We start from the raw sequence: 144,179 nt of genomic DNA, 5'->3' as shown, positions 1-144,179 counted from the left end.
AGGCTCTATCCATGTTGCTTCAAATGGGATGAGTTTATCGTTTTTGATCGCTGAATAGTATTCTATTGTGTATGTGTATCACATCTTGATCCCCTCATCTATTTTGATGCAGTTAGGTTGTTTCCATAGTCTAGCTATAGTAAATGCTGCAATAAACATGGGAGTGCAAAGTTTCCTTTTGAATTAGTGATTTTGAATTTTTCAGATAGATACATGCCTAGGAGTAGAATTATTGGGTGGAATGGCAGATCCATGTTTAATGTTTTGAGATACCTCCATACTGCTTTCCAAAAAGGCTGGACCATTATTTCCATTTTAAAGATGAAACCAAGACCCAGAATGATTAAGTGACTAGTTCAAGGTCAATCAGATGGTCAGACTGTCTTCTTGATGTTGAGTGGAGTCCTCTAGATATAACACTTCCTAGATACTATTGTTAGTCTCCCCCATAACAAATACCCTCCTCATCAGATTCCAGAATAATCTCTTAATCCCTAAAGCACTCAGCAGCATAGAATCAATATAATGTGGCTCCCACATCAAGAGGTGAATTAGAGATTTAGATCCCCATTCCTTAGCTTCCCCTTCCTTTAAAGCATTCAAATCCTGGAGGAAATAATGGAGAAAAATAAAACATCTAATATCACCTCCAACCTGTGAAGGGATATCTAACATGAGTTAGTGTGGCGGGCTCACTCTATCAGATAGACTAGAGAGACTCAGCACGAGTTTGGGGCTTACAGACATATCAAAGTGAAAAGCTAAAGGCAGGCAAAGGCCTTAAAACAGGACTGGCTATATTGTCTCTTCAGAAAGCCCTGGAGAAGTTTATATTAGCAATGGCTTCTGAGTTGAGGCTCAGTTTAAGAAAACCACATCTTTTTAAAACACGACACTGCAAAATATGCACATGTGGTTGGATATATATTAATTCACACAAAAATAAGTATTTGTTTTATGATAAATTCATTGTCTGCCTCCTTTACTTTGCCTGCTTTCTTCCTCTTTTGCTTTCTTTCTGTTTCTGATGGCTTTTTACAAACCCTTCATTCCACCCAAAAGTGGACAACAACTAATCTACTTTCTCTCCCTATAAACTTGGCTATTCTGGACACTTTTTATAAATGGAATCAAACAAGTTATCGTTTTTTTCTGACAGACTTTCTTCATTTAGATTAATGTTTCTAAGATTTATCTATGTTCCAGTATATTGTAGCAATTCATTCCTCTTTATAACTGAAAAATACTCCATTGTTTGGCTATGCCACCTTTTATTACCCATTCAGCAACTTGAAATGTTGGAATAGATATTTGACTTGTTTCTACTTTTTGGCTATTGTGAATGACAAACAGTATGTACCATTTTATGATACTTTCAACAATATGGGAGGGTCCCAATTTCTCCACATCCTCACCAATGCTTGTGTGTTATTTTCTACCTTTTCAATTATAGCCATCATGGTAGATGAGAAATAATAGATCTTGTGGCTTTAATTTACATGTCCCTACTGGTTAATGATATTGAACATATTCTCATGTGCTATTGGCCATATATCTTCTTTGGAGAGATGTCTAATTAAATCCTTTGGCCGTTTCTTTCAAGTGGGTTTTTGTCCTTATATTTCTTCTTGTGCTTTTGAAATCAAAATCACCTCCTATGCTTTTCAGGAATGGGTCCCCCATGACAATACCATCCTCAGAATATGTGTGGATCAGGAACAGGATGATCATTGGGTAAACTCTATCTTTGCCTGGAGATGAAAGAATAGACTTTAGGGGACTTCTTAATGGCCTTTTCAACACGAGGAGATTATGAGATAATATTTATTTACCTTAAGAAACAAATAAGTATCTGTCATGAGGAGGCAGAGTAATTCCAAGAAGAAAGGAAGACCAGGAAAACTTGGGTGTTGTAGTTAGGACCCCCACAAAGGCTCTGACATAGCCTCAGTATATATGTTAACACATTATGATCCAAAGTCCTCCAGCAGGGTGTAGACTTGGGAGACAGTCAGTCCTCCCTTCTAGATTGATTTCTGGCAATATCTTTCTGAGCAAGCCACATCTCTTTCTCTTTATGGCCCTCATCTTTCCTTATAAAATCACCTCCAGTGCACAGGTTCTGTAGACAAATGCAAGACAATTTTTTCTCTCTGCTGGCTCCTAAAACAAGATACCAGAGTCGCCTGAAAATTTCTTCTCTAGAATTTTCTCCAAAGAAAGCTATCTTCCTGACATGCCTAATGATCAGCGAGCACAAAAGGTAACCTCTACAGGTCAAGTTCTAGACTCAGGACGCTTCAAATGTGCATATCCTACACCAGGTCACCAGGAAAGCCTTGTCTGTGTCCCCAGGCAAGTTTCCGCCCTAAATGAGTTGCATACTTCAAAGTTTCCAATGTGTAAGCACATTCTGCTTCCTATTATATACTGACCAACATGGAGCAATGGATGCCAGAGTGAGAAAAAGAGAAACATTGGAGAAAACAGAAACAATGGAGAAAACAGAAAAATCACAACAGTGATTTTACTCGCAACAGTAAAACTGGCTTGATAAAGACAGCCATCTCCCTAGCCAATGTCTCAGGTACAGGTGGGGAAAGAGGTGAGTTTTGCCCAGGTCGCACATTCTTTCCAAATGCAAACCTTATCCTAGTAGGCATTGGCTGGCTATGCGTGTTTGAAGTGGGCTTACTGTGGGGACATCTTTCCTTGTGGTTTTGCCTGCAATTAAAGCATTAGAGAAGGGGCTAGAATCCAAGGTTCAGTCATGTGCTCCCCAGGCAGCCAGGCTGAAGGACAGCTTTGGAGATGAAGCGCAAGAAGAGAGACGGCCTGAAGCCATGAGTCAAGATGTGCATTGAAGTCAAAATACTAAGTGCACAACTGTTCAGGCCAGGCATCGAGTGGAATCTGTTCAGTTCCTAGATGATGTCAAAAGTCAGGAGAGTCTAAAGTCAGATCCTCAGGGGAGTGAGCAGTCATGCCCAGAGAAAAATGGATTTGGAAATAAACGCAGAATGTTGCAAATCATCAGTGGCATGTCAGTGAGAGTGAGTCAAAGCAATACCTACTTTCAAAGAATACGAGGTTTGTCATCAATTCCAGAGAGCACCTGCACCCCTATGTTTATAGCAGCACTGTTTACAATAGCTAAGCTTTGGAAACAACCCAAATGCCCAAAAATAGATGACTGGATCAAGAAGATGTGGTACATATACACCATGGAATATTACTCAGCATTCAAAAAAGATAAACTCATGCCATTTGCAGCAACATGGATGGTGCTGGAAGGGACCATGCTCAGCGAAATAAGCCAGAAAGAAAAAGAAAAATACCGGATGGTCTCACTCATAGCAGGAATCTAGAAAACCTAAATAAGGGACCAGGAAAAAGAATAACTATAAGAAAGAAAATATCAAAATCAACAAACAACTATGAACCAGAGACACTCTATGGGGGCTAGGGAGCGGGGAAAGGAGGGCTTGGGGTCAAAATAAGGGGGTTGTAACTGTATGGGGAATATAAAAAAGAAAATTTAAATTAAAAAAAGAAAGAATACAATGTTTGGTCCTAAAATAAACCATTTAGGGAATTTTGAATGCTCCCAGAGTGGACTGGTAAATTTTTTTTTTTTGAGCCCCTGGGAATGAGGAGAGGTTGGAGGGAGGTTCTCAGTGACCGGGAATAGAAATGACTATGTGGGCAGTGGTAGAAACTGTACTGTACACACAGACTAGCTATGTGCCCTTCTCTAGCTATTTCTTGATCTTTATAAAAAGGAGGTAGGGGGCCTCCCTGGTGGTCTAGGGGTTAAGTCCAAGCACTGTAAACACTACTGCCTTAGTTCAATCCCCAGCCAGGGAGATAAGTCAGTCTGGCTATTCTGCTCCCCGCCACCCCTGCCACAGCCTCTTTCTTTAGTGAATCCTCTCACCTCCCCAGCCCTCCCTCCTATACCTCTGGCCTACACCCCAGTTCTTCTACTCTGAAATAAATAAATAAAAGAAGGAGGTAAGATCAAATGGTTTCCAAGAATCCCTTCCAGCAGTGCAGCTGATTCCAGCAATAAACGAATGACCCCATGGATACAAGATACTAATCATCCTGTGGATACAGTGATGAGTGTGATAGGGCCCTTTTCCCAGGTGAGAAGACGGGCCTGCACAGAGATAGTGTCAGTAAAATTAGAACTTGGTAGATGCTAAGTGGTTGTGGCTGCAAGACATACTGAAGAAATTGAAAAGAAGGAAATCACTGTGGTCTGAGGTGATTAGAAAAATATTAAGAAAACCTGTGGCTTAATAAGAGCAGAATTTTTCCAAATGGAGTCAAGAAGATGAAAGGGTAGAATAAGACATGTGGATGAGAAAGCCCCCGGCAAATTCAAGGGGCTGGAGAGTGGGTCAGGGTATGGGGAGTCACACAGCAAGAGATGATTGGGGAAGTGTACTGGGGCCAGAATTCCAATTCAAAACACTTGGGTGTTTCAGTTAGGCCTGGGAAAGTTCTAGGCACCATAGCTAGAGGTTTCTCCTAGGCAAAGGTAGGCGACCACCTTTCTTCTCGCTCATTGTCAATCTCTTAAGATCCCATTCAAAGCCCATCCTGTCAGCATCTCCTTTGTCTCCATCAACAATAATAACCATTCAGCCCTCTGCAAATTACAAAGTGCCCTATTCGAGATTTCACAAAGACAAGGGTCCTATCTGTCTTTATTGAATTCTTCAAACCTGATTCCATGCTTGCGACATAGGAGCTACTCAGTAAATTCTTAATCAATTAGTTAAAAAATAGGAGAATCAGTTATACCATCTAGTTTGAGCATCATAATAACTCTTTGGAGCAGGGAGACCAATTGTTCTTATTCTGATCTACGGATAAGAGAAGCGGAGCTCAGAGCAGGCACATGGTTTGCCCAAGTTCTCTTAAGGCCCCCAAGTACTGTGTGACATCTTTGTATTGAAAATCACCCTGAACCAGGAACAAGAAGATGGGAACTAGTGGATTAGAGCTTAGTTTTGTCATTGAACTTCTCTTAATCTTCATTTTTCTTGCCTGTTAAACATCAAAGCCAATTTCACTGATTCATAAACATACACGTGCACACACACACAGATGCGAATGTACCCAGAAACAAACATGTTTATTTAGCCACATTGTAAGCTCTCTGAATCTGGGATCTGTCTGCTGATCAACTGTGCCACATGTTTCCAGCACATCCCTGTCTTAGAGTCCGTGAAACACAGTAACTGCTGTCCTGTCTGCTTGCTGGAACTTGAAGGAAAAGGTGCTTTGTAAACTGGGAAGTGTTGAACAAATAAGATCTGACTAGGAAAACAGAGCTTGCCACTGGCATCCCTCAGTCCCTGGTCTTATACTTTCTAATAGCTCGACTCAGGAGAAGCCAACCCCCAAGTAGGTTCTGCTCAGAGTCCCTGAGCAGGCTCTACAAGAGAAGGGATTAGGTGGCATTAACCTGCCAAGCAAATGCTGGCATCTCTGAGACACCTGGTACAAATCTTCACTATTGATTAATGGAATTAGTGGTCTGAGCATTTATGAATAGACAAAAAGAAGGAAATGCAATCCTTTTCCACAAGCCTAAACACAGACCAGGCATTCATTGATTTCTTTTTTCCCTGTTTGTGCATACCTGTGGTTCCATAAGGCTGAATTCCCAGAAGGAGCCCTTTTGACACAGGAACTCTGCTCCAGCAGACAACTCCCTCCTCAAGATAACCCCCTCCCTCTCCCAAGTTCCCCCAGACCACCACCTCCCTTCACTCCACACTCTCCTCTGTCCACACAGCCATTGACCAGGGACTGATAAATGCACTGACTATATATATGCTATGGATCTGCTGCAGGCACATTGCAACCCACATTGCATGCCTTATCTGCATTTGGCCTCCATCACCCTCACTTGTGAGAAACAAAGAAAACAAAAATGTCAGCATTTGCGGAGGGGGTGAGTGAGAATTAAATGAGTAGCAAAGCAAGAACCAGTGAGTTAAGTGAGGTGCTTGGGAACAAAATTTAAGGAGAGACTCACTCTCCCTTAGAGCCAATGAGTAGTAGCCTTCTAATATTCCAAGTTTGTCACTCAACTCAGCTAAATCTTGGACCATCATTGATATTCCTGTACTCCAATAGCTACAAACATACAGGATGAAGTTTACAATCAGTTTCATGTTAAATTTAAAAAACTCTTTGTAGCACTTAATTTATAAACCTCATATATACTTTATCATTTGCTCTTCATTACAATTTGAGAGATGATGATGATGATGACAATGATGATGATGATGATTTGCTGTAAACAAGGAATCTAAAACTCTGAGTGTAACTTAATCAAGAGATCAAGAACTGGTAAGAAACAGGGTGCCATCAGCTAAAAATAAGTTACTATAGAAATTTAGCTTTTGGGTTTTTTTTTTTTTTTTTGCTACTACCCATGCTAGTATACATTTCAAAATGGATGCAAGGTTCTCATCATGTGTCTTAGAATGACAATAATGACTGTGCAAAATGCGTATTTCCATTCCACGCACTGTGGGCTTAAGAAGACAGGCTGAGTCAAGTTGGACCTTCAGATTTCAAGAAAATCTAATTAGGAAATAGAGTGCACATGATGCAGGAGGAAAACAAAGAATGGTTTGCTATTGCATCAGAAAGTGTCATATGGGAGAAATGAAGACACTGATTTGAAAAGGGTTTAATTTGATGGACCAAGGCAGTTGCCATGATCTGTGAATGTCTAAACGGTACAATAACAAGACTTGTTTTATACTTCATAATTAAGAGGAGATGGATTCAGGCAACATTTCTGGAATAGTGGAATAAGAACTGTTTAAAATCTACTCCTCCATAAAAATAATGAGAATATTTAAAATACTTTAATAAGAAACATTTTTTAATAAATTTTTTAGAACTCTAAAAATTAAGAACTCTAGAAATTAATCAAATCAACCTAAGAATCATTTATTCAAGAAAAGAATAACTGAATATCCATATGAACAGTGAGATTTATGGTGTATGAATTTGTCCTATTTCATCTCCTTTTTTCCACCTCCTTGATGACAATGAAAACCAACAGCTTACTAACCATGGCACGCCTATGAAACCACAGTCAAGCAGCCATGCTAGGAAATATGTCAATTTGGAGGTGACCTCACAAATTGACCTCAGAAATAATGAGGTCATCAAATTACTTAAAAGCAAAATCTAAACAAAGAATAGTCCATAGAGGGCATTGAAAAGCTCTGACATAGTCCAAAAAATTAGAAGGTTACCCACAAATGCAGATCAAAGCACATACTAGGAAAGACCTGAGAGAGCCCTTATTTCTTGTGGTTCTGCACATGCAGGACATGTAGGATTAGGCAGAGCAGCAATTACCAGAACCTAAAATTCATGCCCCAACAAACAACAAAAGCTGAGAGACTTATTAGCTAAAGTCTTTTTTCTTTTTTTTAATTTATTTTATTTATTCATATCTTTTACATAATTGTGTGTTCCCTATAAAATTCCCACCACCAGTTCACCCACCCATGAGCCATTACCATAGTTCCTTGTGCTCTTAAAGATATTTCTGCCCAATTATTATTTGGACATGAAACTAAACCAATAGAGACATCTGTGGCTACAAGTAGCAAGGATATAGACTTTGCAGAAATAATTTGAGAGAGATACCAAACGAGCTATTAAAACAACCAAACATCAATAAAAACAGAAGGGGAATCTCTTTTCTAGAGTTACCATGCTGTATTAATTAAAATACCAGTTTTCGGGCCTCCTTGGTGGTGTAGGGGTTAAAGATAGCACTATCAAGCTATCATCTGCCACTGCAGCATGAGTTCGACTCCCAGGCCGGCCAGGGAGGTGACCCACATGGTGCAGCAGACCTCTCCTATCTCACCCACTGCTCCCATCAGCAGTGTATTTTAGGAGATTCGCCTGTTCTGCTCCCCACTCTGTCTCTGGTGAATCCTCTCACCACCACCCCACATTTCTGGCCTGTACCCCAGCTCTTATATGCATAAATAAATCTTTTAAAAAATATCCAGATTTCAACAAAAAAATATGAGATACAATGAAACAGGAAAGTATGAACAATATGCAAGAGAAGAAAATCAGTTCAGAGAAATTGTCCCTAAGGAAGCCCAGATTGGACTACTAGACATACAGTTTAAATCAGCAATTCCAAATATGTTCAAAGAACTAAAGGATATCATGTCTACAAAACCGAAAGAAAATATGAGAATGGTGTCTCATCAGAGAATATTGATAAAGAAATAGAAAATGTGTTTTTTTAACTTCAAAAACACACAACTAAATAGAGACTCGAGTTGAAATTCATAAAATTAAAAATATTCTAATAGTACTGAACAACAAATTTGAGTTAACAGGAAAAAGAATCAGTGAACTTGAAATTAGGTCAATTGAGATTATTCAGTGTGCAGAACAAAAATGAAAAGAATAAATAACTGACAGAACCATTAACTTACACATGATAGGAGTACTAGGACATGAAAGAACAAAAGGAAGAAGAATACTTAAAGAAATGATGACCAACATGTTCCCAAATTTGCTGAAAGTATTAATCTAAATATCTAAGAAACTCAACAAACTTCAAGTAAGATAAATTTAAAAAGATCCATATGTAGGTTTATCATAGTCAAACTGTTGAAGGACAAAGATAGAGTATCTTGAAAGAAGTAAGAAAAAAGTGGCACATGTACAAGTGCTTCCCAAGAAGATTAACAGCTGACTTCTCATCCGAAGCCATGGAAGACAGAAGGCAGTGGGATGACATATCCTAAGTGTTGAAACAAATGAAAGCAAACCAAGAGTTCTACATCTAGCAGAATGAGCACTCAAAAATGAAGGAGCAAACTAGACAATCACAGATAAACCTGGAACTGAATGAATTCTTTGCTAGCACATATCTTCCATGAAAAACTGAAGGATTTCTTCACTCTGAAATAAAAGGTCATGAGACAATAGCCAAATTCCAAATAAATAGAGCACTGGTAATGGCAAGGCACATATAAAATGGTACATATAAAATGGTATATAGCTGTTTTTTAAAAATATATAACTCCTTTTTTCTCTTTTCTGATTTAAAAGTCACTGTGTGAAATAATTATTTAATCTGTGTTAATAGATGAACAATATATAAATATGTCTGGCTACACCAACAGAGTAAGAGGGAGATGGAACTATAAAGAAGAAAACATTTTGTATACTATTAAAATCAAGTTTGTATTAATATATTCTAGATTTTTGTAAATTAAGACTTGAGTTTTAATTCACAGAAGCAACTACTAAGAAAATAACAAAAGAATTCTAAGAGAAACATCAAAGAAATTAAAATAGCACACTAAAAAAAATCTATTTAATACAAGACTAGGCAGCTATAGAGAAATAAAGAAACAAGATGTATTACAACATATAAAATACAAATAGCAAAATGACAGATATAAAGTCTACATTAGCAGTAATTACATTGAATGTAAACGCACTAAACACAGTAATCAAAAGAAAGAAGCTGTCAAATGATATTTTTAAAATGATCTATCTACATGCTGCCTATAAGGGACACACTTCGTATTCAAAACACAACTAGATTGAAAAACATGCAGAAAAACAGGTGCCATATAATTAGTAACCAAAAGAAAACTGCAGTGGTTGCACTTACAGCACAAAGTAGACTTTATGATAGAAATTATTACCTGGGAAAAAGTAATAAATGTATAGTGGTAAAAAGATCAATTAATCAGGAAGAAATAATAATTGAAAACATCTATACACCTAACAACAGAGCCTAAGATACATGAAGCAACATTTTGTCAGAATTAAAGAGAGAAATGGACAAGTTAACAATAATAGTTGAGAGTGTTCAACAGCCTCTTTTCAATCGTGGGTAAAACCATTAGATTGAAGACTAACAAGGAAATACAAAACTTGAGTAACATGTAAATAATTTAGATCTAAGGGACACCTCTAAAATACCAACAACAGCATCACATGCATTCCTCTTAAGCTCATGTGGAATATTTTCCACAATAAACTATATGTTCAAGATTCAAAGGACACCAACAAAAAAGTGAAAAGACAATCTGAAGGTTGGTAGAAAATATTCGGTGATCATCTATCTGGTAAGGGACTTACACAAAGAATATACAAAGGGGTCTTACAAATCAACCATAAAAGGACAGCTAACAATTTTTTAATAAGCATAAGCTTTGAATAGACAGTGAGAGAGAGAGAGAGAGAGAGAGAGAGAGAGAGAGAGAGAGAGAGAGAGAGAGAGTGTCACTGGCCAAAAGAAAAAAAAATAACATGTATAAATTTAATCATTAGGGAGATGCACATTATAACCACAATAACATACAATAACAATCATTGATGAAAATGTAGAAAAAATAGAAGCCTGATTTGTTTCTAGCAGGATTAGAAATTCATAAGGCTGTTTTGAAAATATTTAGCAGTTCCTCAAAAAGATAAACATCAAGCCATCAATATGACCCAGATATTCCACTCCTAAATAGACACCCAAGAGCAATGAAAGCATATGTCCACACAAGGCTTGCAAAAAAATGTTCACAGAGACATTATCCATCATAGATAAAAAGTAGAAATGGAAACAACCAAATAAATGTCCATCAGTTGAAGAATAAACCAAGTGTGATCTGTCCATCTGTGGATCACTGTTTAGCAATGAACAGGAATGCATTACTGATATGCAAGGCACCAAGGAACATTGAAAGCATGTGTTAAATGAGAAAACAAGACCCAAAGGAACACATGTTGTGTGATTCCACTTACAGAAAGTATCTAGAATAGGCAAATCCAGAGGCAGAAAGTGGATTATTGGTCTCAAGGGTCTGGGTCTGGAGAGTAACTTCGAATATATACAGGTCTTTGTTGGGGGAGGTAAAAATGTACCAAAGTCAGATAGTAGTGATTGTTGTACAACAAGGTGAACATACTAAAATCCACTTAATTCTACAAATTTATTCTTTAAATATCTGGAGTGTTTATTATATCTTCATTCTATTTTCAAAGAATGGAGTGTCAATTAACTAGGACTCTTGGGGTTGAAAGTAGAAGAAACTCCAATGTCAGCTTGCTTTGGTGATAAAAAGAAATTGATGGGCTTGCATGACAAAGGACTACTGCTTGAAATGTGATTACCACAAGGGCCCAAATCATTTTGGCTGGTCTTGATCTGCTCCTGTTGGCAGCAAAAATCTCAAATCATCTCAGGTTCAAATTTAAAGGGCAAATTTCCCTGTCTTTCAAAAATCCTAGCTAAAATCTTGTTGACTCTGATGGGTCTTATGTCCATCTCAGAACCAATCACTTTGGCCAAGGAAATATATGCTTGGCCAGGTCCATGTCATGTTTCTTCCTTGTGGGCAGGGCCCTCACCAGAAGTTTAGAGACTGAGAGGAAATTCCCAGTGGTGTTACCAGATGGGGGTCAACAGATGAGGTAGATCCCAAGAAGACAAATATCGACTGCAGGTTTTCAAATAATGTTACTTCACTCTAATGTTGATGAGAAAACCTATTCCTGGCTGGGCCACTGTCTGTGTGGGGTTTACAAACTCTTCTGTGTCTGCATGGTTTTTCTCTGGGCCCTCAGCTTCTGCCCACACCCAGATATATACATGTTAGGTTAATCGAAGTGTCTACATGGTCCTGTTCTCAGTGACCATAGGGTGGGTAGTACGCTGGGTTCCTGTCTTGTGCCCTGAGCTGCCGGGACAGGTTGTAGCTACCTGCAGCCCTGATCTAGATTAAACAAGTTGGAAAAACTATGAATGGATGAATGACTTCCAATGAAATTTTAATATTAGAGGTATTTGGGGGATCTTTATTTAAAAGTTTTGTGATTTTTTTTTAACCTTTGAAATTTAACTCTTGTTTATATCAGTTTATAGGAAAATTGGTTTCATTATACATCATTTTCCCTAAAATTGCAGTTTTCAAGACCCTAACAAGGACTTTAAGTGAAGACTTCTTGTACTATGAATGGTTAGGGGGAAAATATCAAAATAGGAAATCAGTCTAGGGGCAGCTTATAATCTTGGTATTACAAGTACTCCAAATTGCATAGCTTCTCTCAATTTTGGCACTTTATCCTTTTGGTTATAAATCCTATTTCATTTAATTCAATGTGTATATTCATTTTTTTAAAATACAGAGGATAATTTTCCACCAGTACATTTTATTAGCCCACCCTCTGTGTAGTGGTAGCCCTCAACCCCTAACACCTGGATCCTATCAATTTGCCTTATGTTAAAGAAGTGTCTTTGTAGATACAACGAAGAATTCTGAAATGAAATCAGTCAGGACTGCCTGGGTCGGGGTGGGGGGGGGCACAAAAGCCAATGGTCAGTGTCCTAAAAGAGAGGTGAAGAGAAGACATGAAGCAGAATGTCATGTGAAGACAGAAGCAGAGCTTAGAGTGATCCAGTCGCCGTGAAGGTCCATGGTCACTAGAAGTAGGAAGACGTAAGGACAGACCCTCTCCTGGAGCCACCAGTGGGAGTAGATTCACACCAGCAAGTTGATTTCAGGCTTCTGTACTCCAGAGTTGTGAAAGCATACAGTTGTCTTTTTGTAAGTCAAAGTGTTTATGGGGAGTTTGTTATGAATGAATACACTCTGATAGAGACAGTGGATTTTGAAAAGTTTGAGTCTATTTTACAAACTTTGATTTTGGAACTCAATAGGCCACCAGAGTGTTCTTAATCAGATGTCGCTATGGTTTTTCCACAGGAGTAGATAGATTAAATATCCCATCTCTTCACTCTTTTATATCCTTTTCCTCTCTGAGACAAAACAAAGCAAAAACCAAAAGAGTAAATGAAAGACTAGGGGTAGTTGGGGGGGGAATTATCCAACTTGGATTAATGGGACAATATACACACATCTGTCAAGAAGTTTGTATGATAAGGAGAAAGATCTGTAGATACAGAACATGAAACATGAAAAGAAGATTTTATTTTACTTTTATGTTTAGAATGGGAGAGAATCAAGCATATGTTTAAGACTTAATGACAGAGAAGGAACAACTGGGGAGAGGTTGTATTAAGTGAGAGGGTGGCTGATTCAGGGGGTCTGTGAGGAGACCGGAGCTCAGGGAGGGGATTGATATGAAAGAATCACATGCATGTTGAATGAAGATGGAGAACTTGCCTTTAACAAAACCCAGAGAAAGTGTGATGGTGACTGGGATGGCTGAGGCTATTGAGATTTTAGGTAATGGATGAAACTGAAAAAAAAAAAAAAAGGCTTGTAAATTCTTCTTTTTCGATTTTTGCGATAGGGCAGTAAAGTTAGATTGAACTCCATTTGGGTGACTTACTTTTCTGACACCCCTCTCCGCAAGCTTGCTTATCCTAAATCGCAGAAGTATCAAATTTTAGAGCTGGAAGAATCCCATATTTAGTTAAGCTTTCAAAAAACTTATTCTCTATAAAAACAAAATTCCCCATTAAAAAAAATTCTCAGCCAGAGTTGGTTCCAAGTGAAGACTCAGGACAAAGTCCTGGATGTGCAAAGCTCAAGTCTAGAGGAGATTAGTCATGACAGATGAGGGGATCTGGGCATTTTCGAGCTCAAGAGGCCACATGGCATAGTTTTCGTGTTTAGTTTTTCATAGACTCAAAAGGCACAAACCAAAAGCCAGACTTCTCATGTTCGAGTCCCAGCTCTGCCACTCAACATAGTTCTACTTTTTTCTTCTTTTTCAAGTGGGGATAATAATAGCTCTGATCTCATTAGGTTATTTCAAAGATTAACTAAGTTAATGTTTGCAATGTCTTACTATAGTGCTTGGCTTTGACAGGAAGTATGTAAAAAATAAGGTGGTTGATTTTGTATCTTCTGAATTCATTTTAATCTGAAGATTAATGCATATTCTAAATTAATTTGTGTATTGTTATGTGTGGTCTTTTTAATACCAAACTGTCAGAAAAACAAATCTGCCTCAGAACAGAGAAAAGAATGCAGAGACTTAACTCCCAGCCCAGCAGTGGAGCCTGACCCACCTCCACTATCCCTGGCCTTCCCACCTCTGATGCCCAGCCACACGAGTCCCCAGCAGCTAACCATTTCTCAGCATGCTTAGCATCTTTATTTTTTTTAAAGATTTATTTTATTTATGCATAAAAAAGCTGGGTTGTAGGCCAGTAGTGCAGGGTGGGAGGGGTGGCTGGTGAGAGGATTCACCAGAGACAGAGTAGGGAGCATAACGGGCAGATTGACTGAAGTACACTGCTGTGGGGAGCAGTAGGTGAAACAGGAGAGGTCTGCTGTGCCATGTGGTTCAGCTCCTGGCCGGGGATCAAACTCGAGCTGCAGTGGCTGCCCATGGCTTCATAGTGCTGAGACTTAACCCCTTCTGCTACCAGGAGGGCCCCATGCTTTAGCATCTTTAGAAGCCACTGTGGAACAAAAAAAGTATGGCATCTCTGAAAAGCAAGATTCTGGAAGTCCCAGGTCAGAACATGGAGAAGGGCAGACCAAAGCTGTGGATGGTTCTGGGAGAGACTAGGGAGACTGTGGCCCAGGCCTTCTCTCACTGTGGGACTCTCACTAGCAGCTAATTTCTGCTCTGGACTCAATCCTTTGGATTCCATTAGAGAAAAATCCTCCCATGTCGTGACAAGTCAGCAAAGCCATATTATCTCAATCCATCACTGCTGGAAAGAAACTATGTTTAGTTCTTCTCACAGAAGAAACTTCCAGAAGCATCTCAAAGGCATCTGTGGCCACAAGCCAGCAAGTGGTCAAGCTGGGATTTCGACTCAGATCCTTCTGACTTAATGAGACATCTTTAAAGCAGCTGAGAAAACACAGTATGAGGAAGCATGTAAGATAGGTAGCTAAGGATCCTTCCTGGGATAAAGAACTGGGAGGAGGTCTGTAAGAAAGGACTAGCTCTTCCTGGGGGAGAAGCTGAGTTTGCGCCTTGCACCCCCTGAGTGACCACAGGCAGGTCCCCCCCCACATTCAGAGCATTTTTCTCAGATAACCTCAATAGGAGGTAGGCTACAATTTCCAGGATTATGGAAATAATTTCTGTGATAGAATTGGAAAAGTAACTGACCAAACAAGAGTTTTAATGATGGAAAATAATAAGACCCAGAACAGGGATGGCTATTTGAACTTAAGGGCTTCCACCTGCTCCTCCCCCTCCCTGCCCATCTGTACACAAAGGCACCTGCAAGAGATTACCTAGAGGGCCAGGCTTATAGCCCTGGAGGTTCAGGCAGAATTGTTGCAATTACTTGCAAACCTGTTCTCTGAAGCAGGATAATGTTCATGAGCCAGAATAAATCCTTCCTGTGACAATGAGTAATTTTTATGGTCTTTCTGTAGCCATCTAACTAATTGCACATCTCACATTTTACAATTTTTCCCTCCCCCATCAGTACCAGAGTAGTAGTTAGCAATGACCTTGGCCTTTTCTCCTTTTAGAACCCATTCAAACTTGTTCAAAGGGGAAAATATATATGCTGGAGGCTCCCCCCTCTTTCTCCTGTTGCTTGTCTGGCCTGTGTGGTTGTTAGATCAGCCAGTGGCGGGGAGAGACTATGTTTACTCTGAAGTGATTAGACCCTACTGGAAGCACGACTCTTCCCCACATGCCCCACGATCACCTCAGTTTTCCCTTTTAAAATTTAATTTTACTTAAAATTTAATTTAGCAAGTTTATCTTTTATAAATGTGCAAGGTTTGAAGGATATAAAAATTCCCAGACATGGGAGTGAAAGGTGAAGACAGACATACCAACAAGTAAATGCCCATCTTGAGATAAGGGGGTAACTAGACTAGACTGTGGGGCTCAGTGGAGATGCAAAAAGGGACTGGCCTTCAGTGGTCAGGGGAGCTGATGTTTGAGTTGAGTTTCAAAACGTGGAATTTTCCAGGAAGAAAATGCAGGGAAGAGATCCAGGGGACTAGAACAGCATATGCAATGGTTTGCAACAGCTTTGCAGGTGCAGGGACCTAAAAATGCCACAAATACTATAGCTAGCTAGCGGGGCATTTGGGATGGGGGAGGGTGATGACAAAACAGCTGAGGTAAAGAGTACTTTGTAGAGCAAGTTTCCTTAAGAACTTAAAGACCATGGCAGGGGAGGAGGGGCGGGTATTTTTTAGCCTGAAAGTTAAAGCTCTGGGAAAGCTGCAGAGATTTTTTTTAATGATGAAGCAACCTGGAATTTTGGAAGTTAACAGCCTGGAGTGTGGCGCCCAGCAGATCAGAGGGAGGGCGATCACTGAAAGGGGTTGTTTCATGGATAGAGACAGAAAGAACAGAAAAGAGAAACATCTCAGAAATAGGCAAGTGTAATAACTCTGTGACCAATTCATTTTGGTGGAGGAGGAAGGCGGAGGGTGGAGGAAGAGAAAGGAAGACATGGAGATGATTGTGTTGATGCTCAGATGAATGTTGGTCCCGTACCTCAGAGTAAGGTGTATGTGAGATTTGAAGAGGGAAATAAAATGCTTGCAAGGATGTGGAGTGACAGGAACTCTCTTTCATGGCTGATGAGAATGTAAAACAGTACAGCCACTTGAAGAACGTTTGGCAGCTTCTTACAAAACTAAACAATTTTTTCATGTACAATTCAGTCATCTTGGTGCTTGGTCAACAGCTTGGTATTTGCCTGAGCTGAGAACTTACATTCTCATAAAAACATACACATGAATGTTTATAGTGGCTTTATTCATAAACGTCAATGCCTGTAAGCTACCCTGATATTCTTTTTTTTTTTTTTAATATTTATTTATTTATTTATACAAGCACTGGGTACAGTCAGAAGCGCGGGAGGGTGAGAGAATTCACCAGAGCCAGAGAGGGGAGCAGAACAGGCAGAAGGACCGAAGTACACTGCTGAGGGGAGCAGCAGCGGCAGGAGAGGTCTGCGCGCCATGTGGGACCCTCGCCTGGCGGCCGGGGATCGAACCGGTGCTGCAGAGGCTGCAGGCAGCTTCGCAACCCAGCGCTCAACGGCTGCGCCACCAGGGAGGCCCTACCCTGATATTCTTTATTAGGTACATAGATAAACAACAGTCTGAGGTATGTCCAGGCAATGCGATATTAGTCAATGATAAAAGGAAATGAGCCATCAAGCTATGAAACGATGTAGTGGAATTTTCAGTGACTTACTGCTTAGTGAAGGAAGTCAATAGGAAAGTTATTTAATACATGTTTCCAACTGTATGACATCCTGGAAAAGGCAAAACTGTGGGCACAGTAAAAAGATCAGTGGTTATCAAGGGAAGGAGCGGTGTGGGGACAGATAGGTGGGGCATGGGGGATTTTTAGGGCAATGAAACTATTCTGTATAATACTGTAATCGTGGACATAAGTCATTATGCATTTATCAAATCCACAGAATGCAGAACAAAAAGTGTGAATTCAAATGTAAAGGATTGACCTCAGTTACTAATAATATATCAGTAATGGATCCTCAATGTAGCTAATGAGCCACACTGGTACATTTCAAAAATGGGGGAACCCACAGGGGAAAGTGGGGGAATATGAGAACACACTATACTTTCTGTTCAATTCTTCTGTAACCCTAATACTCCTAAAAATAAAGTTAATAATTTTTGCAAAACTCATAAAAAAGTTTTGACTGCTCCCACTTCCACACGTTTCATTTACTTTTATCTGAATAAATGGAGGAGGCAGAGGGCCTAGAGGGTCAGAGTATAGTTTTTTAATCAACGGTAACTGTCAGCATATGAAAAAACTCTCTTTGGAAAATGAATACATATTTCTGGCCCTATAAAGTTGTGTTACTGTCAAACAGGGAACAGTCATAGAAAAAAGCATAGAATGCAAAGAAGGGACTTTATACCAAAGCTCCTTTTAAAAAAGAGAAATTGAAATCCCAGGAGAAAAATAATTTGCCTAGGGTCACCATGTTATTAAAAATCCATCCATCCATTATTTATTAAATCCTTTCATGTGTAAACTTGTGTGTGTGGGGGGGGTGGGGTGGGGTTAGAAATAGCTGGATGGGAAGCAATGACTAATAGCGAAGTCCATATAGACCAGGGGAGCGAGGCATCAAGAATCAAAAAGCACGAAAATCACACCATCATTACCAGGATGGAGGCCAGGAGAGGGGCCCAGGGTAGGTCTGATCTGACTTTCTTTTTTTTAGAGGCATGTTTTATTTATTTGTTTGTTTGTTTGTTTGTTTGTTTTGTTTATACAAGCACTGGGTACAGTCAGAAGCACGGGAGGGTGAGAGAATTCACCTGAGCCAGAGCGGGGAGCAGAGCAGGCAGAAGGACCGAAGTACACTGCTGAGGGGAGCAGCGGGCAGCAGGAGAGGTCTGCGCGCCATGTGGGACCCTCCTCCGGTGGCTGGGGAGCAGCCGGGGATCGAACTGGCGCCGCAGAGGCCGCGGGCAGCTTCGCAACCCAGCGCTCAACGGCTTTGCCACCGCAGAGGCCCTGATCTGATTTTCAGGGTCCAAACTGTGAGCGAAGGTGACAAGAATGTCTCTTCCCAAAGTGGGGGCAGAACTGGAATCCAGACCACTCAGTTTTCCCTTTAATCCTTCTCTTGAACATAGAATGTAAGGCATGATTCTGGGTGCTTGGTTGAGAGACAGATCATGGGATCTGTGCTGATAAATGGGAAGTGGATGGGTTTCCTGCTCCTCCCACTGCTGCTGAAGGGAGATTTCCAGTAGACAAATAAAAACACTTCCAGCTATTTGTTCTTTGCAGGTTATCATGATACCTATAATCACATAGCTTTAGGTGGTTTTTGTTCATTGTTTCTACAACTTTCTTCCTTCCAGCATTCGCCACCAAGGCAAGACTCCTCCCTCATAGGATTCCTCAGTCTTTGTTGCTGGGACGGTGACCACACTCGCCTGCTTTCTGGGCCCTGATTGACTTGCCAAAGTGTCACCATGGAGTCTGTCTTCTGTGACTGCCCCCACAAACACACCTCCATCCCATTTAGAAGAGAAAGCAATTTTATCTACTTTTCCGGCTGGCTTTAGAAAAATCTTGAAAATCAGATATTTCATATCGAATGACAGGCAACAACTAGGAATTTGAAACCCAGTGAAAATCCTTTTTTTGATGAAAAATCTCTTCCATATGTTTGAAAGCAAGCTTTCATATTAATTGAATATACTAAACACACACAAAGCAAAACTGTTTTTTAAGATCTTCCTTTTACAGTTCTGGGTTCAAAAGTTGTGGTTTGCAAATGTTTCTGAACAGGTTTTGACTGGTTTTCAGACATTCTATGTGCTTCCCGCTCAAGCTGGCTCAACTTTAAGTCCAAACAACCTAATTATCTGATTCGTGTCATGGCCTTTTATGTTTCACATGTTTTCATATCCCCATGTCGTGGAAACCCACAGAATCACCCAGGAAGGTGAATGACCGTCGCTGTGATTTAAAGATAAAGGTGGAGTCACAGGTTAAGTGAGCAGATGACTGGACAGAAAGTCAGAAAAACTGGATCTTTCCTCCAACCTGACCTGCTACTGGGCTGATTTTGTGCCCTGAAAGATGCTGGAGGGGATTATACTAAGTGAAATAAGTCAGAAGGAAGAAGACTAATACTGGATCATTTCACTTATATGAGGAATAGAGAAACACAGCAAAGGGTCACAGCTCCAAACCAAGAACAAATCCTAGAAGTCTGACTGCAGAATTGAGGCTACCAGTGGGGAGGGGGGAAGGGTGGAGAACAAAGGTGCAGGGGGCCCAAGGGACTAGGATGGAGGAGAGGTGACTTTGTGGTGGTTGTGGGGTGGCATCATACATCTGAAGAGGTGGGGTCCTGTACTCTGATTCACATGCAATGTCATAAACCAATATTGCCTCAATTTACAAAAAAAAATTAAATAAAAATTTTGAAAAGAAGGAAAGACAAAAAAGATCTTATTGCCAACATTTTTTAAAGATTGTACCGTACTCTGGGTTTTCTCTGTCAACCTGCCTGAAAAATGGGGAGCAAAACCCTGTGTTCCATAGTCTGGAATAAAAGGAGGTAGCTAATGTTCCCCCTCCAACTCTCTCTAGAGCCAGAGGGACCTCAAGAAATGAGCCAGAAAGTTCCTCAGTCTACTATAACCTGGCAATTCCACTTCTAGGGATCTACCCAAAGGACACAAAAACATTGATCCAAAAGACCACCTGTACCCCTATGTTTATTGCAGCATTATTTACAATATCGAAACCTAGAAACAACATAAATGCCCAACAATAGATGACTGGTTCTGGAAGATGTGGCATATATACACAATGGAATATTACTCAGCAATCAAAAAAGATAAACTCATGCCATTCGCAGCAACATGGATGGAGCTAGAAGGAATTATGCTCAGTGAAATAAGCCAGAAGGAAAAAGAAAAATATCGGATGGTTTCACTTATAGCAGGAATATAGGGGAACCCTATAAGACATCAGTGTAAAAAAATAATGACAGTACAAAACACAACAAAGCAAAACCAGACAATTATAAATCAGAGACATCCTGCAGGGGAGGAGGCAGGAGAGGGATCAGAGGGAGGGAAGCAGAAGCACAGGGGACTGAGGTGATGGTGCACGGGTGCATTGGGGAAGGAAACTCTATGGGGACTACACCTGAGGGGGTGGGGGGAAGCAAATATTGTTTAAAAATGAACAATGATGTAAAATAAAAAAAATATTATTAAAAAAATTTTAAAAAAGAAATGAGCCAGAATTGCATGGGTGAAAACGAAAGTTGATTTTCATCAGCAGCAGACATTTTAAAAATATACTGCCAAGAAAAAAGCAGGCAGCTCTTAAACCCTGAAGTGTGTGGCACTGATTAATACTTCACATCATCACCCAGCCTCCAGGACCACCTTCTCCCTGTTGCCCAGCACAGAAGCCGTCCCAGTCGCTGCCCCAGCCACAACTGATCACGTAATGTTGCAAGAGTCCGAGTCACATCACTGTGGGCTTCCTCCTTGTTTAGAATGTTGTTGACAATAAACTCATGGATGGAGGTGAGTTTATATCCTCTCACTTCCTCCGCTCACTCCCACCCCACCGAAGAACCTGTTGTTTAGTATCTGTCACTGGATTCTGAGAATCTGGCCCAAAGGGTCAGACAGGGACACTCAGCACAATATTCCGTGAGGAAGAGCAGCAAGCGCAGAGGGCAGCGGTGGGACAGGCCCAGCCTGTACAGGAAGCTGCGAGGACACGGCCCTGCTCCACAGAGGGGGTGCCTGGGAGGTGTGGGAGATCAAGCAGGACAGGCCAGGAAGGGCTGATTCCGGAAGACAATGCAAGTGAGGCAGAGAAGCTGGACTTGATTTAACAGACAGTAGGGAGAAGGGGAGTGATGGGGCTTGAGCAGTGATTTAGGAGGATTATTAGGGCCACAGTGTTTAGGGGAGATTGGAAGGAGGAGATACAGTTCCAGTCCCTCAAGAAAGCAATAACAGGGGATCTCGGGGCTGACAGGATGAGGTAATGCAACCTTCTTCTCTTGCCTCCATCCACTTTCTCTCTTCCTTTCCCTCTGCCAAGCTCAGCCACATCCTTCCCTTGAGTTCCCCCTCCTCCAACAGCCCTCTTCTCTGGGGTCTATGATTAATTCCCTCTTAAAAGTATCTGGTGATAGACCCAAAGGGCACTTCATAAATTCTGCGTTATTATGGGAAGCCTAGCTTAAAAACTTCTTTTTGTCTAGATCAATTATGAAAGAAGAAAATCTGACCTGAACCTAATCCTGTGTCTTTTCTTTCTCTGATCAAAAAATTCTAAGAATGAGAGAATTTCTTTCTGTGGTTATGGAAGCCCACCGAAGGAAGTACTAAGTAGCTAACTCAGCATTATTAAATCTTCTTCAAAATCAATGATATAGATTTCTTCTCTTTTCACTCTCCACACATGTCTGTCCTGCTCTCATATACATATTCACTCACTCTCTCTCTCTCTCTCTCTCTCTCTCTCTCTCTCTCACACACACACACACATACACACAGACCCTCAGGATTTAGCAAAATGTCAGTTGGCTGTTTCTAGTGTTGCCATTCCTAGTAGCTTGGACTACTAAGAAAGAGGAATGCTTAAGAAGAATGATTAAACAAAAGTATAAAATTTCTGCCATCTAGAATCATTTCAAGCATGCACTTGCTTTTAGCATCACAGTGTGGCTCTAAATCATGGTCTTATTCAGGAATCCTATTTGCTGGGCTTATTAAATGGTCCATTTCCATCCATCATGCCATGAGGTGAAAACAAGGCCTGGCTAATAATAGCATGGCACCATATTGGACCAGGTAACAGTTTGATGGTCTATGGGTCATGAGGTTATACTGGAAGTGGTGGGTACTGGTAGACATCCATGGTTACTTTGACTTGATGGTCTGCTATCTGAGTACCTTTTCCCAGAGACTTGGTTGGGCAGGTGAAGAAGTGAAAGTCTAACTCCTGAAAAAGAGAAAATATTCAAGATGAGTAATATTATTATATCTTCTTCCTTTAAAAATATGACCTGCAAAAAATTATATGTTCAAGGTTTTTTTCTTCTTTCTACTTTTTCTAGTCTTTCTAGAAGCTGCCAGAATAGGCCTTTGAATACATTCTTGCATGTGTGTTTGTAAACACACACACACACACACACACTCACATACTATCCTGCCTTCAAAATGCCAACCCTGAAAACATGTATACCCAAATTCCTCAGACACTTATAACTGGTATTTTTCAGTCCTGTTCCTCCTCATTCCCTGTTGACAATCCAATGGGCTTGGCTCCCTAATTTTTCTCCTCACCAGGGACAAAAATAAAAAGTCATAAATGCCAGAAATTTCTAGGGGCTAAGTCAGCTTGTTCTCATGGATGATTTTTATGCTGGACTCTGTCTGGCTTCTAAAACACAGTTGCATGGTTGGCCTGGAGACAAAATGAAGAGAAGCTTTCATTCCTGGCTTCTTCCATGTAAGCATCATGATCACCACTTGAAGAGGATGGTTTCCAGTTTCTTAGTTGTGTGTTGTGTGTGTGTGCGTGTATTATAGCATCTCTGACTATTAATTTGCGAACAGACATAACTATTAGAGAATAGCATTAACATATTTCATTTCCTGAGTCCTAACTCTTTGCCAGAAAATATACCAGGTACTTTGGTATATCATCAATTCCAACAACCAAACTCTGTAGTAGGTGTTATCATTCTCTCTACCTTGTAGATGAAGAAATCAGTCTCAGAGAGGTCACAGAACGATGCATGTCCAAGCAGACTTGCTATGCTATTCTGTTCTGCTGGTTCTGTGCTTTTTATTCTTTTTTTTTTATAGTGACTGTTACTGACCTGACACCTGATTGCACCAGGATTTTGAAAAATGTGACTTTTCACAGCTGATATTTAACACACACACACACACACACACACACACACACCTTGTACATACTCCTCATATAGGCTTTTGCTATTCTGGCCAAGTAGAGACCACTGAGTGTGCCAGGGCTGGGGTAGGGGCTTCTGTGCTGCCATGGAGGCATCAGAATAGCTGCAGGTGCCAGCTTTGGTTGAAAAGCTCATTGCTTGGAAAGTCTGTCTACCACAAAGTTGGTATAGAGAAAAATGGGTAGAAAACTTAGTGGGTTTCTTACCTCTAGGAGCTTTCATCCTACTTACAAGACCCTAGAGCACAGTTCTGCCTGTGGCCACAGATGACCTTCCTACAAGAAACTGTAGAAATAAAAAAAAAATAAAGAAAATCTGGTGTACCAGAGAACTCCCTCTTAAAGCCAGCGAATCCCCAGGCAGGCATTTGGAGAGAGCAAGTAAGTCACAGGACCAGGCTATGTGAAGACAAAATGGCATCCTTTCCCCAAATAGCCGCCAGCTCCACATTTTGCCAATGAGTTTTATGAACAGCATGGGATTGCACATAGCAATCCATGACCCTAAAATTATCATCCTCATGCTCCTCACTGCTGTATAAGGGTGGCTGAACCTGCACGACCAGAACCTCCCCTCCCCAGAGCAGGCACCATTTTGAGCATGTACCACATGCCAAACATTCTATGTGCCGTGCCCCTCATCTGCACCACTATTCTGCACAGTACATGGGGCTGTTCTCGTGACTGGAGACAGGATAGAATCTCATAGACTTGGGGTCCACCTGCTGCTCTGACAGGAAGCAGGGCCTGTGTTCTTTTTTTTTTTTAAGATTTATTTTTATTTATGCATGCATGCAAGAACTGGGGTGTAAGTCAGAGGTACAGGGGGTGAGCGGATTCACCAGGGACAGAGTGGGGAGCAGGTCAGGCAGATCAACTGAAATACACTGCTGAGAGGAGCAGCAGGCAAGATAGGAGAGGTCTGCTGCACCACATGGGTCAACTCCCTGGCTGGGGATAGAACTCATGCTAGTGTGGCTAGCGATATCTTGATAGTGCTGAAACTTTAATCTCTGAGCACAGGGCAGCCCATCCCTGTTTTTTTGATGATGCTGCCTCTGGTGATGTCTCCTTCATTAGATCTCAGGAAGACATAGATTAAAATTCAGCAAAAATATTTACTAAAAGAAAAATATTAAAATTTAAAATCAAAAGATTACAATTCAGCAAAAATTTCTTAACAGCAGGCTAAACAAGGAAAAAGCCCCATCCTCAAACTAAGAATTTCTGAAGGTGGAAACAAGAAGAGGAACAGGAATTTCTTTGCATCCCCTGAGGGCTGAAAGAGAACTGACAAACTGACAAAATAGTGAAAAATATTTATTAGAACTCAAATTTAGGAGAGTTGGATGAAGTGGGTCTAGCTTTCTCCACCTCTGGCTGCAGGGGATGAGATGGAGCTGTGAAAGAGGAGGGTGAGACAAGAACTCAGCATCCTAGGCTGACCTTCTCTGTGGAGGCTAAGCTCCTGGAGTCAGCTCTGAATATGGGTGATTTCCCAAGGCCAGAAAGGTTAACAGAAGGGGGCTGGTACCTTCTGATAGAAGACATCCACGGAGGGACATAGGCCCAGCTGGCTTGACTCTTCCCAACCTGTCAGACTCTCATGCTGAAAAGAGGATGGCAGGGCAGACACACCACTCTCACATAACAAAGGGAAAGATGCCAAATCAGAATCAGCTACAGCATCAGAACAATTACAAGATCTGGAAAAATCACTGACATCAACCACCAGCCAGATGAAAGGAAGCAGCCATCATATCAAGTCACAAGCACTGGAACACACAGAATTCAGAAGAAAATTTCAACCTGAAAGAAACATAAGTCAAGAGGGTGAATCAAGGAACTTATGCTCACACTTGTGAATGATTTAGTTGAGCGTCAAGTGAAATTTTAAGCATAAAGACAAGCTGATGAAACAATGAAATGAGATGTTTCCAGAACAAAGGGACTATGAGGTAAAAATGATACTATCGCACAACAAAAATAAATAAATAAATAAACAGTGAGGAAAAGACATTTAACTTGAAAATCAAGGTACTAACAAAAAGGAAAGCCCCAAGATAATTCTAATAAATGCAGGGGAGAACTCTAATAGAAGAAAATCAATTGGGATATAATAGACATGGAAGAGAGAAAAGACAACCTAAAAATCATTATGTAATTTATTTCCCTGAAAGAGACAATTCAACAAAAAGGCCAAGAAAAGATCATATATATATGTATGTATATATATATGCATGATTTTATAGGAATATATATATATCATTAATATATATTTTCCTATAATATGCCTATATTATAGGAATATATATCTATTATATAATATATAATATTATATATATATATATACATTCCTAAAATGAAAGAATTGGATATCTGATTTATTTGACTCTCCCATGGAAAGTGACATAGAGGTTTCCGTTTAGAAAACAACCATAGGGCCTCCCTGGTGGCGCAGCGGCTGAGCGCTAGGCTGCAAAGCTGCCCACAGCCTCTGCAGTGCCAGTTCGATCCCTGCCCACCAGGCGAGGGTCCCACATGGCACGCAGACCTCTCCTGCCCTGCCCGCTGCTCCCCTCAGCAGTGTACTTCATTGGTCTGCCAGTTCTGTTCCCCACTCTGGCGCTGGTGAATTCTTTCACCCTCCCGCGCTTCTGACTGTACCCAGTGCTTGTGTAAATAAATAAATCTTTAAAAAAGAAAAAAAAAAGAAAAGAAAACAACCATAAAGCTAGGTGAAGATTGCAAGAAGCGGTTGTGGTGTCAGATAAGTGCAGCCCAGGATCCACACTGCACCCTGGAACCCCCGAGCCATCCTCCTCTGAGGCTTTGTGCAAAGCTGTGCTTGAACCCCCAGACCAGTGGAGAAGACAAAAGCAGGGCTCTAGTCACAAAACTTGGGCTTGAGAATGAGTGGGGATGTCGAGCAAAGAGGGAAAACTCCACAGCTTCAATTTAATGAAATTTTATCACTCTTTCAGTTGCAAGTGACAGCAAACCCAACCCAAACTGTCTCAACTAAAAGTATGAATTTATTGGTTCATGCAACTAAAACCCTGGGGGAGGTTTATATTCAGACCCAGTCGGCTCCAAGTACTCAGACAATGTCTTTCTGTCTCTCAGCTCTACTTTCTTCTGTGTAAGCTCCATTCTCAGCTGTTTCCACCTCCTGATGGAGGGGAGAGGTCGTCTGCTGGCAGTACAGACTCACAACTACAGTTCTAAGTCCAGCAGAAAGAGAAAGACTTTTTCTCCAGCGGGTCCATCAAAAACCTTAGAACCGAGCCCTCTCAGATCTGATCAGATAAAGTGTCCTTCAGTGGACCATAGGTAAAATATGAAGGATTCTAACACCTGAAATTTCCATATACCGCCCACCATCCCTGTCATCATTGTATAGAGCAAATCAAGCCTCTTTGTACAGGTGTGTTGCAATGGGCACCATGCTAATAGAATGACCTAGAAACTGTTCCTTTTAAAGGCTCACCCCAAAGAGTATGGAAGATCACAGATGAGAAAAATGGAGAGCAGATTCACAGATTCAGAGCTGATATGAGAATGGACCTTCATAGCATCAAAGAACATTGACTCATTCATTCTATGGTGTTCATATTGCACCCGTAAGTGGCAGGAAATCCATACCCGAGGGTATAGTCTCTGCCCTCAGTGAGCTACAGGTCAGCTTTTCCAAAGCCAGACCTCATGGAGAATGAACAAAAGCCCAGCGAGGATAAATCACATACCCCAGATCACAAAAATAATCAGTGGCAGAGGGGGAACCAGATGACTATCACCTGGGCATCTTTTCTCCAAGACTGAGACTCACATGAACTCAGAGTGCCGTGTGCTGGGCGCCAGCCCCAGCTCTGTCATCAGCTGGCTGCGACAAACCCACCCGTTTCCAGCTTCTGGATCACTTTACAGCCACTTCAAGGAGTGAATCAGGTGAGCCGTGCTGCCTCTGTAGACATCTGCTTTGTGAGCTAGGGAATATTTCATGGAGATGTTTCACCTGACAGGTTTATGGCTGGTCTTGGCTCCGTGCCTTGAAAACACTCATCATGTGATGAAACAAGAATGTCATCCTGCCGACCATCAATAACCACATCGGCATTCCTGCCCTCACCCCAGGATCCCCCCACTTTTCTCCTCCAGCACACTCTCTCCCCACACCCCAAAGATATCCAAATCATCTCATTAGGAAGTGACATCCAACAGCATTCACCACTCATCAGAAGAGAGGCCTAAGCTGGTCTCACAGACCGTTTCATGTGAAAATTTTGAGCTTGGACATGAGCAAGTCAAGTCTACAGACCATCCAGGGAACATGTTCAAGTTTAGACTAGGAAACCCATGCCATGGCCATCATAACAGATCCTAGAACAGTCATAGTTCTTGCCTGAAAAAGCATAAAATGGACTTAAAAGAGGCTTGTCCTTTGGACTTCAGACCAGATGCTTTATCCTGGGCTTTCCCCACCTGGAGCAGAGTAGATTTCCCTGGAGAAATCACATGGTTGGCTTGAGTTTCTAGGACACAGATGAAATGGAGGGCACAGTACTGAATTCTAACTGTGGACATGAGAGACACCAGGAGGGACGAAATGTTGGATGAAAGCTTCCGGGAATGGATCCTAGTCTGCTGCCACCTCCATCAAATCACAGCCACCCTTCTGACCAGCTTGTCCCTTCCTGGTATTTTATACCTTGATCAATTGCCCCTGGAGACATCGGCCAACTTACTTGACAGCTGACTGTGTTGCTCTGTAGCATGGGGCTAATAACACAACTTCGCAAAATTGTTGTTGGGAGCAAATAAAATGATAGTCTTGAAAGAGTATCTTTTATTGATTGTAAAACGGTGTCCAAGAGTCCGTCATTGGGACTCCTGTCCCTTTCCAAATTGATGTGCATCCTGTTGACATAGCTATGTGACTGAGGTCTGTCTTCCATTTAGATTGTAAGTTCTTTAAGGAAAGGCCTTGTATTTACTTTTATATGACTGCAACAAAAGTTTCTGAATGAATAATTCCAAAAGGAGTGATGGGCAGTCCTAGGACCTGGGAGCTTGTCCCTATGTGTGTGTCTATCAGCTCAGCCCTAGGCCTGATCCACTGGACAGGGCCTGGCGAGGCAAGAGTCCAGCAGAATATCTTTGCTCTAGCCATCCATCTGTTCTGCCATTGAAGCCAGCACTAAACTTAGCCACGGTGACTCATGAACATAGGGCTAGTCCAGGCCTTACCAGTCATCCCAATAGGCCAGCTGGCTGTCAATACCCCTCCTGATCCCATTATCCCTGCACCAGGCTTATGGGGCAAGTCCCTGAGAAGCCAGCCAGGAGGCAGAGCTCATAAGGGTAGTAGCTCCAACCACACGCTCCTCTCCCAACTCTAATACCCAGAGCCACTCAGCAAATGCTCCATGGCCCCCTGGGGTTTCACTTCCTATAGGGCTGCAATGTTGGTTCAGTCCTGGTGAGACAGCAGGGCTGGGACAGCATCTGGGATAAGATAGAAATATTCACAAGCACTGCCTGTTCTGTGTTTCAGTGCTGCACGCATCTACTCAGTGGTCCTCAGATCTGCAGGGATCCAGGCAAAATCTCAAACAAAGAGAGGCCATGACTGCCTGAGTGGGCGACCAGAGATGTCTGATCACATTTACTCTGATTGCAATCATTGTAGACTCTGGGGCTTCATCGCTTTATGCATTTGCCTGAGCACGTGAAGGGGGAGGAGGTGTGGGAGAAACAGTCTATCCTGGATGCAGGGAATAAGAGGGCACATTGTGGTCAGAGAATTTAAAACTACAATAATGGGTTAAAAGTTCATCTGGCCTTTATGATCACCATGAGCTCAAAATTCTAAAAATGTCAGTGTTAGCAGAGTCCATCCCCCTGGGGTGGATGGCCACCAGCCACAGTCCCCATCAGCGCCTTCCTCCTTCAGAAATCAGGCTCAGTGATGAGCACAACCAGCATTTCTGGAGCATCTACCATCAGAAAGACATTGTGCTCCATGTGGGGGAAACAGAAGCAGTTGGGTTCACATGCTGAGGGGCAAACAACAATTGCAGGAAACATGCATGACCCCAGGCTGTCACCCTTGGGAGACATGTCACCGTCCAATAAATATTTCATGATGCTCTCTCATCGGTTCTGACTGCCACAGCTATTCACATTTTGCCACATCTTCCCATGGATGGTGTCTCAGCGCTGTCCTTGTGGTGTTCTGCCTCTTCGGTACATAAAGAAAGCCACGGTGCATCTTACAATCAGTGGCATTTTATTTTTTTTAAAGATTTATTTTTATTTATTTATACATACAAGAACTGGGGTGTAGGTCAGAGATGCAGGGAGTGAGAGGATTCACCAGAGACGGAGTGGGGAGCAGAACAGGCAGAGCTACTAAAATACACTGCTGAGGGGAGCAGTGGGCAAGGCAGGAGAGGTCTGCTGCACCATGTGGGTAGTTCCCTGGCTGGGGATTGAACTCATGCGACAGTGGCTGGCGATAGCTTGATAGCCCTGAGACTTTAACCCCTGCGGCATCGGGGAGACCCCAGCAGCATTTTAGAGGCAATGCAGGCAGGTGATGCAGCCAGCCTCCAGCCTGTGTGTCTATAGGAATCTGGTCTTTGTCAAGGGTGTTTCCTGAAGGCTTCAGGAATCCTCAGAAATCTCAAGGCCAGTGTCTGTCTCACTGTTACTTCTACCTGGGTGGCCCCTGGCCATCCATCTACAAGCTCAGCCTCCTTCTCTAGGTATTACCCTTCCCTGCTCTTCCTTCCCCAAAAGAGAACTAGCTCAGGGCTCTCACAAATGTGTCTATGGGCAGAGGAGAGCATCAGGGCGTTAAAGTGCAGAAATAGAAGCCTGATATTAGCAGCCATGCATCACATCGTTCAAACACACCAGTCATGCCACGAAGGCCCTTTCAGGGATTCTGTTCCTGCCGTGACTCCCACATGGCACATCCCTCCCTGCCCTCCATCCCACGCCCTGGACCCCAAGCCCGGCTCCCAGTATGGCCAGTTCTACTTCTGGACACAACCATCATTGTCACCACCTTTCTGCTCCAGAATCAGATCTGAACTTTATTTTTGTTTTAACTAATGATGTATTGAGAGTTTTTCCTCAACAGAATCACAGTCCTCCCAAGACTTCCCATCTCCAGTTTTGCCCTTGACCAGTAGGTAGGGCTTCCTCCAACCTATTTGTGCCAAAGACCCTTTGGTAGTCTGATAAAGTCTGTGGACTCATAAAAATATAATGTAATCGCATAAAACAAAATACATAGGATTATAAAGGATACCCATTTTATGTGGGTACTGTTGTCAAAATAGTAAAATAAATTTGTGATACAATGATAGATCTGCTTTTTATAACACATTAAATTCATGATAAGCTCTACAGGCAGGCAGGTCTAAGGATAACTACAATGCTGAAGCAGTGAAAAACATAAAGCATATTTCTAGGCCTCCCTGGTGGTGCAAGGGGTTAAGCACCACACTATGAAGCAATCCACAGCCTCTGCAGCACGAGTTGGATCCCCGGCCCGCCAGGCAACAGCACAGGGACCAGCAGCAGACCTCTCCTATCTCGCCCGCTGCTCCCCTCAGCAGTGTGTTTCAGTCAGTCCGCCTGTTCTGCTCCCCACTCTGTCTCTGGTGAGTCCTCTCACCCCCTGCATCTCTGGCCTGTACCCCAGCTCTTGTATGCATAAATAAATAAATCTTTAAAAAAAGGATATGTCTACATAGCTGTAAAATCTGTAACATACATAAAAATATCTTCTTATATTGAAGAGAATGTCACAGTTACTGCTAATTCTACCTTGACTCTTCATCTATTTCATAAGAAGGAAGTACTGTATTTCAGTTAGAGTTTAGTAAAAACAAAAATGTCCTATAAACCAAACCAAGTTCACTGTTTCCCTGAATTATGTCAGAGACTCCGAACTTCTACCCTAGAGCAGCAAGCTCTGAACCCTAGCAGCTTTGATGATGCCATCATGGTGGGAACAACCACAAGGTAATTGCAAAGATGGACGCAACCTCTACCTGCTTCCCCAGACACACATTCTGCCCTTTTCTAGGCTGCATCATCCAGCTCTCTTACCACCCAACTTCCTACTAGATTTCAACAATGTGTGCCCTGGTCTGGAGTCTGGAGCACCAGAGGACCAACTGGGGTGTTTGTTCTCCCATAGCTGAATCTCCCCCAGGTTGGGTGCACTCACCATTTTCTGGTAAGTCTAGAGCAGAATCAATGATGACCTTGGGCATTTCCGGTAGAGTTCCAGCTCTGAAACTCAGTATCTCTGTCAACAAGGTAGGTCACTCCAACACTGTGTCTCAGTTCCCCATAAATAAAATGGGTATAAAAATTTCTGTCCAATCTACTTGCGGGGCAGTGGTGGGGATCAGCTGAGACAGTATAAATTTTGTGTGAAGACAAATGTTACTATCAAGTTAGGTAAATGCATGTGGCAAAGGCAGGGAGAGCATCAGCCCTTATTTGTGGAGCAAGCAAAGGCCCAGAGGCAGGGGAGAGCTCCAACATAAACAGACCCGCATTGCAATTCCCCTCCTTGTCTCTCCTAGTGATGCCCATGCAATTCAGAAATTAAATTCGAGGACAAAATGTTGTTCATCCTCCATCTGATATTAGTGGTCTGCATCTGCAAAGCATTCTTAGTTGGCTAATGGGGAACCATCGGGGTAGATAGTGGACCCCACCATTCTGAGACCCCATCCTGCAGCTATCTGGCAGAACAAGTAACACTGAACATGTAGGGGGCCAGGAAAGCTATGCCAGCAGACAAGTCTTACTATTGTCTTGGAATTCTGGGCACTGGTAGGAGGGCACAACAGTGATGGGGACAGAGATACAATGTCTGTTATTTCAAGTCCATGGGTCAGGAACCCAAGCGAAAGGAAAAAGCATCTGACCTACTGAAAAAACTTCTTAGCTGAGTTTCCTGGATCCAATACTTCCAAAACACCATCTATTCTACAGTCCAGATTCATCTGCCCTGAAAACCCTTGCAACACACCCCTGAATTGCTTGACGTGCTCCTTCCTTGTCATCTGTCTGTCACAGAGGTTTCTTATCCAACCTCACTCATCTTACAGGAAAAAAAAAAAAAAGCTGAATTCCAAAGATGGGACATGATTTGTCTAGAGCATGTGACTGGTTTGCATCTATAGCCTAAGATGCAAAATTCTCCAACTACTAACGTCTCACCCAGTCAACTTCCAGTGTATATGCCAAGTAGGTTGCATTCTCTACTGTCCTGCATGTAATACATCTCATCCTGGAGGCCTTACATTTTCCAACCCCTTATAGGCTGATATGGATGAAAGTACAGCTATCTGGACATACATTCTTTTTTAAATAATAAATTTTATTTTTATATTCCCCATACAATTGCAACCCCCCCATTCTGATCCCAATCCCTCCCCTCCAGCCCCCCACCCCCCAAAAGTGTCTCTGTTTCATAGTTTTTTGTTGATTTTGATTTTCACTTTCTTATAGTTATTCATTTTCCTGGTCCCTTATTTAAGTTTTCTAGATTCCTGCTATGAGTGAGACCATCCGGTATTTTTCTTTTTCTTTTTGGCTTATTTCGCGGAGCATGATCCCTTCCAGCGCCATCCATGTTGCTGCAAATTGCATGTGTTTATCTTTTTTGAATGCTGAGTAATATTCCATGGTGTATATGTACCACATCTTCTTGATCCAGTCATCTAATTTTGGGCATTTGGGCTGTTTCCAAAGCATAGCTATTGTAAACAGTGCTGCTATAAACATAGGGGTGCAGGTGCTCTTTGGAATTGATGTTTCTGTGTCCTTTGGGTAAATACCTAGGAGTGGAATTGCTGGATCCTATGGAAGCTCTATGTTTAGTAGGTCCAGAAATCTCCACACAGCTCTCCATAGTGGTTGGACCAGTTTGCACTCCCACCAACAGTGCAGAAGAGTTCCTTTTTCTCCACACCCTCGCCAACATTTGTTGTTGCTAGTTTTTTTAATATGTGCCATACATTTTTACAAGGGGAGTAGAAGAAGCAGTGGAAATTGCCTCTCTGGGAATGACCTGGGCAGCCCTTAGTGTTCCTGGGAATGTCTCACACATTTGGTAGCTAAACAGCATCTGGGTGGGAATTCAGAGTGACCTTAGAGAAGACAATTTCAACAGAGGGGCATAAAAGGTAGCTGACCAAAGGCCATGGAAGTGACCTGGGAACAGCCAACAGAGTGTATCCGAACAAACACTTCTGAGTCAAAGAAACTTTTTCTGGGGTTTGTAATAATGGTGTGTTTCTACATGATAAGGTAAAGGTTACTGACATACTTAATACTCTTCAGATGTGTGTGTGTGTGTGTGTGTGTGTGTGTGTGTGTGTGTAAGAGAGAGACAGAGACAGAGAAAACCAAAGCAATTGCTGTGGCTCAAGCTTGGCCCTTGGCTGCTAAAGTAAGTCTGCAAATCTAGAGCCATCATGTAACAGTAGAAGTCTCCTAATATTCGAGACATTGCTACCTGTGGATTCATTGGCTACAGCAGCACCAGAACTATTATCCCTTGAGATTTACAAGACCAATTGATTGGCAATAAGAGAGTGGAGAATTTCTGCAGTACAGAAGCATATTTATCCCAGCTCCTGAAAAACTTCAAATTCGGAACAGAAACCATTTGATACTGAAATCCTGGAGCCTATCTCTCCCAGAATTGATCCTGGTGTCCCACAAAGGCTCACATCCATGCCTACTGCCGTGGCTTTCAATCCATGGATTTCTCCTCCCACTCTGCCCTCTGCAGTGCACACCCCTTCAGAGCCAACGGTTTGGGCTTGTTTTGTATCCCAGCCACAGCATCCTGCCTGATGTAGTAAGAACTTTTAATATGCTTCTTGAATGGATAAGTGTATGAGAATAAACCTCAGCAACTCCCTGACTGATTATCTGGCAAGAAGATTGTCTGCAATTATGGTCTTCCCTACTTCAATTTTCTTACCACAAGTAGGGTCATTTGCTTACTTATATGTCTCTTTGTAGGAGAAATATGAATTAAGAAAAAACTGCAATTAGTCAGTGCTATCTGTTCACAGCCCTTCCTAAAATTTTTATAAGGGGAAGTAAGTGTCCATGTTCTATCATCTTGCAGTGATGAGATTATTGACAAATTTTAGGTTTACAATATACCTCTTTTTCTTCTCTGTTAATAACAGATAACCATGGGCCTCCCTGGTGGCACAAGGGGTTAAGTCTCAGCACTATGAAGCTGCAACACAAGTTCGATCCCCGGCCAGAAAGTTACCCACATGACACAGCAGACCTCTCCTGACTCACCTGCTGCTCCCCTCAGCAGTGTACTTCAGTCAATCTGCCTGTTCTGTTCCCCACTCTGTCTCTAGTGAATCCTCTCACCGCCCCCCACACCTCTGGCCTATAGCCCAGTTCTCGTGTGCATAAATAAATGAATCTTAAAAAAAATGAAGAAAAATAATTGTGTTTTCTCCTAAGATACCACTTTAAGAGTCCCTTGGCCAGAGGACCCGCTTAAACCTGACATGACCCAGTCACATAGTGTAGGGGACACATACTTGGTAAATTTGGTGAACTTAGTGAATTTCAAGCTATCAGACAAACATAAGGCCTCTCACTGATGCTGGCATCTGCACTACCTGGTAAGTTGAGACTTAAGCCTGGGCTCCAAGCATCAGCCAAGTAAGGCCATCAAAAACAAGTTTGGGGGAAGAAGATAATCCTTTCTGTTTTTAAATATCATTAAATCCTATTATATTTTTAAAGTCATCGGGAGGAAAATCAGAACTTAGGAGAATTTTTTCTTCCTTTCTCTTCCTTTCTTTCTTCTTTATACTCCGACCCCCCTGCCCCCCATCTCCTACCAGTGCCATGGCTAGGGGGTTCCTATGGGGCTTAAGGCTCCACAGAGCACCCCGCCTGTGGGATGCACTGAACAAAGACCACCCATGCTTACCAACCATCCAGTCAAGTTTCCCTTCCTTAGGAACAAACAACTTTTTCTCTCCTTTTCAATCCTCTCCCTTCCTTTCATTTACCACTCTTTGCTTTCTCCAGTCCTTACTTCTCTACCAATTTCTCCTTCACCCTCCTCCTCCTCCTCTCTGTCCCCGTGTTCCCTTCCCTGTTCTGCTTTCACTCCTCCCCCTACTTCCCAGCAAACACATGTCAGACCTCTGGGCCCCGGCGCAGACACACAGCTTCTCTGCCTCATCAGGAGCGGGCACCTCACTTGACATGGCAGGACCCCTGGAATACTCCGCAGGCCCCTCCTGACACACACAGCAGCACATCCGCACTGATGCGGGCTCCTCACCCAACTGCAGGCTCCCTGGTGAGCACCGCCCAGGGCTCCCCAAGGCCTCTTTCCCTGTGACCCTGTGGAGGGCAGCACTGGAGCTTGGGGCTCAGGGTCACTCACAAATGTAAGACATGCTCACTCTTAGGGGCTGGGGGTAATCCCTGAGGTAGCAGGTGGGGAGAAGCCCCTGGCCTCCACGGCCTTGGCCTCAGCTAGCCTGGAACAACCAAGAAGGGACTGGAGGGCCCCCTTAGCTCTTCAAAAGCCAGTAACCAAACTTTTCTCATTGGCAGAGGTTATTAAAGCTTTTCATTTGTACCAGGGCTCCAGGTACCCCTCTCCCTGCCCTGTAACACATTCATTCACATGCCCACATGTGACTGTTGCCTCCTCTCCGGGCCTATCTAGCTTGGCATCCTTTAGCTGAGGGCACAGGGTCACGTGACAGTGAAAAGAAATTCATCTTGACCATCAGGAGAGAGAGGTGACCCCAAGTTCAGACCATCTAGAACCAGGAACTGCTGGTAAAGAAATAGGCAGCGTCCTCATGGGCCCTGAGTCAGCTTAAGGGAGGCTCCGGAGTGACCGTGGTCCACAGCGGGACCTTCCCTGTCCCAGACCCCATCCCCCAGGATACATAGGACAAGCTCATCCCCTCCGACCCTTCTCCGCCCCTGCCAGGCTGCTGTGAAAAGAAAATAAGTTGGTAAAGGCCTGGAAGAGGCCAGAGTCACTAACTGAGCAAAGGAGCAGGGGGCTCAGCACAGAAGCTCACATCTTCACGGGCTCACTGGACCCGGGTGAGCACCAGCCCCTGCACATGTGCAGACACGTCCGCAGACATTCCAGAGCCCAGGACTGAGAACTCTCTGGGGAAGACAGGGGTCTCGAGGGATCTGCTAAGACTGAAGATCTGAGGGTTAGGAGGTGGTGGTCAGAGTCCTTCTGAGACAAGAAGAGGCAGCAACTGTTTTCTTTTTCCTTTTTTACATTATTGTTCTTTTTTTTTTTTTGGATCTGATCCTATTTTATTTTATTTTTTATTTAAATATTTTATTTTATATAATTCTTACATCTTTTTTCATCTTTGCACAATGTGTGCATTTTCATTTTGGTTATATTCCCCTTACAATTGCACCCCCCCCTATTTTGACTCTACTCCTTCCTTTCCCCGTCCCTCCCTCCCTCCCACCCCCCCCCCCCCGGCCCCCGTAGTGTGTCTCTGGTTTATAGTTGCTGTTGATTTTGATTTTTACTTTGTATTGATTAGTCTTTTTCCTGGTCTCTTATTTAGGTTTTCTAAATTCCTGCTATGAGTGAGACCATCCGGTATTTTTCTTTTTCTTTCTGACTTATTTCGCTGAGCATGATCCCTTCCAGCTCCATCCATGTTGTTCATTTTTAAACACTATTTGCTTCCCCCTCCCCCAGGTGTAGTCCCCATAGAGTTTCCTTCCCCAATGCACCTGTGCACCATCATCTCAGTCCCCTGTGCTCCTCCCTCCCTCCCTCTGATCCCTCTCCCTCCTCCTCCCCTGCAGGGTGTCTCTGGTTTGTAATTGTCTGGTTTTGTTTTGTTGTGTTTTGTACTGTTATTATTTTTTTTTAAGATTTGTTTATTTATACAAGCACTGGGTACAGTCAGAAGCGCAGGAGGGTGAGAGAATTCACCAGAGCCAGAGTGGGAAACAGAACAGGCAGACTGACGAAATACACTGCTGAGGGGAGCAGCAGGTGCGACAGGAGAGGTCTGTGTGCCATGTGGGGCCCTCGCCCTGTGGCCTGGGGATCGAACCTGCGCAGAGGCTGCAGGCAGCTTCGCAACCCAGCGCTCAACCGCTGTGCCACTAGGGAGGCCCTGTACTGTTACTATTTTTTTTTACCTTGATGTCTTATTTGGTTCCCCTATATTCCTGCTGTAAGTGAAACCATCCGATATTTTTCTTTTTCCTTCCGCCTTATTTCACTGAGCATCATTCCTTCTAGCTCCATCCACGTTGCTGCAAATGAGTTTACCTTTTTTGATTGCTGAATAATATTAACTCGCTCCTCACAACCTCCCCCTCACCACCACCACTGCCACCACCACCACCACCATGCAGCTCATTCAAGCTGTGGTGTAAAACCCCAACAACAGCTTAAAACATGGCTTCACCCAGGGCTCAAAGTCCTAAATCTAAATAATGAATTTCATGCATCATCACATGAAGATGGGAGCTGCTCAGGGTGGGCAGGGAGGCCTTTCTTAAAGGACCCGCCCCTGCCTGTGCCCCCAAGGCCAGCCTGCTGTTAAGCTCAGTACTTGATGCTCTGATTCCCATCACCTCGCTCCCTGTTTTACCGGTCTTATTCCCAGATATGGACACTACTGTGTCTTGTCTCTCTGTGATTCCTTTTCTCTGTCCCCACCCCACCTTTCCCCTCCTCTCTCTTCCTGCTACTTTATGTTCTAATTGCTCCCTGGGCGGGGTCATCCATCTTGTTCACTAGGTATTCAATTAGAGTAAACCCCCCTCCCATCGTGCATCAACTCTTTCTCCCTCCCTCCCTCCCTCCTGCCCTGACAGCCCCCACTTGTCACCCTTCAGGAAGCAATATATAACCCCCTCCATCCTCACAGGCTACTGGCCACCCGCCATCCCCAAGCTTCGCCCCCATTAGCTGCGCCAAGTCAAATGAATAAATAAATCTCTAAGGGGGGACAGAAAGAGGAGGAAGTGCTGGTTCAGAGCTAATGAAGGTCACCTCCCAGCCAGATTCCCACTCCCACTTCCACGAAATGAGCCCAGGCCAGGGGAGGGAGCCTCCTCCTCCTTAGACAACAATCCCGAGGGTCTGCCTGCGCCTGTGAGCCCTGGGCGGCTTCCAGGGCGCAGTGCATCATCATAGCTGCGCTGTGACTGCTCGGCTTCATTTGGTCTTCACGCATCATGACAGCTTAGGAGCAGAGAGCACCGGGTCTCTGGGCGAGACAGACAATGCCTGCTCAGAGGATCAGCAAAAGGACCTGCTGTGGCACACTGTGTGGTACTATGTGACACTGTGAAGCCACGGGCCACTGCAGGCCGGATGGGGGGCCAGTGTTCACGCAGCATCTTTAGGGGATGGACAACCATCTCTCACAACACTGCAGGCCATGGCAGAGGCAGATCTACTCGCTCCTATTCTAGGGGTCATTCCCTGACAATCCTCTTCCTCAGAAAGGGGAGACACAGACCTTGGAGATGACTGACTTCATGCCAGGAGGTACAGGAAGCCACACTGTGTGCGTGAAAGTCACTTTACTTGGTTGTAAGTAATTTGCTACTAATTTAATATGAATAAGGTCAGTCCTACTATATTACCTCGAGGTTATATTGACATGTACACGAATAGATTACAGACACATTGTACATATACATATGCATCTATGTACACACACGTGTATGTTAGGGAGTTGAGACTTTTCCACATTAGCTTTTATGATAAAACAGAAGACAAAGTCATTTCAAGCTTGTTTATTCAGTAGCATGGGTTTCCTGGTGTCCACTGTCACTCTCTCCTTAACGGGCCCAGCTCTGCCCACAGCATGCCCTGGCTGATATGATGAGATGAACTCAACACAGGGAGACCCTCGCTTACAAGTGATCCACGTGCATCTCCCATGCACGTGGACTGTTCACCCAGGGCAGGCCCAGACGAGCTGCATTGACCCTTAGCTACCATCCTTGTTTCAAAAATCTTCGCTAACCCCACCTTGGTCACCACCTCAGTTAACCACCTTGCACCTTGCTTGCTCTCATTAAGGTCAGTCTGGGGACTGAAGACTATCCATCCACTTTATAGATTTTTTTTTTTTAATAGAAGCATGTATTTATTTATTTATTTATTTATTTATTTATTTATTTATTTATACAAGCACTGGGTACAGTCAGAAGCGCGGGAGGGTGAGAGAATTCACCAGAGCCAGAGCGGGGAGCAAAACAAGCAGGACCAAAGTACACTGCTGAGGGGAGCAGTGGGTGGAGCAGTGGGTGGAGCAGTGGGTGGAGCAGCGGGTGGCAGGAGAGGTCTGCGCGCCATGTGGGACTCTCCTCCGGTGGCCGGGGAGCAGCCGGGGATCGAACCAGTGCCACAGAGGCTGCGGGCAGCTTTGCAACCCAGCGCTCAACCGCTGCACCACCGGGGAGGCCCTATCCATCCACTTTAATATCTCATCCTAAATCCTTACCCAGGCACCCCAGAGCTCTCACTCTATTGGCGTAACTGTCAACCTTGGCCCAGTCACCCGATTCCTAAGCCACTGTTGTCACATCTTTAACATAGTCCATTCTGTCACTCCTGCCCCCACACCCCAATTCATGAGCATCCTATGAAATAGTAGGAAAGTCACAAGTGCCTACATGTGGAATGTGAGGCTTGTCACCCTGCTCCTCAGTCCCAGTTCTCAGAGGTCCTAGGGGCCACCTCTTTCAGTAGTCAGTAGTGCTTTACATGCTTGCCTATGCTCCAACTAGTGGTGCTTCTTGATGAGCACCTTCCCTGAGTTCCAGCTCAGCACTAGTTTGTACAGAGGCACCTGGAGCACACCCCAGGCTAAGAACCAAGGTATGAGATATTCTTGGGGTGGACACCAGAATAGGGGGAAAAAAGTGATAGGAAAAACTCATTGCCTGCACCAGGAGCCACAATTGTGGAATCCAGCCCCAGCCCTGACACGGGATCACTCTGAAGCTTAGCTGGTCACTGGATCACAACAACCCTCATTCTGGAAAGTAACTGGGTTGGATCTGGTAATCTAGAAATCTCCTTTCTAATTCAAAAAACCTGTGACACTGTGGAGTAAAAGGATAAGAGCACCAGAGAGTAAAAGTAAGGGGAATAGAGTAGAATTTTGACAGATAGGAGTCAATTCATGTGTTGTGCACTTATTCATTCATTCTTTCTTTTAGCAGGATGTCACTAAGACCCTGCGAGATGTGGGATGCACTGTGGGGACAGAAGGAGGGGTCTGCCTGGTTTCCTGGGAGGAAGGAGCACTGCCAACCTAGCCCAAGGGAAGCCAACACTTGTCCATTGTGTAGTTGACCTAGGCAGCAGGTCAGCAGCAGGCTGAGAGCTGCAGTCACCAAATTCATTCACTCATCCTTCCTTTTCAATGTGACCTTCAAGTCAGGGGATCTGAAATGAGAGTAAGAAAAAGAATCACCAATATTTAAAAATAAATGATGAATACAAAACCCAGCATATCAGATTCCAAAGCCAACTACTACTAAGCTAGGAGAAAGACAAGGAAGCAACATGAACTAGAAATCTGGTTGATTGCCTGAGATCTGTCACTGACCCTAATATCTGTGTGACTTTGAGCAAAACACTTTCCCTCTCTGAGCTTTAGTTTCCTGTTTTTTAAAGTCTGGGCTTAAACTGGCTTGCCTCCAAGACCTCTTCTAGGTCTGCTGTTACATGAGTCTGTCCTTGATATTATTCCATAAGGTAGTATTCCCTTCTAATAACACAGCATCATGAAAATTCCCCAGAGCAAAATGCAACACCTCTGCTTCCTTTGCACAGCTGATGAAATTAGTGAAAACCACACAGGCACTGGCTAGAGAGCCTGGGAAGTTGCTGGATTTGTTGGGGGAGATTTCCAAGGTTAGCATGCAGTTGTTCTTGGCTGGGATAGGCCGTGATCCAGTTTTCCTTGAATTGTGATGAAGCATGAAGGAAAATTTAGCTGTGTAGAGAACAGGCCTGAACTTTTCCTTAACAGAAACAGCCCTTTCAGCGAAGGACTCCTTTCATTTGATGCAAGGGAGGTACACTGATACTTTGACTTCTTTTTTATCTCTCCATAATCACTTCTAATTACATAAGGTTATAGAAGCAAACCTGAATACACCGAGATTCAACTGACATTGAACTCTTATGCATGGTGTATCAGAGACTGCCCGGGAGCAATGGGTAATGCCATTTGAAAACATAACCCAGGGTGAGTGTGTACATGTGCATGTGTGGGGTGTGTTGGGGGGGGTGGGTGTGCATGTATGCATGCATGCACATAGGCAGAGAGAGGGAGGTCATAGACACAGGAATCTGTTTCTAGGAAATCATGTTATGAGAGTGTGTGATGAGAGTGCCAGGTGGGACACAGGACAGGCACTGGGGACTCCCACAGTTCTGCCTCATCAACCCCTGAGTTTAAGAGAGAGGGAAGAAGAAACTTCAGAGCCAAAGGGATAGGCATGATGCAAAGAAGGGGAAGTGAATGTGGCTTAATTCAGTTCCAAAGATAAACGCTCAAAAGACATAAGAGTTAATATTTATTGAAAACCCACCATGTTCTACACATTGTGATAAGCCTTTCATAAGTATATTTTTGCTCTTTTTAAAAATATAATTAATTAATTTATTTGTGTGTGTTTTGTTGGTATTTTCTCTTTCTAAGCCAAGCACATATATGCACACACAACTCATAGATGATGAAATGGGGCTTAGAGAAGGAAATTAATGTGTCCAAACTGGAAAACTGGAACCCAGGCTCACTAATTCAGAAGCCTGAGCTTTGTCACAAGACTACTGTTTCCCAACTTGCTGGAGGAGGGGAAATTGCTGTTTCCCCCTTCAAGATCTCAAATCCATTGTCTTTACCCTTCTTTGATGCTAGGTTTCTAAACATCCCTTCTTCCACGAGTGCTTGAAACACATGCATTCAGGGGAACTGAGGGCTCTTGGCACTAGCCCTGCAGAAGAATAACAGGACTTCCAGGCCCCATGCAGGAGAGTGACGAGAAGTAGAAGTGAGTGGACTACCCGATGTCATGGCACTTCCCGGGACAGTATGTGCAGCTTGCTGCTGGGCGCTGCACATCGAGAGCCTAAATTTTACCTTCTTCTCTAGCCCCTTATTTCAGATTTGACTTTTCTCTACTTCCAAGGATGTCAGCATCTCCTTGGGAAGATCAAAACAAAGCTGCTTTGTGAATAAATATAAGCTGAATGAATGAATTACCGTAAGCCATTCATCCCAGGTTCATTAATTAATGTTGCCTCATTCATCAGCAGCATTGTCCACTTACCTTAGAGGGCCAACTGCCTTCTGGAGGGCTTCGACAGAGCTCAGATCATTAGTCTCTATACCCAGAAAGAGCACTGGAGACACATTCTTGCAGAATTTTACCCTGAGAAACAGGAAACCAGAATAGAAATAACTTATTGACAGAATATAAAATGACTTCATTAATCCATATATAAATATTAGAACTGTAAAAAACTGCAAGAGAAAAATGTTTCCCAAAGTAGATGAGATGTTCCTTTTATATCAAGTCTAATCAGATGTCTCTCCACATACTTACCAAGGTGCAAATTCTGCAGCAGGTAGTCCACAGTGTCAGTGGGTCAAGCAGAGTCAGTTTAAAATTCAGGAAACTTAGTGGTATAATCTCAGGGACCCCCTCCTCCTTAAAATCATCTCTTTCCGGGCCTCCCCGGTGGCTCAGCGGTTGAGCGCTGGGTTGCGAAGCTGCCCGCAGCCTCTGTGGCGCCGGTTCGATCCCCTGCTGCTCCCAGGCCACCGGAGGAGGGTCCCACATGGCGCGCAGACCTCTCCTGCCGCCCGCTGCTCCCCTCAGCAGTGTGCTTCAGTCCTTCTGCCTGCTCTGCTCTCCGCTCTGGCTCTGGTGAATTCTCTCACCCTCCCGCGCTTCTGACTGTACCCAGTGCTTGTATAAATAGACAAATCTTAGGAAAAAAAAAATCATCTCTTTCCCAAGGACCCTCTGGCCATACAGGCATGTCCTCTTTTACTTGTTTGGCCTGATTGTTTTTTTTTTTTTTTTCTGGAGTAGGTGCAACCAACATGACATGAGCTAAAGTTGGGCAGTTGATAGGACAGAGGGGTAAGTAACAGTTGACCCTGCTCCCCTGTTAAAGACAACCTCTGGTGGAGACATCCTGTCAGGCAAGTGAAAATTTGACAGCCCATGGAGTCTGCTGGGCCATCAAGGAAAGGGTGTTGAGTGGAGAATCATCTGTCTGCATTCATGTGCATGTGTGCGTGTGTGTGTATGCATGCGTGTGCACTCATATTTGAAGTGTATGCATGCACATATGCATGTAGAGAAAGGGATTGCCCACAAGAAGTTCCCTAGCGAGGCTGCCCAACAGAGCTTGCAGGATGAGCAGCTATTGTTGCCATCTTCTCCTGCTCTGCTCTACCTGCATGTTCTACCAACTCTAGGTAGAATTTCTTGAAAATTTTTGGAATCACTGGGCCAACTGGTAAACCTTTTTCCCAAAACAGGAAGCCACAAATGATGGCACCCAGAGCCCAGAGCAGAATTAAAAACCAAGAGATTTGGTTTCCATTCTGGCCCTGATGATGTGAAAGGCCTCAGGGACACTGTGGTTCTGTCATTCAGTGTTTCTTTGACTCACAAGTCACCTTCTCCCCTAGGTCTTACACATTCAACCAGGTAAGTCTCTTCAGTCACATGTAGCACTCAGTCAACCAACACAATCTGTGTATGTGCGTGTGTATAGGTGTGTGTGGTGTTTGGGTGGGACAGCAAGCTTCATCTCATCTGTTCACTCATCCAGCAAACATCAGACAGTCAGACACAAGTCAGGCTGTCAAATCTTTAAGATAAAAGCTTTGTGACCTTGTTTAATACTAGAAAGTATAAACTGGAGCCATTCCCAACTCTACAAGTGAGTGTGGTATGAAGATAAAGGGAAAGGAATATTAGAATAGGTAGGGAAAAAGGGGAAAATTAATCTCAGGGGACAGTCTGGAAATGTTGGTGTTTGCAGAAGAAGAAAGGGAAAAGATCACCCTGGTTAGGACTTGGCTCCTGTACCAATTTTCCCACAAGTAGAAGTTGGCTCAGTAAGAAGCAGAGTCCTCACTATTCCTCTATAAATGGGCTGAGATTTTTTTCCCCAAAGCTCTATTATGCATTCGGACATTCTCTTACTATATTTATATGGGAAAGAAAGAAAGTTATCCACAGCCTCCCCACTTCTTTTTCTTGCAGCTCTCCATTTGTCTTTGTTGCTGGCCTGTTATTTCACTAAAGAAGAATGTCCTATTTTTAAGAGATGGAAGGCAATATATGGGGTGGAGGTTAGACTAATAAATTTTGACATGAAAAAAAAAAAAGGAGACCTTCTCTTATTTCCTGATGATAAAGGAAAGCCAAGCACAGAGTCTTAAAACTCACTGTCAGCCCAAAGCAATGGGGAGGCCACAAGAGGGGAGAGATAGATGTCTTGTGAAGGGAGCTGAGCATGTGTCGGGCTGGTGGGGTGGGAGGAACCTTAGTGCCTGAAGCCCTTAATGTTTTCACTAATGCTCTAGACTCCCGGGAATTCCCCTCAGTGCCTTGGTGGATGACAAGTCCTTTACCCCAGAATGTGGTGCTGACATCCAGCTTTTCCTGGATGATGCCAATGCCAGATTCCTCCTGTCATTCGACGTGCTTTTATGAATTATCATCTACATTCATGATACGAACATTCAAAGATGAGTAAGAAGATCTTGCCCCTTACAAGTGTAATAGTTTGCTAGAGCTGCCACAACAAAATACCATAGACAGGATGACTTAAGCAGCAGAAGCTGATTTCTCACAGTTCCAGAGGCTGAAGTCCAAGTTCAAGGCATGGGCAAGTTTGGGTCCTCTGCTGTGGCCTCTCTCCTTGCTTGCAGATGGCCCCTCTGTGTCCTCACACAGCCTTTCCTCTGTGTGTTTGCATCCCCAGTGTCTGTGTGTCCACGTTTCCTCTTCTGCTAAGGACACCAGTCCACTTGGAGTATGGCCCACTTGACGGCCTCATTTCAACTGAATCACCACATTAAACATCCTGTCTCCAAAAATGGCCACATTCTGAGGTGCTGCGAGTCAGTGCGCCTACATATGAATCTGAGGGGATACACGTCTGTAGCAGCAGGCAGTTCCCTATATACAGAAGAAAACAGATATCTTAAGCCAACTCACATGAAAAAAAATTACAAATTTTGTAAAGCACCGGCAGATTGAATGGGTCTCCCAGCTAGAGGACGCCCCCCATTAAAGTTTGCCTGATAGGCCTCCTCTTAGGAGAATCCCTACCATGCCAGGCTCTGTTACTTATTCCAGTGGAGATTTAACATGCAAAGGTCTTTCTAGACAGGAGGAACAGTTGAGGCTGAGGTGCAATCATGGCAAGATCCTAGTGAAAACATTGGGTGACTAAGGTGGTGCCCTGTGGGGGGAAGGTGAGGTAAGAGAGAAAAGATAAGAGGATAAAGGGCCAGGACTATGGGCTAAGAATCCAGAGTTCATCCTGAAGGTGCAACAATGCAGTTGGAGCTGGGAGAAAGGAAAATATTTTGATTTGAAGACCTCTGTTTTAGGCATAAGAGTAAATAAAGCAGCAAGACTGAAGTGGGAAGAGAGACAGAGAGGGACCCCACTTAGGAAGGGACTGCAGTGTCTCAGGCCACTCTGGAACAATGAGAAAGCCACAAAAGTGGGGGTCAAAGCTGTTCTCACTGCACTGTGGGATCTCCCCAAAGATTTTTAATCCCTCAGAATAGATTAATACCAATGAGATCAAATTTGAGAGAAGGTCATTGGCCAAAGCAGGTGAGACATTCTTGGAATGGCCAACAGGAACTATGCCATTTCCCCTGTACTTGAACCAAATATATGGTTCATTAACCTTCAATTACCTAAAACTCTATGTTAAGTATTCCTTGGGTCAAGGTCTAGTTAGATGTGCGATTATTTTATTCTAATCATGTCCTAGTACTTCAGCTCAATTACTTAAAATAGCCATCTGCCCAAAGAATAGGAAAAGACAGAACTGACAGACAATCCATTAATTACTTAAATATTCATTTAGCTATCTCTTACCCAAAATGTCCTGGGTTTGCGTACTTTAGTTATTACCATCTCTGTTGAGCAGGTCAAAAAAACAGGCAGCACGAATTGGTCAAGTTCACGAAGACAGGTCACTGGCATTGCCAAGCGCATGTGCAATCAGCTCTCTCTGGTACCCTAACAAAGTGCCAGAGGAGGGGAGAGGAAAGTCCTGCAATAAAATGAAGCCATAGCTGGGTTCTTAAGGGGGAAGGGACACCCCAATAGAGCCCACCATGCCCTGGCATATCTAGAGGGGATGGGCACGTCCTGCTTTGTGATAATAACACCCTGTGTCTGAGGGATCTTCGAGCTCACGTCTTCCCTCGGAATCCCCCTACTCCTGCAGCAATTGAACACTGAGGCAGTGAGGAGCCCATAACCTGTGGTGCCTATATTCTCGGCACCGTACCAAGGGCCTCACATATGTTATCCTATTCAACCGTCACAGCGATTCATTTTACAGATGAGGAAACATTGGCTCAGAGACACAGTTACATGCTAATGATCTCACGCAAGTTCTCCACCTGGAAAGTGGCTGAAAAGTCAGGATTCAAACAAGTTTGTTTGGTTCCCCAGTCCTATTTTTCCTGTTCATCTTTTTTTTTCTTTCTTCCTCTTTTTTTCGGACTTGTTTCATGCTGTCTCACATATATTAGTCCATTATAGGATGGAGGGCATCCAAGAGGGACTGCTGAAAGCATTTCACGACGGCAGGATGGAGCGGTATGTTAAATCCACTAAACTTTATTGGAATTAGAGTGAAATGAATGCTGGCTTAGAGATGGGAGACCTGCCGCCTCATTCCAAATATCTCCTATTGGTTAGTGACTTTAATATATATTTTAAAAAATAAATATTTAAAAAAATTCAAAAGGGGGCAAGATGCTTGCTAACATGTGAGAGAGCCGTCGGAGCAGCAGAAGAGGGTGGAGTAGAAAGAACTAGATCAGGACAAATGACCTCTGTGCCCCAGCCCAATTAGACACCAAAAGGACACCAGAAAAAACGATGAGAACTGCAGAACTTCAACTGCTCCAAGCTCAAGGTTTCTCAGCCCTCTGTCTGTTGCAAACTTTGCAATGATTTCCCCATATATGTGTGTCAGTCAAACTATTACACACTTAGTATTTTTCTTTGCATTGATTAATTTGCTTTACTCAAAGAAATGTTTTCATTTAAAAAAAAATTTTAGCTAATATTCACACAGAGAAGTGTCCCCATCAGATATACATAACGTGGTAATCATTTGAAATGCAAGCAATCCCATGGAACTATCCAAATCAAGAGAGGATTATTTAAATACTTCTGAAACCTTCATTCAGCTGCCTTCTATAGCAATACACTTTTTTTTCTCCTCCAGGGTAATCACTATCCTAACTTCACAAACCACAAATTAGTTTGATTTCTTTTAGAAATGCATTAAAAATGAAATTAGATATTAAGTAATCTTTTGAACTTGTCTTTTTTGATTTAACATCTTGATGTCAGATTTATCTATCTTTTGCATGTACCAGCAATTCATTAATTTTTTTTCTGCTGTGGATATACTGCAATTTATTCATTAATTCTGCAGTTGAGAGACACTTAGATTGCTAATACAAACATTTTTTTAAGATTTATTTTATTTATGCATACAACAACTGGGGTAGAGGCCAGAGATGCGGGGGGTGAGAGGATTCACCAGAGAGAGTGGGGAGCAGAACAGGCAGACTGACTAAATACACTGCTGAGGGAAGCAGTGGGCGAGTCAGGAGAGGTTTGCTGTGCCATTTGGGTAGCTCCCTGGCCAGCCAGGGATTGAACTCGTGATGCTGTGGCTACCAATTGCTTGATAGTGCTGTCTTTAACCCCGGCACCACCAGTGAGGACCCTAATACAAAAATGTTTGTATTAGGTTTCTGGTGAGGAAATGGAGTGCAATTGCTGAACCAAAGACAAATAAATGTATGTCCAAATTTAATAAATGCTAATGACACACTTTTCTAAAGTTATTGTTCCAATTTATATACACACCAGCATGTAAGACAGTTCTGGCTTTGTTTTACATCTTTATTAACATTTGCAATTGCCTATAATACTGGAAGTCCTAGCCAGGGCAATAAGACAAGAGAAAGACATCCAAGGAATCCAAATAGGAAAAGAAGAAGTCAAACTATCACTATTTGCAGACGATATGATATTATACATAGAGAACCCCAAAAACTCCACAGAAAAGCTAATTCAACTCATCAATCAGTTCAGTAAAGTGGCAGGATACAAAATCAACACGCAAAAGTCAGTAGCCTTCCTATACACAAACAATAAATCTGAAGAAGAAATCAAAAAGACCATCCCTTTTGTTATTGAAACAAAAAAAATCAAATATTTGGGAATAAATCTAACAAAAGAGGTAAAGGACCTATACAAAGAAAACTATAAAACACTGTTAAAAGAAATAGAAGAAGACACAAAGAAATGGAGAGACATCCCCTGCTCATGGATTGGAAGAATAAACATTATTAAAATGGCCATCCTTCCAAAAGCAATATACAGATTCAATGCTATTCCAATCAAAATTTCAATGTCATTCTTCAAAGAAATAGAACAATTATTGATGAAATTCATATGGAATCACAAAAAACCCCGAATAGCCAAAGCTCTCCTGAAAAAAAAAGAAGGGAATGGAGGCATCAGACTCCCAGACTTCAAACTATACTACAAAGCCATAATCATCAAAACTGCATGGTATTGGAACAAGAACAGACATACAGACCAATGGAATCGAATAGAAAATCCAGAAATAAACCCACAGATTTATGGTCAACTAATCTTTGACAAAGGAGCAAAGACTATGCATTGGAGCAAAGAAAGTTTGTTCAATAAATGGTGCTGGGAAAACTGGGTCGCTACATGCAAAAGAATGAAGCTTGACCACTACCTCACACCATACACAAAAATCAACTCAAAATGGATTAAAGAACTAGACATAAGACCTGAAACCATAAAATATATAGAAGGAAATATAGGCGAAACACTACGTGATTTGCACATCAAAGACATCTTTACAGACACATCACCCAAAGCAGTGATAGTGAAGGCAAAGATAAACAGCTGGGACTACATCAAATTAAAGAGCTTTTGCACAGCAAAAGAGACAATAACAAAAACAAAAAGAAACCCCACCAACTGGGAGAACATTTTTGCACCCAACACTAATGATAAAGGACTGATCACAAAAATCTGCAAAGAGCTGATGAGACTCAACAACAACAAAGAAAATAATCCAGTCAAAAAATGGGCAGAAGAGCTTAAAAGAAACTTCTCTGAAGAGGAAATGCAAATGGCCAACAGGCATATGAAAAAATGTTCAACATCACTTGTAATCAGGGAAATGCAAATCAAAACTACCATGAGATACCATCTTACACCAGTGAGAATGGCACATATTAAAAAAACTAGCAACAACAAATGTTGGCGAGGGTGTGGAGAAAAAGGAACTCTTCTGCACTGTTGGTGGGAGTGCAAACTGGTCCAACCACTGTGGAAAGCTGTGTGGAGATTTCTGGACCTACTAAACATAGAGCTTCCATATGATCCAGCAATTCCACTCCTAGGTATTTACCCAAAGGACACAGAAACATCAATTCCAAAGAACACCTGCACCCCTATGTTTATAGCAGCACTGTTTACAATAGCTAAGCTTTGGAAACAACCCAAATGCCCAAAAATAGATGACTGGATCAAGAAGATGTGGTACATATATACCATGGAATATTACTCAGCATTCAAAAAAGATAAACACATGCAATTTGCAGCAACATGGATGGCGCTGGAAGGGATCATGCTCAGCGAAATAAGCCAAAAAGAAAAAGAAAAATACCGGATGGTCTCACTCATAGCAGGATCTAGAAAACTTAAATAAGGGACCAGGAAAATGAATAACTATAAGAAAGTGAAAATCAAAATCAACAAAAAACTATGAACCAGAGACACTTTTAGGGGGGCGGGGGCGGGAGGGGAGGGATTGGGGTCAGAATGGGGGGCTGCAATTGTATGGGGAATATAACAATAAAATTTATAAAAAAAAATAAAATAAAATTAGACTAAATTGAAGCACAAAAAAAAAAAAAAAAAAAAACATTTGCAATTGCCAATGTCTTTATATTAGGCATTGTGGTTTGGGTACAGTGTTATTATCACAAAGCATTATGATTTTAATTTGTATTCCCTTTTGACTAATAAGATTGAATTCATTTGTATTTAGATACTCTATTTTTGAAGTACTTTCAAATTCAAGTCTTTCACCCATTTCTTACTGAGTGGTCTGTCTTTTTTCAATTTATTTTTAGTAGTTATTTTTAGTAGCTATGCTCTGGACCCACGTCCTTTGTTGATAACATGTATTGCAAATATTTTCTCTCACTCTGTGCCTTGCCCTTACGCTTTTTAATGGTACCTTTAGGTAAGTAAACATTCTTAAATTTAGTATAGTTTAATAATCTTTTAAGATTAGTGTTTGCTTTTTCTCTTAAGAAGTCTCTTCCTTTCTTAGGGCCATGAAGAAATTTTCATGAAGTATTTATTCTATGTGCATTATTGTTTTCATGTGGATATCTAATTGGCCCAATAATTCGTTATTACTAACCCCCTCGATGTCCTTCAGTGTCATAGGTGTCCATAAACTGCCTTCTTCTAAGACTCCTTATACTGATCCACTAATCTATTAGTCTGTTCTTATGCACATTCCACTCAGTCATACTAAGTGCAACTTCATAATGACCAATAATGAGGGTACAATACATCATCTGATTCTGTTTTCCAAGGCAAACTTGAATCAACTTAGTGGTTTTCAAGATACGTCTTAGAATATAAATTTGAGTATCTGCTCGTTAACTTTCATATATGCACAAACACATACACAAACTTTCCTGTAATTTTGTTTGGAATTATATTGAATGAATAAATCAGTTTGGGAAGAATTGGCATATTTATAATATTAAGTCTTCCAGTCCATGTATCTGATACATCCCTTTATTTACTTCTTTGTTCATTTCTGTAAATGTTTTTGTAATTTTCTATATAATGGTATTGTGCCATAAACATATAAGTATGTTTATTCTGCTGAGATGGTATTTCAAAATTTTCATTTCTAATCATTCACTACTAATAAATGAAAAGATTTTTATGTAGTAACTTTGCATATGTTGATCTTACTGAATTCAATTTCAAATTAAAATATAATACCAACAAATGCTTTTGAAGTTATAAATATATACATGATAATGTTATCTCTGAATGATGACATGCATTTCTTACTTTTCAACCCTTTTATTTATTTATTTAAGTTTGTTTGTCATCCTGACTAGGACCTACAGGTAAGCAGATGTCCTGCCTTGTTCCAATCTTCAAGGCAGAAGTTTTCAATATTTCACCATTAACTATGTTGCTTTCTGTAGGTTTGTAAGTAGGGCGTGTATTTGCATGTTTGTGTGTGCCTTTCATTAGGGTTAAGAAATTTCCTTCTAGTTTATTTCACAATCATCTTGTTCCAAATTTCTGTTACATAATTGCCATGTAGTGAGCTTTAAAAAATCAAATTTGACTGTCTTCTCTGAGTTATTTAGTTATATTTATATCAATATATTCTTTCAGAAATAAGTAAATAACTCTTGTATTTGGGTTTAATTCCCTACCACTTTACCATTCTGTCTAACCTGTGCTATGTTCTTTTTTGTCTCTTTTCCGCCCTTCATTGTAAATAATATTTTCCAACCCCTACATTAGCATCTTAAATAAACCTTCTTTTGATAACCTTCATTTTGTGGTTATCATCGATAGCAACATGTAAGCTTGATAAACTCTATCGAAAATAAAAGGAAGAAAAAGTTTCAATCTTAAAACAATTCGCATGTTTTTATAGGTGACCATTATGAACCTAATACCAAATTTTGACGAAGAAATTAAGAATTTGTTTTTAAAGAAAGGAAACAATGAAACAAAGAAATAAAATGTCAGACCAATATCTCTTATGAACATAGATGCAAAATATGTTCAAAATATTAACAAATATTAACAAATTAACAATATTAACAAAATGAATTCAGCAATATATATTATGATCAAGGATGGTTTATCTCAGCCATGCAAAGTTAGTCAACATTTGAAAAACTGTCAAATAAATCCACTCTATCGATAGAAGAAAGAAGAAAAATCACAGAATATTTTCAAAAGATTCAGGAAAAGCTATTTACTATTTTCAATACCTATTCATGATAAACACACATACATAGGCAAACAAAAAAGAGGGACTTTCTCAACCCAATAAAGGTTGAGATACCCACAACTGACATAATACGTAATGAGATATTGAACAAATTTTCCTTAAGATCAGGAACAAGGCAAAGGATATAAGTATCTCAGGCACTTCTTAGTTGGAGAATGGGTAAGTAAGTTGTTGTTTAGTCTTATAATGGAAAAACCTTCAGCAATAAATAGGAACAAAATATAGATTTGTGTATTAGATTTTAATAATTCAATATCGAAACCCTTTCATAATATTGTCTCAAAGTTATCTTATACCCAAGTTCATCCAATGATGGATGAACAACTAACTAGCTAAGGGGTAATGGATTCTGTTCTTAGAAATTCTGTATGTGAGATACTTCAACCTTCTCTTGCCTTGAAATCTGTACCCTATAAATTCCACTAATTAATCTTAGATCTAACTATTGATTCTTTTTTTTTTTTTAGATGTTTTCAAGTACATGATACATGGATTTTTTTTAAAGATTTATTTATTTATTTATACAAGCACTGGGTACAGTCAGAAGCGTGGGAGGGTGAGAGAATTCACCAGAGCCAGAGCGGGAAACAGAACAGGCAGACTGATGAAGTACACTGCTGAGGGGAGCAGCGGGCATGACAGGAGAGGTCTGCGTGCCATGTGGGACCCTTGCCGGCGGCCGGGGATTGAACTTGCACTGCAGAGGCTGTGGGCAGCTTTGCAGCCCAGCGTTCAACCGCTGTGCCACCATGGGAGGCCCCCTAACCATTGATTCTTATTGAATATACACGTTTCATGTATACCATGATAGATAACAAAGTATTTTTAACTTATATTTATTGGATGTTCCTAGATTCCTCAGATCCATGTTAATGGCAGATATTTTCATAAGTTCTTTTACTTAATTCTTTGACTTAGCAGGTAAATAAGAGAGCAAAGAATTTGGCCCTAGGTTACTACCAAAAAAGGTATTCCTTTAGCAAAATAAAACATCTTTTGCAGCTTTTAATACAAAGAAGATTGAAAAAAAAAAAACACAACAACAAGACCAACAAGGGAAAAAAAGATTCATTCGGGGGAATTTGTAAAAGTTATCTACAGAACTATAACTGAAAAAGTAGTTCATCTAATTAATTCTAAGACTCATAGGAACAACCCTGTGTCATCAAAAATAAGAAAGCATCCATTTTTCTTTTAAAAGTGTCCTTTAACTTGTCCCATGATTCACTCTTTTCCAGTTCCTACTGAAACCTTGCCTTCCGCATGTTAAGGTAATTTTCTCTTATTGTGCCAGTAGTGCACAATGGGAACAAAATAAAGGAAATGAAATATTAAAATAAGTTGAAGTAACAAAATAGAGAAGAGAAGAAAGGCTTGAGTAGGAATTCAAGAGAAATGGAGCAACATTTCCAGAAGGAAGCAGGAGACGTTATCTATCTCCTGGGGTTATACAGATGGATAGACAAAGAACAGCTTCCTGGGACTCAGGAGCTTGGGCTCTAGACTCCTCAGTGACAGCTCTCATTATCTGTGTCATGTCTGGTGGGTCCCTTCATTCTCTTGGGTCTTAATAGCTTCCCCAGTGAAATGAAGCATTTGACTAGGGGAATCTCAGTCACCTTCCAATTCAGAAAGAACATAGGCCATTCATTCATTCATTGATTCTCTTTGCAGCCACTGTCTTGTTTTCCAATTTGAGATATGGAGTGTGGACCAGTGATTCATGCTGTGAATCTCCTGCCAACTATGATTCCATTCTCATCTTAACTGCAAACTCCCTGCAAGCCCCGTCAGAAAGATATTATTTTTGGTTTATTAATTTCTATGTATAGAAGGCTGACTACTTCCAGCTTATTTGTATACCTCTTTTATTTACTTTATTTTTAAGATTTCCATGAAGTCCATTGGGGGAGATCAATACAGGTGGAAAGATAATCACTGTCATCATTTGCAAAGTTATTCTTTCTATTTGCTCCAAAGGAGCTAATTTCTAACTTTTGGACTCATTGTTGAAGACTTTGGCAAAAGACTTTGAAGCAGTGGGAGAAGGACTAGCGGGATTCTCTTGTCCTTGTTTGGAGAAGCTGGACGTGGTGGAACAGCGAAATGAAATTCTGATGCTTCATGATGCCATTATCTTGGCAGGAGCTTCCAGTGTCAAAACTCATTCACAGGCAGGTTCTGAATGCTGGCTTGCCTGCTGAATCTGAGATCTAGGAGGAATTTAAGTCTATGCCTATGCGAAAGGAGGGGACATTTGCATGTGTCCATTTGTGACTGGATGGGATTCAAATGGAACATGTAACAAACCATCAATTGTCCATAATGTTCTAATTCAACATTCTATAGTTTCTAAATGGGCATGTTCAGACTTATTAGAGACCCAAGGCTCTACTTTTTTTTTTTTTTAAAGATTTATTTATTTATTTATTTATACAAGCACTGGGTACAGTTGGAAGTGTAGGGGGGGTGAGAGAATTCACCAGAGCCAGAGTGAGGAACAGAACAGCCAAACTTACAAAATACACTGCTGAGGGGAGCAGCGGGCGCAGCAGGAGAGGTCTGCACACCATGTGGGACCCTCACCGGTGGCCGGGGATCGAACCTGCACTGCAGAGGCTGCGGGCAGCCTGGCAGCCCAGCGCTCAACCGCTGCGCCACCAGGGGAGGTCCCCAAGGCTCTACTTTTTCCTCTATATTTTGATGCTGCAATTCTAGTAGTTTGATTAGAGACCTTTTAATCTTTGGAGAAAAGCCAATGACCTGCATCCTGGGAAGAATTTCTAAGTCACCTGGCATTGCACCGCATTGTCCTGCCTGCTTGTGGGAGTTCTCTTATGCAAGACTATCAGGTAGTTATAGAGGTTGTGTCCTGGCAAAGGACCCAGCTGAGGAGGTAGGTGGATTCTGAAATCAATCCTTCCAGTGAAACCAAGTTGCTGTTCTGGTGTGAGCTCCATTCACTTACAAGGACTTTCTCACCTAGAAAATAATAGAAAGGGTCCATTGATGAACTGGCTCCCACTCTACTCACACCCCCATTTCCTACCTTCTCTCACTGCCCTAGGACAATGCTGAGGCCAGGAAAGCTGACTCCAGGAATAACTGCAACCCTGTGCCACTGGTCTTAGCCCTGGTCTAGAGACAGGAGAGCCGGCTCATTCCTGAACGCCTCCAAGTGGTCTTAGGCAAGTTGCTTGTGCCTTCCTAGGCCTGTTTCTGTAGAAACTTCTCCTTCTCGAGATTGGATGCTGTAGAATTGGGGTTTAAGCCTCTGTTTTGCCACTTCCTAAGCATCCTTAGGAAAAAATTTTAAACTCTGAATGCTATAAATTTTTAAATCTGCAAAATGTAGCTAATAATAGTACCAACCTTTATATTACTTAGTTCTTATAAAAACTCTAAGTATTCTGTGTATACATATACACACACAGCTTAAAACAGTACCTGGCAGCTAACATTATTAACAGTACCTTGTGCTCATTTAATAAACATTCTCTGTTGTGATGATGATATGTAAAGTTCCCACCTGCTGACATTCCTTTCTGTGCTGGCATTTATTGGTGCTAGGAGACCCCAGCTTGTACTCTCTGTTGCTTGAGGCTTAGTTGCATTCTGAACAGGATGTGAGGACATCTGCTCTCAGGGTGTGTACAGGGCAGAACCGTCAGAACCGTCAGTGCATTGACTAGTAAATGTGGCCAGCATCAGAAGGGCTCACTGCAAGGGTTTGTCTGTCCATATATGTTTGTGTGTGTTGGGTAAGCTTACTTGAACTTGAACTATATTATCCTTCGCCCCCAAGAACTGTTAACATCCTTTTTGAAGGTTTTGTGGAAACTCTGGGTACAGGGTCTTTAAAGCAAGACTCGATGATTTATTCTTTGCTTGGTTTGCCTGGACCGCTGGAGTGGAGAGAATTATGTTTCCAAAGAGATATGGATAGCAGGATGAACTTGCCCCCCACCTGAGCCCACCCTCTCTGTACCTGTACTGTCAGTGCTGAGGGCAGGTCTTGGGGCCAGGACGATGGGTGAAGTGACCTTTGCCAAGTGACCTCCCACCAGCCTGGATTCTGAGATGTGCAGAGGGTGGGTACCATAGAGCATTTTATCAGAAGTCATCATCATGCACCTGATTGGACCAAACGGGGCTCCTGACTGGGAGTTGGGGTATTGTCCTACTGGATACATGGGGAAGCTCCACCTTTGGGATGTTGTACATTTGCTTCCCAGCTTTCCTTGTGCCTCACTCCCCAGTAAAGGCAGTAAATGAAGGGTGTGGCCAGAAGACTTATCTAAGCTCTAATCCCACCCCAAGTCCCTGACCAGACGTAAATCCCAAAATGACATCAGTACCAAGTGGAAGGAACTGTGTTATGGAAACAGCACTGGTTTCTCGTTGGTTTTCTAGCCATGGGCCTGCATCTTTTTTTTTAAAGATTTATTTATTCATGTATGCAAAAACTGGGGTACAGGCCAGATGTGTGGGATGGTGAGAGGACTCACCAGAGACAGAGTGGGGAACAGAACATGCAGACTGACTGAAATACACTGCTGAGGGGAGCAGCAGGCGAGACAGGAGAGGTCTACCACTCCATGTGGGTATCTCTCCAGCTGACGGATCGAACCAGCGTGGCAGAGGCTGTGGACAGCTTCACAGCACTGTGCTCAATTGCCTGAGCCACCAGGGAGGCCCTGAACCTGCATTTTGTGTCCCTTTTCCAGAGGCCATGGCAAATGCAAAGGTTAGGCTTCACACTACAATGACTGCCTCAGGGTAGCAGACGCTCTCTTCAGCCATGGCGTCCGGGCAGGGAAACTTACCATACTTTGCACAGAGAAGTCACCCACCGGCAGCTTGTAACCAGTTTTCACTCACAAACATCACTCTGGGGCTACTGTGGGTGGGGAGAGTAGATGATATACCACTCTCAACTAGATCCAAGTTCATGTTTCTTTATTTTCTATCCCAATTATGCACAAAATGAGGCTAAGTCCCCTGGACACATGGTACAACCAAGGAGCTGGAAAGTACAGTGATTTCCCTGCCCACAAGGCAGTGACAAGTCTCCCCTCCAACCTCCTACCCCAAGGGGCAGCTCAGATGCCTTAGGGCTCTTAGGGCTCTGTTTCCTCCGGAGCATTTGCTTGTTCCTTAGCATCCAGACCCTTCCACGGGGCTGGGGGTTTAGAAACCAAAGAGGACTGGGCCCAGGCATCTCCTGAGGATGATCGACCTGCTTCAAGTTCTCACTGTCTATAAAATCAAAAACATTTCTGCATATTTTGAAACATCCGAATCGACTCTGGTTTTCACTTTCATTTCAACATTTGGTTATGTGTAAATACAAGTGCGGCAGGCCCGAGAAACAGCTGGCTAGGAAATGAGCAGCTCGGCAGATAAACGGAAGGGCCTCTTCACATTGGTCAATCTGAATCTGGAATGTGAAGCCCTGGCACATGTGGTGACAGGAATGGCCTATTGAGTATTTTATTGTCTGAAGATGGAATCAATGGCGTGCCATATCTATGTCAAACCCAGATAATAAAACTTTATGAGTTCTTCCCCATGAAATATTTTGTTTATGTCACATGAGTCTAACCTAATGTGTTTTTTTTTTTCCTTTTTTTCACTCCCCCTACCCACCCTTTCCCCTGCCCTCTTTGTCCCCAGAGGCCTATTCCCTTTGGAAATGCATTAGTTACCTAGGAAACCTTAATGTCATTTTTTAATGAGTGGAGTTTGGTGCAGCATAAAGTCAATTTATAGGGTGGTTAGGAATTCATGTCATGACTGGTGAAATAGGAGACTATTATGATTTCTATATCCACCTGTGTGGTAGGAATACACACCTTCCCTCTATCATTATGGGTAATTTCTTGAAACACAATTAAGAATTTGTATGCTATTTCACAAAATGAGTTGATTCATTGCTGTTCACTGCAATTCGTTATATTGTTCAATGTAAGCCCTAGAACATAATTAGCAATAACAACAAACCAATAATATGTCAGGCAATCTGTTAAGAGTTGAAGGACATGGTGGAATTTCCTTTTAAATGATGAGGTGGTTCTGCCTTTGAGGCAAAGAATTAGTAAGATGAGATTTTGGAACCTTTCCTCTATGTCTTTCACGCTCTTCGAGGTCCACATTAAGAAGCTAGATAAATTCTAAATATGTCTATTTCTTTTTGTCTTTTTCCAAGGAGGGGCATTTATACCCATGAGATCATATTAATGAAATGTTTAATGATGGCTTACAAATAACAAATAGGGCATTCCAGAGTCAAACCTCTTGCCAAGGCTGCAACCCTCCATCTTTGGGAAGGAAGTGTTCTCAGGGTTAGGCGAGAAGGTTGGGAGTGAGTGCTCGCTTTGTACCAGGCACCTTGGGGTACATTTTAAGTTAATGAATTCATGTGGTCCTCATCATATTCCTATGAGATTGACATTATTTCTGCCAATGACAGAAGTTCTTAGAAGATAAGGACCCTGTCCAAAGACACAGTACCAGTAGGTAAAGAAAGCAGCATGGAATGTAGGTTTGTTTGACTCCAAAATCCACCCTCTCCGTGGATTCTTTCATGGTTTCTGATCTGTTACTACTTTAAAAATTTTTTTTTTCAGTTTCCCTAGACAGAATCATGAAAAGCCTGGATTCTCAGCTTCCTCAGTTGTCAAAGTCAAGGTGAAAATACAAACAAATGTGGATAGAAGCTGATCTCTAGCACGTTGTATCCTGTTTAGCTATCACGCCTATTGACGGTAAAGCAGAAGATAGGGAAGACCCACCTAGGTGCGCTAAATAAACAGAGACAAATCACTCAGCTTCTGTGCTCAACTGCACCAACTTTGGGGGGAAAAAAATCTCCCGCACAGGACTCTTTGGGGCATTCGGGAGGAGCTGGAACTGGCATGCTTGCTGTGGGACTTAGTCAATAATGATGTAGTTAGCAAAGTGTAGTCATGGTTGAGCAGCCAGAAATCTTCTGAGTACCAGCAGCCAAGGTAGCCTTTCCTGACCCCTAAGTTCCCAGCCCCTATGCAAACACCTTTTGCATCACTTAAATTGTTTCTAAAACATAGACTCTCTGTCTGGGAGAAGAGGGTGGGGCTAGATGGGGTAAGGCAGAAGAAATTAGCTGCAGCCCTTCAGTCAAACTCCTCCACAGTGCCCCCCAGCAGCTGAAGAAGCAACTTGCAGATATTTTAGGATCAGCTCAGGTGTGGTGGGTGGAGAGGTCAGCGATCTCAAAGGCAAGAAAAAGAAAAATAACACGAGCAAGGAGAAACATTCAAGGCTAGCTCTGTGACCATGGGGGCAACAAACAAGCTTGTCTTGGCCACATGCGGTCACAGAGGAAAGGGTAAGGGAGACCATTTCCTGGGTCAACACTTCACAACGCATTAATCACCTGAGGCTGCTGCCCCTCATCCCTGGCTGCATGCTGAGTTCCCTCTTCCTCCTAACTCACAGGCCGCTGAGCTGAAGCTAAACTTCACAAGGTAAAAGCTTAATTCATTCCAACATTTCCACATTTCCATTTCATCTCCATTCAGTATTTCAACCACAGAGTGGTGCTATTGCAAAAGATAAGGGTGGGCAGAAGGCAGAAGGCAAGCTCTCGAAATTTGTTTTAAGAGAGAGTTGTAAAGGGGGCCTTTCCAACACTAGATCTGGTTCCTGTTCTCACAAACCACTTTCAGGAGTCAGGGCCTTATACTCAGATGCAGCAGGGAGAAAAAGAAAGCAACCTAAAAATATAGTCAACAGATGGACAACCAAGGCGGTGAACAGCCAGTCAGCTTGGAGAGAGGTGATTACCTAGCTAATCAAAAAAAAAAAAAACCTAGTTCTGGAAGGACTTCCCTGCCAGTACTGAACTTCCCTGCCTGTCCCTGAACTCTCCAGTCTACTTTCTGCTTCTGCTCTTTGCTTTAGCTGTCGTAATATACCACGAGATCTTCCTCAAGTTTAAAAAAAGTGGATTTGCTGAGAAATCACAAGAGTCTGCAGTTCCCAAATGACTCTATAGCATATACAATCGTCTTTTATTCTATTTTTGAAAAATAGGCCTTTTCACACCTTTTTTTCCCAGCCACTGTCTTCTTTTATCACCTTTCCAATCTTTAGGAAGTCAGAAGGAAGACCTGCATGTCTCCAGTCTCTGGGGACTCCCTTTAGAAGGGAGAAGAGAGAAGCTTTAGCTCTGTAGAAGCAGGAAAGCAGCAGAGGAAAACCCAGGTTGCTTGCTCTAAGGGGGACTAGTCCAGAAAGAAGGGTCAGCGGCTCTCCACTTGGGACAAAATGAGAAAAGTGAATCTTCAACCTCGGCTAGTCTGGCTCCTCACTCCTTTCTTCAGCCCCTCCCTCTTCAGCCCCCCCCCACCCCCCCAAGGCACTGCACATATTTGGCAAGATTAAGGTGTTACCTCTCATATTACAAGGCTTGCTGATTGCATGCAAAGACAGACCCACCAGCTCAGGACAAACCTCTCTGGAGTTGGGGAACAATACAAACTCTTCCAGGGAGCACCTAGAGCCTGGCAGAGGCAGGAGGCTGGGCAGTGCTGGGCATCTGCAGAACACATCCTGGTGTTAACTCGTTGTTGCCTGCTCTTTTTTCTTTCTTCTGATTTTTCAAATTGAAGTTTGCCCCCTCCCTTCCCCTCCTCCCACCAGACTGCCAGTAACTGACTTGCTAGAGGCAGATCTGCCTGCCCTGCACGTGGTTTTAACCCTTTCCTCCCTGCAGCAGGAACCATCACCTTTTTCCCTGCAGCAATCCCCGGGTTCCTGGAGGAACTAGAGTTCCAGTAAAGAGCTCCAGAACTCACCAGTACAATGGAAACTGGGACCAGAATATCTCCTCTGATAGCAGAAAGAAGGGAGGAGGGGGAAGCGCGGGGCCAGGGGGAGGGGGGCCGGGGGCGGGTCAGTGGAGAGGGAGAAGCCAGAACTCCGCTGAGCACACCCAGTGCCGCCTCCATGGTGCTGTGCAGCGGGGCACGGGGAACAGCTCGGCAACCTCCTCTGGGCCGAAGCAAGACCTGGACATTTTGGCGCAAGGGGAGGCACTGAAGGAGGACCCTACCTTCCCAGGGACCACGGGAGGTGCCACCTCTGGGCGTCCGCGGGCACTCCTGGCTGTTTTCAATGTGGCAGCCTCCACCCGGGATAATGATGAGGCAGGTACAATCTATCTAGTATGCAGAGCCCCAGACCCTCCTTTCTCCCTTCCTGCCTGCAGCCTCTGTCCACATTGGGTTCTGCCAGATCTGGTAGGTGCCATGTGCCTTTACCACATTCTCCAACAATTCAAAACCATTCTAATTTTTTTTTTTTTTAACTCGGTCCTAGCAGCAACATAGGATGCGGTGCTTATTAGATACCTAGAATGGCAGGATAGAAAGAAGACAGGATACTTACTCATTCCCCTCCCCCAATCACCAGTGAGTGAAAAGGTCCCTGCCAGGGGGGGACCTGGTATAGCTGAGACTGCAGGGAGGAAGCGGCAGAGGTGGGGGCTTGGAGATCAGGTCTGCCAGGCCACCCCCAAAACTCTGGTCCAGGGCTCTGGATTTCTCTTTGAAGCCTAAGCAACATCCCCCTCCCTTACACACACACACACACACACACACACACACTTTTCTCGATGGCAAATGGAGGAAAACAAGATGACTTAATTCGGTAGATTTAGAGAGAAGGAGCTCAGAACAAGTGGGATCTAATGGGAGCTAAAATTACCGCGAAATGAGAGATTTTGTGCTCCCCCCACCTTGGCTCAAATAATCTACCAGTGGGTAAATGAGCTTCACCAGCTTCCAGCACTACTAGGTTTGTTGGTCTTTTCTGCTTCCTGCGCTGTCCCTGCTGCTGACGAGTGGCTGGAGGGTGCTGGGCTGCGGGGCCCAGATCCTAGTTTGAAAGGAAGGGACTTAGGAGAAGTTGGAGACCGGGTGAAATGGGAGATCCGAATCATTCCCCTCTTCCTCCCAGGCACACGCTCCTGCTCCTTACACACGCACCCCACAGCCTCGTCTCCCTGGTGCCCCTGTCACCCTCCCCCATACCTTTCTGACTAGGTCTCCCTCAACCGCCTGCTCTGGACTCTGGCTCTGGGTTCTGGCCCCGGAGGGATCGGTAAGCTCGCTGGGGAATGATCCTCCTTGGGCGTGTTCCTATGTGTTGTGCGGTGGGGGAAGGAGCGCCGGGTGGGCTCGGCAGGGGTGGGGAGACACCTGGAGCTGAAAGGGTCTAGGGTTGGAGGAGGAGTTTACGCAGCAGACCCATGCTGCTAAAGGAGAGGCAGGAGAGGCCCTTCTTTCTACCTTGCATAGAAAATCGTCAATAAAACAGACAAGCGATCAAAAAGAAATGTTCAAGAAAAAGAGCAAATAAGACAGGCAAACGGCACTAGCATGGAACATGTCATGAAAAGTTGACTATTTCGTTTTTTTCCTGGATCTCCAGGGGAAGTCAAGGGGGGCACTTAAGACTATTACTCATCTGGAAGTTCTGGCCATGTTCAAGGGCGTCCAGGAGACATGCACCCCCCGCCCCCCCGTGGCCCCAGCCCCGCGAGGGAGCAGCGCCGAGGCGCAGGCACGCGGGCGCGGCAGGCCTGGCGCGGAGGCGGGCGCGCGGCGCGCAAGGGGTTAAGGCGCTGAGCACGGAGCCATCTGGCCGGGTTGGCTGGTTATAACCGCGCAGATTATGTTCGCGGGACTCAGAGTTGAAGGCTCCTCTCTCTACCGAGCAGCTCAGCGCACGGCCCCGCGAGAGCGCCTGGCGCAACTACTTTCTTCTCTTTTCTTTCTTCTTCCTTCCCCTGCTGGGTAGTGGCGGGCGGGGTGGGGGAAACTTTGAATGACTGAGCTCGAGTCCACCTTTCTCTTCATGTCGACGTCCCTGGAAACGGTCACACGGATGCCATGGTTACTTCTGCCACGGTAAGGGGAGGCGGGCGCGTTAGGTGGGCAGGTTCTGGGTGGGGGGCTACGTGGGGTGCTCTCCAGGGGACTGCTAGCCACGGGCCGCTGGAGGGGGGTGCTACTCCGCACCCTGCCCCCACTCCTATTGCCCCCGCACTCACAGCTTCCTCCAAGTTTGCGCAGGGATCTCCCCTATCCGGGCACAACCACAACCACCCCCTACACACACACACACGCACACACACGCTCGCGCACACGCGTGCACACATACGCGCGCGCGCGCACACACACACACACACACAGGCACACGCACACACACAGAGGCACACACACACTCCTCACCTCCTCCCTCTGGCCCCTGGGCTGCCCGAGCACCGTCCAGTATCTGGGAAAGTGATCAGGTTTAAGGAACCTGGATTGGAAATGGGGGGTGGGCGCGGAGGCGAGGGGATGTGGGGACCACGAAAGGGTAGCAAGGGGATTCAATAGAATTGCCCCCCTCCCTTCCGCCTACACACTCATCAGCTCCTCCGGAGAAAGTTCCCGGTGCATCTTGTAACAAAAGGGGGTGGCGGACAATCCCCGGCGTGGGTGAGGCCAAGGTGCCGCCGTCGCGCCCAGGCAAGCGCCCCGCGCCAAGTGCCCCACTGCGCCGGGCTCTGGGCGCGCTGCTCCCCTCCGTGGGCTCGGGTGTGTGCGGGCAGGAGGCGCAGAGCTCTGACCTGCACGGCCCCTTCCCAGTTTGGGGAACTGCGAGCCCTCGCTCGGCTCGGCGTACCTGCTCGGGGGTCCTCCTGCCTCCGCCGGCTCTTTGCTCCTAAGCAAGCCCGCTGCCAGGCTGTCTCGGCCAGCACCCGCTGCTCCGCCGCCCCCCGCCCGGGTCCCCGCGGATGCTGGAGCCCCGCGAGCGCCGTCGGTGCATCTGGGACCCCGCACGGGCACCCGGGGCGGGCCACCCGCGGGGAATTCCTCGCGGCTTCTCCGAGCCAGCTCTAGGAATTCGAGGGCAAGATAGAGGGGCGCCTGGGAGATCCGGGGACCGCGGAGCTCGGCTGGAGTTAAAAGGCCCCTCTAAGGCCAAATCGTTCCATTGCGTTGCCCAGAGGAGTGCTACTCAAACCCTTAACGAAATTAAATTTGGGGCGCTGGAGAGTTGAAGGCTCGGCAAAGGAGGGGCCCCGTAGGGGGAGGGGACTCTGCTTGTTGCCTTGGGCGCGGGTGGGTGCGCGGAGGCGGCGCAGCTTCTTTGGGGAGTTGGGCGGCTGCGCTCTGGAGCTGCACTGCGAGCGCGGCGCGCGGAGCCCAGACCCCGGCGCGGACGCGGTAGGGTGCTGGCTACTAGGAGGGCGCCCCCTCATTGGACCCGCGGCTGGAGGGAGTCCAGGTGAGGGAGACGCCGCGCTGCGCCCTGGCGTCTTCACTGCGGCGGGGCGGCGGGCTGCAGGTTCCGAGTTAGAGGCGGCTGCCTGGATGCAGCTCGAAGCGCTGAGCTCAGACTGGAGAGCTCGGAGACCGCGCGCGCGCGCGCGCTGGCGAACTTGTTTATGTGTGTAAAGAGTTGGGGGCGGGAGCGAGAGGGGGGGCTTAGAAGAGGGTGGCTGTCACTCCTGGAGTCTGATGTTTGCAACGCGCTCGGTTGCAGAACGGGCAATCTGCTTTGTAGTAGAGGGATGCCCTCACCTTCGTGCAGAACCCTGCAGAATGGCAAACCTGCAAAGCAGTAAAATCCTCTGCCCTAAACGTCCGCCGGGGAGAAAGTTGTAACCTAGAGGGAACTTTGCAACCGGTTCAGTTTCCACACGCGCAGACTTCTCCAGCAGGCGCAGCCTGCCTCTGTCTTCCCGCCCCCCAATTGCTCCCTGACATGCTGCACAAAGAAAGTTGAGAGGGAGAATTCAAGGGGACAAAATCCCAAAACCTGTGCCTTGGGCCACAGCACGTAGACGTAGGTAGAGCATGGGGTGCGGGGGTCGAAAAGAAAGCAAGGCCCTGTGAACTGTGCTGGAAGAAAGTAGAAAATCTCCAAGTTGCTGGTGCCTTTGAAGGGTGTGTAAGTGGCGAGGGCTGCGTTGAAGCTGGAAGTGGAGGGTTTGATTGGGATGTGAATGTGATCTCCTCTCCCGAGGAGGCAGGCCATGAGTTTAAGATGTTCTGCTTGATTGGAGAAGGATGGGCAGGTTTGGGGGAAGTTTGTGCACGAGGAGGGTGTGTGCAAGGCGGACTGGTGTGCTGTGGTGTGCGTTTCTGAGGAGTTTTTTGGACAGGCATATGTGTGACTGGCAGGAGATGGAGAGTATGTGGGAACACAGGTGTAGCTAGTGAGAAATCTGTGCCTGTAAAGGGTGTCAGAGTGGGAGGAGAGGTCGAGTGTGTTAGACAGATGGCTTGTGCATGCCTGCACAGACACATGGAGTGGGTGTGGCGTGGGAGGGTGTGGGGGGAGTGCAAGGTGGCCGTGGGTGGTGAGTACAAGGTTGGGTGCCTGAGGATTACCAAAGGGATATGCATGGTAGGGGGCTGATTATTTGTGAACAGAGTGTGAATTTTATGGGTTTGTGCTGGGAAGTTTGGCTCTTTGGTACTGGGATGTGGGGGGAATGAAAAGGGTGGACTCAAACACTCAGGACAGAGAGGCCAGGCCTTGGCAGAGAAGGATGCAGGAGTGGCCCGTGCCTTCTCCTCCTCCCTGCCTCCCCAGAGAAGAGGGAATTGGAGAAGGCTTAGAATGAAGGATGTACATTTAAGGGGAAAAGTCCTTGTGTGTTGGCACTGGATGGGGATCAGGAAGAATGTGTACACGAGATTGGCACGGGTATAGGAGTGTGTTGCACGCTCGTGGTAGAGTGCATGCTGTATTGTGCTGTATAAGGACTTTCAGTTTAATAGAAGAATTCACTGTCACCAATTAATATTGACTATCAACTAAAATTTATGGGGTGCCTGCTGAATGCTCAACCCATTGCTGGATACTGGGGCATGGCACGGTGCCCTGGAAAAGTTCCTTCTTAGGGCTCAGTTGACTGCTGCAGTTTTTTCCAAGAGGAATGAGGACAGATTGATGCTCGTTGAAGTTTCTTCAAGAACCCTAATTCTGTTCCTGCAGACCAAAGGGAAGCTGACTTACTGAAATATATCTATGGTCTTACATAAAAGGGGCATAAAGATAGGGACTGGGTATAGTTTTGGGTGTTGGCAGGGAGTTGAAAGTGTCACTGTTTGCTTTCGGGCTGGGAATTAGGTGTGGATATCTGTAATCCAGCATGCATTGGATTACATCGGAAGGCTGAGTTTGGAGAGTGTGCAGTACCTGCTTTCTAGAAGGAAGGAGAATTGATCTGTGGTGTTGAAGGTTGAAGCTGTGGTCAGGGATGATAGGGGTTAGAAGCATTTGTTCTTTTTTGACGTTTCCTAGGCTGAGTGTAAAACTGACCTGGGGGGGGGGTGTGTGTGTGCGTGTGTCTGTGTGTATCCACACGCACAGGCACACATCATGGAGTGGGAGTTAAGCGCACCTGGAAGAAAGCTAGCAAGGAAGGTGGGAGGGTGTGTATTCTGGCTTGTGTGAAGAGTGGGTGTGTGTTTTTGCAGGAATCTGAGAGGCTAGTGGAAATTGTCTTGGCTGCTCAGGCATATATCTTGAGAAGAAAAGGAGCAGGTAAAAGAAGAGCTTAGCATTTAGAGAGGGAGGGGAAGATGAGGTTGGCTGGTGAGCCAGTGAGGGGCTGGACCCAGGAGGACAGGGGTGTCGTTCCAGGTGCCACGCCTGCCAGCCTGGACCTGGTGATCAGAGCCTCATTTATGAGGTTTGAATCATGGGAGAGCCTATATTTGGGGGGACTCTACTAGACTTATGGAATTTTTTGAATTCATGAACTTATAGTGATGTCATTTTGAGGTTCTGCCGTGTTTTTTAGAAGACGTTCATCTGCATTTCTGAGGTGGCAGGGTGGAAGTGGAAGAGGAAGGCTTTCAGTTGAGGATGTCTTGGTTCTAGGCCAGCACTGCCCCTTGGAGCAGCATGACTCTGGGGAAACCCTCTAGCCCTGCCTAGCCCCCCAATCGCTTTCTATAAAATGGCACTGTCCTGTCCGTAATAACTCAACGAGGAGGAGAGTTCACTCTGCTTTTCCCCTAATCAAGCATGGTGTGTTTAGGAGTTTGAAGCTCTGCTTGGAGCTGAAGCCTAATGGCTTACAGACAGGCAGTGCTGCGCATCTAACCACTGTAAAGATGGAATCGGTGCCTCTTCTTTGCCTTTCTGGTGGCAGGTTAGTAAAGTGGTCTTGCTGCCCACTGCTTGTTTACTGCTCACCCACCCACATGTAAATAGAACTCTCTGGAACTGCCTCAGTTTACTCTTCCATAAAGCGGAGGTGACTAAATGTATGTGATAATTGATGGAGTCTGGATTCATGAAAGATTCTGGAAGTGTTCAGAAGAATAGTGGTCCAAAAAAGGAATGTTATTATCAGGGACATATTTCCTATTTTTTAACATTCTATGCAGACCATGCACCCAAACAAATGTGACTTAAAGAACAGAGAAAATAGTCGTTGTCCCTGCATATCCACCAATTGAATTAAAGGGGAGCGAAACCCGGGCCTCATGGGTGGTTTCTGTCAAAGTCTGTTCTTTCTACACTGGGGCCCTTGGCAGACAGGAGCCTCCCTGGTAAGAGGAGGACGTGAACTTGGGATGTGTGAAGTGCCCTGCACCCTGGGCAGCAGGCTCGTGCAGCCATTCCCCCCAAAGACAAAAATGGAGACCTAGAGAGGCACAGAAATCCACTGAGCCCCCGAGTCCTTCCAGAAGCCAGCACAGGCTGTCAACCCCTGGCTCAGAGTCAGGCTCCCATCCTTGAGTTCAGTGGCCATAAATAGTCAGGAGCTAAGCTATTTCCATGAGGCACTAAACCAATTCTGTTGCTTTTCTTGGCGAGATTGGGCCAATTAAGTTGATTGGGAGAGGTCACTGCTGATGGGTCTCACATTCCCCAGGCGGGACAGGCCAGCGGAGTTTAATTACATAACATTTCCCATCTCTGCAGCCCCACTCCCAGATGCACAAGATGTTCAGCCCTTTCCTCTTCCCTCCATTCGGGTCGCCTAATTGAGCAGGCAGCTTCTGCTCCAGGCTGCTCCAGATCCTTTCCCTGAGCCTTTCCAGCTTTCCCACCCCAACTGGGGGGAACATAAATCCACGTGTTGGCTGATGGGAGAGCAGGGAGGCAGGCTGACACAGAAGATCTTTAAAACCCACCACCCTGTTACAGGACCTCGTCAGCTCTTTAATGAGGCAGGCAGTTTCTGGCGGTGGGGATGTTGAACTAATGACCGTTGCTAGGGTTATAGATTTGGTTTTATTTAAAATTGAGTTAGTTGGAAAAGAACCAAATCTTCTACTGGAGACAAAGCCTAAGCCCCATGTGGCGCTGCTGATAAGGTCTGTGGATGCACTTCGTGCACAAACAGGAGTGTGCAGTCATGGGAGAGCGTAGCTATGTGTGAGTTCGGGCCCCATAAACACAGATGTGGCCCTGGGGAAGGACCTTTCATACCACTTATGGAGGGTATATGGGTGCCTTGCTGGGACTGGACTGGCATCATCTTGCTTCTTGCAGGAGGGCAGCTGGTGGAAAAAGTTGAGGGCAGCTTCTTCCTGATCATTTGTAAATGGGGATGGAGGGTGTGTAAGCTTTGGAGAAGTATGAGGCTGATGTTATTGCAGCCCTCCCTGTCTGGACAGATTTCCATCAAGACCAAAGCCAGACAACTATGTCTTTCAGAAGACTCTCTCAAGAACCTGTGGAAAGTGTATGTAGCTAGCCTGAGATCTTTAAAGTATTTTTTTGTCTTTGATAATTTTCCACAGCTCATTTTAATTTTACCTAAGAAGTCCAAGGGACTACAGAGTACAGGTAACCAGACCGGTCTGTACGCATTTGCTGCTCATCTCGTATGTCCTCATCTGTGGAGTGACCCTTCTCAAACCCACGAAGTATCAGCTGTGACTCTGGTTATCCTTACAAGACAAACCCCTGGCAAATCACTGTGGTTTAACTGAAGAAAATCAGATTTTGAAGTGAATTTGGTGTGGTCTGTTGTGCTTGCTCACTTTTTAGCAACTTCTCCAGAGAAGACCTATGCTGAGCCCCAGATCTTCTATGGATTTGTTCAGTCAGGGATTTTTTTAAAGGACTAAGCATCTTGCTTATGTAAGGCCAGAGTTGTAGGAGTGACCAGCAATTTCTTGATCTCAACAGATCCCAGAACAAGGTGATTCAAGCAATAGAGGACAGCAGAAAACCTTACTAGAAAGAGGGAGACCACACTAAAGACTAAACTCTCACAACTCTCACTAAGGAACTGTTGTTGTCTGACCCTGAACATTCCCTCCAGGTCTGGATGTAGCTGTCCATAAATTAGAAGATCTCAAAGTTCCATTCCAACTCATTCCATTCCTAGGACTCAATCCTAGGATTCTGCAGTAGCCCTTCCTCCTTTTCAATGTCATTGTGCCTTACTTAGAGAGCATCTTGGCATATCCTAACTGAGCCCCCATTTTTATCTTTGGGGAATGGCTGAGTCAAAGGGAGAAAGCATGCAAAGAATTTTCCATAGTGTTTTGTTTTGGCCAAGAATGTTCTAGAAGTTGGCTTTACCTATAATATATACAGAACTGAAAGGAGCTGGATTTGGCTTTCTGGTAGACCTCATGCTCATTGTCCAGCTTGCATATGAGTGCCTTTCAGTGTCAATCTTTCTGACTAAGATAAGGTGATGATAGCAAAGATGTGAGCACTTACTGGGTGCCAGACATTACTACATATTCTGCATGGCATTATCTCTGCTCCCAAATGATCTCTTTGTAGATGGGAAGACTGAGGTTACTGAAGGTTAAGGGTTGTGCTCACAGTTACACAACTAGATGATGATGTGCTGGCTTTCCATCCCCAGCCCATCATCTGCCAGTCAGTTTCTGTTTCATGCCTTCTGTGATGTCATCCAGATGGGAGATTGTTGGACAGCCCCTCTGCAAAGACTGTCACTCCACAGGGTAACCTGCTCCCTCCACTGGAAGGTTCCTTTTCATGTGCAAGACAAATGGTGAGTCTTTCTAGCCACCTGCTGGAAAGCATGTGTCAGATCTGTCTTAGCTCCAATAGGCTCTCCCTCTTTACTTCCCGTTCTGTTGACAAGGGAATCTGACCTTCCAGAATGGGGGTATTGATTTAAGCCACAATTGCCTCCTTGTAAATGCTATATAAGATTGGAGCTGGACATCTGGTTTCGATCCACACACCCTTGAGAGGTGGTAGGTCCCAGCATTCTTGCATCCTGCCACAGGGGTTGTCCAGAATCAGAGTTAAAGAGAGGCTGTGTGGAGAACACGAGGGCAGGATTGGGAAATTGGCTTTTCTTGGTAGGTTAGGGAGCTCCCTCCATTTAGACTGGGGCAAAAGTGAAGGTAGATTTCTTGCTGAAAGTTTGGAGGTGTATTTTTAAGTGCTGAAGCCTTAGAGCAAGAAACAGAGGTGGGGGTGCCTTGTCGCCATAGGCCAGGGTCCCCAGGCTCTGTTTGATGCAGAGCAGACCAGTAGCAGAGTGCACAGGGCCTGGCATCTGCTTGCTGCATGCATGGTGCTCCCTGGGCAGTGTCAGTAGGGAAGCCAGAGGGGATCTTGAGGGTGTGACTGGAGACTCATTCTTTTTCCCTTCACTGATTTCCCCACCACTGCTGCCACATAGACATCTTCAAGGCAGTGCATAAGAATGACTTTATTCTGTGGCTGAAAGGTATTTGCAGTCTAGAACATCATAAACGTAGAATCCTAACTTACAATCTGTGAGATTGTGGGCATGCAAAGTGTACACGTTCACTTTGTTTAAGACAACTTGTCGCATGTAGGGTGATTTTTTTTTTTCTATATGGTCCTATTACTAAATATTTTGATGAAAGTCTACTTCTCGTACTCCACGCCGCCCCCCCCCCTTCATTTCTAGGCCTAAGCCCCCAGCATTTAAAAATATCCTCCCCCTCTGACTCCAAGTTATCCCTTAGGGAATATGTTTCAAGTTCTCAGTCTGGATTATTTTCATCCTGTGTCCAGCAGCAGACGTACTCCTGACGGTTCATAGGGCGTGTCCCGCTTCCTGGGTTTAAGAGGAACAGGCAGCTCTGGAAATCTCCTGACTCCCAAACAAGTGTACCCCTTGACTGGAAAGGAGCCCAGTTCTCCTGACCCCCAGCTCCTTGCCACCTTGAACAGTTTATCACGTTTCTCCTTGCAAAGGACTCAATATTCGCTGTGTGACTTGGAGCCACCTCTGTCCCTCCACGGACCTGTTCTGTGAAATGAGGGATCTGAACTCACTAGAAGGTCAAATGGGTGAAATGACCTTGCCATTCAGGACAGTTCACATATTCTGTGATTCTGCTTTTCCTGGGGCCTCCCTGTGGCCCTGGGATTTCCAGGTATCCCTGCTGGCCTGGAAGACTTACATGCCGAAATGTGGAGGGGGTGGAGGAGGAAATTAAGTCATGTGATGCCTGATAAGTTATTGAACATATGGATGAGTACATGTTTATAAAGTGCTGAAGAAGCAGGCTTGCCAGATTTGTGGCAGATCTTGGAAGTTGGGAGCCTAGGGAGAGGTTTATGTGGAATAAAATTGTGGGTAACTGAATTCAGTGAGTTAAATCAGAAAGATCCCAAACTATAAGCAGCAAGATCAGACTCCACCCTGGCTCTCCCAGAGACTACTGTGCAATTTTGGGGGTGTCCTGAAACACTACTTTCCTTTTTCTGTTAAATGATAGCATTGCAGCTTAAATGAATCCTAAAATCTTCCCAACTCCCCCTTAATTTTGGGAGTGGGGGTTTAATAGAAAACTTGGATGGATGGATCGATAAGAGGATGTGGCTTAAAAGTAGAGGACAATGTCCTGTGATTGCAAATGATACAAGTGGCAGAAATGCATGTTTATTCTTGAATTTGAGATGGCTTTGAAGGTTATGGTCTCTGTGTCTGTTGTGTCTGGAACCCTCCCTCCATCTTCATCAAGGATATGTCAACCATCTTTCTTGTCTTTGCTTACCACTACTCTTTCTGAAAGCCTCCCTGCCTTCCACAGAGAACGTGGGGCTCCCTTGCCAGCCTCCCTGTGTTAGACCACTTCACCTGGGTTTTATTTGCATTCCTATCTTCTCAGTAGAATATGAGCTCTGCAAAGCAAGGGATCTGGTCTTTTCATCTTTGTGTGCCCCAACATCTTGAACAGCACGGCCCTGGAAATGTGTTGGGTCAACGAATGCATGATGGGGCAACAGTGAATACAGACTGCACAGCAGTAAGAGGCTGGGCTCAGAGAGGTGATGTGTCTTGCTGGGAGCCTGGGGGGGGTCCCCCTTTGGCCTGTTTCAAGACTCAGGTCTTGAGTTCATTAGACCTTTGCTCTCTTTAATAATGCCCTCCCCTCCAAGTCTTAGTTGGCCTTGTTCTATAGATCTTGGCTCTTGGTCCCAGGGGAATTGAGTGTCCTTGCACATGAATGAGGACATTTCTGGACACTGGGAAAGCACATGCTAAAGATTATTCAATAAGCATCCTGTTGGGTGGGTGCTGTGTCCTATGCTGGATATTGGAGAAGATGCGGAGATGAACGCTGTGGGTTTGACCTTGAGGGTCTAGGAGCTGGTGAGGGACACAAATAGGTGATTCCATTGTGTTTCAGGGAGGGCGGTGAGAGCTTAGAAGGTTCTTCACTGGAGTTGTTTTTTAGTGTGGATGCTAGTGGAGAATCTTGGCCAGGAACCTGCTGAAGGATCCATGAACCGTCTCCACTTCTACAGGACCGTGGTTTTCTCTCCTGAGTGATCTGTGCCCAACTGATGGATCCTTAATCCCTTGGCTCTTTGGGTGGAGAGTTGGGGCTTGGAGGGTGTGTAGGTGTGCGTGCTCACGTGTGCTTTTTAGAAGTATCCTTGCTCTTGGCCACAGTCACACAGACAGGGAGGCGCTTCTCCCTGCTTCCTCACTGCTCAGAGTATTGTCTCTGTGGCCACTTCTGACACAGGGACAGACTGCCATCTACTGTCCACTTCTGTCCTCTGAGTCCCTCCAGCTCCTTGAGTTTCTTTGGCGGCAATTTCCCCCCCACATCCTGTTTTTAATTGGTCCAGATACCAGGAGAAGTAGAAAAGACATCAGGTCCTTATTTAGTAATTTCCTTGGAATTTAGAAGGGGGCCTTTAAAAAACATAACACATCTGTTACATGTTTTTCTTATGGGCTTAACAAAAGTGTTATTTTAAGGGGACCTCCTGCCTCTACTGATTCTTCTGAACCACCTTACTAGTTACCATGTGAAATGCCAAGAGGTGAAAGGCAAGGCTCCATCTTCAAGAGTCTTGTGAGCCAGTTGGACTGGACAGACCCGCAGAAAGATTGACAAATGGGTGGGGCAGGATGTGTTTAGTACGTGGCAGATGAGTGGCAAGGACCTCAGAGGCTCTGGGGATTCTGAGGAAGGAGGTGTCCTGGGAACTGGGTAGGGGGGTTGGGGCAGGGGAGCGTGGGCCTCTTGACCCAGGCCTGCTGTTCACGACCAGGGTTTGGTGTGCACCTCTGGAGAGAGCTGTGTGCTACCATGCCACAGGACATGGACGGGGATTTGGAACCTAGAAGGCTGAGGACCTGGAAGCCTGAATTATGAACCACACTTGCCTGCACTGGTCTCCAGCTTCTCAAGGAACGGAACCCAATTGGGCCTCATGCAGTTAGGGGCACCCTAGGGTGCCAACCCCACACACATAGTAAGAGAGAATCTCCCTAGAGGAATCTCATCTCTGGGGCAAAAACTGTTTCTCTCTCTCTCTCTGTCTCTCTCTCTCTCTCAACGTTTAAATGATGGCCAAGGAAATCTCTAGTGTGCTTTGTGCTTATTTCATGTTCTTGTGTTTTAGTGTGTGAGGGCAGGGGCAGAGGCAGAACACGAGAGAAGGAAAGTTCAGGTCGTGGCCTATTAGCAAGTCTAGGAAATCAGGTTGCATTTGGGTTGGGTTACTGGTAGAGACCTCAGCTTGTCACCATAATCCTCTGACATTTCCCTTTTACGTTTGGCTCTTGTAGGAATCAGGAATCTCTCCTCCCGTTCCCCTCCAGCCCCTTCAGTGTTTACTTCTCCTTTTGGGACCGCTGTGTAAAGTTACCGTCTGTCTGCAGCGCATCTCTTGAGGTCTCGGGGATCGCTTGACAGAGGCACAATCAAGGTGCATCCCCTGGGGAAGGGCTGATGTTTGACTAAGAGGGACTGCAGATGTTAGGGAGTTGGAGGAAGATCCCAGGGGTCTGGCTGAATTTTCCTCTGATATGACGAGGTCTGCGACTTGTTCAAAGAAAGGTAGTGAGCAGGACCTGAGATGGAGAGAGACAGGGAGATCCTTCCAGAATAACTGGTGTAGAGAGCGCTCATTCGTTTTCCCCACCACATCTGTGGAACCAAACAAACCTAGGAAATACCTGGGTAATTTTCTGATCACCTTTCATGTGATCTATAGTCATGGGTGAAAGTAGGAGGGGATGTGGGTTCTGGGTGAGCAAGAGAGTAGAAAGAGTTCTGGGTGAGCAAGCAGAGTGGAAAGAGCTCCCAGATGAGAAAAACAGGCTAAAGGAGCTGAAAGACCACCAGGTAGAGGTGTACCTGGAGCAGTGTGTGAGATGATGCGTATGGTGAAGGGGGATCAGCAGAGGCCAGCCGGGACCACAGGGGCCTCTGAAGACTTGGAGTCAGCGTCAGCATAGGGTGGGCACAGTAGGGCACCTCCTTTTAAAAGGATTTCTCTAGCTGCAGGAAATAAATAGTAGTTAACTGAACAATCAACAGTAGTTCATTGAAAGGTTGGCTGTTGGTTGGACTGATGGATGCATCGATGAACAGGCGACGAAAGAATGAAGGACAGAGGTGAGGGGCATCAAGTCTGCTTTGATCTCTGCTTGCTCTGACCAGCGCTGGCTTGGGGGAGATTGTCCTAGCCTGGGAGCAAGAACGTGGAGTGGCGTGGCTCTGGCAGGGGAGACAGGGACTAAAATAGTAACTGCTAATGCTGTGAGTGTAGGGTGGCTGGCAGTGGGAGGACCTCCCAGCCTTTTCCCATCTTGCCTGCATTTCCATCCTAATTTGAATTCATTCAGGATCAGAAAAGGGGGGCGGGTTTCTGGAGTTGTGCCCTCCTCAACCTCTAGGACCATCACAGCGACTTGCTCCAGAGGGGGTTGCTGACTCCATGGAACTTCTCATAGGCTCAGAGTGGAGGTGGACAGGTACTAAGGTTTTGGGGGCATCTGAGGGGTCTCAGACATCAGACCCACTTGTGAATGATTCCTGTGGCTTATTGCATGTATACACAAGCCTCCTCCTCATATGTGTGCATTTCAGAGTCTCCTGAAAATTACCAAATTCCATGGAACCTGTTTTGCCCATAGTGGACCCATGTATCGAGTTACTTGTAGGTCACCTTGTTTAGCATAGGTGAGGAGAGTATGTGTGCCAGTGGCCCGGGCACACCCCTGGCACGCCATCCCGCAGCTGGGCATGTGGAAATGAAGCACTCTCCTGGGTGAAGCCCATGGGAGCCAAAGAGATGCCCAACTTACTGTGTCTGAGAGGGCTTTGCTCATCGAAGACATTTCATCTCCTTTCTGTTCTGGTCTCACCTTGCACTTTAAGACCGTCTAACTTTGGCCAATTGAGGTTGAGTGTCTAGGTTTGAGGCAGAGGTGTCTGTTTTTTAGCACTAATCAGGCGATCCCAAGGTACGGTCAAGTTGAAAACCACCTAACATCACTGACCCACTCTGCTCCATCCCTGCCCCTCTGCCCCGTTCTCACCCAGTGTACTCTGGAAAACTCCTCATTTAGTTAACGGTGCTCACCTAATTTGGACTGAGCTTTCCCTACCCATCCAACATTTGTCTCAGAAACTGCAGACCCATGCTCAGCAGACTTGGAAGTGGTTCTCCAAGTCCCTCATCTACTGGAGGGCGTGCAGAGAGTTGTGGTGAGCAGTGGGGAAAGGACCGGAGTGCCGCACCCCCACCCCCCTCCCCAGCACCAGCACTCTGCAGCTGCTTTTGGGTTTGTCATCAGAGTAGTTTGCCCAACAACCAGGTGGCAGGTATACCTGGTTGGAAGGCATAGAGCTTTCAGAATGCAAATTGTTTTGTAGTCTCTGAATGATCAGATTCACTGGTTCTTTCTGGCAATTTCCTGCCAATCAGAGGTCTTCTACTAGTCTTGGCTGTGGATCAGGACTGCTGATATCTGGTGCTGACGGCTCAGCAGAGAAGAGGATACCTCTCTTCCCTCTTGGTTCTGAGGGATTGACATGCTAAGCCAGCAGGCCAGAACCAACCAATGACCAGAAAGTATCATGCTCCTCCTCACCATTTTCATTTAGGAGACCAAGGGTGGTGCACGAAGGGTGACAGGAAGAAGCTAAAAATCAAGGTCTGAAAAAACATGTTGCATTTCCAACCATGTGTTTGTGAATTGTCAGTGGACATGTGGATTCACAGGGATCCCTGGGTTTCCCTAGAAGAAGATGCTCCTCTGTATGCATTGGAGCAGGTTGCTCTAAACGTCTGGAACCCATTGCTCAGCATGTGCCTGTGCATTTGGGAGGTGGAATTTTCCAGACTGAATGGTCTGAATGTACTTCAGAGACTAGGATGTAGTGGCATGAGCCACACCGAGCAGATGTGGGGCCTGGGATGGTGTTTCAAGAAGGACATGGAGCGGGTGGCATGGCCGTGATCTGCAGCAGTGGGCAGTGAGGTGGCACTGGCTTCATCCTGCACAGGGAATTGTAGGAGGACTGCATCGCAGAGGCAAGTCCTGCCAGAGCAGAGGAGAACAAACCCCCCATCTCACTCTCTGTTAGCACATGGATGAACCCAAAGTCATTCTTAGCAATGTCTAGCTGCCATCTCCTCCCCAAATACACACAGCAGTCACCTTCAGCAGTGGTGCTTTTAAAAAACAAAAATCAAGGGACAGTAATGATTTAAGGCGTGGGGAGAAAGATGAATGGATATATTTATTTCTGGACTCTAGGCAATCAGAACATGTACATAAGGGGCTGTGAGCTGAGTCCAGAGTTGACTATTGTTTTGAGGACTATTCGATACACTGTAAGAATAGTTAGGAGAAGCCTCCAGTAATTCACCTACAGGACTGTGCACAGGAGTCTAAGGATAAAATGATCCTCAGGCTATTTCTGCCTGACAGCTAATGGCAAAAGAATGTAAACCTCATTACAGTGAGCTAAATATTGAAAACTAACATTTAAGCAAGGGAACCCAGGTTCAATTTCCACTTCTGTCAATCATTCATCTCCCGACCTCTTGGAGGCTTGTTTCCTTTTCTATAAACTGAGATGATAAACCCTACCTACTAAACATAATTAAAGTGGAGTTTCAGATGAGATAATGCATAGAAAAGTGTTTTGTAAGCTGTAAATTACTTTACAGATATAGATGACGGTTCAGACTGGTATAGCTTGTGCTAGTAGTACTTTGTTCTGCAAGATGGCTCTCCTCCAAGTCAGTCTGGGAGAAGGTTCCTTAGCAAGACACTGCAGCAGCCAGGTGCCCCTGCAGGAGTGAGTGTGGCTGACAGCCTTCAGGTGGCACCGTAAGAAATGGGAAGAGGTGTTCGCTTGGAGGAGTCGAAGGATTGCTTTGCCCCTTGCTGATGTCATTGTGATGGCGGCTCAGGTCACTGCTATGGGTGCATCAAATGCAGCTGCACATTAAAAATGTTGTCTGAGAAACTGGAGTTTTTTCCCAATATGGTTGACCATCCCGTGCGAGGCCAGTCACTTGATTTGTCTCCCGTTGCTCTTGTAAATTCTCACATCTCTATCTGTGGCACTTGTAGCATCCTGAGGGTGAATCCCACTGTAGATCTCATAGTGATCCCCCACGACAGTGGCCCCAACATTTTTGTATCATTATGAAAATCCCTTTGAAATATCTCAATTTTATGTTGTGGTTGTAGCGCTTCTGTTTTGGATGATGAATTATTCAAAAGTTCTTTCCCCAATTGCTCTTTTAGCTGCTTCCTTGGGTGTGAGTTTCCTTGGAGGGAGTTCCTAGAGCTGGCCCTCCTCACATGCATGATCGCTTATTGTTACTGTTACTGGTAGATGGTTGTGGGTGGGTAGATTCTCCTACCCACCTTGCATTGACCTCTGTGCTTGGCTTCACCTTCTCAAAGGGTCTGTGGCTTCTTGAATAGGTACCTTTTTTTTTGATCTTATGATTTTATTTAACTCACTTTTTAAAAATCTCTATCTATGCAAGGCCTGGGTAAGAAATATCCATGTGATAAATTCCAGCTGACAAAGTACAGCTGTCCTAATTGGATTCACTAATAGTATCCTTTTTATTATTATTATTATTATATTTTTTACATCATTTTTCATTTTTGCACAATGTATGCATCTCACTCATGGAGGAATTTAGAAAACCTAAATAAGGGACCAGGAAAAAGACTAATTATAATGAAGTAAAAATCAAAATCAACAAGCAACTATAAACCAGAGACACACGGGGTGGGGAGGAGGGAGTAAGATCAAAACAAGGGGGGGGGCATCCCTGGTGGTGCAAGGGGTTAAGCACCACACTATGAAGCAATCCACAGCTACTGCAGCACAAGTTCGATCCCCAGCCAGGGAGCAGCCCACATGGTGCAGCAGACCTCTCCTGTCTTGCCCGCTGCTCCCCTCAGCAGTGTACTTCAGTCAGTCTGCTTGTTCTGTTCCCCACTGTCTCTGGTGAATCCTCTCACCCCCCGCATCTCTGGCCTGTACCCCAGCTCTTGTATGCATAAATAAATCTTTAAAAAAAAAAAAACAAATGGGGGGGTGGTGGGAATTGTGTGGGGACTATAACCAAGAATAGGTACCTTTTTAAAGTGATTTCTTTGAATTTTCCTTCTTATTTTCAAGCCTATAAAATTATACATTTATTAATAATGTATTTTCTGTTACATATGTGTGTATATACATGCATACGTGCATTTACATACATGTATATGGATTGGATCTGGATCTGATACAGGAGGAGGAAAATTGCAGTGGGTACTCAGTCTGCCATATTAAAATGGGTCATGCTCCCAATTCTTAAGCATGCTTCTGTGGAGCGCAAGAGTTAAACAGACAACCACAGTGCAGATACTGATGATCAAAACTACATCACTTAGCACAGTGCCTGCCCCATGGCAGGGGCTTCTACAGATAGAAAAATCTCTTTTGTTAGGTGTATATTATTGTAATTAAAACTAGAGCTTCAACCTGGCTTTAAATCCTACCTCACTCTCTTAGCTGTGAGATACTGACTATATAGTTAACATTTGATTATTTTTCTGACACCTAGAAGGGTGATGTTACATTATTAAAAGAACTAAATAAGATAAAGTATGTAATCCTCAGTCTGGAATATGGCCAAGGTTTAACAAATGGCAGTCATTACTATGGTCATATTATTTTGATTATTATTAATTTTATTGTTAATTAACCCAAGTGGATGAAACAGTTCCACCTGGGGGAGTCCCAGGGGAAGAGCTTCAACCAGGCTTTTTGTAGGAAACTCACAAGGAGCCTGCATGCCATTCTCCATCGGGGAGATCACCTGTTCTGCCCTCTGCACGTCTGTGATCCACCCCTGCCCTCCACCCCCCACAGGAGACTGTCCAGGACCACTGCTGCAGACTCCTAGAGAGAGATTTCTGATTGGCCTGACTTGAGTCAGAGGTTCAGGCTGGTTCAGTCGCTGTAGACCAGGGAGCTAGGGTGCTGGAGCTAGGGTGTCACCCATAAAAAACTTCCGAGGCCCAGCCTTTCCACAAAGGTGCGGCTGTCCTCAGAGTCCAGGTATGTGGAATGACCATTTGCCTCCAGATTAGCTATTAAAGTGATCAGTAAATCATATGAGAGCTGACAGCAGCTGTGGGGCATGGGAGGCTTCTCAGGTAAGTTTGGAGAGGGCAGCCTGAGGGGTCTGGGCCCTTCTGGGCTGAGACATTCCCTGTGCTGAATTACTTACAAGGAGGGCAGGCCTCGCCTTAGGAGAGGGACACAGTCAATCAAATGCAGACTAATATGGGTGACGACTAGAAGACATGCAGCATCCAGGCTGGGAAAAGACAGGTGTCAGTATTCCTGAAAGCTTCTAGATCTTGCTGAGCCTCGGGGCATGGGCCAGGGAGGGGACCCTCTCTGGGCTTTGTCTTCAAGTAACCACTCCATCAGGGCCTTTCCAGAGCAGACAAGCATGGAGTGAACTCTGCATGTGTCTCAGGAAGGCTTGGTTAGGTGTGCTGCCAGGTCCTTTGAGGAACAGTTGGTGCCTCTTTCTCAGCTTCTTTTCCCAAATGCAGATTTGAGGTCTTCTCTAGGAAGCTTACTCTGGACACTTAAGTTAAATAAGTGCAGATCCTCACGATAGTCATGCGGTTCCCAGCTTGTGTAGCTTTTTCCTTTTCATTCCCTGCATGCCGTAAACCAAAGATAAGATTAAACAGTGAAGGCTTTAGGAAGATCCAAGATGGCAAAGATTCAGATCCTTAAATCCTAGGCCCTGAGGTGGTGACCATTTCTCATCTAGTAGCAGAGTTTTTAATGTAATGATGTTTTAAAGTTGGTTGTTAGTTTATTTGCACCTGTCACCAGGTCTCCCACTATGCTGGGGATTTTATGTGCACCATAGTGACTGGACAAGGCAGACCTAATTGTCCCATGTTACAGAGAAGGGAACTGAGACTCACAGAAGTTAAGTGGCTTGCCCAGCAGTGCCTCAATCAGAAGCAAAACTGCAGAGTGACCTTGCTGGGCAGTGACACGCCATCTTCTTCCACTCAGGACTAGGTCGTTGTCTGTCCAGGTTCTCTTCATCCTGCCTTGAAATCACCTGCCTCCTGTAAGAAAGTCACAGTATGTCTCTATGTGCGGCCTGTTATTTCATTGTTCATTTAATTCTGAGTTTACTTCAAGTGGTCATGAGCATTGTCTTCCTTTTCATTCCTCTCTCTGTTTCCTACATTAGCTGGGGTTTTTGTTGATAAATGCTTTTAGTGCTTATGGAGGGTAACAGTGAATACCCGCAATACCACCAAACACTTGCATGTTTGAATGAAGCAGTGGCTGTAGATGACCCTTCTATCATGTGCCAAATGGAGTCCCAGCTCCTGGAAGTGACTTGAATGTGCCCCCCTAGGGTGCTCTCTGCCTACCACTTGTTTTATTTCTAATTTCTGCCTCCATGGGCTTCTCACAGCCATACTTTTATTCATGCTGTTCCCAAAACATGGACTCTATTTCTTGACCCTTTTTATCTGGCTGTTACAGGTGCCAGATAAACATACTTCTTCTGGTTTTTCATTTGCTACTTTGTTTATGCTTTGGTGCATCTCCTCCACTAATCTGTATCCTCTTTGGGGTAAGGGTTTTGTTCTGATGACCTCCATATCCACAGTGTACGAGACATGTTAGTAATGCTGAACTGAGCCCCAGACAAACCTTCAGCAACAGAATTTGTCAAGACTCTTTTCACATTGATGAATCTCTCTTTGTTGAATGTATCTTTGCGGGAGGATATGTATGTTTTTAAAAACCTTCTTTTCCCATGGGAACTTTCAGCTAGATAACTTTTAAAAGCAGACTGATTAATTACTGGCCAGAGATAGGAGTCTTAGCTTTCCATTTCTGATCTCTAAGAATGTCTTTTGGCATTAATATTGACATAAGGGAGAACTCTGCTGTCAGGTAATTTTTACATCAACATCCAGAATGGTTCTATCCAGAAACATCTAGTAAGTTCCTGCTATCTGCTAAGCATTGTGAATGCAGTGGGTAGAGCAGTGAATGAGAAAGATTAACCGTCTTCCCTCACCAAGCTGCCATTTCATGGTGAGATTTGCATGGTTTGGGTGTGTGTGGAGTTGTATTGATTGTGTGATGAGTTGAGGTGTGTGATAAGAAGCTTGAACTTCTCCATGCTTCCTTTCAAATGTGTTGGGGAGTCAGAGTTTTTCCCCCTCCTCAAGTATACGAGAAGACATTGAAAAGTGTGGTCAGGGAAGGAATAGTATCCACTGGTTAACATGTTTTAAAGATCTACCTGCTATTTTGTGGGGGACAGGCTGTGGGGACAAGGAGATAAAGCAGGTGCCTGCAAGAGAGAATTGTGGCCTGGACTTGGGTGGTAATGAGGGAGATGTTCAGCAGCCAGATTTGGCATCTGTTTTGGAAGTAGGAGTAGAAGGACTTGCTGATGGATAAGTGGTGGAGTGTCACAGAAATAAAGCTGTAATGAAAGAAGGTACATGCAAAATCCCAGAAGAAAACTTGAGGCCCACCCAGAGGACTTACTTTCCATGGCTGAGTACTCTGTGTACCAATCCCAGGAGTACAAGAGAAGGAAAAAATAGAATGTTCAGTATGCTCCATTTATCTAATCTGAAAAATGAACTCTGCTAAGTGACCTAATAGGCATAAATTCTGGTTCTAAAAACGCTGCTCATTTGAGAACCAGCTGTTGAGGCCTGTTATGGTAAAGCATCATGCCCTGCACCAAGAATACAAAAATGCATGGTTCCACATCTCCAAATACGTATAGTACAGCTAGGGAGATGAGACTTCACCCACTAAAAAAATTCTAACTAGAGATAATTCAGGCCATAGGAATGTTACTCACAGAGGGCAGATGGAGTTCCTGAGATTTCTGGGGGGTGATGGAGGAGACCCCTGGATTTGGGGGGTTAGATCTGGATTGTATAGAGGCACAGAAATAGGAAAAAGCATGAAGTATTAGAGCTTTGACCAATACGTCTGAAAGGGAGAGCGTTTCTGCAGAGCAGTATCAGAAGCTACGTCTCAGAGTAGCTTCCCTGCTCCCAGGGCGCTGAGCTTTGAAGGAAAGGGCCTAGCGTTCCCTCATGGCTTCTCATCCCCTTTTCTGTTTTTGGTTTGCATTATTTCCCCCTAAGAGTGTTCTTTGAACTTTCTGGAACTCCTCTTCAAGTCCTCTCATCTGTTCCTAGTTTAACACTCTGATCATCTCCTGGAGCTCTGCTTTGTAGGTTGTTGTCTTTGAGATTCGGTCTTCCTGAAATGCTTCTCAGAATTTCGCATTGGGTTGGTATTTTGCTGTCTTGTTGCATCCCTGTCCCAGGAAAGGGGAGACTCAATCTTGAGCATAGAAGCAGGGCTTCAGAGAAAAGCCGAATGTGTTCACCTCATGAGTTTACAGAACGCTGCCAAACGTGGCTTTACAGGGAGGAGGAAAGGCACTCGCCAGCCACTTTGGTGTCAAGTGCAAACAAATTATTTAGCCCTCTGAGGTCCGCCCAAAATAAGCTACTGGTTTGCAAAACCCCAGGATAATCCATCTGATTTAAGTCCTGCGTTTAGTTACTTAAAACATTCTTGCACATGCATTTGCTGGCGCACACACATACAAATACACACATCTATCTCTCATGCCCTTCCCTAGCCTCTGATGATTTCTCTCCTCTCCAGAAGGCTGAGCCTGGAATCCAGGGCTTAAAAGACACGGCTTTTGGAAAGCTTTTCCTACTGCCTTGCCAGGGTGTTTGTTTCTTTCTTTCTTCCCCGGGGAATCCTTGGCCATTGGTCCAGGACTAGGGGCACAGATTAGAAATACCCTCATTCCCCAAGTGGACTTTGGGAGAACCCCAGTTGAGCTGTTCGCCAATCTCTGGACTCCCCAGTTGCCCCTGAACTGTGTGAACTGGAAGGAACAACACCCACCTTCCCCCTGCACCTCTGCAGGAACACTTGGGTATCTAGCACATGCTCAACAAAACTTGGGAGTGGGGAATCCTGGCAGAGCAGCACAGAAGTGGGGAAACTTCCCAGGTCTGGTGCCCTGTGTTCAAGTCCATCCCGGAGTGGGAGAAGCCAAAGGGCAGATACTCCCTTCATTTAGCGACATTGCACTTGATCAGGGATTCCTCTGATTTCTTGGATAGACCTTGAAGTGAGGAAAAGTTTGCTCTTTGTTTCACTTTATTTTGAACTCCACTCGCCTCTGCCACTTCTGAGCATATGCCATCATTTCTTAAAATTATCCCATGTTGTCACTCAGACAAGAAAAGTAATTGGGCTCTTTGAAACTCAAAATAAGAATAACGGGTAATACTTACCGAACTGTGAGCTTTATGTGTGATCTCATAAATCCTCTATTTCATCCAATGAAACTAGTCCATGAAATAGCTGTCTTATTATTCCTGTTCTATTTTGCAGACAAGGCAACTGAGGCTTGAATAGATTTTTCTATATTGCTTCACCTGGGAAATCATATAATAACTAATACTCATGAATTTATCTGGTTTTCCCTATTAAAAATAAGTTCCATGAAGACAGGGCTGTGTTGTATCCTGGCTTTACTGTTGTGTCTCCAGAACCTGGAATACTACCGTCATGTGTTACTTAGCGATGCTGTGGGCAACAACGGATCATATATTCAGTGGTGGTTCCCAGTGCCAAGGCAGCATCTTTGAGATTTGTTTTGTTTTTGTAAAAGATTTATTTATTTATGCATACAAGAACTGGGGTATAGGCCGGAGGTGTGAGGGGTGAGAGGATTCACCAGAGACAGAGTGGGGAGCAGAACAGGCAGACTGACTGAAATATACTGCTGAGGGGAGCAGTGGGCAAGACTGTGCCATGTGGGTTGCTCCCTGGCCGGGGATGGAACTCGTGCTGCAGTGGCTGTGGGTAGCTTCACAGGTTGCATCTTAACCCCTTGCACCACTTGGGAGGCCCAGTGTCATTTAGATTTGTGCAAGTATCCTTCATGATATTTGCACACACACAGAATCACCTAACCACATGTTTCTTAGAATATAACTCTATCGTTAAGTGATGCCTGGCGGTACATGGCCTGTGGAGTTGCTCAATAAATATTTGTGTAGTAACTCCATCCGGGGTTAGTGGGTAAGCAGTGGTGTCCCCAAACCTGAACTCACTCTTCTCTGATTCCAGAGCCTGTGTTCCTAACCCCTACTTCACACCACCTTACTTATTTATGAATAATTATTTATTTTATTTATAAATAAAATAAATTATTCATAAGTAATTACAAATAATTATTTATAGTATGGATGATTATTTATGAAAATTATTTATGAATAATTAACCTTTTCCCCCCGCCTACCCTGCCCTCCAGTGCCTTCCCCTCTTGCTGTCATTGAACAGCACAGCTGTCTTTAATAAATGCAGCAGTGATGGCACCAATACCCTTGGCATGGTATTCTCTTCTTACAGCCTCCTGAACATGGTCCTGTGTTGAGCCCGTGATTAAATCAGCAGACATAGCTAACATATTAGTTCTTTTATCTAATCAGAAACACAAAAATTTATCTGCTTCATCCAAGAGCTTTCTTTAACTTTTCCTAGATTAAGGTTTGGATGAGAGAAGTACCTTGTTGCTGATTGAGGGGTGCTGCTGGATGTCACCTCTTTCATATTCCCAGTCGGTGGAAATTAGATGACTGAAAGCTTAAGCTTTGGGGATCCTTCTAGAAGTAGTTCAAATAAATAACTGTTCTAATGCATGTTCATCATAGAGAATTAGGAAAGTGCTAGAAAAAAAAAAGGGAAAACAATTACCAAAAATCCCATCAATCAGATCCCATCTGCAGATCCTACTGCTCTGCAGAGGAGGGAGTTCCAAGACCCCAGTGAATGCCTGAAACCACAGACTTTACAGCATTCTAGGTCTACTATGATTTTTCCTTCCAGACATGCCTTTGATAAGTTTAATTCACAAATTAGGCACAGTGGAAGGCAGACAACAATAATAAAGAACGATTATAACAATATTATTAAGAAACTTATGTAAATGTGGCCTCTCTGTTCTGTCTCAAAATATCTTATTATACACAATATTTTGAACCATGATTGACCACAGTTAAATGAAATCTTGGAAATTTGGGTGAGAGGGTGCTGCTGCATATTCCTTGAAGGTCTTTGTGTGTGTGTGTGTGCGTGACTGTGTCTCTCTGTGTGCGTTTCCTTTTTTAATGCGGGGACTCATCGTACGTGATAAGCAAATTCTGACTGTTGTTTTCCACTTCCTCCTGCGTGGCATGTATTTCCTTGCGTCTTTAAGTGCCCTGGTCACCCTGAGAGTGGGCTTCTCTAAGGCTTCCTGATCTGCCCCCAACATGCATGTTTCTCTTCCTGCCCTCAGGAGCGCTCCCTCCTTATCAGTTTACTTGCCGCATTCAGGAAGCCCTGGAATCTGGCAGGCAGCTCAGCTCCGGCTCTCTCCATGCTGTGTCCTGCCTATAAAACTGGTGTCTGTGTGACTTGAAATCTCTTTGATGGTGGTTGCCCTGTGTTTGTTCTCCCAGCAGATGTGTTGGGCAGCTGGAGGGTTGTCTGGCCTCAGACCCCTTCGGGCTCCCCCACTTGTGGGATCCAGCTTACCACAGGACAGTGACATCTGTCCCAAAGGTGCCCTGCCTGTAAGAGCAGGCGTGGCATGACCACCGAGACTCTGGAGCGCCTGCCTCCGGGAGGGGGAGGAAGATGCTGGGGACTGTGCGGGGTACAGTTTGAGTTTCCTAGACACATTCCGGGAGCGCTTTTGATCCACGATGTACATGATTCAGCTTGTACTCTCTGGCATGTTAACAGAAGCTCCACCTTGCTCTGACGTGGACGGGAGAGTAAGGCTGGCAGCAATGGCAGGCAGCCCCAGAAGACCCCTGGGAGTAGGGATGTGTGTGCTTCCTGGAGTTGCCATAGCAAAGCCCCACAACCTGGGTAGCTTCAAACAGGAGGACAGTGTTGTCTCGCAGTTCAGGAGGCCTGACATCTGAGAGCGAGGTGCTCGTGGGCTGCGTCAGCAAGCCCAGGGACCTCTCCAGCCTCCAGGAGGTTAGGAGGATGGGAAGGCGCTGGGGACGGAGCTGACCTGTTCTCCCTCCTCACCCCCTGGTAGCTTGAGAGGTCCCTCAGTGTGCTAATCCAGCCCCGACGCCCCCTTTTCACATGCAGTTCTCCCCACGTGTCCCCACACTGTCCTTCCTCTGCACGTCTGTGTGTACACAGAGCCCCCCTTTTTGTGAGGACACCACCGTTCATGTGGATCAGGTCCTCCATAATGACCTCATTTAAGCTTGGTCGCCTCTGTAAAGGCTCCCCTTCCCAAGTCTGGGGGATTAAGACATCAACATATCTTAGGGTCGGGAGGGGAACACAATTCAGTTCAAACCATAACAGGAAGAAAAGACGTGAGAATCGGCAGCTCCTCCACTCACCCACCAGGTGTGAAGTGGGCCAGGTGTTCCTTGAAGGATGACGAGGAGTAGGGGTAAGACCTTGAAGGGGGGGGGGGGTGGCGTCTGTCTCAGCAAAAGTGGTGGCCAAGGAGGAAGGTGTTTGCCTTCCTCGACACACCAACCATTTTTACTTTCAACACCACTTCTGCCTTTCTCTTCCAGCAGTTTGGGAGTTTCTGAGAGAGATGAGCAGAGAGAGCTGCACAGTGTGGGGTCAGCTGGTAGGTGACAGGAAAACGAGGGTGGTTAGGAAGCAGAGGGTGGAGGTAGGTGCAGAAGTGGTGGAGAGATGCAGAAGGCATGTGATCTGTGGAGGAGTTTGCTCCACAGCCACGGGTTCATGTCCCAACCCTGCCACTAGGTTGCATGCCTTTGAACTCTCCTGTACCCCAGTTTCTCCACGGGTGAACCTGGGAGGTGCGTGGGACTGTAGTCTAGCATCACTCTCTGGCCAGAACAGAATTCGCCTGGTGAGTCTAATGTGTGGAGCAAATGGCAGCACTAGGCCCCGGCCCCCTGCAGAGAGCACAACCCCCCCTTCCTGTGGAAACATCTTCCCAGCAGGGCTGCCCTGCCCACAGGGTCACCCCGCTTCCATCTGGTGCCCCGCCTGCACTTCTTTAAACTACTCCCACTTCGCCCCCTCCCAACTCCTGTCTCTCCACATGTGAGCTTGCTACTCCTTTTCATGATTCTCATTATTTGACGGCACACATCTGTCTTCGATCGCTGTCAGCTCTGGAAGGCAATGCCAAGCGTCTTGAGCACAGCCTCTGACTGCCCGGGCTGTGTGCTGAGAGTTGATGGGGGTGGGGAAAGAAGTCTGCCAGCCGGGGTCTGGCCTTCAGCCCTGACTCCGTAAGTGCCGCCCTAACAGATTAAATGAATCTTTGGGCCATGATCACCCATTCACTGTACTCAGTAACACACACTCACACACACACACACACACACAAAGCTTGAGCCCCTGGTTGGTATCCAATACAGCCTCCCTGCCTCCTGAGCAGGATGAGCTCAAGGTCTGCACGTTGTCACCATGGCTGACATGCTTCAGAGATGTGAATGTCTCTGCTTGAGGGTACTTAGCAGCTAACGCAGGGACAAGCTGCTGATCCAAAGATGCTGGCTTGTAAGAAGCTGCCTTTGTCATCTCTTTACTGAAGCTGCTTTTATGGTCTGGGGAAATGAAGACTATGCAGGCAAAAGGGTTGGCAGGGAAGGTCAGTGGTTAGAATCAGGTAGTTGACAGAGTTTACGAAGACCGGACCAACTCGCACACTGGAGGTGATAATGGGGTACCCCAGACTGGGTAGGTCTCAGCGCCGGGGGCAGCCAGCAGAGGACACGAAGGGGTGTGGTCCCACCACAGGACACCCAAGCTGTTCGCTGTCGATGACCTCTTCCTTCTCGGTGTCCTAGCACTGGCAGTGTGAGCTGTTGGTCTTCAGCAAGCATCGAGTTTGTCTCAGCAGAGCCACCATAGCAGTTTGCACAGGAGGGCCCTTGATGGCACGGGATGCAGTGCAAGCATTCAATTTCTCTCTCAGTCTCCAGGACAACCAGGAAAACCTCCACACCTTCCCAAATGCCCTTTAGCATAGGTCGTCCCAGCCCCCCAAGAGAATTATATAGATCGACATCCATTCAAGGGGTGTAGAGCCAATGAGTGACATTCTGCTTCTGTGTCTTGGTAACCGGCTCCAGCTTCCTTTTCTCACTCTAGAAGTGTCCTGAGCACGAGCTGCCTTGGCCTCTTGAGGCCTGGTGGATCCTTGCCAAGGTTATTTAGTCCTCCCCCTGCTGCCAGAGCTGACTGCATGGAAAGCCCCCGGGAGCGAGGTGGTCCAGCGTCTGTCCCAGCCTGTGGGCTGTAGGGCTCACCTCCACCTCTGGGCCTCCCGCAGCTCTGGGGTTCCAAGTGAGCTCTGGCTTTAGTCATCTAAGTGTCTGACGCTCGGAGAGGAGAGTTGTACAGGATCCCTCTCAGCAGCTCAGTGCAGATGTGATGACGACGACCAGATTCAGTTTCTGGGCTCTGATGTTTGCCAAGACTTTTACCAGGCTTCCTGGAATAGACAGGGAAACAGAGCAAGCTTCTTAGGTCAAGTGATTTGGGCTCAAGTTCATCCGAGTCTGTCTGCTCTGTGGGTAGCCGGGCAGGCTGCTCATCCAGGGGCGAGGGCTGACAGCGCCGGGGTGGTGGTGGTGGGGGTGGGCTATTGAGCTGCCTTCCCATCGCCACCATCCACCTGCAGGGCCATAGGTCCAGGCAGCGCCTGCCTGGGTTTGCTCACCTGCAGAAAGGAGAAAACAATCACCTCGCTGCTTTTGTAGGTATGAAATGAGAACACAGAGGAAATATTTACGATGTGTTTGGAACTCCAGAGAGATTAGGAATCATATAAATGCACGGCTTGTTGGGGTTTGAGGTATGCGTAGTCAGAAGTTAGAAATCAGTCCCATCCTGTTGTGAGTGTCATCACCAGGAGATTCCGGGGCTCTATGCACGGGCTCCCACCACCGTGGGTACCCCTCTCCAGCTCCCGCCTTTGACCTTCTCCTCTTCACAAGCAAACGTCCTCCATGGAAACCCCATTTTTACCATTGCCCGTCCAGTCCACAAGTCTCCTGTAATCTAGCTTCCTCTGTGGACCCACCCCAGGGCTTTTGCTGGCTGATGACCCCATGTCATTAAACCCAATGATGAGATCAGTGCCAGCCTCATTGTGCTGGGCTTTGACGACCCTTTCCACGTTCTCTTCCTTCTAGATATTCTCTCTCCCCTGGATCTGACCTGCTTTTAGTCAAAGTGTCTTCCCTCTTTTCACAGCTGACCTTCTCCCGTGCCTGCCATCATGGTGTCCACACTCCCAGGGGCCAATTTCAAGCATTATGGTGCCTCATTTTTGTGTGAGACTGACTCCCCAACCTACAGGTCCCTTCTCTTATACCATACATCCATCTGTCCTGCTGCCCAAAAGGTGCCACCCATGTGTCCTACAGATGCCTTGGACTTAGTGCGTCCCCCCTGAAACCAGGCTCTCTCTGTGCCCTGCACCTGTTCCACCCCAGTGAATCTGGCCACCATGCCCCGCTGAGTCATGGAGCTGCTGGCACCTCAGATGGTCGTGTCCGAGCTAGAGTCACCTCAGCTCTTCCTCAGCCAGCTTCTCACTTGGAGTCCCCTCCGTGGACCAGTCTCCAGGTCCACCTCATTCCAACCCCTGAAACTTCTCTTAATTTGACCTTAAACCCCTTAAACTTCTCTTAACTTTCTCTTAATTTAAGTGTCTCATCTCTTCCCATTTTCCACACTTGGCCAAGCAAACCGGGTCACTTTCCTACTTGAAAGCTAACCACGGTGCCCGGTGCTTCTGAGTCCTGCACATCACATTCAAGACTCTCCTGACCCCCTTCCTTCTCCTCCTTGTACCTCTCTCCTCCTGTCCCTCTCATCTTAGTTCTCTCCCTCCCCTGCTCTCTGCTTTCTCTCTCTAGCCTTCCGGCTGGATTTTGTTGCTATTTCTCAGAACACACTGCACCTCTCAGCCTTGGTTTTTGTCCCCACTTGCCTGGAGCAAGCACCCTCTGTCCCTCCCACCCCTCTTACCTGGGTAAAGATGATATCTGGGTAAAGTTAATACCACCTTTCAGGTGTCAGCTTGAGCATCACTTCCTCTGAGAGGTAGTCCCTAGTCTTCTGTCTCATCCCAAGGCCTCCCTGCCACTAGCTGCCACAGCATCCCCTCTCCCCTAGCACCCAGCATTCCTTACTCTCAACACTCCTTCGACACCTCTCTTACCAGACTGCACACCTCCTGAGGGCAGGAACGCTTCCTGCTTGTTCATAGCATCATTTCCTACCACACCTAACACAGTATCGGGCTGAGAACAAGCCGTCGGTAAACAGTTGTTGAGTGAAAGGACAAGGGAACAAAAGGCTTTTCCTGGCAGAAAGCTGGGAGAGGATCAGAGCTCAGAACTGGGATTAAGAAGAAACTTCCTCAGGGAGCATTCTGAACCCAGAACGTGTGACTCATCCTCAGTCGCCTTGGCTGGCCGACATCCCCTCCATGCCACCCAGCCAGGCAAAAAGTGGAATGAGATTTAACTCCTTCCCATAGGAGCTTATTCCTTTCTAGAAGATTCTGAAAACAAGCTCTGAATTGATTTTAGCTTTGGACCCTCCTCTTTGTGTGACCAGTGATGTTGAAAAGTGTATACACACACGTATGCACTCACAGACGTCACGTTCAGCCCAAACCCCTTCACTCTGTTGTAAGACCATAACTCGCTTTCCCATGTGGGCTCACGGGTTGGCATGGAAAGTGCCAGTAGCCACAGTGAAGTTGGTAGCTCTGGCTCGGATTTCCTCCACGTCTGCATTTCTCACTTGGTGAACAGTCTGCTGCTCTCTCTTCTCTCCCAAACTTAATACCTGACTCGGATCCCCCCAAACTCGCTTTCCCCTCCCGTGCACAGAGTTCATCTTATCCTCTCCTGGGTTCTCAAGTGGGATGAAGTCAGAGGATGGAGACTGTCCACGCCCTTCCTTCTTGACCCCCATAAAGTGTCTTGGGAGCTCCCCAGAGGCAGTCAGTTCTTGCTGGTGAGGGAGCATCTGAGATGAGGCCTCCGGAAGGTCAAGGCCCAGCACCCCAGGTCCTAGCCCAGGCGGCGCCTGCCCTACACTTCCAGAGGCGGTGCTGCTGTTCCTCTCGGTGGCTCCTGCCCTTCACACCTTGGCTAAGGGCTGTTTTCCTGGAGGTCTTCGGTGATTCTATCTTCTTTGGGTCTGTTTTTGTATTTCAATTATCTTCAGGGAGGAACATCCGAATTGGATCTTTGCCTGGCTGTGAAATTTCATTTCCATGTCTTTACACCTGTGGTTTCAATATGAGAAAGAAAAGCCCAGCCCTCTTCAGCAGACGCCCCAGACCCGGCTTATCAAGGGGCTTTGACGGTTGTTTCCCAGAAGGACCTGCGGTCCTAGAGCAGATTTCACCTCGGGGCCTTTGAGGGGCCCCATTTCATCAGCTGCCTTCCCTTTTGAGTCTCGGCTTCTTGATTCTTTCTTCCTCCCAGGCATGTGAGATCCATCTGAGCACTTCTTGATTCCTGTCTTTAAGACTGGTGTTGAAAAAAAGATTTGATGAGCTGTCCCGATGCTAAATCCAATGTGCGATTTCCCCTCTAGGGTCAGCTTATCCTCAGCTTTTTTCCTTTTCTCTGATCCCACCTGTCAGCTCCCCTTGGAATCTCTGCTCCTGTTTTATTCTTTGTGACTGCCAGGCCACTCATCCAAGGGATTTCTCCACCTTTCTATGTCCCTTTCTGCCACTGCCTGGGCTAGCGTTTGACCTTTGATAGATGCACCTTTGGCGATCACTCCCTTCTAAGACCTGGGGCACCTTCCCAAGGGTAACAAAAGGGGCTGGGTCATTACCAGTGTCCCCCCTCGCCCCCCAGATTTCACCTCATTCTCCCTGCTGTCTACCATGAACTGGATCAGAACCAGCAAGCCTGTAGGAGCTTATTTCTTTGCCTCAAAATCAGGCCCCAGAGAGCATTTGATTCCTTGGCAGGGAGGTGTCGGCTTAATTAATTTTTCACTTTTCTCCTTTGAACCTCTTGGAATATGCACACACTACTCACGGTCATGCACAAGTGGGTGTGTAAGAATTTTAATGGCAGGTGGTGTTCGCAGTTCTTTTCCTCCTAAGACAGACAGGGTTTTTCCATCTGGACTTTGTAGCAGGACCTCACAATATTGACTTTCTAAGCACTTGGATTTGGGTGGAGTGAACAGAATGGAAATGGGGGAGGGGGGATGGTTCAAGGGGGAAATATGTTTCTGTATAAATCACACGAGGAGGGAGATTTGAAGTCATTATTGCTTCAGGATGTGTGAACTGTAATTATGTTTAAGGTCTTGATTTGTCCAGTGAGCATTTCCCAGGCTTGTTGCTCCAAAAATGACGTCTCTGCTGTCAGGGGGTCCGGCTGGTCTGATAGGAGTTTAATCGCTATAAAGGGGGCCCAGGACAGGATCTGGTTTCTCCAGGTTCTCAGCTGCGGCCAGCCCCGCCTGCAGCGCGATGTCCAGATGACCTCGGTGATTAAGGAAATGGAGTTAAGATGAAGAAGAGACCTTTTTCCTCTCTCTTTTCCTTTCCTTTTTCCCTTTTCGATGGCTGGCCTTGCAGGGCAGTAAATCATCTTCAGTCTGATGGGTTATGCTCAACCACTTGCCCTTTGGTCTCCTCTGCACCCTTCTCAAAATAGGCAGTGCTGTTTTGCTGAAACTCCGAAAGTGACTTCTCAGCTTCCTAAGTTCTGCCCTTTGACTCTCAAGCCTAGTCCTGCCATCTCTCCACCCTTCTTCCATGCCTCGCACACCCCCACACACCCTCCATCTCCATTCCCCAAGCTCGGTCAGCCGCAGCCCTTCATCTGTCATGGTCTTTCCAGGGAACAGTTATCAAAGGTCATGCAAAGCACATCCCCTCTGTGTTCTGAGAATGTTTCCCATCCCCAAAGGATCATTCTAGGTAATGAGGAAGGCCTCACTGGGACACCCTAAAGAGAAAAAAAAAATCTTCCAAAAGGAAATAGTCATCTTTAAGCCATGATGATCCAAGACTTCTTTGGGGGGGTTAGCTGCGTAAAGAGAAATACAGAGAACTGGAAGGACTTGGGAAAGAAAGTCCAGAGAATGTTGAAAATTTTGAAAGGCACATGGATGGGGAAATTTTAAAAAGACATGATGGAGAATAGGATTAGGAGTAAAACTTGATAACAGGGTAACCTGATTTTCAGTCACGTGTGCCTTTGCAGAGGGATGGCAAGTGAGCACGTGTGCTACTTTCAACTTTTGCTCAAAGCAGACATCACTAATCAATTGCTCCTTTGCCCATTGATCAGTCATGATAGTTGTTAGCTCTGAGCTTCACACTGCATTTCAATCCTCAACATAGGTCTCCAGGTAGCCATATAGCAAACAGTTGGATTTGGAATTTAGAATAAAATCCACTTGTCCTCTGTAGTTTAATGGAAAGAACATTAGACTTACGGAATACCTGGATTCTAATCCCAGACCTACTACTTATTAATAATTGATTGTTAATGGTGACTAGCTAACCTATAGTAAGTGCTGCTTGTCATCTGAGGTAAGGCTAAAATAAGGTAACATACAGCATGTGAATTAACATATACAGTGATATCTAGAACAGTGCCTGGCATGTTGTTAACACTCAGCAAATATAATAGGTAAATATGAATTTGAGGTGGCACAGGCACATCATGCCCCCCATGTGTCGAACAATATAAAGCACTTCTTTCACCCTGCTGCTTCTTTTAATATCCTCAGTAAAAGCAGATGGAGAGCAGCTGGGTCCTCTAAATCTGCCTCGTTTTAACTTCACTTAAGACTCTTATCAAATCTCTCTTTCATGAACTAATATAGTGTTTCCTTTATATGCTGGGAGGACAGAGTTAACACCTACACATTCGTACCTATAGCCACGTGCCACCGTCAGGCCTCTAGACCATTTTCCCAGGAAATCCCGGAAGAGATCTGTACAAAAAGAGATCTGTACAAAAAGATTTCTGTACAACCATTTTCATAGTTCTCCCACTAGTGTGGTACAGAGTATGGAGGCCATAGGACAGGCTTGTTGGAAGAGATTTCACTATAGATCACCCCATTCCAAGGTCAAAGCTAGACAGAGGTGTGTGGGACATCCTCAGGGGTGCTTTCTCCAAGATAATCTCAGACTGGCCCTGGACCTGTTCCACACCAAGAGAATGTTATTATTAGACCAGCAACCTCCGGGGATATTCTTTGAGCAAATTGAAACCTTAATGTCATAAATTCACACATGCTGAGATATCAGTGACTTCAAAATGCCTTTCTCAATTTATGTGTATATATATATAATGACTTCAAAATGCCTTTCTCAAGTGTTTATCCGTATAAACACTTGAGAAAGGCATTTGTACTCATTTATAAAAGCTATATAGTGCATTTTACTTCCTGTCCTACTGATCTGCCCTGAGAAGACCATGCTGAATAGATCTCTTCCACGTGGCTTCACATTCTCCTTGGACTTCGCCTTGCTTATCCTTCCTTTCATTCAAATGTGGGTCCTTCATACTAAAGGTTAGTCAAGGGAATTCTTCCTTTCTTCTGAAATCAAAGGAATAAGAATCAAACAATTGCATCCGGTCAAGATTCAGTTTAATTTTATATACTAGACAATAAGAGATACTGAAAGGTATAAAATGTAATCCCCACCTTTACATACTTAAAAACTGTTGTGAGATGTAAAGAAATATACAAAGGCCAAGAGAAAATAGAAGTTCTGCAAAGGAGATCATCAAAATGCCCTGGAAACTTGAAAGAGGTAGATCCCCAAAGGCTTCCTGGAGGTGGTGAGAATGATCACATTTGAGCTCAGTCTTGCAGCAGACTCTAGATGCACAGGCAGGCAGGCATGGCAGGTGTGGGGCAGTGGGACTGACAGGCAGACAGGTGCCTTCAGAGTGAGATTATGGAAATTAATGCCTGTAGGGCCCATGCGGTTATGAGTCTGGATTTACATAAGGCATATGGCCTAAATGGCAGGACTTTCCTTTAGCTAAGGTTGGGTTTGATCAGAAGTCTGGTACATACAGGAATTAGAGCCAGCCCAGTGTGGGATCTTGTCAGATCTGTGATGTTTGGGTAACAACATGGCTGGCTCACTCATTTTCCCTCACCCCACACTGCTGGGGTACCAGCTTGCTCTGAGAATCAAATCAAGCTAATCCTCTCCCTGAGCCTCAGTTTCCACATCGGTAATGTCTGTGGTTGAATTTACCTATTCATCGGTCTGGCATCTGTGACTTTGAAACAATAATGACAAGATGATGGGGGCATTGTTTATTTAGTTATCCATCCACCCATCTACTTCTCTGTTTATTATGCCACTGTGAGGTGGCAGGAGGGACAGTGGTCCCCACTTCCATGGTAAAGTAGAATCAGGGATCCAGGTCTGGGCCTGGCCTCAATTGTGTTCTGTTTTCAGCCCTAGCGTAGGTAGACAAGATGTATCCTCTTTGCCATCAGGGAGGCCCCGAATATTCTAAGGCGCAGGACCACCAACCTGGAATTTCTGCTCAGTTCAGCAAATACTTTTAAAACAGTGTCTACACTCAGCATTATGCTGGGATTGTGGGGTGCAGATTCCCACCAGGATCAAGGTAGGCACAGAGGGACCCATGGTTCCCAGACCTGATGTTTATTAGAGTTTGGGGGGAGGGTTTTTTAAGCATGTAGACTCTTGGGCCCCAATCCTTAATGATGTTGATTCAGTCAGCCTGGGGATGGCCTGAGACTCCGTAATGTTAACTGCTCCCAGATGATTGCGGTGCTGCGTCAAATTTAGGAAGCTCTGATCTAGGAAGATTCTCAGTCATCACAACTCAGAAAGACCATGTTCCACCTTGCTTGCATTTATTTGAATTTATTGAATATCCCTAGCTTTTTCCCTGTGTGCTCAATAGAGGTATTACTTCCCAGGGATGAAGGATAAAAATGGAAACTATAAGATAGAATCTGGTAAGTCCTCCACGCTGAGGACTCACACGTCCAGTCTCCTTAGGAAGGTAAGCCATGATGTGTGGCATGATGTCACCATCATCATCTTTACCATTTCTTCTTTGTTTTTAAATTAAGGTAACATTACATTTTAACATTGCATATGTTTCAGGTATACAAAAGTAAAAATCAAAATATGTGTAGACTGCTAACAGTCTAATTTTACCCATTTACCAGACCTACCCCCTGCCTTCCTCTTCCCTCCTGGTTAGAACTCATTGATCGCCATCCTCCTTTGTACTCATCAAAGACTCACGTTCTATCAACTGAGACTGGGTATTGTTCTTTTATTTTCCAGACGTGAGACAAGGTTCAGAGAGGTGAATACATGTGTTGTCCAAACTCACCTAAGTAGCAGGTGGACCCAGAGCTAGCCTCCAGCCCTCAATTCAGTGCCTCTCTGCACTCAATGCGAAATCAGAAGTATCCCCTCTGCCCGGCATCCCCAGCAGTGGATTCTGGAGTGGGGAGAAACCAGGGGGTCTGGGGTCTTGGGGACAACTTTGTGGACAGCGGGTTCCGAGGAGGCTAGAGCCTGTTGGCATGACAGGGAGGCCTGGATCTGATTCCTGCTACTGAGAATGGCTGCTTTCTTGACATGCATTCTTAGGTAGTGACACCATGACCGCGTGTCTGTTGCTTCCTCTGCACAGAATTCACTAGAAGCAGAAAGTAGGCAGCGTTTATTACCTATAAGTTTACCAGTGGGAAAACGGAGCTTGAAGGTGGAACTTCTCCTGAATGAAGGAACTCATTATTGATTCATTGCCTGTGATGTGCCAGGCAGTGTGCACACATGAAACGCCTTATTTCTTTTTTATTTGTGTTATTTTTTCAATTTAGATAACATTGGTTTATAGTATTATATATGATTGAGACCTGTAGGTTCACACCTCCTCAGATGTTTGTTTCCACATCACACCCACCACCAAGGCACCCATAATCCTCTACCACAGTCCAGTCTCTCTTTTCCCCCCAATCTACACCCTCCTCCTCTAGAAGCCTCAGTTCTACAGTCAGATTTCTAGGGTTTGTTTTGGTTTAGTTTTGTCTGATCATTTTTGTTTCTCTGTATTCCATATGTGAATAAAATCATCTGGTACTTATCTTTCTCCTTCTGACTTATTTCACTTAGCTTGATCCCCTCCAGTTCCATCCATGTTGTCGCAATGGCATGACTTCACCTTTTTCATAGCTGAGTAGTATTCCATGGTGTTCATATACCACATCTTGATCTACTCATCTACCACTGGCCACTGGGCATAACCTGGAAATGTCTCATTTCATCAGATTAGTCAACAGAGCAGCTATGTCATTTGATGGTTGGGAAAATGGAGGATTGTAGAAAGTAAGTGATTGCCTGACACTCAGACTAGCTAGGAGATGGCAGGGCAAGTCACTGAGTGAGGGTCTCTCTGACTTCCCAGTCCACCCTCTTGCTCAGACTAGCCCCTTGCTGCACTACTCACCTGGTAGAACTGGACCTCCTGAGCCCAGGCTACCCTCCATGCTGCTCCATTAGGAGTCCACAGCTGCAGCAGCTCCAATGAAGGCCTAGTGTTGGTCTCACGCTGGTGCCCAGGCCTGCCAATACCCTTGCATGGGAATGCCTGCTCCAGAGACATTTCCACAAACCACCTCTCTCTTTGCTTACTCTCGGGGCTCACGGGGTGACAGGAATTGCCCAAGACCATGTCACTTGGAGAGCAGGGGCTGGCTCTGATTTAGTTGTCCTCAAGCTGTCTGTGGTTCAGCAGCTCTGAAAAAGCAGCCAAGGCCAACGTAGCCAGCTACAAGGCCTGGAAGGGAGCTGTGGGATCCTCAGGCCTCAGCTCGGACTCTAGGCAGCCTCCAGCCTGTCTCTGGCACAGGTCAGTCAAAGCCTGACCATCTTTGAAGCACAGTCCTCTCCCTCAGTCTCACACATGTTCTTCCTGAGAGGTTAGCCCTCTGTGCAGCAACGGCCTGTGTGCCCGCAGTGAGCGAGGGCAGCTCTGAGTTCTGCTTCAGTGCTGTCCCTGATGTCCGAGTGGAATCAGGCTGTCCCATGTGTGCACTTGAGTTCTAAACCCAAGGATAGTAATCCTGGAAGAATGCACGGCGAGCCCCAGGGGGCTTTCATCATGTCTTCTGGTTTCCTGCAGGTCTTCTGACAAATTCTTTTTGATTGAGACTTTCCTCAGCCCAGGCTCATTCCAGAAGTGGCATGTGTGTGTGCATCCATGCTTGAGGGGGGTCCACCACCCAGAACAGGGGGCGGCTAGAGGGGAAATGGAAACTCTCTAAATGTGCTCAAATGTGGGGGAGAAATAGATGCAGAATGTACTGCCTACTCACCGAAATGTTATTTGCTTTTTTTTTTTTTTTAATCCCCCTGGGTAGAGCCTCCTGTTCAAACTTGAAAATGAAAATTCCTCCGCTTCAAAATGAACAGGTGAGAAATGCTGTCTGTTGGGATTTCTCAGGACTGGCAGTCATCTGCCCCGGAAGCACTAGGGAACCTGAACACCCTGAACATGATGGTTTTGATCATGGGGCGGTTGGGGGAAGGGAGAGCTGCAGGATCCCAGTAGCCCTGGAGCCCTCCCCCGCCTCGGCGCCCATGAAGAGCGAGCACTTGTCCTCATCCTGCTTGGGGCTCTGGCAAGGAAATTAGCAAGAGCCGGCCCTGGGATTTGGGTTTTGTGATTTCACAGGACCAATAACCTCAGGGATGAGAAGGACAGTATTCAAGAGAAGAGTTTGATTCTCCACATAATCTCCCACAGATCGATGTCCTAACACCTGGGAGGAAGGGCACATTTGTGCACTGGGGGTTCCACCACCATATTTAATTTCTCTGTGTCCTTTGAGTGTCTTCATTGATGGAGGTCATCTACTGAGGGTTATAAAGGTATGATGAAAACAGTACAAAAATGTAAACCATTTAATGGGGGCACAAAAACCAGTTTTGTGGGGCCACGAAATGACCATTAATTGGCTGTGTGACCTTGAGTAGCTCACCTTGGTGCCAGGGGCCTCAGTTTCTTCCACTGTAAAATGAAGGTGGAGGGATAAAAAGGTCTTCACGTTCCTTTAAGGACTAAAATCTGACTCTTCTGTGATCACAGTTTCTTAAAAGAATGCTGCCGTCCTTTCAAAGCGTGTGTTTAGGGAGATCCCCCAGGTGAACATGACCTTGTGTTGGATCCGAGAGGCTTTGCCATGTTGTCAGGCTATGTCACCTGCAGCTGTGATGACTTTGACTCCTTCAGAAGAGTAGAATTTGAATTTGCTATTTCTTCTCCAAGGGATTGGCCCCATGCCAGCTTCTTCCATCCACCTCCTCTCACCCCTCCACAAATGGTTGAGTCTGAAAAGATTCCTTTGATGCATCCTGCTAGACCTGTCCATTAATCTTGCTTCTTTCAAACCTACATGTGATGAACGTCCATCCCTGAATTCTGACAGTTAGCGATGAGGTATATTTCACTGCTCAATTACCAAATTGGAGTGCATTTATTCCCCAGCATGCCTCTGCAGGGGCATAAACAGGCAGGTCCTGATTCTCTGCCTTTCTCATTTTCCTCCCTCCCCACCTAGATTTCTCTTCGCCCCACCATCCCCTCCACTGGATTGCTAGTGCTCTATCCCTTGCAAAAGGGAGAGATGAATTGTTTCCATCCTCTTTCCCAAACTCTGCTACCAAACCCCTTTGCATGCTAGCCCCCCACCTCCTCCCAGAGGCCCCTGCCACTCTACCCCCCATGGTTTCCCTCTGATGAGATTTCCTCTCAGAGGGAATATTTTGGTCCTGTTCTCTGTTCCCAAACAAATTCCCCTGGTCCCTCAAATCTGGTTTCAATCAACATAATCACAGTCTGTTCAGTGATATCAACTCTGCCTTGATTTGTTCATGTAATTCACGCTGTGTCCTCCACCTCTCAGGCTGCTTTATATATACACACTTAAATGCATATCTGTGTGTGTGTATATATTACATGTAATGTATGAATATTGTATATTGAAAGAGAGATACATTTTCCATCATGCCTGTAATTTCTTTTCATCTTACTCCAAATCAGTATCTTAATGCACATCACCTAAACCGAATTCATTTGGAGAACCCTAGGGGCCCTTTGACTCTTTAAGAGCAGCTATCTAAATCTGGGCCAATATAAACTGAGGGCAGACGCCTTTTCTCTTCCATTATAAATCTCCTTCATGTTGGGGAGCGGCTGTCTTCCCCACCCGAGGCATACTGCACCCATATGACTTATGCTTCCTTCTCTGTCTTCATTCACATCCTAAGTCCTTAGCCCTTTCTTCATCTGGAAGACTGGCTAGCAGGCAGCCTTGGGGAAGCTCTGACACATGGAAGCCACAGAAGCTCAGGTACAAGCTCAGAAATGGCAACTTAGTGGTAAAGTCTTAGCAACACCCTATTTACCCACATGCCGACTACTAGCAGCCTGATAATTACACTGTCCCTTGTGCCAGGCTAGACGGTGGCAGGACCCTAGTCTACGTGATAGGGAAACTCCCCACAATCTGTTGGGTGACTAACAGTCCCCATCTAGGTAGAGGGGGCTGACGGCCAAAACAGGGGGGCCACTTGAATTGCCGATTTTTGTAAATCTGTAACAGACAATGCTCACAAGCCATGACTTTTCATCACCCGAATCAGTCATTTACAAGAGGCAAGCTTTTGGTGAATTCCAGAAAGAGTCAGAATAAGATGACAGCAAAGCCACTTTCCCAGATGTCAAGCTAGGGGGGAGGGTTTGGGGAGAGAAATGACCTAGGTTAGAGAGAGATGGAGAAAGACAGAGAGCTGCACCCGAAGGGTGTGCTGCGTCTCTCTCAAGTGCACAGCATTGGGTACACTGGGAAGCTCGCCCCCCTTCAGCCACCCCGGCTATGGAGGAACACAAAATTGAGTGGGGCTCTCTGATGAATCTAGAACTCCCCCTGACCTGTGAAGCAAAATGTGGAAACCTTGGCCAAACCTCCTTTGCTGGTCACACGTTTTATTGAATGTCACTTTCACATTCCAAAATAATCTGAAATTTTTTGAACCATGCATTTTTTTAACACTGACATTTTTTATTTTGAAAATTTTTATTTTTAAAAAGAAATCTTATTTGTTTTTTATATAAAATTAGACACATGGCATCCATTGCCTTTCTAATTGCCCATGTCTTTGGTTTGGTAAGACTCCCCTACATTTCTAAGAACAGAAAGCAGAATGAGAGGAACCCCAGTTCTCTTGCATTGTCACTGGTTCACAGGTTCATTTTAAGAACGGCTTCTGTAGAAGGACGGATTCTAGGGTTGAGACTCTTCCCCTTCTCTGGCTGGGGACACGAGGTCTGTCTCACCTGCACTGAGGTCAGGGAGCTGCACTCACCTCCATAACCTCCAGGAGGGAGAATCTGGTTCATCCAAGTCCTACAGCAGGTGTCACCTCTCCCCCTGACTTTGACCCACGAATAGGTGTCATGGTCTGGACATGAGGGGAAAGCAGGACATCCATGCTGTCCTGCAGCAGGTGTCCCCTCTCACCCTGACCTTTGACCCTTGAATCGGTGCCATGGTCTGGACATGAGGGGAAAGCAGGACATCCGTGCTCCTGGGACGTTCCACGGGGAGCCCTGGTATATAACCTGAGTGAGCCTTCTATGCACTTCCTGTTGCTAAATCCCCTGCCCCATCATCTGCCCTTGGCTGAGGGCCAGGGGACTCTACCTTCACCTTTATTTCCTGTTCCGGATGAATATGAAGCTGCCTTCTTGCCTGGCACAGTGGCTGGAGGAGGAAGCTGGGGACCTCAGGGGCTCCCCTTCCTCCCCCTCTGCCTCTGCCTCCCCAAGTGCTCCCGGCAGAGCCGTAGCTGTAAGAGGCTGGTATTTCCCTCACCTACAAAGAGCAAATGCACAGTCCCACAGGCCACCCAGACTGGAGGTTTCTCTACAATAACGCATTGATTATAAGACGAATGTGTAGCCCAGATGACTTCTGATCAAGCCTATTAGTTTGCAATACAGAATGTGTGTCTCTCAACTGCTGGTATCACAGAAGCTGGGGATGTTGTCAACACCTGCTTTGAGGCCTTCCCCACCCTTCCTTTTGGCAATGAAAACTGCAGTTCTTTTCCTCCGGGCTAGACTCCTCTCTTCTCCCCTATTATTGGATCTTGCAATAGATATTTTTAAGAGACAATTCAACCATGTTAAGAAATGTGGACTCACTGATTTTAAGATCTTCTCCCACACTGAAAATTCCTCTGACTTTTATAGACCATTTCATGGGCTGTTAAGGTGGAGCAGATGGCCTCTGGAAGCGCAGTCCACACCCAGATTCATGCTTCGCCTGTGGCATCAACCAGGCAGTGACCTTAGAGATGTCACTTGCCTCATTGGACCTCAGGGTCCTCATCTGTTGCACAGAAGCACTATGTGACTTTGGGAATCTAATGCAATAATATATTGAAATTACTAAGTCATATTGAAATACAGAAATATAATCCTGTTGATTCTGTTTGCACCAAGAACATACCACAGACCCAAGGAAAAGGGACACGTGTGGTGATAAGGAGACTTGAGATAGTCAGCAGGAAGACAGTGACACCCCAGACCATGAGCAGCTAAGAGAGCTATGGCCTCTCCCTGAGGCCTTCTGGAAGCTTCCACTTCAGTGTGGACTGTTTATGATGGGAATCTGCTTCTGGAATCTTACTTTTGAGAAATTTACTTTGGAGACAAGGAAGAGTGTCAGGGCAGAGGGTGGCGAAGACCAGCAGAACTGAGGAGGCATCGGAGAGGGGACAGCTTTCTTACACAGGGCCTGGAGTTTGTTCAGAGACTGGGTGTCTGGATCTGTGTAGAAGTGGATAAACAGACTGCTTGGTTGGGGAAGTTTCTACGTCCCAGTGGAAGGTAGCAAGTGTGCTTTAAGGATCTTAGAGGTTTTCCATCTTGCTTGGTTGGTATGAAGGGACTAGGAGAGATGGGGAAATCAGCCCCCAAGCTCACAGCACAGTCCCTGCAAGTCCATGGTGGCAGTGTCTGGTGTGCACGAGGCAGCCACCAGCCTGGGGCCCGAAACCTTAGTTTGCCTGTTGTCAGTTTCACCTGGTTTCACTTGGTAGCTGTGGTAGCTAAGATTCTGGTCAAGAAAGCATCACCTAGTAAGAAGCATGCTATTTGGCTACTGGCAAGGTTGTCAACTATACATAATCAGGCTCTGTAGAAGATTTGGGTTTATTTAAACTTATAAATGGAAATAATTTGAATTTTCTACACAGGATTTCCCCTTCATGGAAGGGATAAGAATCCTGGGACTATGCTAGTGAAAGTGGGTTAGGGAGTCCGTGTGGTGGGATAGGAAAGCATGATTGGCATGTTGTGTATCTAGTATTCAGGAAAACAAATACTCGTTAGATGAGGGAACTAGTCCTGGCCATGTCACTAGCTGTTTGCCATTAAACAAATCATTTGACCTTCCTAAGATTCCACTTTCTTCAATTTAAAATGAAGAAAATATTTGTCATAGGTCACTGAGCTGCTGTCATGATCAATTAAAAAATATACAGAACAGGACCTCCCTGGTGGCGCAGCAGTTGAGCGCTGGGCTGCGAAGCTGTCCACAGCCTCTGCAGCGCCGGTTCGATCCCCAGCTGCCGACGAGAGTCTCACATGGCACGCAGACCTCTCCTGCTGCGCCCGCTGCTTCCCTCAGCAGTGTATTTCGTCACTCTGCCTGTTCTGCTCCCTGCTCTGGCTCTGATGAATTCTCTTACCCTCCTGCACTTCTGACTGTACCCAGTGCTTGTATAAATACATAAATTTAAAATATATATATATATATATATATATATATATATATACACACACAGAACAGTATAAATGGCAGGAATATTATGTGGCATTTGGGAAATTCTGCTGCTCCTTTGGCGCTTTTTCATCTTCAGTGGTTACTTGCTCTTGATTCCTCTGGCTGGATCAGTACTTGTGTTGCTAAAATTTGAAGCTGCTTGGGATGGGGGTGGGGAGGCACCGATGGCTCATGGCCCCTTTGGTCTGCCTTCCTACCTAGCCTCCTCTCTCCTCCCTAGGCCCGTGTTCCTGAGAGGGTGATGCTAAGGCAGAAGTCTCAGCAGTGGGAAGTCACAGAGTCAGAGGCCAGCGCTGCCAGGAGCTGGTCTCAGAGCTACCCCTTTGCTTTCTGATCTCAAATTTCCATGCTGATACTTGTCTTAATTTAGCCCCAGACCTGTTATTCAGTGGACTTTTTGAGTGCAAAAAGAAGAAATCCTTAAGCCTCTTAGTTTGGGTCAGGAGAGAATCCTCTGAGGTTTACTTGCAAGATATATAATGTCTTTGGAGGTTCCAACAGATTTCACTATCTCTCCCCTAAGCTATCTTGCTAAAAACATGAACCCAAACTTTCTTTTGCCACTAAGAAGAAGTTAAGCTCTCTTTCTCTTTAATTTTGTTTGTAGGTATGTGTGTATACAGGTTTTTTTTTTTAAATATTTGAGAGACAAATAGCATAACTATTTAACATGTTAGTATCTGTTACTTGGCATTAACAACTTTAAAAGATTAATAATTCTCAAAACTTTGCAAAAATTGTGATGTCATTAAAATATGCATATAATATTCATGCATATGAAAATACTCTTTACCTTCTGACTGCCCAGCTCTTCCCAGATCCTTGTACATCTGGGAGTAAATTCTTTTCAATCTGCACATGTTAACTGTACAGTGCATCTCTTGCCAGGCACCGTGTTGGTGCTGGGACTGTAGAAATGAGTGAGGTGTGAGCCCTGCCCTTGAGAGCAATGGAACCCACTAGTTTCATTGTGCCCCCTCCCTAGACATTGCTGAAGCCTGGCCTTGGCTCTCCTGGCACTGACTTGGGGCACTGGGACCAGCCCCACACTTCCCTTCACACTGCCTGCTGTGCAATGGTTCCCATTTGCCCTTATTTGCAGATTCCTCCGTCTTATATATTCTTTCCTCTCCCTAGGAATTCCCAGTCTAATCCTGATCCTGTGCCGTAACTGTGGGACAGGAAACCTTGTTGATATCATGTAGGTGGGGTGTGTGAGAGAGAGAAAACTGGGGCCCCAGGGCCTTCAGATTTCTGTGCAAGTGCCCCCCCACCATCCCAGTGCAGGGTGGTCCTCCGTGTGCCAGAGAGCTGCCCTCCCCCTGCCTCTCCTTCCCAGAGAGAAGCAACCATGTGAAGTCTGGGCAGTGGGTAGGGGCTTCTGGAATTGAAATTTTTATTTCCTTCTGTGGCCTCTGAATCCTGCCTTTGTGGTCACTGATATACTTTTGCCGAGTGATCGCCCCTGTCATCCATCAACTCCCAGGACATCCAGTAACTTCCTCTCCCAATGCTCACATAAGCATCCCCAACTGATTCACCTTGGCCACTTCATTGCTCTTAACTCGGAATAAGTATCTTTAAAGAGTCTTCAGATAAGAGTAGGTGTGTGTTGTCCAAAGTGGGACACGCTTGAGAATCGAAGAGAGAGCTAATATAATTACACCGGGCACAAGCAGAAGTGGTCATGCTTCCTCAAAGTCCATCTCATAATCCAGAGACTTTATTTCCAGGAACCTTAACTGAGGACCTACTACAAACCAGGCACATTGTAGGTGCTGAGAGTATCAAATCAGAGGAAGATCTTACAGTTAGGTGGGGAAGTGCCAGGACAGTTATCAAAACAAAGAACGTGTAAGCACTCAGGGGACATCTTCAGGAAGGTGACAGATGAACAGGTGTCCGCCAGGTACAACAGGAGAAAGAATCTTCACAGCCAAGAGCAGGATATGGACATCCTTGCAGAGGCGGGAGCGCGGGGTGCGGGGTGCATTTGCAGAGCTGAAGTTCCCCCACGATGCTGTGCACAAGCGAGAAAATGGTGAGAGGTGAGGCTGGGGAGGTAGACGCCCCAGAGCCAGCCCCTGAAGGGCCACGTGCCAGGGTAAGGAATTTTGGTTTTATCTCAAAGATCAAAGAACAGAAATGTCTGCAGCTGGGGAGTGACTGGGATAAGCTTAAATTTAGAAAGATCGTTCCATCCTGGCGTGGAAATGACAGGATTGGGCAGCTGGGAGAGGGCAGAGTAGGGCCTCGGAGACTATGCACAAGTCTACTGAAGTCATCCAGGCCGGAGCGGTAGCATGAGTGACACAGGAAAGGGGGTGGATTTGAGAAATGTCAGGAGAGTCACCTGAAATTGCAGCTCAACCCTGAACAAGAGGAGGGTAAGTACTGGTAGCAGCCGGAGGGAAGCCCTGGAGGTAGTGCCATCACGGAAGCTGGAGGAAGGCAACCGTGAGGCCCTGTGAGGGAAAACCACAATAAGCCTCTGATTTTAAAAACAGGAACTCGGGGTGCCTTGGAGGGCTGCCTCTTTAGGGATCTGGAGCTGGTAGAGCTGATGGAAAGATGGAATTGTGCCTGTTGTGAGGGAGCGTTGAGGAAATGGGCGGAGCAGAGCCCAGGGTGAAACTGAGGTCTCCAGAGAGGTAGGTGACCAGGATAGCTCAGCCATCAGAGGAAACTGTGGCTTTGTTCAGGGTGACCACACCTTCTGGCTGGGCCAGGGCAGTGCCAGCCTGTCCCGTAGCTGTTACTCCTACCACGCTGTTCACAGCGCCCCCTGTCCCTTTTCACAGGGTGCTGGTCTGGGTGATCAAGAGTCTGGTGGCTTCAGTTGCATGTTTCAAGTAGACAGGGCAGGGAGGGACTCTTCAGGAAGGATTCGTCTTTCCTTTTTCTGTGAAGGAGAAGGCAAGATACTCTGTGTTCTAGAGATTTCAAGAGACCAGTGCCCTTCTGCAGGAGCTGTTGTGAGGAGAGCAAAGAAAGACCCAACATGGGACAAATGGTTGATCTGCAGGGCTGAGCTGAGACTGAGAACATAAATGTGCCTGGCTCTGAACTGTGCACATGCCCTGCTTCCCCCTCTCAGCAGCCTTAGAGCAGCAGGAATGAATCCTCGGAGTGATCTCAGGCCAGGTGAGCAGGGTACATGTGGTCAGCAGCAGGGATATGGCTGAAGCCATGGACCAAGGGGAAAACTCATGCCAACTCATGTCAAGTTGTGCATGGGGACATTTATTGCAGCTTTATTTACAAGACAGTAAAATCTGGGATAGCAAATTCCCTGCAAAGGAGGTGTAATCCAGTAAATCATTGTACATTCCTGCGATGGAATAGTATGTAGCCATCAAAATTCTCTATATATGGAATTGTAATAGGCCAGGAGAATGTTCAAGCTATATAAGATGAAGTGAAAGAGCCCCAGAATGATGTGTATTAAACCGCTCGCGATGTAATGCCTGGAGAACTGCAGTGTTTAAAAAAGGCCAGGCACAATCTGCCGTGATACTGGTAGCAGCTGATAGATTTCTTTATATATAGTGGTGTCTTTTTAGAATGTTCTTCAGTGTGCTCTAGTTAGCTTTTTAATATGGAAAAATAACCCCTCTAGAAAACCATATATAGGGAAAAGTTCTTTAAACATAAAAAAGCGTGTGCAATCATAGTTTAACTTGGCCTCTGGAAAACAGCATTCCCTGGGGCTCTGGGGTGGCCTGTCCCCAGCGAGGCCGGGTGTGTGAGGATGTGGCTTTTGGTGTCAGATGCTGGGTTTCATCCCGGCCTCACTACTCACCTCAAATAGAGTCTGACCAGGCAGTGATCTCAAGCAGGCAACTTGCCCTTGGGCTCGGTTTCTCTATCTTCTAAAGAGAATAGTACACACCGCAGTCTCTTTTTTATAATCCCAACCCCCAAGCTCTGTAAACCCAGAGTCCTCTCTAAGGTTCCAGCAGATGCATTTGGCTGCAAGATAAGACCTGCATTGACATCATCTTCGTCTCCTTTAAGCATGTGTAAACTTGCAGCAGAAACACTCACTCGTGTAATCGGGGGTGCTGCCCCAGAGCCACAGAGGGCATTCGGTCAAATGCCAGGGCATTCGGTCACACCCAGGGTTTCAGATGAGAGACGGGAACTGCTGGGCCTGCCTCACAGGGCTATTGTAGAACTAAACAGGGCTGTGATGGTAGCATTCTAAGCACGGTGTAGGCTCTGTGAGGTTAGCTATCATTACCAATACTTTGCTTCCTCCTGAGCAATCACTAAGTACAAATTGCATGATTTCTGCAGTCCTGCTTCCCTTCCATTCCTTGTTGGTATCTTGGCGAAGATGACTGAAGTGGCATTTACTATGAGGCATTTACTAGAGGTTGGCATCGCTGAGGATGCAGGAGTGAAAAATGTGGGCGCTTCCAGCAGGGAGATTCTCCTGCCACTCCTCCAGGCTTCTGATGTCCTGAAGAATAAGCCAGAAGGAGTCATGCATGTTCATAGGGCTCCCAAATAGTTGAAGAGCTAATCAAAGAGTGAATCTTAGCCCTTGTGAAGACTTTAATCACAGAGCAATAGTGTCCATTGTGAGTTGGTATTTACTCCATCACTGTTTTATGTTTAAAAGAGTATTTTGGGGCCTCCCTGGTGGCGCAGGCAGTTGAGCACAGCGCTGTGAAGTCCACAGCCTCTGCAGTGCTGGTTCGATCCTTGCTGGCCTCGGAGCAACCCACATGGTGAGCAGACCTCTCCTGCCTCTCCTGCTGCTCCCCTCAGCGGTGTATTTCCAGAGTCTGCCTGTTCTGTTCCCTGCTCTGTCTCTGGTGAATCCTCTCACCCTCCCACACATCTGGCTTGTACCCTGGCTCTTGGGAAAAAAAAAAAAAAAAGAGTACTTTGCTTTTAGTTAAAACTAATCCTGTATATAATTTTTTAATTGAGGATGATTACTTACTTTTCATTATTATTTACTGTTCATGGAAATGTCACCATACAATTTTTTTATTCGAAACCCTCCAAGAATTTTTAAAATGTAATTTCATTCACAAAATAATTATTTTGTACTTGGCCTTTTCCAAGGTGTAAGTAGGGTACAAACGGAGGTCCTTGCTTCTTTTTCTTGGATGAGTTGTGAGTTCAACACTTCATAAATTCTGTAAGCGTGGCATTAGCCAGAGACACTACTAACACCACTAAGGGGAATTAAAATGTATCATGTTATAGCATCAAAAGTTCCACATTCTGAGTCAATGCCAGTCTGTTTCCCTGCCCTTCAGTTTGACCAGGATCGGCAGTGGCATTACCCCTCGACCACCAGACTCTGCCATGAGGGATGGACGTCACCTCACCACTGGCCCCACAGAACTCTGGCCCCATCCACCGCCTTGGTGGTGCATTGAATGGCAGCACTCACGTCTGGAAGGAGTTTTTTTGCAGTCGCCTCTCTGACAGCCAGTTAATATCGTCATGTAGACAGCATGCTTGCATGCATTGCAGCATTCTCGCTAGCCTTTGCAGAGAGCTGATCTGGCCATCAATGGCTGCCTGTTATGAGATCTCCCACCTTTTTCCACTTAGATTCATCAGGTCCTGGTCGACCCCCAGTTGCACGCCCAGCATGGTGTCAGGACACATTCCTGCGAATTCTTGCATTCTTGCTTATCCTTCGTGTTAATCCATTCATTAGCACCAAATTGCAGGGTGTCCTGCCAAGCCCATCAAGCATAATTGGGGCTTCTGAAGTCAGAGCCCCCAATTACATCAGTTCAGTTGTCTCATTAGCCCTGTGCATCATCCAAACCCGTCATCGGGCGTGTTTTCCTTCTTTATTGTTGTCCTTTTCTTAATACAGGTATTGTTGAGAAAGATTGTTTTTAACACATTTTTGCTTAACCTGTTGTTTGATCTCCAGAATACAAAAAAATCTTCAGGCTAAATAATAGAGCCAAGACTGGGGAGGAGGGACAAGGAGGGTAAGCTTAGAAAGAAGTAGATGCAGAACTTGGGCCAGTTATCAATCCTCTTTCACCCCCTGGACAGGTCGCTTTTGCAACCAGAGGTGGCCCAGCTTGGGGAGTAATGCCCTTTGTATAAACTGGGGCATTGAAGGCCAAGTGAGCCTAGAGAAAAGTACAGTTCTTCATGGTGTACTGTGGGCGTCTCCCAGGGGCTACACCTAGCTGGAGGATCTCACCTCCGGTGAGTCACAGGCATGCGGCATGTCCCCTGCGGTCATAAGGAGACAGTGTTATCTTTTAGGAAGAGTATAGGGTTGGGAGTCAGGAAACAGGGGTTGTGGTTCCAGCTGTGCCTCTGTCTGTGACACTTTTGAATCCATCACTCACTCCTGTGTGCTCTCTATTTCTCAGCTTGTCAACAGCAATACCCTCTCTTTAGGAATGTTCCAAATTCCAACTCCATCCAAAAAACTGGAGACAGTGGGGCATGAGTTTTAAGTTGCAGTCTTGACATGGATGTGCTCAGAGGGCCGCCTTACTCTCCTTTAGGAGAGTTGATGGCTCTGCCATGTCCTGGATGTGTCTGTGGAAGAGACGCATGCATGCGTGTGTGTGTGTGTGTGTGTGTGTGTGTGTGTGTGTTTGTGTTTTGAAAGACCTGAAGCTCCGCTATTTGGCCCCTGGGGCTTCGCTGCTCCTGCCTGCGTTTGTGAGGTTAAGGGGTAGTTTCACTGCCTGTTTTGAGATGGCCTCTGATGGCCTCTCCAGAGCCCCTGCCGTGGAAGCCTGAAGCCTTTACGTACAATTATGCTCTCGAGGAAAAAAGACTTTGACGCACAGATACAAAGGTCTCAGGCTAACCTTGGCCAATTGCACAGCATTTTCAACACTTCCAGTGCAACCCCTCCAGAGCTGCAGAACCCGCTTCCATCTGTCTTTTGGAAACTCCATCCAAACTAGCATGAAGCGCTGCCTTGTATGGTTCAGAGTCACACTCCGTCGTTTTCAGTTGCACCCAAGGGGGAGTGGGGTAGGGGTCAGTCGAGGAGGCATGGAAGGTCTGTTCAAATCAGAAAAAGGAACATTGGAAGTCATGTTGGAAAAATCTCTCCAGCCTTTATTTACCACATTGGGTAGCCACAGGAGGAGGGAGAGCCGGGGTGGGGAAGGAAGACAATAGAATGCTGTGTTGCCTGCCTATAAAAGCATGCTCTAAGCAAATAATGTGGCAGGCTCAGTCAGAGCACTGCTCAATTAGCCCCCATGCTTAAAGGAGGGTCTCTGCAGCTGTCTGAGCTGCGGGCGGCTGGAGCACAGGCTGGCTAGCCCTGGGGCACTGGGGCAAACCTGCTGGGATCCAAACTGGGAGCTGACCTGGGAGGGAAAGCTTGGCGCTCCAGCCTGATGCCTAGACAGGCTTCCAGAGTGCCGGAGAGGGGCATGGTGGGCTGTTTTGGGGAGAGGCCGGGTGGGGAAGGCCTGGAGAGGTGACCAGAAAGGGGAGTGCAAACGCTTTCTGCAGAGTGACCGACATATGGAACACGTTATCCGGAAGGGTTACAGGCTGGAGGAGCTCCTAGCATTTTTTCAGGGGTGGGATGGGGGAGGGAAAGCCCTAGAAACTCAAGAACATTTCTAAACAAAAGGAATTTGAGAAGGGTTGGAGAAATAATGAGAAATGCAAACTTGACCCAGAGTTTCTCTTTCTATCTCCCTGACTTCTCCCCTGCCTATCCTTACTTGTTTCCAATTCACAGGGGTCCAGGAAGCCACTGGAGCCAGGGGGGTGGTGGGGGTGGGAAAACAGGACCCCCACAGCTATCTCTCACTCTTCACTCCAAGGGGCTGGAGAACCCCTGTGGGAGACAGAAGCTAGCACTGGAATGGTCTTAGGGTGACTTATTCCGATTCCCTCACTTTACACAGGAGCAAAGGGATGCTTGGGTTCCAGGTCTCACACGATCAAATGGGGAGCTGGGAGGAACACCCCAGTCTTTTGATTCCCCTTAACCCTGGGTTGTCTGCCCTTTCCTGCATCCCTTTGCCAACATACTGCACATACACACTCACACACACTCAGACAGATGCACATCCATGGACACACTCCCATTCACACACACAGACTATACACACAACACACTCTCATACACAGACATTCACACATGGACACGCACACATACACACATACACAGACTCACACACAGACATACACACACTTGCATGTACTCACAATCACACACAGACACACATTCATAGACACACTGCCATTCCCCACACAGACCACACATAGAGTCTCACACATGGGCTCATGCACACTCATGGACACACTCACACAAGAGACACACCACACACCCGCTGCCTGGCCTATTCCTCATAGCACATGCATAGATTGGAATTCCTCTCCCCAGCAGCGTGCTGGGTGCTGCCTCTGAGGACTCTCAGGACAGGGTCCATTGGGGCCCGCTCATGGCCTCTGCAGCTTGGCAGGAAGCTCTTTGAAGGAGTGTGTATGGCTTCGGGCTGCCCCACATATCTGGTCTGGCTACCTGCCTACCATGTCTTCCGCAGCTGCAGCACGTTCACTTCCGGCAGGTAGGAAGAAGGTGAAAGCCAGCAGGGGTGGAACTAGCTCTGGATATTGGCACAAACCCAAGCGCAGGCTAGAACTACCTAGTGGTGGCTTCAAGGGGCCTTGTCCCCCTGTTCCCTGTCCCTCTGTAGCCAGGCGAAGCACAGCTTTAGCAGCCTTTAAGTCAACTTAAACCCCCTTTAAAAAATTTGTCTGTCTCCCTCTCATTCTCATTCTCTTCCTTTGTGTGTCTCTCTCACACACACTTGCTCACTCGCTCACCCTGAAGTCTCAAAGAATGGAGGTGACGTCACACCTCTCAGCTTTGCGACTCCACAGGGGTCACAGTGCCAGGCTGGAGCTCACCCTTGGGCGATTCAGAGCTCTGGGAGACTTTCCCTTGCCTCACGGTCCCAACCCCCTAGGTTGGCACCACAGCAGAATTATCCTGGAGATCCTCACTGGCGCCATCATCCAGGAATTTACTTGGACCCTTCTAAGCAAATTGAATGAAATGTCGTCCCTGACACCAAAGGAGGACGTCTCTAATCCTCTGTAGTTTTTCCAGCTCTGGGTGTTTGCTTCCCTTTCCCTGGGTAACAACTCCCACCCCAAAGCTTGTGGTATAAAATAGCTGTTTTACCATCTCACGCTGCCGTAGTCAGGAATTTGGGTGGAGCTGTGCCGGGTGTTTCTTCCTTGCCTTTGGCATTGAACACGGTCACTGGTGGCATTCATGTGGCCAATGGGCTGGTCTGGCTTAGCCAGGCAGCTTGACTCAAAACACCAGTGCCTTGGCAGGGTACCTACATGATCGTCCACGCCCTGTCCAGCTTGGTGGCCTTGGGAATCCCAGACGACCACCTGTGACTTAGGGCTCCATGGGCAGGTGAGGCCTGGGCTGGAAGTCACACAGGGTCACTTATGCTGCCCTGTGTTTGCCAGAACAGCCACAAGCCACCCACCTAGCAGGGGCGGGTACACCAACACCACCTCTAGGTGGGAGGAGCCTCAAAGCTTCAGGAGTGTTTTAAACTAGTAACATGCTCATGTACAGTCTGCCTGGATTCTCTTGTAGAGCAGTTAATGGACCTGCTTCTGCTCTCAGACAGAGCAAGAGAGCTCTGCACACGGTGGCTTGCACTCTCAGGCTGTGCCCCCAGGCCTGTGATCCAGGGCTGTCCTCAGCCTCCACCTGCAGCCTTTCTTCCTGAGACTACAAGCAGCTACCCTCAGCCTCGCAGCTCGAAGCTCATAATGGCAGCTGACAGAGCGGAGAGAAGCACTTGGGAAACAGTGAAGTTTTCAGATGGCATGGAGAGTGCTGGTCGTCAGGATATTGAAGAGCAGGGAGAGCAAAGAGATGGAAAAGTCATAGGGGAGAGGTGGTGTCATGCAGAGTGAGAGCAGGATAAGGGATGGCAAGGAAAATGCTCAAAATCCCAAAGCCCTGGAGGAATGTGGATGTCAGCATATGGTACTGATGCTGCCTAGATGTTTGCAAAAGAAAGAGAAGGGAGGATTCTGCCTCCGTGGCTGCCACTTGGGCTGGGTGGGGCTGTTGGGGCCCTGCCTGCTTGCAGGGTGTTAAATGGGCCACATTGGTCAGGCTTGCAGGAGGCCTTTCAGCCACCTGGAGGGACCCCTGCTGGGACTGAGTCCTGTGGGCAGGTCTCCCTCTTTGTGCTCTTAAATGCGATGCTCTGTGTTGGTTCCAGATGAGCAGCTTAGGCCTGGTTCTCTGCAGAGCTGGGTTCTAGTTCTGGCTCTCTTCCTCATTAGGGTTTCATTGTGATCACTTTCACACCCTCCATAATCTTCCCAATTTTATAAGGATCCCAGCAGGTTAGGATGCCGGTGCCTGGCCCCATCGCTACAAAAGTGACACACAGAAACCGGGCGGTCTAGAAACTGAGCCATAGTGAGGATCATTTGGATCAGTGGATCAACACTGGCAGAGGGTAATAGAAGCACTGAGGATTCCAGCTGGAAAAAACTTCTGAAACGCTTTATTTCAAGCTTTCTTCACCTGTGGTTTCTGAGCTTCTGGGTTAGATTTTAGGGAATCTATGAACTGCCTTGAATTTTTTTTTTTTTTTTGGCAAAATACTTCCTGTGTGTACACATGTATGTTTTATAGAGAAAGGTTCTTAAGCTTTTATCATATTTTTTAAAAGGTGGAGGACCCAAATGTAGCTCAGAACTGCCAGAATTCTGTCTTGTGAAGACTAACCTGGAGGGATAAGTGTGTTCCATGGTATTTGGAAAGTGCAAGTCTCTTTTCACTTGTAGCCACAACTGGGGGACATGACTGGTAGTTGTTGGGGATCAGAGCTTCATGTGTGTGGGGGCAAAACTGAACCATGGAGACCAGTCCTGCCCAAAATACCAGTCACACCCTTATGGAGAAACACTAGGAATGGAGACCCCAGAATGGGTGATGGTCCTCCCATCACCCCAGGCTACAGGTGGCAGAGTTGGTTTTATCCACACACTGAAACAGGTGACGGGCCCCTCCCCTCAGCTCACCCAGGAACCCAAGGCAGGAGAGAGATGATGGCTTCCTGAGCCTCTTCTTGCCCACCTGCCCCTTTACCTTCCAAAAAAATTTCAAAAAACGAATCTCTGGGTTCTCAGTCTTTTTTTTTTTAAGATTTATTTATTTATACAAGCACTGGGTACAGTCAGAAGCACGGGAGGGTGAGAGAATTCACCAGAGCCAGAGCGGGGAGCAGAGCAGGCAGACTGACAAAGTATGATGTACGCTGCTGAGGGGAGCAGCGGGCACGGCAGGAGAGGTCTGTGGGACCCTCGCCGGCGGCCGGGAATCGAACCGGCACTGCAGAGGCTGCGGGCAGCTTTGCATCCCAGCGATCAACCTCTGCGCCACCAGGGAGCCCGGTTCTCAGTCTTATTTAGCATCAAATAAGGAAAGAAGAAAGGAATCTTTTACATTTGAGGGAAGTCAAGTGTGCATCAGTGTGCCCGCTAGCCCCACGCTGAGGGCTCCTCAGTCACACTGGACTCGTGATGACTGCCTGAGACTGATAAGTCCCCTTGACCTTTCAGAGGGCCTGTCTCAGATGTCTTTGTCTAAAAAAGGGAAGAGCATTAAGAGAGTGGCGTGCTCTCTGCAGCCTAGTTTGCTGCCAGTGAGTGGAAGCTGCCTTAGACTTGGCAATGAGTGGGGAGGCGTGATGCAGTTTCAGCTCAACGGAAGGTCTCTGTTTCTCAATTGATGCGCCATCTTGGACAAAATGATTTAGTCCCTCTGCACCTCAGTTTCTTCAGCTGGAAAGTGGGGGTAATAATGGTATCTGTGAGGTTTCATTGAGATAATCCATGAAAGTATCCTGCAAATTCCCCAGCATATGGTGAGACTCAGTCAATCGCTGTTATTACAAACGATTATTATGACTTGTGTCTGTGATTAAAGACAGCTTTGGGTTCAGAGCAGTGGTGCCAAAATTGCTTTCAGAGGACAAGCTCTGGGTTGGTTTTTATCTCGCCCAGCTGCCCGGAGTCAGCAGACTGTTTGGGATGGAGTCATAATGTTTACCAATCGCCCACCACACTCTGGTTGAGGCGGAAGGCTGAGTTTCCTCCTGTGAGCACAAGTGGGCAAGAAGAGGCTCAAGAAACCATCACAGAGACATTTCTTCCACCTCGGTTTCCTGTGTTAAGGGCGAGCTGGAGGGAGAGGCGTCCAGCAGGGTAGAACAGAAGGGAGTCTTGGCCGTCACTGTCTTCAGACACCATGGTTTCCTGAGTGGGGATCCAGACCAAAGGCAACCACAGACCATTTGCCAGTCCCTCCTCTTTGAGAATGGATGATGGCCTGGGGGCGGGGGGGGGGGGGCTCAGTGAGGAGAAATGTGAGCAATACTTGACACAGACCTGATCGCCAAGTCTAGGGGAGAAAGGCTGCTGTTTGGACATACCTTCTGTGGCCATGTCCTCATGGGACCAAACCATAATGGTTTGGGTGGGTCCCGGCCTTGCTGTTGCTGTTCTTTGGTTAATACAGAGTCAAAGGCGTGGGCATTGCCAAGCTAGATGTGGTCTTGGTCTGGAAGAGGCATCCAGAATGTGGGTGGAAGTTGTGTTTTAGGATTTCCTTTAGTTTCCAACCCTTAAGATGAAGCCAAGTTCTTTATTCTGCCATTTTGAGACTCTTAGCTGGGGAGACAAGGTAGAAACCTTAACATCATCGTCATCATCATTATCATTGATTGTAATTATGAAAAGTCAATTTCTCAGGTGCCCCTACCTTACAAGGTAGATACCTTATTTTCAACATCATTTACTATTATTATTAAAAGATTAATTAGTAATATTAGTTTACAGTTGTATAGAACTCTGCAGGTCGTGCATCTGCTTGTCACATAAGACTAGCTCAAACATGAAGCATAAATCTACAACAAAAAGATTGACTTGGGGTAGTTAATCGTGATCCTAAGAGTTTAATACCAGCTGTGCCCCCAACTTTCTGTATAATGGAAGCAGCCTTCCCTTATGTTTTCACACTTAGAAAATGGAGTTAATTAACCCTGATGCAAAAAATGAAGCTAAAATCAAAGTGTCTTAGAATATTTAATGATACGATAATTTGAAAATAGTCTACCTGTAACCCATCCTCACCTTGGGGAGCTACCGTGTGTGTGTGTGTGTGTGTGTGTGTGTGCGCGCGCGTGCGTGCGATGTATGGGTTTGGGTGGTGTGGGGGGGTATGTGTGTGTGGTGTGGGTGGGGGTAGTGTGGGATATGTGTGTGGTGTGAGGTGTGTGTGTGTGTGTATGCACACATGCCCATGCATGCACAGCTTGATGCACAGTGGTGGATCAGCACTAGTCCTAAGAAAAAAGAAAACTAAATTTGTTAGATAAATGCCATTACAGCCAGTAGCTGGATTGACTCAGCTTTTCTCTGCAGAGCCTTCCTTGTCCCCCCTCTGGCCATGAATGAGAGTTTGTAGTATGCAAAGGATAAAATAAGTCTGGTTTCCTGGGGTCTGTGTCGGCATACAAGCTCTTTTCAGATCTCTTTGCCAAGACGTGGCCAAGCCGGAGGGCCCTGGGTCTGTGGAATAGCTGCACTACCTTCTTCCTGGGCTGCCGGCGCACGTTGTTTTGACATGTGCCATACCTTCTGCCTTTGACTGCCTTGGGGCCGGAGGAGGGTTCGCTTTCAACAATATAAAATTCCTCTTCCAACAGCTGTGTAAAGCAGACTTGCAAATTTTAACTCCCAGCTCAGGCCATCTAACTTGCTTTTTGGGCCTAGACTCCTTTTCCATTCAGAGGTCTCTAGTCCTTATTTTCTCACCTCCAATCAAGTCAGAACAATTCCAGAAATTCCTGGATGAAGGAGGCAGTCCAATGTTTGGAGTCTCTCGATTGCATTTTGTCTCCTCGAGAAGACTCCTTTCCTGTGGGTTGTGTGCTCTGTCTCCAGTGCGAAGTCAGCGTGTCCTGACAATTGAGGCCCTTGTCCTATTTCACATCCAGGGCCATGTGGTGGTCATACTGGGCAGGATCAGAGGTAGTTTTAGCAATAACTGCAGAATGAGGCATGTTTGGAGACCCAGTGGATGCACAGCCACCCATGTGGGTGCAGATCTCCAGTGAGTTCTCACCAGTACAGCACAGAGGGCAGCTCTTGCTCTAGATCCCCCGTTGCTTTTGTTTTTCTGGGACTTTAGGTCTTTGTTTGTTGTGATAGTCATTGACCTGCCATTGGCCCATTTCCTGCCCTCTTTAAAGCTCAGTTTATTGTCTCAGGCTTCCTAGGAGTGGGTGGGGGAGTGGCTGCCCCCTCCCCAGGCATGCTAAGAGTGAATGTGGTGGGTTTTAGAAAAGAACAGAGAGCTGGCGGGGAAGCCAGCGCTGTGCAAACCCACACAGCCCTATTCCGGCAAGCTGGGTTCTCATTAGTCCTTGTAGCAATTCCAAGTCACTCCGTACCTCCCTCCTTTTACAAGCATTTCCCTCCCTTGTTGGTTTTGGATGCATGGTGCCCCCAGTGAGTTAACCTACGTGGTTCCAGTTTGAATCTCATCATGCTATTTCCGGGTTGCCAACCCCCACGGGTGCTGGGGCCTAATTGGTCTGTCCTCACCGGTGTTTGTAGCACCTTCCCTTGCAACGTCATCGGTGCATTTTAATTAATCTGCCACTTCTCCCTCTCTCCTGCTTCCGGATCATTAATAAAGAGATTAACCCAAACCAGACCGATGCCCAGCGGTGTTGCCACCAGGCTCCTTCCCAGTTCCCGGCCTTGGCCTGGGGCAGGGCACCTTGGGGTGGCCCAAGACTCACATTTAGGCCTCGGGGCCTGTATTCAGAACAAAGCCAATTTGAATTAATTTTGTAATTAAGATATGGAGGAAACACACCACCCATCTTTTATATGACCTCAGTTTAGTGTTTCCATCACATTCTTTTCCTTTTTGGACTTCTACTTTAAATCTGTCCGGTTCCCACCTCTTGCTCTTTCTACTCCTGAATGGGCTATTAGGGTTCTCTGGCAGGAGGTCATCCTTGAGTCCTTAGCATTAATCAGAGGCCATGTCAGAACTGCAGAAATTCCCCAAAGACTTAGACCTCTCTGGGCCCCACTGGGTAATCCGAGCCAGAACATGCCTTGCCTCTGAGGATGTGGTGCTCAAGAAGTAATGAAATCCCTAGAATTTGCATAGAGAAAACTTGACAAATTAAAATGCATTTCTGCTTTTGATCTCATGCCTCCTCCCCAAGGAAGGTGAGAACAGTGCCTTTGTGCTTTCTGGTAAGTCCCCCTAATTTCCAGTGCCAGAGCCAAGTCCAGCCCTTGAGGTGGACACCCAGTGTGGTCTGTCCACTGTGACATGGCTGTCACAGGGACAGGCATCATGCAGAGGAATCAGCCTGGGCAAGCTTAGGTCCAGGAGGCATGAAAGTAAACTGAATTTTGTTCACCCATTTTGTGGGGCATTTGAAGAAACAGGAGCAGTCGCCTCAAATCCCTAGAAACTCCACTTAGAGCTGAGGCTTCTTGGGGGAACGCTCAACCTGCTGGGGCAGCTGTCTTGGCTCCAGGCTGGAACTTGAGCTTCTTCTGGAATCAAACTGTGTGGAATGTTTGAGAGCAGGGACAGAGAGATACCAGAATCTAATCCTTCATTATATCAGCTCTGGAGCCAGATGCTTGCCCTGCTGTTTATTAGCTAGTTATGAAATGGCCTTTTGCCTCAGTTTCCCATTCTGAAGTGGGAAATGTAAGTAGCTGCCTCAGTGAGTTGGTATCCAGGTTAAAGATGGCATGGAGGAGCCTGTGCGTACCAGTCCTGGTACACTGCATTTTTATTCATGGTGTAACGATTGATAGGCACGCAGCAAGGTGCGTGGACAGGGGGAGGCACGCCTGGGTGGGGAAGCCAGTCCTGGAGCAGGAGATGGGAGCTGGGCAGACAGGCCCATCTCTGTGGGGACAGGATGGACCCAGGCTGCTGTTGCCTCTTGTACCATTCTCTGCCCACTTCCTTTTCCATTTCAGCTGCTGCTTGGATACCCAGAAACCCTCTGTGTGTATTGTAAACTGAGCCAAAAAGGAGGAATCAGAAATTGCTCTCTTTTGAGTATTTTGAGGGATGGTGAAACCTTGTAGGAATGTGGCTCCAGGGACTGAGAAAACACCATATGTGGGAAAGCATTTCAAAGTGAGGAAAATAGCAAATGCAAGTTGGTCAGGATCTTGGAAAACTCCAAGCAGGGGAACCGGGCATGGGGGAAAGTGTACGAAGGGGGTTTACTGAGGTCTTTAACAGGTCTTTTTCCAATTATAGCCAAGAAGAGCCTGGGGAGTATGGTCTACTTCAGAGCCAGGACCTGTATTTTCTTTGGGAGAAGGAGGCAGCGTTGATTGGCTTCCAAACCAGGCTTGGCGGCGGCCCAGGCAGGCTCGCAGGCCCGTCCGAGCGTCTGGGGCAGGTCTCGATCGTAGTAGGCACTCGGTCAGTAAATAGCCGTGGAGACCCTGCGGGAGTGCAGCCCTGGGCTCGGCATCTGGCCTGTGTGCATGAAAAAGACACGCCAAGGTTCATTGCCCAGATGGGGGTCTCTGTAAACTACCGTGACCACGGCGGCAGGAGCATCTCAATTCCTCTGAATAGAAAAGTTCACTGAGGGCCTTGCCTGGGAGGAGCCGGCTCTTCTTTCCCTTTTCCACTCTCCCCTCTAGGGAACTATCCTCTGGTGCCTGCATGTGTGCATCCCAGCAGCTGTGCACAGCTCATTGTGCATAAGGGCTCTGCAGCACAGACAGTTCAGGTTCACGTTCAACTAGCGTTCCCAGTGCATCGCCCTGTGCTGGATACTCTGCTAAGTGCTTTCCGGTGGACTTGATTATTCACCCCTCCCAGTCACCGTGGTTATGCACAGGCCTCATGATTGCTGCTGAACTTACAGGCCCAGTGCCCTCTTTGCTGTCTAGCAGTCTGAACTTGAGCCATCCCCTGCACCCCTAACCCAGACCTCAGTTTCCCTATTTGTAAGCATGAGGAGGCTGTCTATGACCTTTCCAGCTACAGGCATCGGTGTCTGGGCTGGTTCTACTAGCAGTGTTCCGGGGCTTGCTCCCTATGAAAAAGCTAAAGACAGATTATCAAAGTGGGGCCCACTAGGAAGCTTGCAAATAATTGAGAAACACTTGCCAGGCTACAGATGATTTACTCCCACTACTTACTCCAAAGAATCATGCCAAGGTGTGGAATTTGATAAGGAACAAGACAGATCCAGAAACATGCTAAGGGGCACTTGGTAACTTTTTAGATCTATTGTTTGTTCCTGTGTCCGTCCCTTCCCCAACCCACCTCACCCTGATGGTCTCATTTCTTTGGGCTGTGTTTGTGTGCCTGGACCTGAGACTAGCAGATTTGTCTAAAAGAGGAGGCCTGAGCCTTGGAGCTCCCAGAGGCAGTGCAAACCCAGGTGGGGTAGTAGGAACAGCCACCTTCTCCCAGGGTCAAGCAGTAATACTCAATGTAGAGAATAGCAAGTAACTAATGATCAAGGATCTTTAGATACAAAAGACCTGTTCCTTTCAGACCATCCTACTCTCTCCCACTGCCCCATTCAGGCCCCTACTCCTTGGCCACCACCGCCCAAGAGAGAAATCAGGAAAGCAGGCCTTCTCGAGGGCCTTTGCATGTCCTGTTACCCTGGGTTCTCCCCAACAAATGGTGGGTGACTTCAGAGCTCCTGTCCGCAGCTCCGACTAGGACATCCTCCCAGGCGGCCCCCATGGGGATCTGCCACCTGACCAAAGGTGGATTTCTCCTCTTATCTTTAAACAGTTTCACCAAGATGGGGCATCTTAGTTCTGACAGCAGGGCAGACTTTGTGGGCCACCCACAGACTCCTACATTCCCAGGAGGACCCTGCACTTAAAAGGCACCCCCCACACAGGGTATATTGCTCTGCAGTTGCCATATTGAAATTGTTAAGAATTCAGCATTTGAGTGTTTTATAAGTCCAGTGGGATGACAGAGCCTGTACCTGGGGGCTTGGAGTGTTGGCTCAAACTCAGTCACACCTCATGTCACCCCCATGCCCGCCACCACCCCCCACCAGCCTCTACATAAGTTTTTCAAATTGTGTAGCTAGTTCTGCCTTCATCCACTCTTGTCTCTCAGACTCTGCCCAGACCTCCACCTTGTATTCAGTGTGGCATGGAGAGCCTTAAAGAAGAGAGCCTGTCGAGGAAACCATGTGATCGGGAAAGTCATACTTGCTCCCCTACCATCCACCATTGGAGAAAACACACTGCCAGAAAGCAGAGGGGCTGGTGGCTGCTGCTGTTGGAGAGCCTCATAGAAACGTCCGCTTCAGAGCAGGCACTGAAGAAGGGGGAGCGGGAGAGGTAGAAGTGCAGGGTGAGGGGAACAGCACATTCACGTGGCCTTACAGATGATTCTAGTAGCGACTGAGCAGTGAACACGCTGAGACTTGGTATGGGTGAGCCAACTATGATACGGGGTTGGGCCCGGGTGCAAGCAAGCCCTCCCTCTGCCTTGTGTGTCCCCCTCTTGAAGCTGCAGTTTAGGTTTTCCTCATACATCTCTTAAGTAGAGGGGTTGGGTTAGTATTTTTCTGCTTCTAAAACCCTTTGGGTCCCTGCTCAGACCAGTACCCATAATATGCATCCTCTTGCATCTCCAATCCATGGGCTTCTTCCATTATTCTTTTTGTTACTCATCCTTTTAATTACTAGCCTGGCCGTGGATTTTTATTCTACGTGGGAACACCCTGCTCCCCTCCACCTGCCTCCCCAATCAAGTGATCTCTTTCCCTATCTGCTCAGCAGTTGCTAGGCTTGGGGAGATTAAAAAGTTATTTTTAGGGCCTCCCCGGTGGCGCAGCGGTTGAGCACTGGGTTGCGAAGCTGCTCGCGGCCTCTGCGGCGCCGGTTCGATCCCCGGCTGCTCCCCGGCCACCGGAGGAGGGTCCCGCATGGCGCGCAGACCTCTCCTGCCCCCGCTGCTCCCCTCAGCAGTGTACTTCGTTCCTTCTGCCTGCTCTGCTCCCCGCTCTGGCTCTGGTGAATTCTCTCACCCTCCCGCGCTTCTGACAGTACCCAGTGCTTGTATAAAGAAATAAATCTTTAAAATAAATAAATAAATAAATAAGTTGATTTAAAAAAAAAAAAGTTATTTTTAGTAGACTATCTTACCTGGAATAAAAGTTTTAATGATAGTTAGATAAAGATTTTATTAGATAATCAAAATGAGGATTCAAACCCAGGAAGAGGGAGCAGTCCAACAGATTTTACTCCAATAGAACTGTTCCAACCATCACAAGTTTGAGTTTAGTTTATCTAGGTAGGAACAGTGAAGCACTGGTGTCAAAAATGTAATTATTCTTGACAGGGAGTTTCTGGTTCTAAGTTATTTTGACCTATGCGTATGTTAATTTTCACTATGTGCAGAGGAAGGCAAATGGTAGGTTTTTAACCACTTCCCTGATTTCTAAAGAAATGCACTATGGAAACACAAAGGCTGGGTACCTATCATTCAAATCTTCTTTATATGCTCCTTGGTTATTCGAGTTGGGGTAGGGGTGGGGGGGGTCCTTGAAAAGGCCGGGCTCCCTGCAGGCAGTATAGTTTTGCATAGTTGCTTCACAGACTTCAAGTTTATGCAGATGGCTTTGCTCTCTTGTCTGCTAGACCAGGGAGGGGGTCCTTCCCAGTACATTTAACAACATATTCAAATTCTCAGTCCCAAATTATTTTTCTGCAGCTCTATTCTATTTTTTTCTTATGAGTGGTGTTGGCCGAGGGGTAATTCTAGTTGCATGTTTGCCATACTTGTGTTTACTTTTCATTTCATTGGATTGAAGGAGGTGTCACTGATGGGCGGAAGGGGAGGGAGATTAGCTATCCTATGAGAACCATTTTCCTAGGATAATAGGGTCCCTGGGGCAACCTTAGGGGTTGGCAGCTGATCTAGAATCCTCTCAGCATTGACCTTGGAGGAGTCAGTTGTCCAGAAAGTGATTCCCATGGAAGGAAAGTGGTCTCCTTATCAGAGAGACAGGCGGGAACCAGGAGAAGGAAACTGGAACAAAGTGCCTGCAGCGTTGGCCTTTGGGGACAGAAGAACAGGACTCAGACAAGATGGGAAGAGGCTGCGTCTGAGTCCTGGGAGCCAGCGAGCACAGGCAGGCTCAGGCACAGCCCTCGGAAAGCAGGGCTGCGGCTGCATTTCTTGTGTCACCTTTGTTTATTTCCCTTCTACGATCCCCCTGGGTTTAGTAAAGTCTTTCTGAAAATACCAAAGGTGAACCAAGGGAAGGTTTTTTATTTTCCATGCTTATACAGAGCTTTAAAGAGGAAACGCTGTACCCCTGGGGGCCAGGGTGGCGGTAGCAATGGTAATTAAGGAATGGGTATCTCGGGGCAGGTGGCATGAAGCATGGTGTACAGTGGGGATCGCTAGTCAGCCACCCCTCCCCGCCGGGACAGGATGGAGAGTGCCAGCCTTCGGAAAATCTGGGCTTTGCTCTACTGAGGGAGAGACCAGCTATGAAGGTGTCTCGAGATCAGCACGATAATTCCACAAGGACTCAACAGAAACCCCGTGTTGAGCTTCTCCTATGGCAACCAAAGGAGAGCGTTGATGGGTTAAAATGCCGTCTAACCTGGGAGGTAACCGAATTAGAAATCGAGCTACTCAAAGAAACATTTTGTGATGCAACCTGCTCATGAACAAGCTCAACAGGGAAAAAAATGAATCGACGAGCAGTCTGGCCGCTCAGGACAAGGCCAGCCCATTCATTTGAGCCGGCGGCGGCTGCAGCTCCAGCTTCTGCACGTCGCTCTTCGGCTGGGCTGCGTCCTGTGAAGCGGGTCTCTGGGGAGCAGTTGGGCATCCTGGTGAAGCATGTCTATTGGCGAGCTGGGCAGAGCACCCTGAAACTCGGGCCCTGTCTCAGGTGGGCAGTGGCCTCTCACATGCATGGATAAAGGTAGGAGAACAGCTTCACCAGGGACTGCCTGGGCAGGGAGGAGCCGGTCTCTGTGGCCCCTACCCCAGCCTCAAGGTATTCCTTTGAAATTGCAATGGGGGGCAGTGGGGCCGTGTTTCTTGAGACAATTGCTAGGTGGTGGCTGCTGATAAAAGAAGGCAGCTGACCTGCATTCAGGTTGTTCAGGTTCCCTAATTTCCCTAATTTCCCTAATTTCCAAGGCGCAGTGGACTCTGGTCATTTCAGACACAAGTGATGTTTAAATCAGTAGCAGGTCGCTGTCCACACATAACGGGAGCTGCAGGGAGCAGGGGGACATCTGGTTCAGATGCAGTAGGTCCTGGAGACGCATCCTCCCCCTGCTTCTGCCTGCGGGGCTCTTTGTGACCTGGAAGAAGTCCTCAGAAGAGACCAGATCCTCTCATATATAGTTCCTTCTAGTATTGCTTGGTTGGTTTTGGTTTAAAAAATTATTTTTTCCCCTCTCTCTCACTTATTACCCCCTTACCCCCACCACACACACACACACACACACACACACACACACACAGCTCATTCCCTATCACCCAGCCACAATGCTGGAAGAAAGTTTGTTGGGTTGAAGGTATTTCTGGATTTGGGGGTTCCTTGGTCTTTGATGATGGCCATGAAAGAATTCAAAGCCAAGTCTAGGCAAAGTAAAGCAAAGAATGAAAATGCACCCAGGAAGAGGTCCAGGAAGGCAGAGTCCAGGGAGAACAACCTTGAGGAAAGATGGGGGACTCCTGGAGTGCAGGGGGTGCTCACTCTGTCCCTTTCTGGGCCTTACTGCTTAGGCACCCAGAGTGTTAATTTATCAATCTGTGCAGTAGTTTCCACTGTGCTCCCAGAGGATAGTTTATCAGCCCCAGGAGCAGGTTGGGTCGGGGGTCTGCCTTCACCCCTTTGCTCTGTTTCAGCTTTATGGGCCAACCTGTAAGTTGGGGTGGGAGTCTGCCTTCTCCCCATGAGGCATTTCTGGGCTATCCCTGGGCTTTGTGGGCTCTGGACATGTTTCCTGGGGTCCTGGGTTTGTTGGCCATTCAGGGCACTTGGACATCTAGGAGAGGTGCTTTCAAGATAAAGAGGCCTCGTATTAAGGCAGTATTTCCCAGGGTCAGGGGAGAGAGATCGGCTGCCCCATCTTGGGATGGCAAAGAGGAATGTGGTGTCTCCCAAGGTGGCATCTGCCCTCTCTTGCCCTCTCAGGGCACCCCGCCTCAGGTACCTAATCCGAGATAACAGAGACACAGCTGCCACGACCTCCTATTAACCCCTGTGCTTCCTTTCCAGATCTTACAGGTGAACAAGGTGATGTCCATCTTGTTTTATGTGATATTTCTCGCTTATCTCCGTGGCATCCAAGGTAACAACATGGATCAAAGGAGCTTGCCAGAAGACTCGCTAAATTCCCTGATCATTAAGCTGATCCAGGCAGATATTTTGAAAAACAAGCTCTCCAAGCAGGTGGTGGACGTTAAGGAAAACTACCAGAGCACCCTGCCCAAGGCGGAGCCCCCCCGGGAGCCGGAGCAGGGCGAGCCCGCCAAGTCGGAGTTCCAGCCCATGATCGCAATGGACACGGAGCAGCTGCGGCAGCACAGACGCTACAACTCCCCCCGGGTCTTGCTGAGCGACAGCACCCCCTTGGAGCCCCCACCCTTGTACCTCATGGAGGATTATGTGGGCAACCCCGTGGTGGCCAACAGAACCGCGCGGCGGAAGAGGTATGCGGAGCACAAGAGCCACCGGGGGGAGTATTCTGTGTGTGACAGCGAGAGCCTGTGGGTGACCGACAAGTCATCGGCCATCGACATTAGGGGACACCAGGTCACGGTGCTGGGGGAGATCAAAACCGGCAACTCTCCCGTCAAACAATATTTTTATGAGACGAGATGTAAAGAAGCCAGGCCTGTCAAAAACGGTTGCAGGGGGATTGACGATAAACACTGGAACTCTCAGTGCAAGACGTCCCAGACCTACGTCCGAGCACTGACGTCGGAAAACAACAAACTCGTGGGCTGGCGGTGGATACGGATAGACACTTCCTGCGTGTGTGCCTTGTCGAGAAAAATCGGAAGAACATGAATTGGCATCTCTCCCCATATATAAATTATTACTTTAAATTATATGATATGCATGTAGCATATAAATGTTTATATTGTTTTTATATATTATAAGTTGACCTTTATTTATTAAACTTCAGCAACCCTACAGTATATAAGCTTTTTTCTCAATAAAATCAGTGTGCTTGCCTCCCCTCAGGCCTCTGCCATCTGTTAAACCTCCTTCTGTGACCTGGCTCCCGGGGCCAATCTGTAAAATCTGTACACCAGTGTTTTGCATTCAGTATTGTCAAGGCCACGGCTTTCGTTTTAGTAAACTTGTTGAAATCAGATGATGTCAGAGTTGTGTGTAGACACAGTTCCGTCCCACTCTGGTATTCTTGATGTTGGATCCATGAATCAAAAGAACTGTTATCACCTCCATAGAAAATGATACCCAGTAGCGCTGAGCCCCACCCTTCATTCTGGCCAGCAAGTTCACTGTCAAGACCTTCCTGGCTTGCTCTGCTGTCTTGCCAATTAGAATGAGGATGTGCTCTGATGTCACCAGCTTGGAAGAATAACAACAAACCTGGCAATTTTAGTTTTGGAAGTTTCTTTTCAGCAAAAACTTGTTTGGGGTTTGGGATTGTGGAAGGGTTGGGTTGGTGTTTTTTTGTTGTTTTTTTTTTTCTTTTTTTTCTGGCTTTGGTTTCGTTTTGCTTTTTGTAAGTGGTTTTCATTCCCTAACTCACATAGGAAAAAAATGTTAAGTATGTATAAACAGAATGATCGTATGGTTACCCAGAAGTGAACTGAAATGGATCATGAATAATCGACACTCGGGAGATAATTTACCCATGAGACACCCTCTTGGCGCATGGCCGCCCCCTCATCTGGCCGCCCCCCCCCTTCGAGCAGCATGAGGGATGGGAACAAGCTTCTGTTTGGAGTCAGACCTGGGTTCAAGTGTCTGCTCCACCCTGGGACTTTGACAAGGTTTAGAAGACTCGGAGCTTGGGTTTCCAGGGGTCAGGAAGTCAGATGGGAATTTCTGTCCACTTTTCCAGGGCGCTTGAGGATTCAACTAAATCACCGCTGTAGACGTTTCTAGCACAGAGCAAAGCACGACAGCACTTTCCCTTCCTCTTCTTTCTTAGCCATCACTTTGAGATGGAAATGCTCAAGTGGAAGGGACCCCCCCATGCCTACTGCACCCCAGCGGGGGTCCACACAGCCAAGAGGTCATCGGTGATGGCCACGACTGCCCTCAGGCCTGAGTGGATCCAAGAGGCACCCTCCTCTCTCTGGTTTGTCGGTTCCCTAAAGGTGCTCATCTCCCATCTTGTGGGAGGGACGATCCCACTATGGGGCCCACCACTTTTCCCTGCACCCCTATCCTGAGTGTCCCTCGATTGCCCTGCCTTCAAGGCCTGTGTGTACTCTCTGAAGCAGCCTGCACCCCAGAGGTCTCTAACACATGCCTAACAGAATATGCGTCCTTATGTGACATGAACCTCTGGAAGCAGGCTCAGCAAATGGCCTGGCTTCAGTTACTAGCATCGTTACGCTGTGTTCGTTTCTGGATGCCTACAACATGAAGGCAGGAAGTGAGGGACCCCAGGCACACTGCGTGCTAGGCGCTGTCAGACACTGCACCATGAGCTGTCATGGATCCTTTGAGTAGCCAGTTTTACAGGGGGTGAAACAGGCTGGAGGGTAGAATCTGCCCATGGTCACTGAGCAGAGAAGTGGCGGAGATTGCAGTCCCTGTTTGATGTGGGCATGGTGTGGTCTCCCTTCTCCCTGTCCTTCCTGCACCCCTTCTTCACGGCAGCCTTGCATTTCAGAGTGAACACTGCATTCCTAGAGAAAGGAGGAGTGGAGCCCTCTGTAGGGACATCATTTGTAGCCTCACAGAGTCCACATCGAGGGCACAGTGAACGCTTTTGCAAGGTGATTGCTGGGAGGGTCTTAGGGCTGAGCCACGCCCAACTCTCAGGCTGGGCATCTCTCCTGTGTTCATTGCTCTTCTAGAACTTTTGTGCCAAATGGGTGGAGGGCCTGTCTAGAGGGCCGGGTAGCCTGGGGAGATGATCTTGGATGACAGAGACCCCAGACCCCAGCCTGGGAAGGCACAGTCTCTAACCAGCAGGGCCAAGTCCTGAGCGCAGCCTCGAATGGAAGGAATTTGTCTGCATGTGAACAACAAGGGAGCGACTTGCCTCTGGGGTAAGTACGACACTGGGAAAGTTCATCTTAGGCAGGAGCATGGAGGATGGCTGGTGTCTGGCTCCTGGGAAACACCACACTCTTATCCTCGCTTCTTGCTTCATTTCTTGGAGTATCATCGAATGGGTGTGTTGCAGCATGAAGAACTTGAGAGAAGACAGGTGCAGGCCCCACTTTTCCCCCTAGTATCTGCATGACCTTGGATAACTCAATGAGGGGGCCTTTGAGCAACACAGGATTCTATTGCAGAGAGGGCAGTGTGCAGACGGGGCGTCCTCACCTCCTTTATGAATGTCATGGGGAGCAGCCATGTTGGCTATCGGTGGGGACCTCTGTCTACTCTTCAGACTAAGTTTCCCCTATTTACAAGCTGTGTAAATGCGAACAAGTCACTTACCCTCTCTGATCCCGTTGCTTTGCCTATAAAATGAAGATTGTGCCTGCTTCATGATGCAATGTAACAAAACTATCCAGATCCTGGCACATGAAAGGCCCTTTCAGTATTACTGATGATGATGATGATGATTAGCTTTGGGGCAATTTGCTGGAGTCCTAATTCTAGAATACTGGTAGGAATTTCCAAGCTCCACAGTGCTAGGATTAGTGCTAATTGAAGTGTATCAGTCACCCATCCACGGAAGGCCGACCCCAGGGTGACGCTTGTCCAGTTCCCTTTTATGGGTCTCTAACCAAACCCAGTCTTACTGACAAGCCTGTAACCTTTCCTCTTCAACATGCCAAGGAAGGTATTTCTAATCCTTCTAAGCAGAACTATTAGAAACCCACCTGATTTTCTGAAAAATGTGTGTTTGTTCCTTCTTTTAAATTTATGGGACAGATTTGCCTTCTCTCTCTCTCTTTCTCTCTCTCTCTCTCTGCCCTCCTACCCCCCCTACAATGCTCTCCCCAATTGGTATTTTAAAATTTCACACTTTTGGGGAATTATTTCTTGTTCCCTATCGCATGTGTGTTTCTGTGTGATTTTTCCTTCATGCAACCAATGCAAAAACCCTCCACAGAGCCTTAGAAAAGCCACCCAAATTTATGTTACCAGCTTTGAACATGTGTTCAGCACTAGAATCTGTGCTTTTGGCTCACAACTACCCAGAGCTCTGGCTCCACCGGGAAGACGGTGCCCAGGCCGCGAGCTCCACTAGTCCTGGCTGTGCAGGACACATACTGGGCCCTCCCCCAAGCCGGCTTGGCTTCTTCGGCCTGGCCAGCCTCAGCAAGGGCACCTGAAGTCTGAAGGGCAGCTGAGGATCTTCAACACCCACCCCATCCCTGGCAACCCCGTCTGCCCAACCAGGAAGAGCAAGAGCCACAGACTGATTGTCTCAGCTGGAACCTCCCCCACTTAACCCTCTTCCTCAAAGTCCCCCTCAAAGCAGAGAAGCCCCCCAATCCCTGATGCTGCCTTCTCAAGCTACAGTGGGTGAGAGTAGACTTCTCAAAAGACACGTGTTTTGCAGCATGATGTAATGCAGGCACGTCAGTGTTGTCCCTGAGTTTGCGGGTTGGTTCCAGACCTAGATGGGCCGGGTAGGAAAGAGAAGGACAGACACAGTCTGAGCCTGTGGGGTGCCTCCTTCAATCCTCCGCCTGCATTTGGTTAGAGGGTGGGAAGGCCAATGCAGCCAGCACAGATGTGCCTGTGGTGGAAGCCAGGGGTGGAAGGAGCCAGGAGGTAGAGAGAGGATGGCTCAAAGATATCAAAAGCCTTTTCTAGAAGCTGTTTGCTGCTGAGTTTGGCTGAGTAGAATTGTTGCAGCTTTCAGTAATGACATTGCCCGCCCAGTTACAGAAGTTTATGGGGGATTGTGACACACAGCTTGAGGAAGATGGCCTTGCACATGGAGATGGGTGAAGGGGGGCTGGGCATGCGTGCGTTTGCACATGCATGAGTGTGTGTGTGTATGTGTGAAGATGCTTTGATATCCTAACCATTGATATATTGCATTTTTTTAAGGAAAGGTAATGCTTGAAAATAATGCTCCGGAACACAAGGTTAACCTTTAGGAGACAGAGCTGGGAGGCAGCTGGGGAGCATATGGGAAGTGAACATTCTTAGGGTAAGAAAGCAGGCTGCTCAGGCTGAGGATTTACAGATAGAAAAGGCATCAGGCCGACACCACCAGCCAAAACAAGAACTTGGAGCTGCAGGCCTTTTGATTTGGTAGGAAGCTTTGAAGTTGGCATGGGGTGGTGGAAGATAAAGATCAGACCAAAGCATATATGATAATAATGTACTAATAATAATGATTATCACTTATTGGCCACTTCCTCCACAGAAGGGACTATGTATACCCTGATAGTTGTAATTTTTTTGTGTGCAGTTGAAGACACTGGTCAAGAAAGTTAAGTAATTTGCTCAATGTCATACAGCTGGTGAGGGGTCCTGCCTGTCTGGGGGCCCGGACATGTGTTTTGGAAGCACATGCTCTTCACTGCATGAGTAAGACATTAATGGAGAAGATGCAGAAGGTTTCAGGGGAACTTGACCGCTGACCATCAACAGGGTTGAACATGCCCTTGCACATGGGGAGAGATGAGGGTCAGCACAGCAGGGATTCCCACCATTTGATTCACCTGTGGGAGCTGCCAGATCATCAGTATCACTGGCTCATGCCGCAGGGAATTTCAGCCTTGGCTCAGGCAGAAAGGATTTTCCTTTCCCCACCCAGTACTTCAGTCACTGAATTGGGGAGAGGTGGATGTAGCTTCTCCCTGAAGCCACCGATCAGCACAACTATTATATCCCTTGGGGCAGAAATTTCTAATTTGGACAGAAATTTCCATCCTCCCTTTCAAGTCATGTATCTATTATTCATTTAATTCATTTTGTTTTAATTTGTTGAATGCCTACTAGATGGCAGGTACCTTGCTCAACTGTTTAGACTCAGCATATTTGATATTACTCTTTCTGGAAGAACAAAAGTAAAAAGGATGGGATCAGAGGGTAGAACAGCTTAGAGTGGCCTTGATAACTTCCACATCTGATTTGTCAGCACCTCTTCATAGGAGCTTGTTCTGGTTTCAAACAGTTTTAATTAGCTGATTGAAATCCACGCCCTAGGGCCTCCCCTGGTGGCGCAGCAGTTGAGTGCTGGGCTGCAAAGCTGCCCGTAGCCTCTGCAGCGCTGGTTCGATCCCCGGCTGCCAGGCGAGGGTCCCACGTGGCACGCAGACCTCCCAGTGCTTGTATAAATAAATCCTAAAAGAAAAAGAAATCCACGCCCTATGTTGAAGCCAAATCTGCAGACAAAATAGTTGTAATTAGAGGGCCTCCCCCGGTGGCTCAGGCGGTTGAGCACAGCGCTGTGAAGCTGTCGGCAGCTTCTGCAGCGTGAGTTTGATCTCGGTTGGCCGGGGAGGGTCCCCTGTGGCACGGCAGACCTCTCCTGTCTCGCCCGCTGCTCCCCTCAGCAGTGTATTTGAATCGTCTGCCTGTTCTGGTGACTCCTCTCACCCTCCTGCACATCTGGCCTGTACCCCAGTGCTTGTATAAAATAAATAAATAAATCTTAAAAATATAGTTGTAATTCGACTGTCAATCAAAGAGTTACAGGAACCCAGCAAATGAGCAACTAAATGCTGCTTGGGAATAATTCAGGGAAGACTTCCTGCGGAGATGATTTCAGAGCTGGTGCTTAAGGATGAGTAGGAGTTTGGTGGAAAAGGAAAGACTGGACAGAGCAAAGGGCAGAATAGTCAAAAGGTTTGACATGTTTAGTGACAGTAAAATATTTGGTGTGATGAGAATTTTTCAATGGAAGGAAGCTAAAAACAGAAGTTGGGAATAATTCAAGATCATATGCAAAGGACTATAAAGTTTGGGTTTGATTATTGGCGTGTTCCCAATTTTAGCATCAGAATCACCTGGCGTGCTTGTTAAAACTGATTGCTGATCGCCAACACCTGAGTTTCTGGTCCACTGGGCTTAGGTCCTAGAGATGTTGTCTACTCTTGGATAATCACTGGTTTACTACATAATGAGGAGTCAACAAGAGTTTTTTCAGCTATTTTTTATTAAAAGAAGATAATTTTGGTGGCCTAATAATGGATGGCAAGAGTAGAGACCATCTGGTGGGGTGAGACCTGGGAGATCAGCAGTAAATAAAACAAGGGAGGTTTTGACCAAGGAGAAGGCAGTGGGAGGAGGGAGAAACAGACCTGGAGGAGCACTTCTGATATAACCAATAATATTTGGTAACCAATTGGCTGTGGAAGGAAAAAGGACAGCATTAAGGAAGGAGACCACTACATTCTCAAGGCATAGTGGTCCTAAATTGAATTCAAGAAGGAAGTGAGATGAGTGGATTTGAAGACAAGAATGACTGAAAGTGAGTTCAAGGCACCCACGGACATCGAGATAGAGGTGGCAAGATAAAGGTGTGCTAAAGTGATAAAAGAACAACTCTCACTTATTTGGAAATAATCCAGTGTCCGTAAGCCCCTTCATTTATGGGTGAGTTTAGTCAAAGTTGAGTTAGTGGGAGTTAAAATGAGTGGAAGGTCATCAGCAAAACACTTGTGGCATCTGCGCACCCTGTAGGGATCTGGGATCAGAGCCCATGGAAGGCGTATTCCACCCACTGGAAGCTAGGTGTCAGGTCATGATGAGCAGAAGGGAATGGCTGTGCTAAGGGCCTGGGCATCTGAATCCACACTTGTGCCTCGCTGTGAGCTTGAGGATGCAACCATAAGATGTGGCAGGTTATGTATTTTTTTAAAGATTTATTTATTTATACAAGAACTGGGGTACAGGCCAGAGGCATGGGGGCGGGGAATAAGAGAATTCACCAGAGACAGAGTGGGGAGCAAAACAGGCAGATCTACTGAAATACACTGCTGAGGGGAGCAGCAGGCGAGGCAGGAGAGGTCTGCTGCGCCATGTGGGTTGCTCCCTGGCCAGTTGGGGATCGAACCGGTGCTGCAGAGGCTGCAAACAGCTTCATAATGCTGCGCTCAACCCGCTGCACCACTGGGGAGGCCCGTGCCAGCTTATATTCTAAATTAAAAAAGAATCTGCTCAAAAAGGGACTTACTGTAATTCTATTTTCTGGACTAGTGCCTTTCCCACTTGCTACCTTGGTTCCATGAGAGCCTTTTGGGCAATCAGGAAAATAAAAGATTTCTCTCTCTTAGGTAAATTAGAGGAACCCAACACCACCTGCCATGGAGCTTTAAAGATGCGCCATTGCTATTCTCTCTGCCTCAATTGTTCTTCCTTTTTCCCGGGCGTTCTTCTTCCTAATTCTGCTCAGTCTAAAGATCTCAGTCTATAGCGTTCTTTCCCTAGGGGATCCTTTCCTGCACTTCCCTGATATGTGCTTTTCACATAGCACTTAGTATTTTTTTTCATGTCAAAACCACAACTGAGGGCCTCCCCAGTGGCGCAGCGGGTTGAGCACCGCGCTGCGAAGCTGTCCACGGCCTCTGCAGCACAGGTTCGATTCCCCGCCGGCCAGGGAGAACCCCACATGGCGCAACAGAGCTCTCCTGCCTCGCCCGCTGCTCCCCTCAGCAGTGTATTTCAGTCGTCTGCCTGTTCTGCTCCTTGCTCTGTCTCTGGTGAATCTTCCCACCCTCCCTCGCCTCTGGCCTGTACCCCAATTCTTGTATAAAATAAATAAATAAATCTTAAAAAAAAAAAACCACACAACTGAAATGAGAGCTCTAGGTGATTTGTTTGATGTCAACCCATTTATTGGTACTCTCCATAGACAGTTATCATGCGTTTTTTTCCCCTTTGAAACTCATCTGTATTTTATTTTATTTTATATATTTTTATATTACTTTTCATTTTTGCACAATGTATGCATTTTCATCTTGGTTATATTCCCCATACAATTCCCACCACCCTTGTTTTGACCGTAATCCCTCCTACCCCACCCCCCGCCCCCATAGATTGGAAACAACCCAAAATAGATAACTGGATCAAGAAGATGTGGTACATATACATAATGGAATATTACTCAGCAATCAAAAAAGACAAACTCATGCAATTTGCAGCAACATGGATAGAGCTGGAAGGGATCATGCTCAGCGAAATCAGCCAGAAAGAAAAAGAAAAATACCAGATGGTCTCACTCATGGTTATCATGCCTTTAATGAGAACTGAATCCCAAAGACTGGGCCTTAAGTCTTCAGTGACCACTGAATCAATGTATGTTGTACAACTGAATGAGTGAATCCCCTTAATAAACTAGAGCATTAATGGGAAGGAGGATTTGGGTCAAATCTAAAGGAGAATGGATCTCCAGTATGGAAAGTTGTATTTCTCTTTAGCTTTTTTTGGATATCTGATGAATTAGGACACTATACCTTGAGAGCAAAAGCTCAGCCATGGAGAATGACAATGTCCTTTTCCAAATAGTTGAGCCTCTAGTAGCCCATTGGTGAAATGTCAGGAAGAGGATTCGATCAGAAGACAACAACTTTCAAACATAAGAAAAAGAAGGCAAAGCACAAGATCATGAAGTCGGGTTCTGTTTGTGTTTCTTAGACAAAGAACGTCATGTATTGGTTGAACAGTTACTCACCCATTCAAACATGTTTTTATTCAACAAATTCTTACGGACCTGCTCTGCGTCAGCTTCCTAGTATAAGACAGATGGGCAGATGAGAGTTACACTTGAGTGGAGCTGCCCATTTAGAGGGTGTGACAAGAAAGAAAAAAGAAAGAGGCAAATCTGTCCATAAAATCATTTTAGGTCATGGTAACACTTAGAAACAAAGCAGTTCAAGAAGAGGGAGTGGCAGGGAGCAGCTCGGGGCAGAGGGTGGTGGTGTTAAATTTATCTGTTCTTCCGCCCGCTGCTCCCCTCAGTAGTGTACTTCGGTCCTTCTGCCTGTTCTGCTCCCTGCTCTGGCTCTGGTGAATTCTCTCACCCTCCTGCGCTTCTGACTGTACCCAGTGCATGTGTAAACAAAACAAACAAACAAACAAACAAATAAATAAATAAACATGCCTTTATAAAATTAAAAAAAATTTATCTGTTCTTGTGATTAAAATGCTTTGCTGCTATGAAACTTAAGACATGAATGTCAGTATGCCTAAGGGAAGTCAAATGCCTCTTCCTTTGCTCTGAGCGATGAATGGCCCTAATTAAAACATAAACAATTGGGTCTCCCCGGTGGTGCAGTGGATTGAGCACAGCGCTGTGAAGCTGTCTGCAGCTTTTGCAGTGCAGGTTCGATTCCTGGCTGACCAGGGAGAAACCCACATGGCGCAGCAGACCTCTCCTGTCTCACCCACTGCTCCCCTCAGCAGTGTATTTCAGTCAGTCTGCCTGTTCTGCTCCCCACTCTGTCTCTGGTGAATTCTCTCACCCTCCCGTGCCTCTGATCTGTACTCCAGTTCTTGTAAAAATAGGTGAATCTTTAAAAAAAAAAAAAAAAACATAAAATCTTTAACCAAAAATCAAAAGCCAAGCTTTGGTGACAGACATGCAATGGGCTTCCAATTCAGTCATCTGGCCATGCTTCAGCTCTGGGTGAAGGTTTTTATCTGAGACCTTTTCCCCCAGATGGCCTTCAGACTTGCCTCCCTCCAAGGGATATTCTCTCTGTCAAACCCTTTCAGTTCCAGAGAAACTAGACTCAGTCAGGCCTCCTGCTCCCAGAAGCTGAGAGGGCTGGGGTGGGGGGCAAGTCAGTGGGCAGGGTCTCTCCCCCAGAAATTCCTGAACTGTGTGGTTCCTGCTGTGAGAGACCCAGCAAAGCAGATGAGACAGATGTGAGCATCCTGGGAGCTGACCCAGCTTATGTTAGGAATAGAAATCTGAAATTGTACAGAAGGAAAGAAAAGTTGGGGGGTTTCTGAGTAGCTTCAGGAAGGCTTCCCATTCCAACCTGTTAAGGCTTCAGAGAGTTTAGGCAACTCAGCCAAGGACACACAGTGCTACGTGGGGCAGAGCAGGGGTAGGAATGAGATCCTGTAGCACGTGGTCCAGAGCACCATCCATCTCTCCCCACGACCTCTCCTGGGCACCTTCTCCACCAAACCCCACAGGAAGCTACATGACATAAGGGTGTGAGCTCTTCAACACAGCCAGGGAAGCACTTCCATGGGGCCCTGCAGTCTCCAGCCAGCAAGTGTTTCGCTGTTTCCAGGGATGTCTCAGAGACCGGTTTTCTATATGGAATCTTCAATCTATGGCTGCCTGACTCTGCAGAGGTGCCCCCTCCGATCTGCTCTGTGGGGTGTTATCTCAAACCCCAGAGACAGATCTGAGCTCCTATCCTAACATTAAAATAAGTGAACTTGAGCAAGGTGCCTGATTTTGTGCAGCCTTGAGTTTCCTATAAACTGGAGATGGTGCTATACCTCTCGGGGTCGTGGGGCAAGTGACTGGGACCAGTAGGCAACTGGTAGCTGGAGTGGGGTCCTAGCACCTTGGCTGGGCCTTCCTCAAGTATTAGAGAATAGAAAACTCCTGAGGACACCAGGAGAGGGCAAGAGAGTGGGAGATTCCAGGGAGGCTTGGCACGGCAGCTCTTGCTAACTCTATAGCGACATTTGCTATTAAACAACTAGCCCAGCTACCAGCACCTTCCAGTATGACTGCCACTCTGCCCACCTCACAAGGATGCTGTTGGGATAGAAGGCATTTACCACCATATTTGGCATCTAGACAGTTCTCAGTAACACTGTGTCTCCCCCCAACAGAAGGGATCTCTGCCTGCTGGCCCCCAGAGGAGGAAATCCAAGTGACTACCCCCACCTCCCCTCCACTGCATGAACACACCCTCTTGCATCTCAGCACCCCTCTCACTTCTTGCAGAGCATCTCTTTTCCTTACCTGAATCCCTCATGCTACAGCTCAAAGCAGTTCTTCTAGTGCTTTTGATTTTTAAGTCCAGACCAAATATGGAAGCTTTGTATCCTTGCAAAAATGCCCCAGACTCTGACAGCAGAGTCCCACTTGGATGGGGATGGAAATCGAAAGCAGAGGCTTTGCAGCAGGTTCTTTGCAGCATCTGTGGGCCCTGCCCCTTGGCCTTTGGCAGACAGTGGGTCTGCCAGTGCTCAGGCCACACAGTGCAAGTCCATGGGAGGCCACTGTGTGCTGGATACTGGTTAAGAACGGGTGAGCTGATTGCCACAATCAATTGCTGATTGTCCAGAGACTCCTCCAGGACAGCACGAGGCGGGAGAGGCACCATCTAGACAAGCCAGAGCCAGTGTATCCATCATAAGCCCCACACGGGCACCCTAAGATCCTGCTCCCACCACAGGACTTCAGATGAGAGCTCTGTCTTCCCTAGCAGCTCAGGGCCAGACCCCCGCCCTGGGGATGCAGATGGCAGCACAATGCCTGGCGAGAGAGACACAGATAGTCATGACGAAATCACAGATAGTCATGATGAAATCACAACTGTGATCAAGGTTTCCACAGCATTCATGACAATCTGCACAGATAAGGGGCTCTTTACCACAAGTCAACAAATTTGTTTATGACACTGGCACATCAAGAAAGAGGATCACAAGGAGCAGATCACAGAGGGCCCCATGCCATGTCCAGGAGCTTGGGCCTAATCCTGCAGAAAAGGGGCCGCCTGTGTCCTATGAGAGTTAAGCAGAATGATCTTCAGTAGGTAGGTCAGCGAGGGCCCAGGCTTCTCATCTGCCAAAAGGGCTCTGAGTTTCATCTCTCCACCCCAGATTCCCCCTGCACTGGCTGCTCCATCATGGCCTTGCAGACCTGGCGCCCCCAGAATGGGAGGAGCAGATGCCGCACATGGTGGCCCCAGACGATGTCCTGGAGTGCTCTGTTATATTCTCTCTGTAGGATCAAAGTGCTCAAAGCCATGTTGAAGGGAAAGACCTGGAGGGGCGTCCTGGCAGGCTGAAAGCCAGGTTTTTGGAGCTGGTGGCTGCGAGGTCAGCATGCACGGGGCCACTTCACCGTTCATGCCCTCTTTGGGGTTTGACCCATTGTTTGGTGTCACCTGAGAATTCCCTGGCCCTGGGTGGGGGGAGAGGGTCTGCTCTGGTGTCAAGCAGCTGCAAGTCCAGATACTGGGGCTCAGTCCTGAATTAAGGGCGCTGTCTCCATCACTGCTTCTCCCGCCAGGCTTCCTCTCCAGCTTCCTCTCCAGCTTCCTCCCACATCTTGCTCCTGTCTGCGAGACTGTCAGGCCCACAGAGTTGGCTCCTCAGCATTGGTCTCACAGTCTTGCTCAGCCTCTGGAGTGCACAGGCCCTGTTCCAGCCCAGAGACCCACCTTCTCCCCCACAGGTGCGAGGCTGCCGCTGCCCAGGAGGCAGACCCTGCTGACTCGTGGGTGCCTTGTGTGTGTGGTGCCACTGATCAACCAAGGCAGGGTGTCACCCCAGCCTGCAGGAGCTCCCCAGGAGGGCTGCCTTTACTTTCTCCTTACCTGGTCTTTGAAAGGAGCTGACGTGAGTTTTCATCAGCTCCACGGGAGAGTCCTCAGGACCTTACATCATCTGGGCCCTAAGCTCCCTGGCCAGACACTGGAGCTCATTGACAGGGAGCCCAGCCCTTTTTCTGGCTACTTCTCTGTCTCTCTCTTCACTAAGAAAGCCCCACTGCCCCTCTCCTATTGCTCACACCCACCTAGTACATGCCCACCTCCAAGCATTGGCATAGGTTGAACTTTTCTCCGTGCCAACCCCCCACAATCCATCCCTGACCATAACCATCATGCAGCAGTCTCTCCCGACTCAAAAGTGATGCCAGGGAAGAAGAAGACATAGCACCTATGTGAAGCCCTGATGCTGGGGTTGCTGCCCCCGCTCCCTTGGGCAGATGAGGATGCCTTGCCCAGGAAGAGTCAGTGGCACACCCACACCACAGCTGGTAAAGGGGAGAACTCACACTCAAACCCATGGGCTGCAAGCCCAGAGGGGACGCCTCAGAGTGCCCTCCACATGCAGCTGTCTTCCTGTGACACAGGAGGACAGGGAAGTCCTGGGTTACTCACTCAGCACTCACTGACTCACCTGCGTCCATGTCCGGGCACACATTCCTCCTCCTTGCAGCCATGCTCATTCTCCACTGCTCTCCAGGGACGACCCCAGGCAGCCTCGAGGGTGAAAACAGCCGTCCCAGATGCTGTGTCCTTCCTGCTTCCGGACTGGTGGCAGCATCTGAAGGTTGGTGCAAAAGGCAAATGAAGGGTCCCTTTACTCATAAATGATTAAAAATTTCTAAATACCGATGGGGAAATAATAAATTCCAAGCTCAGAGACCTCCACCTTGCAGAGCTCCATGTGGCCACCCTGGTACACAATGGTGAAGGCTGTCAGGCTCCTGCTGGGCCTCCAGAGCACCTCTGTCTCACCCACTTCACTCAGGATCCCCAGACATTGAGGTAGCAGCACCCTGGTCATCTTCACCGAAGCCCAAGAGGGAGCAGCACCTGCTGTACATGGAAACCAGAGGCCCCAGTGCTGTTTGTTGAAGTGGAAGGACTTCCTGGATGCGAGAGGTTGCAAACTTCAGAACATGTGATGCTGTGAACAAAAGAGACACCATATGCCTAGGTCCAGATTTTCTGGTGCTTGGAACTTTAAAAATATATATATGTGTATGCAGATCCTTCTTTAGAAACAAGACAAGATTGAGGACTGTCATGGGCTTAATTGTGTCCCCCCCAAATTAGGTGTTGAAGTCCTGGTGCCCTCAGTGCCTCCAAAAGTGAGTGGATTTGGAGATAGGGCCTTTAAGGTGTAATTAAGTCAAAATGAAGTCATTAGGATAGATCACCCGATCCGATCAGTGTACTAGTGAAAGAAGACAATGAGGACACAGACACACAAGAAGGGAGATGCAGGCAGTGAACACACAGGGAAGAAGGAGTCTTCTGTCTGCAAACCAAGGAGAAAAGCCTGGAGGAGACCCTTTCCGCCTGGCCCTGAGAAGCAGTCAGCCCTGCCCACACCTTCACCTTGGATGTCTTTATTTTTTAAGATTTATTTATTTATGCATACAAGAGCTGGGGTACAGGCCAGAGGTGTGGTGGGTGAGAGGATTCACCAGAGACAGAGTGGGGAACAGAACAGGCAGACTGACTGAAATGCAATGCTGAGGGGAGCAGTGGGCAAGCCAGGAGAGGTCTGCTGCGCCATGTGGATTGCTCCCTGGCCGGGGATCGAACTCATGCTGCAGAGGCTGCTGACAGCTTCATAGTGCCACGTCTTAATCTCGACCTTGGAGTTCAAACCTGTGAAAGAGTAACACTATATGTTCCCTATGTTCAAGTCCCCCATCTGTGGTACAGAAAATTAACACAGGTATTTAAAGGAGAGAAATAAATCACCACAAATTACAAATGTTAAAGAATGACAAGTACCATGAAAATTCAGAAAATAGAGCAAAGTAACCTATCACTAATCCAATATATTTTGCCTGCATAGTCTTTATATCTAAAAATAGTTTTATATGTACTTTTCTACAGAGAGAACAGAAGGGTGAGTTAGCTTCTCTTCTAACATGGTTAAAACAAATTTTGGTTTTTAATATGGATATTTCAGAAAAGTTTCTTTCAAGTTCACAACTTATCCTGAGTAATGACGTGTATTTTCAGAATTGTTAACCGAAGCTGGGGAAACCTCTAGTAAGTTTCTTTCACACATCAGCTCATCAGCTTGAGAATATCAGGACAGTTCCAGTGTTTTAATGCAGTGATTAAACACTTTGAATTGCCAACACTCATTCAATCTGTCGTCAACATCCCCACTGTCGCATTATGTTGTCTTTGTGGGTGATAGTAGTCGTGTTGAATCAGCAAAAGAAGCAAAATCATTTTTTCCTGATGTGAACATATAATTTATCCCATTTCCTTCAGTGGGATGAGAGAGTAATCCAAGAGCCTGCTAGTAGCTTCCCCTGGAAATGGGTCATTGCTATTAGTCTCATATCTCTTCCTTAAGGAATGAATACTTGTAGCAAGATCTGATTGTTTTTACAATCTGTTTCTTTTTTCTTTTTTTTTTTTAAGATTTATTTATTTATACAAGAATCAGGGTACAGGCCAGATGTGCAAGAGGGTGAGAGGATTCACCAGAGACAGAGTGGGGAACAGAATAAGCAGC

General features: G+C 46.1%; 1 protein-coding gene across 1 annotated transcript; it reads left to right on the top strand.

The window, feature by feature from the left end:
• Positions 1-62,119: 62,119 nt before the first annotated feature.
• On the top strand, positions 62,120-128,921 carry NTF3 (neurotrophin 3; the record flags this gene model as incomplete). The annotated part of the gene is made up of 2 exons (XM_084255247.1): positions 62,120-62,155; positions 128,127-128,921. 2 exons carry the CDS (start codon positions 62,120-62,122, stop codon positions 128,919-128,921), a joined length of 831 nt encoding a protein of 276 aa, XP_084111373.1.
• Positions 128,922-144,179: the final 15,258 nt, after the last annotated feature.

This window comes from Talpa europaea, assembly GCF_964194135.1.
Source record: "Talpa europaea genome assembly, chromosome: 15".
In the NCBI taxonomy this organism is placed as follows: domain Eukaryota; kingdom Metazoa; phylum Chordata; class Mammalia; order Eulipotyphla; family Talpidae; genus Talpa; species Talpa europaea.
This window is presented reverse-complemented; position numbering and strand designations above follow the sequence as displayed.